Genomic DNA, 144,179 nt, shown 5'->3' with positions numbered 1-144,179 from the left:
ACCGAGCGAACTAATCAGACCTTGGAAACTTATTTGAGATGCTTTGTATCTGCTGATCAGGATGATTGGGTGGCTTTCTTGCCATTGGCCGAGTTTGCCCTTAATAATCGGGCTAGTTCTGCTACCTTGGTTTCGCCTTTTTTTTGTAATTTTGGTTTTCATCCTCGTTTTTCTTCAGGGCAGGTTGAGCCTTCTGATTGTCCTGGTGTGGATTCTCTGGTTGAGAGGCTGCAGCAAATTTGGGCTCATGTGGTGGACAATTTGGTGTTGTCTCAGGAGGAGGCTCAGCATTTTGCTAACCGTCGTCGGTGTGTTAGTTCCTGGCTTCAGGTTGGGGATTTGGTCTGGTTGTCTTCCCGTCATATTCCTATGAAGGTTTCTTCCCCTAAGTTCAAGCCTCGGTTTATTGGTCCTTATAGGATTTCTGAGATTATCAATCCAGTGTCTTTTCGTTTGGCCCTTCCAGCCTCTTTTTCCATCCATAATGTTTTCCATAGATCTTTGTTGCGGAAGTATGTGGTGCTCGTTGTTCCCTCTGTTGATCCTCCGGCCCCGGTGTTGATTGATGTTGTTGGAGTATGTGGTTGAGAAGATTTTGGATTCTCGTTTTTCGAGGCGGAAGCTTCAGTATCTGGTCAAATGGAAGGGTTATGGCCAGGAGGATAATTCTTGGGTTGTTGCCTCTGATGTTCATGCTGACGATTTGGTTCGTGCCTTTCATTTGGTTCGTCGTGATCGGCCTGGGGGCTCTGGTGAGGGTTCGGTGACCCCTCCTCAAGGTTAGGGGTACTGTTGTGAATTCTGCTCTTGGTCTCCCTCCGGTGGTTATGAGTGGTAGTGCTGCTGTCTTTGGATCGCAGCATTTATCTGGTGTGTCCACTTATTGCAATTTGGACTGGGCTATTTAGTCTTGCTTTATCCTTTAGTCAGTGCCAGTTGTCCATTGTTTTTGGAGGATTCACATCCATACCTGGTCTCTCCTGTTTAGCTGTTCATTTCAACAAAGATAAGTTCTGGCTTTGTTTTTGCTGTCCACAGGCTCTGGGTCTTATAGTTCAGTGCATTTTCATGTTTTGTCTTGTCCAGCTTTGTCTGTGAAGGATTTTTTGCAGCCAAGCTGTGTCTCTGTAGATGCAGATTTACCCTCCATGTCTTTAGTCAGATGTGGAGATTTGTATTTTCTGTGGTGGATATTTTCTAGTGTTTTAATACTGACCGCATAGTACTCTGTCCTATTCTTTCTTTTTAGCTAGAATGGCCTCCTTTGCTAAATCCTGATTTCAGTCTGCGTATGTCATTTTCCCTCTCCTCTCACAGTCAATATTTGTGGGGGGCTGTCTATCCTTTGGGGATTTTCTCTGAGGCAAGATAGTTTTCCCGTTTCTATCTTTAGGGGAAGTTAGTTCTTAGGCTGTGTCGAGGTGTCTAGGGAGTGTTAGGTACATCCCACGGCTACTTCTAGTTGCAGTGCTTAGTTCAGGGTCTGCGGTCAGTACAGGTACCACCTTCTCCAGAGTACGTCTCATGCTGCTCCTAGGCCACCAGATCATAACATATAACATCCAATTCACTGCCTATACATATCGGTGACTTACTGCTGTCATGTAATATCTCCTGAGATTTGTGCATGTTATGAGGATGGTTTATGTTGTATGCCCTGCTAGGGCACTATCGATACGTTAATTTCCACCGCATATTCTTGTCATATGCAGTAATATTTTAATAGCACAAGCTAACCTTAATAAGCACTATGCTGTTACCCTTGCTGTGCTCTTTAGGCATATATTTAAGTAATGTGATTTAGGGTGTTATTTCTGTGTCTCCCCTGGGTATTTTTTGTATTTCATGTACCGGTACGGTTATTTCTTTTAACTTTTTGTTAATAAAATAAGACATATTTCGATAATTCTTGGTTCTCTTCTTTGGGCTCAGGGGTTAATTCCTACTGAGTTTGCCCTAAGTTGTCTATATGGTAACAAACAGACCTGCCCTCCTAGCAGTAGCGTAGCTATCTGGGGGCAGAGAGGGCGGTGGTCCAGGGTGCCTCATTCTGAGGGGGCCCACCTGGAGCTACGCTATGTAACTGTATTGGCGTGCTCAGCACAGTTACATTCTGTGGCAGAGCAGGAAGACACAATCTCCCTGCTCTGCGCCCAGCCGCTGTGCAGCCCCTGAGGAGGTGGTGGGGGGGACCCTGCCAGCAGTGGGCCCCCCACCCATCATCGCAGGGTCATCTTGATGAGAGAGGGAGCGTTACGCTCCTCCCATCATCCCCCTGTCAGCGTCCGACGTCACGATGCCGACACTTATAGGCAGTAGCAATGACGTAAGTACCTGGCGCCCACTGTCAGGAGATGAGCAGGCGCTCAGAGCACCGTGGGAACAAGGAGGAAAAAAGGTGAATATTGTTTGTTTTTTTATTGGGTGCATTATACTATAAACCCCAAAACAGCTGTCTGTGGATGGATACCATGCTTGGCATAGGTGGTTTTCCTTTATTGGATGTTTTCCTTTATTGGATGCTGCCCTTCCCTTGGTTGTTCCTTCCCGGGGAAAGGCCTGGCTATTCACTGCCTGCGTTGAGAAACACGTGATGGTGTCTCCGCAGCTCCTCTACATGCATTTGCATATTTGGGGGCAGTGTTCTGGATCACTGCGTTGAGAAACACGTGATAGTGTCTCCGCGGTGTTGGATGTTTTGGTCTCCATGAGGTCAATCATCCGTGCCTTTATAGACTTTCTACTAGGCACTGCTCCTGATAGCCAGTTTCCTACTCCACACTGATGAGGGGCAAAAATCCCGAAACAGCTGTCTGTGGATGGATACCATGCTTGGCATAGGTGGTTTTTCTTTATTGGATGTTTTCCTTTATTGGATGCTGCCTTTCCCTTGGCTGTTCCTTCAAGGGGAAAGGCCTGGCTATTCACTGCCTGCGTTGAGAAACACGTGATGGTGTCTCCGCAGCTCCTCTACTTGCATATTTGGGGGCAGTGTTCTGGATCACTGCGTTGAGAAACACGTGATGGTGTCTCCGCGGTGTTGGATGTTTTGGTCTCCACGAGGTCAATCATCCATGCCTTTATACTATACAGGCTGCCTAATGGGGGTGCATTACATTGTACTGGCTGCCTAATGGGGGTGCATTATACTGCACATGCTGCCTAATGGGGGTGCATTATACTATACAGGCTGCCTAATGGGGGTGCATTATACTATAAAGGCTGCCAAATGGGGGTACATTATACTATACAGGCTGCCTAATGGTTGTGCTTTACACTATACATGCTGCCTAATGGGGGTGCATTATACTATACAGGCTGCCTAATGGGGTGCATTATACTATACAAGCTGCCTAATGGGGGTGCATTAAACTATACATGCTGCCTAATGGGGGTGCATTAAACTATAAAGGCTGCCTAATGGGGGTGCATTATACTATACAAGCTGTCTAATTGGGGTGAATTATACTATACAAGCCACCTAATGGGGGTGCATTATACTATACAGGCTGCCTAATGGGGGTGCATTATATTGTACTGGCTGCCTAATGGGGATGCATTATACTATACATGCTGCCTAATGGGGTGAATTATACTATACAAGCTGCCAAATGGGGGTGCATTATACTATACAGGCTGTCTAATGGTTGTGCTTTACACTATACATGCTGCCTAATGGGGGTGCATTATACTATACAGGCTGCCTAATGGGGGTGCATAATACTATGCAAGCTGCCTAATGGGGGTGAATTATACTATAAAGGCTGCCAAATGGGGGTGAATTATACTATAAAGGCTGCCAAATGGGGGTGCATTATACTATACAGGCTGCCTAATGGTTGTGCTTTACACCATACATGCTGCCTAATGGGGGTGCATTATACTATACAAGCTGCCTAATGGGAGTGCATTATACTATACATGCTGCCTAATGGGGGTGCATTAAACTATACAGGCTGCCTAATGGGGGTGCATTATACTATACAAGCTGCCTAATTGGGGTGAATTATACTATACAGGCTACCTAATGGGGGTGCATTATACTATACAGGCTGCCTAATTGGGGTGCATTATACTATATAGACTGCCTAATGGGGGTGCATTATACTATACACAGGGGCGGACACAGACTGCAGAGGGCCCCTGTGCAAGATATCTTCCTGGGCCCCCCCCATACCACAACATATAATGCTCCATACAATTCATTATTGAATATCGCCCCATAGATGCTCCCTATAAAGCTGTGCCGCCACATATAATGCTCCATACAATTCATTATTGAATATTGCCCCATAGATGCTCCCTATAAAGCTGTGCCACCACATATAATGCTCCATACAATTCATTATTGAATATTGCCCCATAGATGCTCCATATAAAGCTGTGCCACCACATATAATGCTCCATACAATTCATTATTGAATATTGCCCCATAGATGCTCCCTATAAAGCTGTGCCGCCACATATAATGCTCCATACAATTCATTATTGAACATTGCCCCATAGATGCTCCATATAAAGCTGTGCTGCCACATATAATGCTCCATACAATTCATTATTGAACATTGCCTCATAGATGCTCCCTATAAAGCTGTGCCGCCACACATAATGCTCCATACAATTCATTATGGCCCCATAGATGCTCCATATAATTCTGTGCCACATATAAATGCTGCTGCTGCAATAAAATAAAAAAAATGACATACTCACCTCTCGTCTCTGCCCGCTGGTCCTCACCGTCCCGTCTCTCCGCACTGACTGTTCAGGCAGAGGGCGGCGCGCACACTATATGCGTCATCGCGCCCTCTGACCTGAACAGTCAGAGCGGAGAGACGCCGGGAAGATGGAGCGGCGCCCGGCGTGTGGATCGTGGACAGGTAAATATGATACTCACCTGCTCCCGACTCCTTCTCCCAGACTGTGGACAGATGGTCTCCGCAGACTACGGGCACGGCAGCTTCTTCACCAGCAGTCACTGGGTACCGCGGCGCTCATTACAGGATTACAGGTATCACAACAATGCCGTGTATGTCCGTCGCCGTCGGGGCCCCCTCTCCTGCTCTGGGCCCCCCTCCCGCTCTGGGCCCCGGTGCGGTTGCACCGGTTGAACCGGCGGTATGTCCGCCCCTGCTATACAGACTGCCTAATGGGGGTGCATTATACTATAAAGACTTCCTAATGGGGGTGCATTATATTATACAGGCTCCCTAATGGGGGTGCATTATACTATACAGACTGCCTAATGGGGGTGCATTATACTATACAGACTGCCTAATGGGGGTGCATTATACTATATAATCTGCCTAATGGGGGTACATTATACTATACAAGCTGCTTAATGGGGTGCATTATGTTATACAGGCTGCCTAATGGGGGTAAATTATACTATACATGCTGCCTAATGGGGGTGCATTATACTATACAGGCTGCCTAATGGGGGTGCATTATACTATACAGGCTGCCTAATGAGGGTGCTTTATACTATACATGCTGCCCAATGGGGGTGCATTACACTATACTGACTGCCTAATGGGGGTGCATTATACTATCCATGCTGCCTAATTGGGGTGCAATATACTATAAAGACTTCTTAATGGGGGTGCATTATATCATACAGGCTGCCTATTAGGGGTGAATTATACTATACAGGCTACCTAATGGGGGTGCATTATACTATACAGGCTGCTTAATTGGGGTGCGTTATACTATATAGACTGCCTAATGGGGGTGCATTATACTATACAGACTGCCTAATGGGGGTGCATTATACTATAAAGACTTCCTAATGGGGGTGTATTATACTATACAGACTGCCTAATGGGGGTGCATTATACTATACAGACTGCCTAATGGGGGTGCATTATACTATATAGGCTGCCTAATGGGGGTACATTATACTATACAAGCTGCTTAATGGGGTGCATTATGTTATACAGGCTGCCTAATGGGGGTGCATTATACTATACAGGCTGACTAATGAGGGTGCATTATACTATACATGCTGCCTAATGTGGGTGCATTACACTATACTGACTGCCTAATGGGGGTGCATTATACTATACATGCTGCCTAATTGGGGTGCATTATACTATAAAGACTTCTTAATGGGGGTGCATTATATCATACAGGCTGCCTAATAGGGGTGCATTATACTACATAGGCTGCCTAATGGGGGTGCATTATACTATACAGGCTGCCTAATGGGGTACATTATACTATACAAGCTGCTTAATGGGGTGTATTATGTTATACAGGCTGCCTAATGGGGTTCATTATACTATACATGCTGCCTAGTGGGGGTTCATTATACTATACAGGCTGCCTAATGGGGGTGCATTATGCTATACAGGCTGCCTAATGGGGGTGCATTATACTATACAGGCTGCCTAATGAGGGTGCATTATACTATACATGCTGCCTTATGGGGATGCATTACACTATACAGACTGCCTAATGGGGTGCATTATACTATACATGCTGCCTAATGGCGGTGCATTATACTATAAAGACTTCTTAATGGGGGTGCATTATATTATACAGGCTGCCTAATGGGGGTGCATTAAACTATACAGGCTGCCAAATTGGGGTGCATTATACTATACAGTCTGCCTAATGGTTGTGCATTATACTATACAGGCTGCCTAATGGGGGTACATTATGCTATACAAGCTGCCTAATTTGGTGCATTATACTATGCAGACTTCCTAATGGGGGTGCATTATACTATACAGGCTGCCTAATGGTTGTACCTTATACTATATATGCTACCTAATGGGGGTGCATTATACTATACAGGCTGCCTAATGGGGATGCATTATACTATACAGGCTGCCTAATGGGGGTACATTATACTATACAAGCTGCTTAATTGGGTGCATTATACTATACAGACTGCCTAATGGGGGTGCATTATAGTATACATGCTGCCTAATGTGGGTGCATTATACTGTACAGGCTGCCTAATGGAGGTGCATGATACTATTCATGCTGCCTAATGGGGGTGCATTATACTATACAGACTGCCTAATGAGGGTGCATTATACTATACATGCTGCCTAATGGGGTGCATTATACTATACAACTGCCTAATGGGGGTGCATTATACTATACAGACTGCCTAATGGGGGTGGATTACACTATACAGGCTGCCTAATGGGGGGTGCATTATACTATACATGCTGCCTAATGGGGCTGCTGTATATTATACAGACTGCCTAATGGGGATGCATTATAATGTACTGGCTGCTCCCATTGTTTATTTGCTTTTTTAAATCTGTGTATATATATATATATATATATATATATATATATATATATATACTAGCTGAAGAGCCCGGCGCTGCCTGGGCATAGTAAATATCTGTGGTTAGTTATAGCACCTCACTTCTCTTATTTTCCCATCACGTCTCTCATTTTCCCCATCACATCTTTCATTTTCCCTCTCACATCTCTCATTTTCTCCCTCACACCTCTCATTTTCCCCCTCACTCCTCTTATTTTCCCCCTTACTCCTCTTATTCCCCCCTAACACTTGTCTAGGGTTGAGCGAAACGGGTCGTTCATTTTCAAAAGTCGCCGACTTTTGGCAAAGTCGGGTTTCATGAAACCCGATCCGACCCCTGTGCGGGGTCGGCCATGCGGTACGCAACTTTCGCGCCAAAGTCGCGTTTCAATGACGCGAAAAGCGCCATTTCTCAGCCAATGAAGGTAAACGCAGAGTGTGGGCAGCGTGATGACATAGGTCCTGGTCCCCACCATCTTAGAGAAGGGCATTGCAGTGATTGGCTTGCTGTCTGCGGCGTCACAGGGGCTATAAAGGGGAGTTCCCGCCGACCGCCATGTTACTGCTGCTGATCTGAGCTTAGGGAGAGGTTGCTGCCGCTTCGTCAGAAGCAGGGATAGCGTTAGGCAGGGTCCATTAACCACCAAACCGCTTGTGCTGTAGCGATTTCCACTGCCCAACACCACCTTCGGTGTGCAGGGACAGTGGAAGCTACATTTTTTTTTTTTTTCCCCCTCAGCGCTGTAGCTCATTGGGCTGCCCTAGAAGGCTCCCTGATAGCTGCATTGCTGTGTGTACGCCGCTGTGCAAACCAACTGCTTTTTTCAAAGCACAAATCCTCTTGTTCCTTCCTTTCTGCACAGCTATCTTTTTGGTTTGTACACACTTTGTATTTAATTTGTGCATCAGTCCACTCCTTATTGCTGCCTGCCATACCTGGCTGAGATTACTGCAGGGAGATAGTAATTGAAGGACACTCCCTGTTTTTTTTTTTTTTTTTGTGGGAGATTAAGATTGACATTTCTGCTAGAGTGCCATCCCTGTCTGTGTCATCTCTCATTCAGTGGGCCATAGAAAGCCTATTTATTTTTTTGCTTGATTTTGGTTCTAAAATCTACCTGAAAAAATCACTACATCAATCAGTGGGAGAAAAATATTGGCCTCAGGGCTTGTGTGCCACTCCTGACTCCTGTGTGCATCATCACTCACTCAGTGGGCCATAGAAAGACCATTTTTTTTTTTTTTGCTTTATTTCGGTTCTAAATTCTACCTGAAAAAATCAATAAATCAATCAGTGGGAGATTAATATTGGCCTTTGGGCTTGTGTGCCAGTCCTAAGCGTGCCATCTCTCTCTCTCAGATAGTGGGCCATAGAAAGCCTATTTATTTATTTTTTTTTTATTGGGTTTATAAATTTTCCCTGGAAAAAAAAAAAAAAGTGGGAGATTAATATTGGCCTCTGGGCTTGTGTACCAGTCCTGAGCGTGCCATCTCTCTCACAAATAGTGGGCCATAGAAAGCCTATTTATTTATTTTTTTTTGGTTTTATAAATTCTCCCTTAAAAAAAAAAGGGAGATTAATATTGGCCTTTGGGCTTGTGTGCCAGTCGTAAGCGTGCCATCTCTCTCTGTCTCTCAGATAGTGGGCCATAGAAAGCCTATTTATTATTTTTTTTATTGGGTTTATAAATTTTCCCTGGAACAAAAAAAAAAAAGTGGGAGATAAATATTGGCCTCTGGGCTTGTGTGCCACTCCTGACTCCTGTGTGCGTCATCTCTCACTCAGTGGGCCATAGAAAGCCTTTTTTTGTTTTATTTGTTTTCTAAATTCTCCCTGAAAAAATCATTTTATTTTATTTGGTTTCTAAATTCTTCCTGAAAAAATCATTTTATTCTATTTTTTTTTCCTAAAGTCTCCCTGAAAAAAAAAAAAAAAAAAAAATCAGTGGGAGATTAATATTGCCCTTTCTGCTTGTGTGCCAGTCTTGACTCCTGGGTGTGCCATCTCTCTCTCTCTCTCCAATTGTGGGCCATAGAAAGCCTATTATTTTTTTAGCTTGATTTGGGTTCCAAAATCTACCTGAAAAAATCACTACATCAATCAGTGGGAGATAAATATTGGCCTCTGGGCTTGTGTGCCACTCCTGACTCCTGTGTGCGTCATCTCTCACTCAGTGGGCCATAGAAAGCCTTTTTTTGTTTTATTTGTTTTCTAAATTCTCCCTGAAAAAATCATTTTATTTTATTTGGTTTCTAAATTCTTCCTGAAAAAATCATTTTATTCTATTTTTTTTTCCTAAAGTCTCCCTGAAAAAAAAAAAAAAAAAAAAATCAGTGGGAGATTAATATTGCCCTTTCTGCTTGTGTGCCAGTCTTGACTCCTGGGTGTGCCATCTCTCTCTCTCTCTCTCCAATTGTGGGCCATAGAAAGCCTATTATTTTTTTAGCTTGATTTGGGTTCCAAAATCTACCTGAAAAAATCACTACATCAATCAGTGGGAGATAAATATTGGCCTCTGGGCTTGTGTGCCACTCCTGACTCCTGTGTGCGTCATCTCTCACTCAGTGGGCCATAGAAAGCCTTTTTTTGTTTTATTTGTTTTCTAAATTCTCCCTGAAAAAAATCATTTTATTTTATTTGGTTTCTAAATTCTTCCTGAAAAAATCATTTTATTCAATTTTTTTTTTCCTAAAGTCTCCCTGAAAAAAACAAAACAAAAACAAATCAGTGGGAGATTAATATTGTCCTTTCTGCTTGTGTGCCAGTCTTGACTCCTGGGTGTGCCATCTCTCTCTCTCTCTCTCTCTCTCCAATTGTGGGCCATAGAAAGCCTATTATTTTTTTAGCTTGATTTGGGTTCCAAAATCTACCTGAAAAAATCACTACATCAATCAGTGGGAGATAAATATTGGCCTCTGGGCTTGTGTGCCACTCCTGACTCCTGTGTGCGTCATCTCTCACTCAGTGGGCCATAGAAAGCCTTTTTTTGTTTTATTTGTTTTCTAAATTCTCCCTGAAAAAATCATTTTATTTTATTTGGTTTCTAAATTCTTCCTGAAAAAATCATTTTATTCTATTTTTTTTTCCTAAAGTCTCCCTGAAAAAAAAAAAAAAAAAAAAAATCAGTGGGAGATTAATATTGCCCTTTCTGCTTGTGTGCCAGTCTTGACTCCTGGGTGTGCCATCTCTCTCTCTCTCTCCAATTGTGGGCCATAGAAAGCCTATTATTTTTTTTAGCTTGATTTGGGTTCCAAAATCTACCTGAAAAAATCACTACATCAATCAGTGGGAGATAAATATTGGCCTCTGGGCTTGTGTGCCACTCCTGACTCCTGTGTGCGTCATCTCTCACTCAGTGGGCCATAGAAAGCCTTTTTTTGTTTTATTTGTTTTCTAAATTCTCCCTGAAAAAATCATTTTATTTTATTTGGTTTCTAAATTCTTCCTGAAAAAATCATTTTATTCTATTTTTTTTTTCCTAAAGTCTCCCTGAAAAAAAAAAAAAAAAAAAAATCAGTGGGAGATTAATATTGCCCTTTCTGCTTGTGTGCCAGTCTTGACTCCTGGGTGTGCCATCTCTCTCTCTCTCTCTCCAATTGTGGGCCATAGAAAGCCTATTATTTTTTTAGCTTGATTTGGGTTCCAAAATCTACCTGAAAAAATCACTACATCAATCAGTGGGAGATAAATATTGGCCTCTGGGCTTGTGTGCCACTCCTGACTCCTGTGTGCGTCATCTCTCACTCAGTGGGCCATAGAAAGCCTTTTTTTGTTTTATTTGTTTTCTAAATTCTCCCTGAAAAAAATCATTTTATTTTATTTGGTTTCTAAATTCTTCCTGAAAAAATCATTTTATTCAATTTTTTTTTTCCTAAAGTCTCCCTGAAAAAAAAAAAAAAAAAACAAATCAGTGGGAGATTAATATTGTCCTTTCTGCTTGTGTGCCAGTCTTGACTCCTGGGTGTGCCATCTCTCTCTCTCTCTCTCTCCAATTGTGGGCCATAGAAAGCCTATTATTTTTTTAGCTTGATTTGGGTTCCAAAATCTACCTGAAAAAATCACTACATCAATCAGTGGGAGATAAATATTGGCCTCTGGGCTTGTGTGCCACTCCTGACTCCTGTGTGCGTCATCTCTCACTCAGTGGGCCATAGAAAGCCTTTTTTTGTTTTATTTGTTTTCTAAATTCTCCCTGAAAAAATCATTTTATTTTATTTGGTTTCTAAATTCTTCCTGAAAAAATCATTTTATTCTATTTTTTTTTCCTAAAGTCTCCCTGAAAAAAAAAAAAAAAAAAAAAAAATCAGTGGGAGATTAATATTGCCCTTTCTGCTTGTGTGCCAGTCTTGACTCCTGGGTGTGCCATCTCTCTCTCTCTCTCCAATTGTGGGCCATAGAAAGCCTATTATTTTTTTTAGCTTGATTTGGGTTCCAAAATCTACCTGAAAAAATCACTACATCAATCAGTGGGAGATAAATATTGGCCTCTGGGCTTGTGTGCCTCTCCTGACTCCTGTGTGCGTCATCTCTCACTCAGTGGGCCATAGAAAGCCTTTTTTTGTTTTATTTGTTTTCTAAATTCTCACTGAAAAAATCATTTTATTTTCTTTGGTTTCTAAATTCTAACTGAAAAAATCATTTTATTCTATTTTTTTTTCCTAAAGTCTCCCTGAAAAAAAAAAAAAAAAAAACAAATCAGTGGGAGATTAATATTGCCCTTTCTGCTTGTGTGCCAGTCTTGACTCCTGGGTGTGCCATCTCTCTCTCTCTCTCCAATTGTGGGCCATAGAAAGCCTATTATTTTTTTAGCTTGATTTGGGTTCCAAAATCTACCTGAAAAAATCACTACATCAATCAGTGGGAGATAAATATTGGCCTCTGGGCTTGTGTGCCACTCCTGACTCCTGTGTGCGTCATCTCTCACTCAGTGGGCCATAGAAAGCCTTTTTTTGTTTTATTTGTTTTCTAAATTCTCCCTGAAAAAATCATTTTATTTTATTTGGTTTCTAAATTCTTCCTGAAAAAATCATTTTATTCTATTTTTTTTTTCCTAAAGTCTCCCTGAAAAAAAAAAAAAAAAAACAAATCAGTGGGAGATTAATATTGCCCTTTCTGCTTGTGTGCCAGTCTTGACTCCTGAGTGTGCCATCTCTCTCTCTCTCTCCAATTGTGGGCCATAGAAAGCCTATTATTTTTTTAGCTTGATTTGGGTTCCAAAATCTACCTGAAAAAATCACTACATCAATCAGTGGGAGATAAATATTGGCCTCTGGGCTTGTGTGCCACTCCTGACTCCTGTGTGCGTCATCTCTCACTCAGTGGGCCATAGAAAGCCTTTTTTTGTTTTATTTGTTTTCTAAATTCTCCCTGAAAAAATCATTTTATTTTATTTGGTTTCTAAATTCTTCCTGAAAAAATCATTTTATTCTATTTTTTTTTCCTAAAGTCTCCCTGAAAAAAAAAAAAAAAATCAGTGGGAGATTAATATTGCCCTTTCTGCTTGTGTGCCAGTCTTGACTCCTGGGTGTGCCATCTCTCTCTCTCTCTCCAATTGTGGGTCATAGAAAGCCTATTATTTTTTTTAGCTTGATTTGGGTTCCAAAATCTACATGAAAAAATCACTACATCAATCAGTGGGAGATAAATATTGGCCTCTGGGCTTGTGTGCCACTCCTGACTCCTGTGTGCGTCATCTCTCACTCAGTGGGCCATAGAAAGCCTTTTTTTGTTTTATTTGTTTTCTAAATTCTCCCTGAAAAAATCATTTTATTTTATTTGGTTTCTAAATTCTTCCTGAAAAAATCATTTTATTCAATTTTTTTTTCCTAAAGTCTCCCTGAAAAAAAAAAAAAAAAAAAAATCAGTGGGAGATTAATATTGCCCTTTCTGCTTGTGTGCCAGTCTTGACTCCTGGGTGTGCCATCTCTCTCTCTCTCTCCAATTGTGGGCCATAGAAAGCCTATTATTTTTTTAGCTTGATTTGGGTTCCAAAATCTACCTGAAAAAATCACTACATCAATCAGTGGGAGATAAATATTGGCCTCTGGGCTTGTGTGCCACTCCTGACTCCTGTGTGCGTCATCTCTCACTCAGTGGGCCATAGAAAGCCTTTTTTTGTTTTATTTGTTTTCTAAATTCTCCCTGAAAAAATCATTTTATTTTCTTTGGTTTCTAAATACTTCCTGAAAAAATCATTTTATTCTTTTTTTTTTTTTTCCTAAAGTCTCCCTGAAAAAAAAAAATCAAATCAGTGGGAGATTAATATTTACATTTGTGCTTCAGTGACAGTCCTGTGTGTGTGGCATCTCTCTCATTTGTTGCCACCAACAACAGAGTGTGTAACATTGTGCCTGATTTTCGTTGTGGTCTCACTCACCTGTAAAGGGGTAGCTAAATCATACTGAAGTTATAGCTCACCGTGTAATTTGTGTGACAGCAACAAATACCGTTAGTTTGTTTACGTTTTTAAAACAATGAGGAAGTATGGTGGAAGAGGTCGTGGCCGGGGGCGTTCATTGTCAGCTGGTAATGAGGGTAGTGGTAGTGGTGGAGCATCAGCTGGTCGTGGGAAAAAAAATATTGCACCTAAGTCTGGAGCTGTGGAGCCAGGTTCGTCGTCTGGCTACACAAGGCCTCGAACGCTCCCTTTTCTGGGAGTAGGAAAACCGCTTTTAAAGCCGGAGCAGCAAGAGCAAGTTTTGGCTTATCTTGCTGACTCAGCCTCTAGCTCTTTTGCCTCCTCTCGTGAAACTGGTAAATGTCAAAGCAGCGCGTCGTTAGTGGATGTTCACGGTCAGGGACAAGTCGCTTCCTTGTCCTCTTCAGCAAAAACAACAACAGAGAAGAATGCAGCAGGCGACACAACGGGTTACTCCACGGAGCTCTTTACACATACCGTCCCTGGCTTAGAAAGTGAAGCAGTTAACAGTCCATGCCCATTACAAGTTGAATCTGACATGGAGTGCACTGATGCACAGCCACAGCCAGACTACTATGCTGGTCCTTTGACTCAGACCACAACATTGCCCTCGCAGGGTGCTGATCAAGAATCAGACCCTGATGAGACTATGTTGCCCCATCACTAACGCTATACCACCGACCGACACGGTGACACAGACGAAGTTGCACACGAGCTACAAGAAGAGGTAATAGATGACCCAGTTCTTGACCCCGATTGGCAGCCATTGGGGGAACAGGGTGCAGGCGGCAGCAGTTCTGAAGCGGAGGAAGAGGGGCCGCAGCAGGCATCAACATCGCAACAGGTTCCATCTGCCGGGCCCGTATCTTGCCCAAAACGCGTGGCAAAGCTAAAACCTGTTGGAGGACAGCGTGGCCATCCGGTTAAAGCTCAGTCTGCAATGCCTGAAAAGGTATCCGATGCTAGAAAGAGTGCAGTCTGGCATTTTTTTAAACAACATCCAATTGATCAGCGCAAAGTCATCTGTCAAAAATGTTCAACTACCTTAAGCAGAGGACAGAATCTGAAAAGTCTCAATACAAGTTGCATGCATAGACATTTAACCACCATGCATTTGCAAGCCTGGACTAACTACCAAACGTCCCTTAAGGTTGTAGCACCCTCGGCCAATGAAGCTAGTCAGCAACGCAACATCCCTTCCGGCAGTGTAGGGCCACCATTTTCCGCACCACCTGCAGTATCTGTGCAGGTTTCTTTGCCAGGCCAAAGCCGTCAGGGTCAGGGAATCACCAGTTTCGTAGTAGGAAACACTGCATCTAGGCCACCGGTGGCAACAATACCATCTCCCACCGTCTCTCAGTCTGCCATGTCCACCGGCACCCCCGCTAGTTCCACGATCTCCAGCTCTCCAGTCCAGCTCACCCTACATGAGACTATGGTTAGAAAAAGGAAGTACTTAGCCTCGCATCCGCGTACACAGGGTTTGAACGCACACATAGCTAGACTAATCTCGTTAGAGATGATGCCCTACCGGTTAGTTGAAAGCGAAGCTTTCAAAGCCCTGATGGACTACGCTGTACCACGCTACGAGCTACCCAGTCAACACTTTTTTTCCAGAAAAGCCATCCCAGCCCTCCACCAGCATGTTAAAGAGCGCATCGTCCATGCACTCAGGCAATCTGTGAGCACAAAGGTGCACCTGACAACAGATGCATGGACCAGTAGGCATGGCCAGGGACGTTACGTGTCCATCACGGCACACTGGGTAAATGTGGTGGATGCAGGGTCCACAGGGGACAGCAAGTTTGGGACAGTTCTGCCTAGCCCACGGTCTAGGAAACAATTGGCTGTAGCCGTTCGCACCCCCTCCTCCTCCTCTTCGTCCTCCTGCAGAAGCGAGAGCTCGTCCACAGACCGCAGTCGCACAACCACTCCATCCGCAGCTGCCACTGTTGCACACCAGGTCTCCCATTATGGGGCAGCTACTGGCAAACGTCAGCAGGCTGTATTGGCTATGAAGTGTTTGGGCGACAACAGACACACCGCGGAAGTTCTGTCCGAGTTCTTGCAGAAAGAAACGCAGTCGTGGCTGGGCACTGTAGATCTTGAGGCAGGCAAGGTAATGAGTGATAATGGAAGGAATTTCATGGCTGCCATCTCCCTTTCCCAACTGAAACACATTCCTTGCCTGGCTCACACCTTAAACCTGGTGGTGCAGTGCTTCCTGAAAAGTTATCCGGGGTTATCCGACCTGCTCCTCAAAGTGCGTGGACTTTGCTCACATATCCGCCGTTCGCCCGTACACTCCAGCCGTATGCAGACCTATCAGCGTTCTTTGAACCTTCCCCAGCATCGCCTAATCATAGACATTGCAACAAGGTGGAACGCAACACTGCACATGCTTCAGAGACTGTGTGAACAGAGGCGGGCTGTTATGTTTTTGTGGGAGGATACACATACACGGGCAGGCAGTAGGATGGCAGACATGGAGTTGTCAGGTGTGCAGTGGTCGAAGATTCAAGACATGTGTCAAGTCCTTCAGTGTTTTGAGGAATGCACACGGCTGGTTAGTGCAGACAACGCCATAATAAGCATGAGCATCCCCCTAATGCGTCTGCTGATGCAAAGTTTGACGCACATAAAGGATCAGGCGTCTGCAGCTGAGGAAGAGGAAAGCCTTGATGACAGTCAGCCATTGTCTGGCCAGGGCAGTGTACAGGACGAGGTAGCGGGCGAAGAGGAGGAGGAGGACGAGGAGGATGATGGGGATGATTATATTTTTAATGAGGAAGCTTTTCCGGGGCCACTGGAAATTGGTGGCGCGGCAAGGCCGGGTTCTGGTTTTTTGAGGGACACAAGTGACGTGGATTTGCCTGAAACTGCCCCTCAACCAAGCACAACCGCAGATTTGAGAACTGGAACTTTGGCCCACATGGCGGATTATGCCTTACGTATCCTCAAAAGGGACACACGCATAACTAAAATGATGAATGATGACGATTACTGGTTGGCCTGCCTCCTTGATCCTCGCTATAAAGGCAAATTGCAAAATATAATGCCACATGAGAACTTGGAACTAATATTAGCAACCAAACAATCAACTCTTGTTGACCGTTTGCTTCTGGCATTCCCTGCACACAGCGCCCGTGATCGTTCTCACACGAGCTGCAGGGGCCAGCAGACCAGAGGAGTTAGAGGGGCAGAAATCAGAAGTGGCGTTGGCCAGAGGGGTTTTCTGACCAGGTTGTGGAGTGATTTTGCTATGACCGCAGACAGGACAGGTACTGCAGCATCAATTCAAAGTGACAGGAGACAACATTTGTCCAGTATGGTTACAAACTATTTTTCATCCCTTATCGATGTTCTCCCTCAACCGTCATTCCCATTTGATTACTGGGCATCAAAATTAGACACCTGGCCAGAATTGGCAGAATATGCATTGCAGGAGCTTGCTTGCCCGGCAGCTAGTGTCCTATCAGAAAGAGTATTCAGTGCTGCAGGTTCAATACTAACAGAAAAAAGGACTCGTCTGGCTACCCAAAATGTAGATGATCTAACCTTCATTAAAATAAACCACAACTGGATTTCGAAATCTTTTGCCCCACCTTGCCCGGCTGACACCTAGCTTTCCTATGAAAAGGTCTTGCCTGTGGACTATTCTGAATGCCTTTTCCAATCTCGTAATTTTCTGCACCTGATTGTCCAGCATACGACATGTTTACACCTCACTAAATGGCCAAACTCCCCACACGGGGCCGTGGTATCGACACTTGGCGACAGCACCCGTGAGAGTGCAGTTTGTCTGAAGAGGTGGGTGAGCCCGCTTTTGGTCGACGGCACTGCCACTGGGTCCCTCCTAGTACAATAAAGTGTCTCTGGCGGTGGTGGTGCACACCCAACGTCAGACACACCGTTGTAGTATGAGGGGCCCTGGGCCTGTACCGCCGGCCACCAGACAGTTTCCCCCCACCCCAGCTCAAACAGTGCTCTACCACTTGCAAAATTATCTCACAGCTCCACCAATGTTTAGTCTATGCGCTGACATCCTTCAATGCCTGCCACTGACAATACCATTGTATTGACATTTTTGTTATGTCAGGCCTTCGATGCCTGTCTGTGGTCACTCCTTCCACTAGGCCTCCACTGACCACACCACTGCTGCCCGTGTACCCCTGGAACCAATTTAAAATTGCCTACAGCCATGTGTTATTATTTTAGGCCTTCGATGCCTGTCTGCGGTGACTCCTTCCACTAGGCCTCCACTGACCACACCACTGCTGCCCGTGTACCCCTGTAACCAATTTAGAATTGCCTACAGCCATGTGTTATTATTTTAGGCCTTCGATGCCTGTCTGCGGTGACTCCTTCCACTAGGCCTCCACTGACCACACCACTGCTGCCCGTGTACCCCTGGAACCAATTTAAAATTGCCTACAGCCATGTGTTATTATTTTAGGCCTTCGATGCCTGTCTGCGGTCACTCCTTCCACTAGGCCTCCACTGACCACACCACTGCTGCCCGTGTACCCCTGGAACCAATTTAAAATTGCCTACAGCCATGTGTGATTATTTTAGGCCTTCGATGCCTGTCTGCGGTCACTCCTTCCACTAGGCCTCCACTGACCACACCACTGCTGCCCGTGTACCCCTGGAACCAATTTAAAATTGCCTACAGCCATGTGTTATTATTTTAGGCCTTCGATGCCTGTCTGCGGTCACTCCTTCCACTAGGCCTCCACTGACCACACCACTGCTGCTCGTGTACCCCTGGAACCAATTTAAAATTGCCTACAGCCATGTGTTATTATTTTAGGCCTTCGATGCCTGTCTGCGGTCACTCCTTCCACTAGGCCTCCACTGACCACACCACTGCTGCCCGTGTACCCCTGGAACCAATTTAAAATTGCCTACAGCCATGTGTTATTATTTTAGGCCTTCGATGCCTGTCTGCGGTCCATTCTTTCAACTACTACTACACTGACCAGGGCACTGCTGCCCGTGTACCCCTGGAACCAATTTAAAATTGCCTGCAGCCATGTGTTATTATTTTAGGCCTTCGATGCCTCTCTGTGGTCACTCCTTCCACTAGGCCTCCACTGACCACACCACTGCTGCCCGTGTACCCCTGGAACCAATTTAAAATTGCCTACAGCCATGTGTTATTATTTTAGGCCTTCGATGCCTGTCTGCGGTCACTCCTTCCACTAGGCCTCCACTGACCACACCACTGCTGCCCGTGAACCCCTGGAACCAATTTAAAATTGCCTACAGCCATGTGTTATTATTTTAGGCCTTCGATGCCTGTCTGCGGTCACTCCTTCCACTAGGCCTCCACTGACCACACCACTGCTGCCCGTGTACCCCTGGAACCAATTTAAAATTGCCTACAGCCAGCCCAATTTTTTTATTTTAGGCCTTCGATGCCTGTCTGCGGTCCATTCTTTCAACTACTACTACACTGACCAGGGCACTGCTGCCCGTGTACCCCTGGAACCAATTTAAAATTGCCTACAGCCATGTGTTATTATTTTAGGCCTTCGATGCCTGTCTGTGGTCACTCCTTCCACTAGGCCTCCACGGACCACACCACTGCTGCCCGTGTACCCCTGGAACCAATTTAAAATTGCCTACAGCCATGTGTTATTATTTTAGGCCTTCGATGCCTGTCTGCGGTCACTCCTTCCACTAGGCCTCCACTGACCACACCACTGCTGCCCGTGTACCCCTGGAACCAATTTAAAATTGCCTACAGCCATGTGTTATTATTTTAAGCCTTCGATGCCTGTCTGCGGTCACTCCTTCCACTAGGCCTCCACTGACCACACCACTGCTGCCCGTGTACCCCTGGAACCAATTTAAAATTGCCTACAGCCATGTGTGATTATTTTAGGCCTTCGATGCCTGTCTGCGGTCACTCCTTCCACTAGGCCTCCACTGACCACACCACTGCTGCCCGTGTACCCCTGGAACCAATTTAAAATTGCCTACAGCCATGTGTTATTATTTTAGGCCTTCGATGCCTGTCTGCGGTCACTCCTTCCACTAGGCCTCCACTGACCACACCACTGCTGCCCGTGTACCCCTGGAACCAATTTAAAATTGCCTACAGCCATGTGTTATTATTTTAGGCCTTCGATGCCTGTCTGCGGTCACTCCTTCCACTAGGCCTCCACTGACCACACCACTGCTGCCCGTGTACCCCTGGAACCAATTTAAAATTGCCTACAGCCATGTGTTATTATTTTAGGCCTTCGATGCCTGTCTGCGGTCACTCCTTCCACTAGGCCTCCACTGACCACACCACTGCTGCCCGTGTACCCCTGGAACCAATTTAAAATTGCCTACAGCCATGTGTTATTATTTTAGGCCTTCGATGCCTGTCTGCGGTCACTCCTTCCACTAGGCCTCCACTGACCACACCACTGCTGCCCGTGTACCCCTGGAACCAATTTAAAATTGCCTACAGCCATGTGTTATTATTTTAGGCCTTCGATGCCTGTCTGCGGTCACTCCTTCCACTAGGCCTCCACTGACCACACCACTGCTGCCCGTGTACCCCTGGAACCAATTTAAAATTGCCTACAGCCATGTGTTATTATTTTAGGCCTTCGATGCCTGTCTGCGGTCACTCCTTCCACTAGGCCTCCACTGACCACACCACTGCTGCCCGTGTACCCCTGGAACCAATTTAAAATTGCCTACAGCCATGTGTTATTATTTTAGGCCTTCGATGCCTGTCTGCGGTCACTCCTTCCACTAGGCCTCCACTGACCACACCACTGCTGCCCGTGTACCCCTGGAACCAATTTAAAATTGCCTACAGCCATGTGTTATTATTTTAGGCCTTCGATGGCTGTCTGCGGTCACTCCTTCCACTAGGCCTCCACTGACCACACCACTGCTGCCCGTGTACCCCTGTAACCAATTTAAAATTGCCTACAGCCATGTGTTATTATTTTAGGCCTTCGATGCCTGTCTGCGGTCACTCCTTCCACTAGGCCTCCACTGACCACACCACTGCTGCCCGTGTACCCCTGGAACCAACATCAGAAAATATAAAAATAAGTATTTTGCTTATAAAAAAGAAAATACTGGAGAGATATCAAATGCAGACATTTTAACATTAAAAACAAACACATACAACAAAAATCTGGTACAGTACTAAAAATGGCCACCAGCTACAATAACTTTCTCCTGCAAGTAGTTAACTGAAAGGTTTTTTCAATTTTAAACACAGATATGGCATCCACCGAGTGTTGTCCTGTCGCGTCTTCTTTATATTATTGCCAAGAAGATACAAAACAATGAAAATAATAAAATCATTATTTACCAAAAAAATAGAGTAAGTCAAAACCACATTGCAAATAAACATTCATTACAAATAAAGAAGCAGGGCGCGTACGAGGGTGAGTATATACCTAATAAGAATATAATCACCCTCGGACGCGCCCTGCTTCTTTCCGACAGCCTTCCTTCCTAAGAATCAGCCCTTCCGTGGTGTAGAGAGAGGGTTTGTTACACTCCAAGGTGTTCCCCAGGTTGCCTTTCCTGAGCTTCGATCTTCCGGCTCTCGTTTAGTAGTTGTTGGAAACTACGCTGCATTGGGCCTACAAATTGGGTATGGGGTGTAGAGAGATGGTGTGTTCCACTCCAAGGTGTTCCCCAGGTTGCCTTTCCTGAGCTTCGATCTTCCGGCTCTCGTTTAGTAGTTGTTGGAAACTACGCTGCATTAGGCCTACAAATTGGGTATGGGGTGTAGAGAGATGGTGTGTTCCACTGTAGAGAGATGGTGTGTTCCACTCCAAGGTGTTCCCCAGGTTTCCTCGCCAATGCTTCGATCATCATGCTCTCGTTTAGTAGTTGTTGGAAACTACGCTGCATTAGGCCTACAAATTGGGTATGGGGTGTAGAGAGATGGTGTGTTCCACTCCAAGGTGTTTTCCAGGTTGCCTTTCCTGAGCTTCGATCTTCCGGCTCTCGTTTAGTAGTTCTTGGAAACTACACTGCATTAGGCCTACAAATTGGGTATGGGGTGTAGAGAGATGGTGTGTTCCACTCCAAGGTGTTCCCCAGGTTTCCTCGCCAATGCTTCGATCTTCATGCTCTCGTTTAGTAGTTGTTGGAAACTACACTGCATTAGGCCTACAAATTGGGTATGGGGTGTAGAGAGATGGTGTGTTCCACTCCAAGGTGTTCTCCAGGTTGCCTTTCCTGAGCTTCGATCTTCCGGCTCTCGTTTAGTAGTTCTTGGAAACTACACTGCATTAGGCCTACAAATTGGGTATGGGGTGTAGAGAGATGGTGTGTTCCACTCCAAGGTGTTCTCCAGGTTGCCTTTCCTGAACTTCTATCTTCAGGCTCTCATTAAATTGTGGTTAAACGGAACAACTGCATTTGGCGTACTAGTTGGTTTGGGGCCTACTATCGGTGTCTGCCACTCCTTGCTGTTCTCCTGGTTTCCTGTCCTGAAATTCCGTTTTCAGGCGCTCGTTAAGTAGTTGTTAATGTTAGACTGCATTTTGCCTACTAGTTGGGTTGGGGCCTACTATCGTTGTCTGCCACTCCTTGCTGTTCTCCTCCACTGAACAAAGCTGTGCCGCCTGTTTACTACGGTTGCCAATTTTGAACTGCATTTCGACTACTTACTGATTTGGGCCTACTCTCTGTGTCAGCCTCTCATTCCAGTTGTCCTCCACTGCAATGCCCCCTGGTTATTCCTGTGTTACCAATTTTGAACTGCATTTAGCCAACTTTATTCTTTGGGCCTATATCTGTGTTTCCTCCTCATCCTGCCCATTGCCCAGCCAGTGATAGATGAGTCTGCTGGTACATTGACCCATAACGCAACATTCCCCGTGCACGCTACACAACAACATTGTGACCCTGCTGAAAGTCAGGTTGCTCTTCCCGCATACCATACCACCTTACACGGGGACAAAGAGGAAGGTGCAGATGAAAGTGCAGGTTCCTCCATCAGGTGGGGGGGAGGAATACTAGTTGGCGACGTCACTGGCACAGGGCCTCTCATAGTACGCAAAAGTGTTGCTGCCGGTGGGAGGCGCCCCCGCCGTGCAAACACACCGCTGTACTTTGAGGGGCCCTGCGCCAGTGCCAATGCCAACGAGTGGGCCCCCCCTGCTTGCTCAGGTTCACAGCACTTGCAAAGTTGAAATACTTACCTCTCCCTGCTCCACTGCCGTGACGTGGTCCAGATTTCCTGGGCCCACTAATTACTTGAACCAGCCCTACCCACCACAACTTTAGCCAAATGACCCCCAATTTCAAATGCCTTCCAATTATTATAAGGTAAATTACACTTGACAAGCTTCATTAAGAAGAATGGATGGTTTTGACATTAAAATGGGCACTCTAGGTGTTTTCCTGGCCCCCACTCACTGCCGACTATGCTGCCCCATTGACTTGCATTGGGTTTCGTGTTTCGGTCGATCCCGACTTTACGTCATAATCGGCCGATTTCACTCGACCCGACTTTTGAGATAGTCGGGTTTCGCGAAACCCGGCTCGACTCTAAAAAGGTCAAGGTCGCTCAACTCTACACTTGTCATTTCGACCTCACATCTGTCATTTTCCGATCACTCCACTATTTTCCCTCACTCCTCTCATTTTGCACTCACACCTTTTCATTTTCACCTCACACCTCTCATTTTCACTTCAGTATATACATGTTTGTCATCTCCCTTATATATAGTATACACCTGTATGTCATCTCCTGTATATAGTATATACCTGTATGTCATCTCCCGTGTATATAGTATATACCTGTATGTCATCTCCTCCTATATATAGTATATACCTGTATGTCATCTCCATCTGTATATAGTATATACCTGTGTTTCATCTCTCGTGTATATAGTATATACCTGTATGTCATCTCCTCCTATATATAATATATACCTGTAAGTCATCTCCTCCTGTATATAGTATGTACTTGTAGGTCATCTGCTCCTGTATATAGTATATACCTGTGTATCATCTCCTCCTGTATATAGTATGTACCTGTATGTCATCTCCTCCTCTATATAGTATATACCTGTGTCATCTCTCCTGTATATAGTATATACCTGTGTGTTATCTCCCCTGTACATAGTATATATCTGTATGTCATCTCCTCCTGTATTAGACCTCGTTCACACGTTATTTGGTCAGTATTTTTACCTCAGTATTTGTAAGCTAAATTGGCAGCCTGATAAATCCCCAGCCAACAGGAAGCCCTCCCCTTGGCAGTATATATTAGCTCACACATACACATAATAGACAGGTCATGTGACTGACAGCTGGCGTATTTCCTATATGGTATATTTGTTGCTCTTGTAGTTTGTCTGCTTATTAATCAGATTTTTTTTTTTGAAGGATAATACCAGACTTGTGTGTGCTCTAGGGCGAGTTTCGTGTGTCAAGTTGTGTGTGTTGAGTTGAGTGTGGCGACATGCATGTAGCGACTTTTGTGAGATGAGTTTTGTGTGGCGACATGCGTGTAGCAACTTTTTGTGTGTCGAGTTGCATGTGACAGGTTAGTGTAGTAAGTTGTGTGCAGCAAGTTTTGCGCATGGCAAGTTTTGCGCGTGGCGAGTTTTATGTGTGGTGCCTTTTGAGTATGTGCAAGTTTTGTGTGAGGCAACTTTTGCATGTGTTGCAACTTTTGTGCATGTGGCAATTTTTCCGCGGGTGCAAGTTTTGCGTGTGGCGAGTTTTCCCATGAGGTGAGTTTTGCACGTGTGGTGAGTTTTGCGTGAGCCTAGTTTTGCATGTGGCGAGTTTTGAGCTGCGACTTTTGTGTTTCGACTTTTATGTGGCGAGGTTGGTGTATGTGTGGTGAAATGTGTGCTGAGGGTGGTATACAGTATGTGTTCAAGCACGTGGTAGTGTGTGACGCATTTTGTGTGTGTGTTCATATCCCCATGTGTGGTGAGTATCTCATGTCGGGGCCCCACCTTAGCAACTGTACGGTATATACTCTTTGGCGCCATCGCTCTCATTCTTTAAGTCCCCCTTGTTCACATCTGGCAGCTGTCAATTTGCCTCCAACACTTTTCCTTTCACTTTTTCCCCATTATGTAGATAGGGGCAAAATTGGTTGGTGAATTGGAAAGCGCGGGGTTAAAATTTCACCTCACAACGTAGCCTATGACGCTCTCGGGGTCCAGACGTGTGACTGTGCAAAATTTTTGTGGCTGTAGCTTCGACGCCTCCAACACTTTTCCTTTCACTTTTCCCCATTATGTAGATAGGGGAAAAATAGTTTGGTGAATTGGAAAGCGCGGGGTTAAAATTTCACCTCAGAACATAGCCTATGACACTCTCAGGGTCCAGACGTGTGACTGTGCAAAATTTTGTTTCTGTAGCTGCGACGCCTCCAACACTTTTCCTTTCACTTTTTTCCCCATTATGTAGATAGGGGCAAAATTGTTTGGTGAATTGGAACGTGCGGGGTTAAAATTTCGCCTCACAACATAGCCTATGACGCTCTCGGGGTCCAGACGTGTGACTGTGCAAAATTTTGTGGCTGTAGCTGCGACGGTGCAGATGCCAATCCCAGACATACACACACACACACATACACACACACATTCAGCTTTATATAGTAGACTAGCTGAAGAGCCCGGCGTTGCCTGGGCATAGTAAATATCTGTGTTTAGTTATAGCACCTCACTGCTTTTATTTTCCCATTATGCCTCTCATTTTCCCCATCATATCTTTCATTTTCCCCCTCACATCTCTCATTTTCTCCCTCACACCTCTCATTCCCCCTAACACTTGTCATTTCGACCTCACATCTGTCATTTTCCGATCACTCCACTATTTTCCCTCAGTCCTCTCATTTTGCACTCACACCTTTTCATTTTTACCTCACACCTCTCATTTTCACCTCAGTATATACATGTTTGTCATCTCCCTTACATATAGTATACACCTGTATGTCATCTCCTGTATATAGTATATACCTGCTGTGTGTCATCTCCCCTGTATATAGTATATACCTGTATGTCATCTCCTTCTGTATATAGTATATACCTGTGTGTCATCTCCCCTGTATATAGTATATATCTGTGTGTGATCTCCTCCTGTATATAGTATATACCTGTATGTCATCTCCTCCTATATATAGCATATACCTGTATGTCATCTCCTCCTGTATATAGTATATACCTGTAGGTCATCTGCTCCTGTATATAGTATATACCTGTGTGTCATCTCCTCTTGTATATAGTATATACCTGTATGTCATCTCCTCCTGTATATAGTATGTACCTGTATGCCATCTCCTCCTCTATATAGTATATACCTGTGTGTCATCTCTCCTGTATATAGTATATACCTGTGTGAAATCTCCCCTGTACATAGTATATATCTGTATGTCATCTCCTCCTGTATTAGACCTCGTTCAAACGTTATTTGGTCAGTATTTTAACCTCAGTATTTGTAAGCTAAATTGGCAGCCTGATTTATCCCCAGCCAACAGGAAGCCCTCCCCCTGGCAGTATATATTAGCTCACACATACACATAATAGACAGGTCATGTGACTGACAGCTGGCGTATTTCCTATATGGTACATTTGTTGCTCTTTTAGTTTGTCTGCTTATTAATTAGATTTTTATTTTTGAAGGATAATACCAGACTTGTGTGTGTTTTAGGGCGAGTTTCGTTTGTCAAGTTGTGTGTGTTGAGTTGCGTGTTGCGACATGCATGTGGTGACTTTTGTGAGATGAGTTTTGTTTGGCGACATGCGTGTAGCAATTTTTTGTGTGTCGAGTTGCATGTGACAGGTTAGTGTAGCAAGTTGTGTGCAGCAAGTTTTGCGCATGGCGAGTTTTGCGCGTGGCGAGTTTTATGTGTGGTGTCTTTTGGGTATGTGCAAGTTTTATTTGAGGCAACTTTTGCATGTGTTGCAACTTTTGTGCATGTGGCAATCTTTCCGCGGGTGCAAGTTTTGCGTGAGCCTAGTTTTGCATGTGGCGAGTTTTGCGCGTGGCGAGTTTTGAGCGGCGACTTTTGTGTTTCGACTTTTATGTGGCGAGGTTGGTGTATGTGTGGTGAAATGTGTGCTGAGGGTGGTATATGTGTTCAAGCACGTGGTAGTGTGTGGTGCCTTTTGTGTTTGTGTTCATATACCCGTGTGTGGTGAGTATCCCATGTCGGGGCCCCACCTTAGCAACTGTACGGTATATACTCTTTGGCGCCATCGCTCTCACTCTTTAAGTCCCCCTTGTTCACATCTGGCAGCTGTTAATTTGCCTCCAACACTTTTCATTTCACTTTTTTCCCATTATGTAGATAGGGGCAAAACTGTTTGGTGAATTGGAAAGCGCGGGGTTAAAATTTCACCTCACAACATAGAATAAGATGCTCTCAGGGTCCAGACGTGTGACTGTGCAAAATTTTGTGGCTGTAGCTGCGACGTCTCCAACACTTTTCCTTTCACTTTTTCCCCATTATGTAGATAGGGGCAAAATTGTTTGGTGAATTGGAATGCGCGGGGTTAAAAGTTCACCTCACAACATAGCCTATGACGCTCTCGGGTTCCAGACGTGTGACTGTGCAAAATTTTGTGGCTGTAGCTGCGACGGTTCAGATGCCAATCCCGGACATACACACACACACACACATTCAGCTTTATATATTATACTAGCTGAAGAGCCCGGCGTTGCCTGGGCATAGTAAATATCTGTGGTTAGTTATAGCACGTCACTTCTCTTATTTTCCCATCACGCCTCTCATTTTCCCAATCACATCTTTAATTTTCCCCCTCACATCTCTCATTTTCTCCCTCACACCTCTCATTTTCTCTCTCACTCCTCTCATTCCCGCCTAACACTTGTCTTTTCGACCTCACATCTGTCATTTTCCGATCACTACACTATTTTCCCTCACTCCTCTCATTTTGCACTCACACCTTTTCATTTTCACCTCACACCTCTCATTTTCACCTCAGTATATACATGTTTGTCATCTCCCTTATATATAGTATACACCTGTATGTCATCTCCTGTATATAGTATATACCTGTATGTCATCTCCCCTGTATATAGTATATACCTGCTGTGTGTCATCTCCCCTGTATATAGTATATACCTGTATGTCATCTCCTCCTATATATAGCATATACCTGTATGTCATCTCCTCCTATATATAGTATATACCGGTATGTCATCTCCTCCTATATATAGTATATACCTGTATGTCATCTCCTTCTATATATAGTATATACCTGTATGTCATCTCCTCCTGTATATAGTATATACCGGTGTGTCATCTCCCCTGTATATAGTATATATCTGTGTGTCATCTCCTCCTGTATATAGTATATACCTGTATGTCATCTTCTATATATAGCATATACCTGTATGTCATCTCCTCCTGTATATAGTATATACCTGTAGGTAATCTGCTCCTGTATATAGTATATACCTGTGTGTCATCTCCTCCTGTATATAGTATATACCTGTATGTCATCTCCTCCTGTATATAGTATGTACCTGTATGTCATCTCCTCCTTTATATAGTATATACCTGTGTGTCATCTCTCCTGTATATAGTATATATCTGTGTGTCATCTCCCCTGTATATAGTATATACCTGTGTGATCTCCTGTATTAGACCTCGTTAACACGTTATTTGCTCAGTATTTTTACCTCAGTATTTGTAAGCTAAATTGGCAGCCTGATAAATCCCCAGCCAACAGGAAGCCCTCCCCCTGGCAGAATATATTAGCTCACACATACACATAATAGACAGGTCATGTGACTGACAGCTGCCGTATTTCCTATATGGTACATTTGTTGCTCTTGTAGTTTGTCTGCTTATTAATCAGATTTTTGTTTTTGAAGGCTAATACCAGACTTGTGTGTGTTTTAGGGCGAGTTTCGTTTGTCAAGTTGTGTGTGTTGAGTTGTGTGTGGCGACATGCATGTAGCGACTTTTGTGAGATGAGTTTTGTGTGGCAACATGCGTGTAGCAACTTTTTGTGTGTCGAGTTGCATGTGACAGGTTAGTGTAGCAAGTTGTGTGCAGCAAGTTTTGCGCATGGCAAGTTTTGCGCGTGGCGAGTTTTATGTGTGGTGCCTTTTGAGTATGTGCAAGTTTTGTGTGAGGCAACTTTTGCATGTGTTGCAACTTTTGTGCATGTGGCAATTTTTCCGCGGGTGCAAGTTTTGCGTGTGGCGAGTTTTCCCATGAGGTGAGTTTTGCACGTGTGGTGAGTTTTGCGTGAGCCTAGTTTTGCATGTGGCGAGTTTTGAGCTGCGACTTTTGTGTTTCGACTTTTATGTGGCGAGGTAGGTGTATGTGTGGTGAAATGTGTGCTGAGGGTGGTATATGTGTTCAAGCACTTGGTAGTGTTTGGCGCATTTTGTGTGTGTGTTCATATCCCCATGTGTGGTGAGTATCTCATGTCGGGGCCCCACCTTAGCAACTGTACGGTATATACTCTTTGGCGCCATCGCTCTCATTCTTTAAGTCCCCCTTGTTCACATCTGGCAGCTGTCAATTTGCCTCCAACACTTTTCCTTTCACTTTTCCCCATTATGTAGATAGGGGAAAAATAGTTTGGTGAATTGGAAAGCGCGGGGTTAAAATTTCACCTCAGAACATAGCCTATGACGCTCTCAGGGTCCAGACGTGTGACTGTGCAAAATTTTTGTGGCTGTAGCTTCGACGCCTCCAACACTTTTCCTTTCACTTTTCCCCATTATGTAGATAGGGGAAAAATAGTTTGGTGAATTGGAAAGCGCGGGGTTAAAATTTCACCTCAGAACAGGCCTATGACGCTCTCAGGGTCCAGACGTGTGACTGTGCAAAATTTTGTTTCTGTAGCTGCGACGCCTCCAACACTTTTCCTTTCACTTTTTTCCCCATTACATAGTAACATAGTAACATAGTTAGTAAGGCCGAAAAAAGACATTTGTCCATCCAGTTCAGCCTATATTCCATCATAATAAATACCCAGATCTACGTCCTTCTACAGAACCTAATAATTGTATGATACAATATTGTTCTGCTCCAGGAAGACATCCAGGCCTCTCTTGAACCCCTCGACTGAGTTCGCCATCACCACCTCCTCAGGCAAGCAATTCCAGATTCTCACTGCCCTAACAGTAAAGAATCCTCTTCTATGTTGGTGGAAAAACCTTCTCTCCTCCAGACGCAAAGAATGCCCCCTTGTGCCCGTCACCTTCCTTGGTATAAACAGATCCTCAGCGAGATATTTGTATTGTCCCCTTATATACTTATACATGGTTATTAGATCGCCCCTCAGTCGTCTTTTTTCTAGACTAAATAATCCTAATTTCGCTAATCTATCTGGGTATTGTAGTTCTCCCATCCCCTTTATTAATTTTGTTGCCCTCCTTTGTACTCTCTCTAGTTCCATTATATCCTTCCTGAGCACCGGTGCCCAAAACTGGACACAGTACTCCATGTGCGGTCTAACTAGGGATTTGTACAGAGGCAGTATAATGCTCTCATCATGTGTATCCAGACCTCTTTTAATGCACCCAATGATCCTGTTTGCCTTGGCAGCTGCTGCCTGGCACTGGCTGCTCCAGGTAAGTTTATCATTAACTAGGATCCCCAAGTCCTTCTCCCTGTCAGATTTACCCAGTGGTTTCCCGTTCAGTGTGTAATGGTGATATTGATTCCCTCTTCCCATGTGTATAACCTTACATTTATCATTGTTAAACCTCATCTGCCACCTTTCAGCCCAAGTTTCCAACTTATCCAGATCCATCTGTAGCAGAATACTATCTTCTCTTGTATTAACTGCTTTACATAGTTTTGTATCATCTGCAAATATCGATATTTTACTGTGTAAACCTTCTACCAGATCATTAATGAATATGTTGAAGAGAACAGGTCCCAATACTGACCCCTGCGGTACCCCACTGGTCACAGCGACCCAGTTAGAGACTATACCATTTATAACCACCCTCTGCTTTCTATCACTAAGCCAGTTACTAACCCATTTACACACATTTTCCCCCAGACCAAGCATTCTCATTTTGTGTACCAACCTCTTGTGCGGCACGGTATCAAACGCTTTGGAAAAATCGAGATATACCACGTCCAATGACTCACCGTGGTCCAGTCTATAGCTTACCTCTTCATAAAAACTGATTAGATTGGTTTGACAGGAGCGATTTCTCATAAACCCATGCTGATATGGAGTTAAACAGTTATTCTCATTGAGATAATCCAGAATAACATCCCTCAGAAACCCTTCAAATATTTTACCAACAATAGAGGTTAGACTTACTGGCCTATAATTTCCAGGTTCACTTTTAGAGCCCTTTTTGAATATTGGCACCACATTTGCTATGCGCCAATCCTGCGGAACAGACCCTGTCTCTATAGAGTCCCTAAAAATAAGAAATAATGGTTTATCTATTACATTACTTAGTTCTCTTAGTACTCGTGGGTGTATGCCATCCGGACCCGGAGATATGGGCAAATGTAGATAGGGGCAAAATTGTTTGGTGAATTGGAACGTGCGGGGTTAAAATTTCGCCTCACAACATAGCCTATGATGCTCTCGGGGTCCAGACGTGTGACTTTGCAAAATTTTGTGGCTGTAGCTGCGACGGTGCAGATGCCAATCCCGGACATACACACACACACACATACACACACACATTCAGCTTTATATAGTAGACTAGCTGAAGAGCCCGGCGTTGCCTGGGCATAGTAAATATCTGTGTTTAGTTATAGCACCTCACTGCTTTTATTTTCCCATCATGCCTCTCATTTTCCCCATCATATCTTTCATTTTCCCCCTCACATCTCTCATTTTCTCCCTCACACCTCTCATTCCCCCTAACACTTGTCATTTCGACCTCACATCTGTCATTTTCCGATCACTCCACTATTTTCCCTCAGTCCTCTCATTTTGCACTCACACCTTTTCATTTTTACCTCACACCTCTCATTTTCACCTCAGTATATACATGTTTGTCATCTCCCTTACATATAGTATACACCTGTATGTCATCTCCTGTATATAGTATATACCTGCTGTGTGTCATCTCCCCTGTATATAGTATATACCTGTATGTCATCTCCTTCTGTATATAGTATATACCTGTGTGTCATCTCCCCTGTATATAGTATATATCTGTGTGTGATCTCCTCCTGTATATAGTATATACCTGTATGTCATCTCCTCCTATATATAGCATATACCTGTATGTCATCTCCTCCTGTATATAGTATATACCTGTAGGTCATCTGCTCCTGTATATAGTATATACCTGTGTGTCATCTCCTCTTGTATATAGTATATACCTGTATGTCATCTCCTCCTGTATATAGTATGTACCTGTATGCCATCTCCTCCTCTATATAGTATATACCTGTATGTCATCTCTCCTGTATATAGTATATACCTGTGTGAAATCTCCCCTGTACATAGTATATATCTGTATGTCATCTCCTCCTGTATTAGACCTCGTTCAAACGTTATTTGGTCTGTATTTTAACCTCAGTATTTGTAAGCTAAATTGGCAGCCTGATAAATCCCCAGCCAACAGGAAGCCCTCCCCCTGGCAGTATATATTAGCTCACACATACACATAATAGACAGGTCATGTAACTGACAGCTGGCGTATTTCCTATATGGTACATTTGTTGCTCTTTTAGTTTGTCTGCTTATTAATTAGATTTTTATTTTTGAAGGATAATACCAGACTTGTGTGTGTTTTAGGGCGAGTTTCGTTTGTCAAGTTGTGTGTGTTGAGTTGCGTGTGGCGACATGCATGTGGTGACTTTTGTGAGATGAGTTTTGTTTGGCGACATGCGTGTAGCAATTTTTTGTGTGTCGAGTTACATGTGACAGGTTAGTGTAGCAAGTTGTGTGCAGCAAGTTTTGCGCATGGCGAGTTTTGCGCGTGGCGAGTTTTATGTGTGGTGTCTTTTGAGTATGTGCAAGTTTTGTTTGAGGCAACTTTTGCATGTGTTGCAACTTTTGTGCATGTGGCAATCTTTCCGCGAGTGCAAGTTTTGCGTGAGCCTAGTTTTGCATGTGGCGAGTTTTGCGCGTGGCGAGTTTTGAGCGGCGACTTTTGTGTTTCGACTTTTATGTGGCGAGGTTGGTGTATGTGTGGTGAAATGTGTGCTGAGGGTGGTATATGTGTTCAAGCACGTGGTAGTGTGTGGTGCCTTTTGTGTGTGTGTTCATATCCCCGTGTGTGGTGAGTATCCCATGTCGGGGCCCCACCTTAGCAACTGTACGGTATATACTCTTTGGCGCCATCGCTCTCACTCTTTAAGTCCCCCTTGTTCACATCTGGCAGCTGTTAATTTGCCTCCAACACTTTTCATTTCACTTTTTTCCCATTATGTAGATAGGGGCAAAACTGTTTGGTGAATTGGAAAGCGCGGGGTTAAAATTTCACCTCACAACATAGAATAAGATGCTCTCAGGGTCCAGACGTGTGACTGTGCAAAATTTTGTGGCTGTAGCTGCGACGGTTCAGATGCCAATCCCGGACATACACACACACACACACACATTCAGCTTTATATATTATACTAGCTGAAGAGCCCGGCGTTGCCTGGGCATAGTAAATATCTGTGGTTAGTTATAGCACGTCACTTCTCTTATTTTCCCATCACGCCTCTCATTTTCCCAATCACATCTTTAATTTTCCCCCTCACATCTCTCATTTTCTCCCTCACACCTCTCATTTTCTCTCTCACTCCTCTCATTCCCGCCTAACACTTGTCTTTTCGACCTCACATCTGTCATTTTCCGATCACTACACTATTTTCCCTCACTCCTCTCATTTTGCACTCACACCTTTTCATTTTCACCTCACACCTCTCATTTTCACCTCAGTATATACATGTTTGTCATCTCCCTTATATATAGTATACACCTGTATGTCATCTCCTGTATATAGTATATACCTGTATGTCATCTCCCCTGTATATAGTATATACCTGCTGTGTGTCATCTCCCCTGTATATAGTATATACCTGTATGTCATCTCCTCCTATATATAGCATATACCTGTATGTCATCTCCTCCTATATATAGTATATACCTGTATGTCATCTCCTCCTATATATAGTATATACCTGTATGTCATCTCCTTCTATATATAGTATATACCTGTATGTCATCTCCTCCTGTATATAGTATATACCGGTGTGTCATCTCCCCTGTATATAGTATATATCTGTGTGTCAACTCCTCCTGTATATAGTATATACCTGTATGTCATCTTCTATATATAGCATATACCTGTATGTCATCTCCTCCTGTATATAGTATATACCTGTAGGTAATCTGCTCCTGTATATAGTATATACCTGTGTGTCATCTCCTCCTGTATATAGTATATACCTGTATGTCATCTCCTCCTGTATATAGTATGTACCTGTATGTCATCTCCTCCTTTATATAGTATATACCTGTGTGTCATCTCTCCTGTATATAGTATATATCTGTGTGTCATCTCCCCTGTATATAGTATATACCTGTGTGATCTCCTGTATTAGACCTCGTTAACACGTTATTTGCTCAGTATTTTTACCTCAGTATTTGTAAGCTAAATTGGCAGCCTGATAAATCCCCAGCCAACAGGAAGCCCTCCCCCTGGCAGAATATATTAGCTCACACATACACATAATAGACAGGTCATGTGACTGACAGCTGCCGTATTTCCTATATGGTACATTTGTTGCTCTTGTAGTTTGTCTGCTTATTAATCAGATTTTTATTTTTGAAGGCTAATACCAGACTTGTGTGTGTTTTAGGGCGAGTTTCGTTTGTCAAGTTGTGTGTGTTGAGTTGTGTGTGGCGACATGCATGTAGCGACTTTTGTGAGATGAGTTTTGTGTGGCAACATGCGTGTAGCAACTTTTTGTGTATCGAGTTGCATGTGACAGGTTAGTGTAGCAAGTTGTGTGCAGCAAGTTTTGCGCATGGCGAGTTTTGCGCGTGGTGAGTTTTATGTCTGGTGCCTTTTGAGTATGTGCAAGTTTTGTGCGAGGCAACTTTTGCATGTGTTGCAAATTTTGTGCATGTGGCAATTTTTCCGCATGTGCAAGTTTTGCGTGTGGCGAGTTTTCCATGAGGTGAGTTTTGCACTTGCGGCGAGTTTTGCGTGAGCCTTGTTTTTGCATGTGGCGAGTTTTGCGCGTGGTGAGTTTTGAGCGGCGACTTTTGTGTTTCGACTTTTATGTGGCGAGGTTGGTGTATGTGTGGTGAAATGTGTGCTGAGGGTGGTATATGTGTTCAAGCACATGGTAGTGTTTGGCGCATTTTGTGTGTGTGTTCATATCCCAATGTGTGGTGAGTATCTCATGTCGGGGCCCCACCTTAGCAACTGATCAGTATATACTCTTTGGCGCCATCGCTCTCATTCTTTAAGTCCCCCTTGTTCACATCTGGCAGCTGTCAATTTGCCTCCAACACTTTTCCTTTCAATTTTCCCCATTATGTAGATAGGGGAAAAATAGTTTGGTGAATTGGAAAGCGCGGGGTTAAAATTTCACCTCACAACATAGCCTATGACGCTCTCAGGGTCCAGTCGTGTGACTGTGCAAAATTTTGTTGCTGTAGCTGCGACGCTTCCAACACTTTTCCTTTCACTTTTTTCCCCATTATGTAGATAGGGGCAAAATTGTTTGGTGAATTGGAACGCGTGGGGTTAAAATTCACCTCACAACGTAGCCTATGACGCTCTCAGGGTCCAGACGTGTGACTGTGCAAAATTTTGTGGCTGTAGCTGCGACGCTTCCAACACTTTTCCTTTCACTTTTTTCCCCATTATGTAGATAGGGGCAAAATTGTTTGGTGAATTGGAACGCGCGGGGTTAAAATTTCGCCTCACAATATAGCCTATGACGCTCTCGGGGTCCAGACGTGTGACTGTGCAAAATTTTGTGGCTGTAGCTGCGACGGTGCAGATGCCAATCCCGGACATACACACACACACACACACACACACATACACACACACACACACACACATACACACATTCAGCTTTATATAGTAGATATATATATATATATATATATATATATATGGTGTGTAGTGTGAGTGTACTGATATACCCACCTGCATTACTTCTCCGGGCAGAGGTTTATCTAGATTTTCTGGCACCCGGGGCAAGAATTCAGTTTGATGCCCCCCCAGAGGACTTATGCGATTTACACAATGAGTCATGTACCCATGAGCTCCTCTCCCTAATGCTCTCAATGTTCAGTGAAAAACTGAGAGAAGCAGGAAGAGAAGCTCGTTGTCACAGGACCATAAGTATGAAAATCGCATATGAGTGAAATGTCCATGTGATGGCTACTGGAACCTGCAGAGCTGAATCCTGGCATCGCAGCTTCTGAATTCTCACAACGAATGCACTGCACACTTTTAGGATTCTCCCTTGCCGGTGGACAGTCATGTGATTTGCATACTTCTAGCCACATTCTGACTAGATATGCCCGACCTCGCTCAGTTCATTTTCATTGAGTGAGACCACATATGTCTAGTCAGCATGTGACCGCATTAATGTAAATCACCAGCACGAGAGAATCCTGACAGCGTGCAGTGCGCACTGTGAGAATTCAGAAGTCTGCAGTCACAAAGAATGACTGCAGACTCATTACAAACCTGGTCAACCACTTTAATGCTCCTAACAAATAAAAAGATGAGAGATAGTATCAAAAATAACATTAACATCCAGGTACCTTATAGATGATGTCATCTCTGGATTCGTTCTCCTTCTTTTCTTCATCTTGTCCAGACCCCATGATGAGTTTTCTCATCCACTGCTTGTCTCTGCAGACTTCCATCTTCTCTGCTCTTTTGCGGAAAATCTCCACATGATACTCTTAAAGAGAGAAGTGTCATTATAATGCTTTTGAATAAAAAATTGCCCCTCACTATATTGTCTGCACAAAATATGACCCCCACATTATCCGTCTTATGGAACATGCTCTTTACACTGATCTCTCCTTTCCATACCGACCCCCTCTTCACACTGTCCACTCATACTGTGTCCCCCCTATAGGGCCCAGTATTTATACTGTACTCTCTCATCACACTCTCCCCTCCTTGGTATACTGTCCCTCCTGGCTGTGCCCTTACACTGTCCCTCCATTCTACGCCCCCACTACTCAGTTTCTCCATTCTCAGCCCACACACTTTTCTCTCTCTATACTGTCTCCTCACACTATTCCCCTCCCTTCTCATACTGTCTCCTCTCACATTCCCCCTGTTCACCATACTGTCTCCTCATATATTTACCTCCTCACTTTCTATACTAACTGCTCACCTGACTCCCCATACTGTGTCTGTACACATCCCATCACCTTCACTCCCCATACTCTATCCACATACATTTTTCACATCGCTACTCATATTATGTCTGCATACATTCCCCCATTCGCTCCCCATACTCTCTGCACCCATCACCCCATACTGTTTCCTCATACATGTCCCCCATTCCCCAGTACTGTTTCCTCTTACATGCCCTCATTCCCCCATACTGTTTCCTCGTGCATGCCCCCATTCCCCTGTACTGTTTCCTCATACATGTCCCCCATTCCTGAGTACTGTTTCCTCTTACATGCCCTCATTCCCCCATACTATTTCCTCGTGCATGCCCCCATTCTCCTCTACTGTTTCCTCATACATGCCCCCATTCCACAGTACTGTTTCCTCATACATGCCCCCATCTCCCCCTTTGTTCTTCATTTTGTGTCCTCAAATCTCTCCCACACATTAAATCCCCCCATCCCCACTACAAATCTCCCCACACATTAATCACCCCCATCCCCACTCCAATTTTCCCCACACACAATAAATCCCTGAATCCCCACTCCAAATCTACCCATACACAATAAATCCCCCATCTCCACTCCAATTCTCACCCACACAAATTAAACACCCCCATTCCCCACTCCAATTCTCCCCACACATAATAAATCCCCCATCCCCACTCAAATTCTCCCCACACATAATAAATTCCCCCATCCCCACTCCAATCCTACCCATTCACATTAAACACCCCGAGCCCCACTAAAATTCTCCCCACACTGTTATGATCAGGCGGCCTTGGAACAACATGAAAAAACCTTTGCTGGAGTAGTGGTAACTATACAGACCGCTAACCCTGAACTTATCACAGACACTAGAAGTAGCCGTGGGGTGTGCCTATCCAGACCTAGACACCTCAACACAGCCGGAGGACTAATTATCCCTAAAGATGGAAAATAGGAAAACTGACTTGCCTCAGAGTAGACCCCCTTTGTATAGGCAGCCCCCCACAAATAATGACGGTGAGTAGGAGAGGAAAAGACACACGCAGGCGGAAAACAGATTTAGCAAAGGAGGCAACTTCTACCTGGATAGGGAAGTATAGTACAGGATACTGAGCGGTCAGCACAAAATCTACAAAATATCCACAACAGAAAAATACAAAAACTCCACCACCTAACTAAAGGTGTGGAGAGTATATCTGCAACTCCAGCGAATCCAACCAGACTGAGAAAACAACAGGACAGTCGAAGCTGGAACAAAATAGAAACTATGAAAAGCACGAAAAAATAGACACACAGCCTGTGAGCCTAAGAAAAAGAATCAGACACTTATCTTTAGCTGAAATGGCAGCCGACAGGAGAGGCCAGGCAGAGAACCATTACTGGCAAAAGAACATTGACAAATGGCAGGGACTAATGAGTCCTGCAAAGCTAAATACCCCAGTCAGCTTTGCAATTAGCAGATACACCTGTCCAATCCTGCAGTCCAGGCACAACTGCATTACCATCTACAACCACCGGAGGGAGCCCAAAAGCAGAATTCACAACAGTACCCCCCCCTTGAGGAGGGGTCACCGAACCCTCACCAGAGCCCCCAGGCCGTTCAAGATGAGCCCGATGAAAGGTACGAACCAAATCAGCGGCATGGACATCAGAGGCAGAAACCCAAGAATTATCCTCCTGGCCATAACCCTTCCATTTGACAAGGTACTGAAGCTTCCGCCTCAAAAAACGAAAATCCAAAATCTTCTCAACAACATATTCCAACTCCCCATCGACCAACACAGGGGCCGGAGGATCAACAGAGGGAACAACGGGCTCCACATATTTCCGCAACAAAGATCTATGGAAGACATTATGATTAGCAAAAGAGGCCGGAAGCGCCAGGCGAAAGGACACCGGATTAATAAACTCAGAAATCCTATAAGGACCAATAGACCAAGGCTTAAACTTAGGGGAAGAAACCTTCATAGGAACATGACGGGAAGATAACCAAACCAGATCCCCAACCCGAAGCCAGGAACCAACACATCGACGACGGTTAGCAAAACGTTGAGCCTCCTCCTGAGACAGCACCAAATTGTTCACCACATGAACCTAAATCTGCTGCAACCTGTCGACCACAGAATCCACACCAGGAAGGTCAGAAGGCTCAACCTGCCCTGAAGAAAAACGAGGATGAAAACCAAAATTACAAAAAAAAGGCGAAACCAAAGTAGCCGAACTAGCCCGATTATTAAGGGCAAACTCGGCCAATGGCAAAAAAGCCACCCAATTTGTTATGGCTGGCAATCAGGCAACACAGCGTGCAGTAATCAGCGCACATACAGAGATCTGGCAATAACCAAAAACAATAGGACGAGCTCTGAGACATGGAATCTCTGTAGACTGCAGTACCTGATCTATCCTCACACAACTATAAGCAGCAGTGGATTGCGCCTATCACTACCTATGCAACTCGGCACTGCCTGAGGAGCTGACTAGCCTGAAGATAGAAATACAAGCCTGACTTACCTCAGAGAAATACCCCAAAGGAATAGGCAGCCCCCCACATATAATGACTGTTAGCAAGATGAAAAGACAAACGTAGGAATGAAATAGATTCAGCAAAGTGAGGCCCGATATTCTAGACAGAGCGAGGATAGCAAAGAGAACTATGCAGTCTACAAAAAACCCTAAAACGAAAACCACGCAAAGGGGCAAAAAGACCCACCGTGCCGAACTAACAGCACGGCGGTGCACCCCTTTGCTTCTCAGAGCTTCCAGCAAAAGATAATAGCAAGCTGGACAGAAAAAACAGAAAACAAACTAGAAGCACTTATCTAGCAGAGCAGCAGGCCCAAGGAAAGACGCAGTAGCTCAGATCCAACACTGGAACATTGACAAGGAGCAAGGAAGACAGACTCAGGTGGAGTTAAATAGCAAGGCAGCCAACGAGCTCACCAAAACACCTGAGGGAGGAAGCCCAGAGACTGCAATACCACTTGTGACCACAGAAGTGAACTCAGCCACAGAATTCACAACAGTACCCCCCCCTTGAGGAGGGGTCACCGAACCCTCACCAGAACCCCCAGGCCGACCAGGATGAGCCACATGAAAGGCACGAACAAGATCTGGGGCATGGACATCAGAGGCAAAAACCCAGGAATTATCTTCCTGAGCATAACCCTTCCATTTGACCAGATACTGGAGTTTCCGTCTAGAGACACGAGAATCCAAAATCTTCTCCACAATATACTCCAATTCCCCCTCCACCAAAACAGGGGCAGGAGGCTCCACAGATGGAACCATAGGTGCCACGTATCTCCTCAACAACGACCTATGGAATACATTATGTATGGAAAAGGAGTCTGGGAGGGTCAGACGAAAAGACACCGGATTGAGAATCTCAGAAATCCTATACGGACCAACAAAACGAGGTTTAAATTTAGGAGAGGAAACCTTCATAGGAATATGACGAGAAGATAACCAAACCAGATCCCCAACACTAAGTCGGGGTCCCACACGGCGTCTGCGATTAGCGAAAAGCTGAGCCTTCTCCTGGGACAAGGTCAAATTGTCCACTACCTGAGTCCAGATCTGCTGCAACCTGTCCACCACAGAATCCACACCAGGACAGTCCGAAGACTCAACCTGTCCTGAAGAGAAACGAGGATGGAACCCAGAATTGCAGAAAAATGGAGAGACCAAGGTAGCCGAGCTGGCCCGATTATTAAGGGCGAACTCAGCCAACGGCAAAAATGACACCCAATCATCCTGGTCAGCGGAAACAAAACATCTCAGATATGTTTCCAAGGTCTGATTGGTTCGTTCGGTCTGGCCATTAGTCTGAGGATGGAAGGCCGAGGAGAAAGATAGGTCAATGCCCATCCTACCACAAAAGGCTCGCCAGAACCTCGAGACAAACTGGGAACCTCTGTCAGAAACAATATTCTCAAGAATGCCATGTAAACGAACCACATGCTGGAAGAACAAAGGCACCAAATCAGAGGAGGAAGGCAATTTAACCAAGGGCACCAGATGGACCATTTTAGAAAAGCGATCACAGACCACCCAAATGACCGACATTTTTTGAGAAACGGGAAGGTCAGAAATGAAATCCATCGAAATATGTGTCCAAGGTCTCTTCGGGACCGGCAAGGGCAAAAGCAACCCACTGGCACGTGAACAGCAGGGCTTAGCCCTAGCACAAATTCCACAGGACTGCACAAAAGCACGCACATTCCGTGACAGAGATGGCCACCAGAAGGATCTAGCAACCAACTCCCTGGTACCAAAGATTCCTGGATGACCGGCCAGCACCGAACAATGAAGTTCAGAAATAACTTTACTAGTCCACCTATCAGGGACGAACAGTTTCTCGGCCGGACAACGATCAGGTTTATTAGCCTGAAATTTCTGCAACACTCTCCGCAAATCAGGGGAGATGGCAGACACAATGACTCCTTCCTTGAGGATACTCGCCGGCTCAGATAACCCCGGAGAGTCGGGCACAAAACTCCTAGACAGAGCATCCGCCTTCACATTTTTAGAGCCCGGAAGGTATGAAATCACAAAATCAAAACGAGCAAAAAATAACGACCAACGGGCCTGTCTAGGATTCAAGCGCTTGGCAGACTCAAGATAAGTAAGGTTCTTATGATCAGTCAAAACCACCACGCGATGCTTAGCACCATCAAGCCAATGACGCCACTCCTCGAATGCCCACTTCATGGCCAGCAACTCTCGGTTGCCCACATCATAATTACGCTCAGCAGCAGAAAATTTCCTGGAAAAGAAAGCACATGGTTTGAACACTGAGCAACCAGAACCTCTCTGTGACAAAACCGCCCCTGCACCAATCTCAGAAGCATCAACCTCGACCTGGAACGGAAGAGAAACATCAGGTTGACACAACACAGGGGCACAGCAAAAACGACGCTTCAACTCCTGAAAAGCTTCCACGGCAGCAGAAGACCAATTAACCAAATCAGCACCCTACTTGGTCAAATCGGTCAATGGTCTGGCAATGCTAGAAAAATTACAGATGAAGCGACGATAAAAATTAGCAAAGCCCAGGAATTTCTGCAGACTTTTTAGAGATGTCGGCTGAGTCCAATCCTGGATGGCCTGAACCTTAACCGGATCCATCTCGATAGTAGAAGGGGAAAAGATGAACCCCAAAAATGAAACTTTCTGCACACCGAAGAGACACTTTGATCCCTTCACGAACAAGGAATTAGCACGCAGTACCTGGAAAACCATTCTGACTTGCTTCACATGAGACTCCCAATCATCTGAGAAGATCAAAATGTCATCCAAGTAAACAATCAAGAATTTATCCAGATACTCACGGAAAATGTCATGCATAAAAGACTGAAAAACAGATGGAGCATTGGCAAGTCCGAACGGCATCACCAGATACTCAAAATGACCCTCGGGCGTATTAAATGCCGTTTTCCATTCATCTCCCTGCCTGATTCTCACCAGATTATACGCACCACGAAGATCAATCTTAGTAAACCAACTAGCCCCCTTAATCCGAGCAAACAAGTCAGAAATCAATGGCAAGGGATACTGAAACTTAACAGTGATCTTATTAAGAAGGCGGTAATCAATACACGGTCTTAGCGAACCATCCTTCTTGGCTACAAAAAAGAACCCTGCTCCCAATGGTGACGACGATGGGCGAATATGTCCCTTCTCCAGGGACTCCTTCACATAACTGCGCATAGCGGTGTGTTCAGGTACGGACAAATTAAATAAACGACCCTTAGGGAATTTACTACCAGGAATCAAATCGATAGCGCAATCACAATTCCTATGCGGAGGTAGGGCATCAGACTTGGACTCTTCAAATACATCCTGAAAGTCCGACAAGAACTCTGGGATGTCAGAAGGAATGGATGACGAAATAGACAAAAATGGAACATCACCATGTACTCCCTGACAACCCCAGCTGGTTACCGACATAGAGTTCCAATCCAATACTGGATTATGGGTTTGTAGCCATGGCAACCCCAACACGACCACATCATGCAAATTATGCAGTACCAGAAAGCGAATAACTTCCTGATGTGCAGGAGCCATGCACATGGTCAGCTGGGCCCAGTACTGAGGCTTATTCTTGGCCAAAGGTGTAGCATCAATTCCTCTCAACGGAATAAGACACCGCAAAGGCTCCAAGAAAAATCCACAACGTTTAGCATAATCCAAATCCATCAGATTCAGGGCAGCGCCTGAATCCACAAACGCCATGACAGAATACGATGACAGAGAGCACATTAAGGTAATGGACAAAAGGAATTTGGACTGTACGGTACCAATAACGGCAGAGCTATCGAACCGCCTAGTGCGTTTAGGACAATTAGAAATAGCATGAGTAGAATCACCACAATAGAAACACAGTCTGTTCAGACGTCTGTGTTCTTGCCGTTCTACTTTAGTCATAGTCCTGTCGCACTGCATAGGCTCAGATTTACTCTCAGACAATACCGCCAGATGGTGCACAGATTTACGCTCACGCAAGCGACGACCGATCTGAATGGCCAAGGACATAGACTCATTCAAACCAGCAGGCATAGGAAATCCCACCATTACATCCTTAAGAGCTTCAGAGAGACCCTTTCTGAACAAAGCCGCTAGTGCAGATTCATTCCACAGAGTGAGTACTGACCACTTCCTAAATTTCTGACAATATACTTCTACATCATCCTGACCCTGGCATAAAGCCAGCAGATTTTTCTCAGCCTGATCCACTGAATTAGGCTCATCGTAAAGCAATCCCAGCGCCTGGAAAAATGCATCAACATTACTCAATGCAGAATCTCCTGGTGCAAGAGAAAACGCCCAGTCCTGTGGGTCGCCGCGCAAAAAAGAAATAATAATCAAAACCTGTTGAATAGGATTACCATAAGAATGAGGTTTCAAGGCCAAAAATAGCTTACAATTATTTCTGAAGCTCAGGAACTTAGTTCTGTCACCAAAAAACAAATCAGGAATCGGAATTCTTGGTTCTAGCATCGATTTCTGATCAATAGTATCTTGAATCTTTTGTACATTTACAACGAGATTATCCATTGAGGAGCACAGAGCCTGAATATCCATATCCACAGCTGTGTCCTGAAGCACTCTAATGTCTAGGGGAAAAAAAAGACTGAAGACAGAGCTAAGAAAAAAAAATGATGTCAGGATTTCTTTTTTCCCTCTATTGGGAATCATTGGTGTGGCTCCTTGTACTGTTATGGCTGGCAATCAGGCAACACAGCGTGCAGTAATCAGCGCACATACAGAGATCTGGCAATAACCAAAAACAATAGGACGAGCTCTGAGACGTGGAATCTCTGTAGACTGCAGTACCTGATCTATCCTCACACAACTATAAGCAGCAGTGGATTGCGCCTATCACTACCTATGCAACTCGGCACTGCCTGAGGAGCTGACTAGCCTGAAGATAGAAATACAAGCCTGACTTACCTCAGAGAAATACCCCAAAGGAATAGGCAGCCCCCCACATATAATGACTGTTAGCAAGATGAAAAGACAAACGTAGGAATGAAATAGATTCAGCAAAGTGAGGCCCGATATTCTAGACAGAGCGAGGATAGCAAAGAGAACTATGCAGTCTACAAAAAACCCTAAAACGAAAACCACGCAAAGGGGCAAAAAGACCCACCGTGCCGAACTAACAGCACGGCGGTGCACCCCTTTGCTTCTCAGAGCTTCCAGCAAAAGATAATAGCAAGCTGGACAGAAAAAACAGAAAACAAACTAGAAGCACTTATCTAGCAGAGCAGCAGGCCCAAGGAAAGACGCAGTAGCTCAGATCCAACACTGGAACATTGACAAGGAGCAAGGAAGACAGACTCAGGTGGAGCTAAATAGCAAGGCAGCCAACGAGCTCACCAAAACACCTGAGGGAGGAAGCCCAGAGACTGCAATACCACTTGTGACCACAGAAGTGAACTCAGCCACAGAATTCACAACACCAATCATCCTGATCAGCAGACACAAAGCATCTCAAATAGGTCTCCAAGGTCTGATTAGTTCGCTCAGTCTGGCCATTTGTCTGAGGATGAAATGCAGAAGAAAAAGACAAATCAATGCCCAGCTTGGCACAAAAGGCCCGCCAAAACCTAGAAACAAACTGGGAACCTCTGTCGGACACAATATTCTCCGGAATACCATGCAAACGGACCACTTGCTGAAAAAACAACGGAACCAAATCAGAAGAAGAAGGCAATTTAGGCAAAGGCACCAAATGAACCATCTTAGAGAATCGGTCACAAACAAACCAGATAACCAACATCCTTTGGGAAACAGGAAGATCGGAAATAAAATCCATAGAAATATGTGTCCAGGGCCTCTCAGGGACCGGCAATGGCAAAAGCAACCCACTAGCACGGGAGCAACAAGGCTTGGCCCGCGCACAAGTCCCACAGGACTGCACAAAAGACCGCACATCACGCGAGAAAGAAGGCCACCAAAAGGACCTACCAACCAAGTCTCTGGTACCAAAAAAACCAGGATGACAAGCCAACACAGAACAATGAACCTCAGAAATCACTCTACTAGTCCATCTGTCAGGAACAAACAGTTTCCCCACAGGACAACGGTCAGGTTTGTCAGCCTGAAATTTCTGAAGAACCCGTCGTAAATCAGGAGAAATGGCAGAAAGGACCACCCCTTCCTTCAAAATACCGACTGGTTCCAAGACCTCAGGAGAATCAGGCAAAAAACTCCTAGAGAGGGCATCAGCCTTAACATTCTTAGTACCAGGAAGGTACAAGACCACAAAATCAAAACGAGAAAAAAACAAGGACCATCGAGCCTGTCTAGGATTCAACCGTTTGGCAGACTCGAGGTAAATCAAATTCTTATGGTCGGTCAAGACCACAATACGGTGCTTAGCTCCCTCAAGCCAATGTCGCCACTCCTCAAACGCCCACTTCATAGCCAACAACTCCCGATTGCCGACGTCATAATTGCGTTACGCAGGCGAAAATTTACGGGAAAAGAAGGCACACGGTTTCATCAAGGAACCAACAGGATCCCTCTGAGACAAAACGGCCCCTGCCCCAATCTCAGAAGCGTCAACCTCAACCTGAAACGGAAGAGAAACATCCGTCTGGTGCAACACTGGAGCAGAAGAAAAACAACGTTTAAGTTCTTGAAAGGCAGAGACAGCCACAGAGGGCCAATTCGCCACATCAGCGCCCTTCTTAGTCAAATCAGTCAAGGGTTTAACCACGCTGGAAAAATTAGCAATGAAACGGCGATAAAAATTAGCGAAACCCAAAAATTTCTGAAGGCTCTTCACGGATGTGGGCTGAATCCAATCATGAATGGCCTGAACCTTAACCGGATCCATTTCTATAGATGAGGGAGAAAAAATAAAGCCCAAAAAGGAAACTTTCTGCACCCCAAAAAGACACTTAGACCCTTTCAAAAACAAAGCATTGTCACGAAGGATCTGAAATACCATCCTGACCTGCTGCACATGAGACTCCCAATCATCGGGAAAAATCAAAATATCGTCCAAATATATGATCAAGAATTTATCAAGATAACTCCGGAAGATATCATGCATGAAGGACTGAAAAACAGATGGAGCATTAGAGAGTCCGAATGGCATCACAAGGTATTCAAAATGGCCTTCGGGCGTGTTAAACGCAGTTTTCCATTCATCACCCTGCTTTATACGAACAAGATTATAAGCCCCCCGAAGGTCAATCTTAGTAAACCAACTAGCTCCCTTAATCCTAGCAAACAAATCAGAAAGCAAAGGCAAGGGGTATTGAAACTTGACCGTGATCTTATTTAAGAGGCGATAATCAATACAGGGTCTCAAAGAACCATCTTTTTTAGCAACAAAAAAGAACCCCGCTCCCAACGGTGAAGAAGATGGACGAATATGCCCCTTCTCCAAAGACTCCTTAATATAACTCCGCATGGCGGTATGTTCAGGTACAGAAAGGTTGAAAAGTGGACCCTTAGGAAACTTACAGCCTGGAATCAAATCAATAGCACAATCGCAGTCCCTATGCGGTGGAAGGGAACTGGACTTAGGCTCATCGAATACATCCTGAAAATCAGACAAAAACTCCGGAATTTCAGAAGAGGGAGAAGGGGCGATTGACATCAGAGGAACATCATTATGAACCCCCTGACAACCCCAACTAGTTACAGACATGGACTTCCAATCCAAAACAGGATTATGGACCTGCAACCACGGGAAACCCAGTACGACAGCATCATGCAAATTATGCAACACCAGAAATCGAAAATCTTCCTGGTGGGCTGGCGCCATGTGCATGGTCACCTGTATCCAAAACTGGGGCTTATTTTTAGCCAGGGGTGTAGCATCAATGCCCCTTAAAGGAATAGGATTCTGCAAAGGCTGCATAGGAAAACCACAACGCCTAGCAAAGTCAAAGTCCATCAAATTCAAGGCGGCGCCTGAATCCACAAACGTCATGACAGAAAATGACGACAATGAGCAGATCAAGGACACAGATAACAGAAATTTAGGTTGTACAGTACTGATGGTAAATGAACTGGCGATCCTTTTTGTCCGCTTAGGGCAGACAGAAATGACATGAGAAGCATCGCCACAATAAAAACACAACCTGTTGAGACGTCTGAAACCTTGTTGTTCCGTTTTAGACAGAATCCTATCACACTGCATAGGCTCAGGAATTTGCTCTGAGGATAACGCCATAGCGCGCACAGTTCTGCGTTCCCGCAAGCGCCGGTCAATCTGAATGACCAAAGACATAGAATCACTCAGATTGGAGGGTGTGGGAAACCCCACCATAACATCCTTAACGGATTCAGAAAGACCCTTTCTGAAAATTGCCGCCAAAGCCTCATCATTCCATTTAGTCAGCACAGACCATTTTCTGAATTTCTGACAATACAATTCAGCCGCCTCTTGCCCCTGAGATAGGGCCAACAAGGTCTTCTCAGCTTGATCCACAGAATTAGGCTCATCATACAATAACCCCACTGCTTGAAAGAAAGAATCAACATTAAGCAAAGAAGGATTGCCAGATTCCAGGGAAAATGCCCAATCCTGTGGGTCACCACGCAGCAGGGATATGATGATTTTAACCTGCTCAATGGGATCACCAGAGGACCGGGGTCTCAATGCAAAAAACAGTTTACAGTTATTTTTGAAACTCAAAAATTTGGATCTGTCACCAAAAAATAATTCAGGAGTGGGAATCTTAGGTTCTAAAGCAGGAGTCTGAACAATATAATCTGAAATACCCTGTACCCTAGCAGCAAGCTGATCCACACAAGAAGCTAACTCCTGAACATTCATGTTAGTACTAGGTTCCTCAGCCACCCAGAGATTAAGAGGGAGGAGAAGACAAAACAGGCTGAGGAAAAAAAATGGCTCAAAACCTTTCCTCCCTTCTTCTGAGATGCAATTAACTCATTGTTGGCCAGTTGTACTGTTATGATCAGGCGGCCTTGGAACAACATGAAAAAACCTTCGCTGGAGTAGTGGTAACTATATAGACCGCTAACCCTGAAATTATCACAGACACTAGAAGTAGCCGTGGGTTGTGCCTATCCAGACCTAGACAACTCGATACAGCCGGAGGACTAATTATCCCTAAAGATGGAAACTGACTTGCCTCAGAGTAGACCCCCAAAGTATAGGTAGCCCCCCACAAATAATGACAGTGAGTAGGAGAGGAAAAGACACACGCAGGCGGAAAACAGATTTAGCAAAGGAGGCAACTTCTACCTGGATAGGGAAGTATAGTACAGGATACTGAGCGGTCAGCACAAAATCTACAAAATATCCACAACAGAAAAATACAAAAACTCCACCACCTAACTAAAGGTGTGGAGAGTATATCTGCAACTCCAGCGAATCCAACCAGACTGAGAAAACAACAGGACAGTCGAAGCTGGAACAAAATAGAAACTATGAACAGCACGAAAAAATAGACACACAGCCTGTGAGCCTAAGAAAAAGAATCAGACACTTATCTTTAGCTGAAATGGCAGCCGACAGGAGAGGCCAGGCAGAAAACCATTACTGGCAAAAGAACATTGACAACTGGCAGAGACTAATGAGTCCTGCAAAGCTAAATACCCCAGTCAGCTTTGCAATTAGCAGATACACCTGTCCAATCCTGCAGTCCAGGCACAACTGCATTACCATCTACAACCACCGGAGGGAGCCCAAAAGCAGAATTCACAACACCACACATAATAAATCCCCCATCCCTACTCCAATTCTCCCCACACATAATAAATCCCCCATCCCCACTCCAATTCTCCCCACACATAATAAATCTCCTCAGGATTTTGTTAAGTAAACTACAGACATTGTCAGGTTGGTGCCGATTAAAATGATACCTGGGTGGAAGAAATCCGTCTTGTGGTTCTTGTTTAATCGTTGTAAGAAGTCATGGCCGGACTGGCCATTTGGCTATTTTGGCATATGCCAGAAGGGCCTGTCTGGTCGTGGGCTGCCTTGCCTGCTGCGTTGTTAACAGCATCGGTGTTCTCAAGATACCCATATTGCTTAGAGTTGTGATGGAGCACAAAGTTGCTGACTACGTACCCTACCCCAGCAGGCCATGGGTATCTTTAGAAATATTGGTCTTGTAGTAAATTTGCCTTTCCTTCATCCAGGGTTATATTAATGATATATCCCATCTGGTTCTTGGGGACAGGGACAACATAGGTGTGTGTTATTTCAAATGCCTGGACTGAATTTCAGCCCCAGTCCGTACCTGTAAGAAGTTGTGCATTAATGAGATTCTCATGCTTCGGGAAGGACTGTTGGAGGCTCTTTTCTTGGAGCTGTGGCCCCTCCATCATCATTGTGGCTTAAATGACAGGTCACTAGTGTTGAGCATTCCGATACCGCAAGTATCGGCCGATACTTGCAGTATCGGAATTCCGATACCGAGATCCGATACTTTTGTGGTATCCGGTATAGGTATCGGATCAATAGGGATGTGTGAAATAAAGAATTAAAATAAAAAATATTGATATGCTCACCTCTCCGGCGGCCCCTGGACATCACGTTGGTAACCGGCCGGCTTGTTTGTTTAAAATGAGCGCGTTTAGGGCCTGCGAATGACGTCGCGGCTTCTGATTGGTCGCATGCCGCTCATGTGACCGCCACGCGACCAATCAGAAGCCGCGATGTCATTCGCAGGTCCTAAATTCCTAGAATTAGGAATTTAGTGAATGAGAATGACGTCGCGGCTTCTGATTGGTCGCGTGGCGGTCACATGAGCGGCACGCGATCAATCAGAAGCCGCGACGTCATTCGCAGGTCCTAAACGCGCTCATTTTAAACAAAGAAGCCGGCCGGTTATCAGCGTGATGTCCAGGGGCCACCGGAGAGGTGAGCATATCAATATTTTTTATTTTAATTCTTTATTTTACACCTCACTATGGATCCCAGGGCCTGAAGGAGAGTTTCCTCTCCTTGAGACCCTGGGAACCATCAGGATACATTCCGATACTTGATGTCCCATTGACTTGTATTGGTATCGGATATCGGTATCGGCGATATCCAATATTTTTCGGGTATCGGCCGATACTATCCGATACCGATACTTTCAAGTATCGGACGGTATCGCTCAACACTACAGGTCACTGAACCTTTAGCGTTTGCACAGATTAGAGCATTGCTTGCCGATAGATGCTACTGAGCATGTGCCCCCGCCATTTTCTTGGAGCAAAAAATAAATAAATTTGACTTCAGCAAAATGCTGGAAGCGCATTCACGTTAGCATCTATCGGCAAGAGATAGATGCTACTATGCATGCACTGCTGCCATTGCAATTTTGCTAGTTACTTTTTTTTAAAACTACAATATTAACTGCGCAAGTGCAATTTTTAAAATAGGAGGCAGGTGATTGAAGGTTCAGTGACCTGTCATTTAAGCCACAATGAAGACAATGAGGCCAGAACACCAAAAAAAAGAGCCGCCCACAGTCCCACCCCAAAGTACGAGCACCTCATTAACTCAAAATTTCTAAAACAGATTAAATAAGAGCCACAAAATGGATTTCCTCAACCAAACCAGGTATCATTTTAATCAGTGTAACAACGCCAACTTGATAATGCCTGTAGTTTGTTTAGCAAAATCCCGATGACAGGTTCGCTTTAACTAAAGTTAACTCATTAGATGCCAAATATTTTGATTGCTAATATTTCCAAAATGGAGAGGCAAAATAAAAAAATGTTTTAGTCTGATCTGCAGCCAATATTACATCGTGGGTCCAGCTCAAAATGAAAGACTTTGTTAAAGGTCCACTTTCATCTGGAACATTTTTAATTCCACCATATTATCCCTTTGCATGTCAGATATAGTAGATTATTAAAATAATCAGGAAGTGATTGGGTATAACCCATTCCCTCAAAAATAAGAGTGTATATATGACTATCCTCCTTTATCTAAACCTCCAGCAATACAATGGAGCCATCATATTAAAGGGAACCTGTCACCCCGTTTTTTCAGTAGGAGATAAAAATACCGTTAAATAGGGCCTGAGCTGTGCTTTACAATAGGGTATTTTTTGTCCCCTGATTCCCTACCTATGCTGCCGAAATACCTTACAAAAGTGGCCTTTTTCGCCTGTCAATCAGGCTGGTCAGGTCAGATGGGCGTGGTCACAGCGCTGTTTCTCCCCCACATCTTTCTTATGTTCCCGTTGGTGGCGTAGTGCTTCTCGCATGCGCAAGTGCCGAATGCACTGCGCAGCTGTAGAAAAAGAGCGCGCTCGCCGCTATTCAGAGGTTTCTCGGTGGGCGCGGCCATCTTCCTGAGGCCACGCGTGCGCAGATGGAGTCTCCTGCTTCCCGGGGCTTCAGGAAAATGGCTGCGGGATGCCGCGCGTGCGCAGGTGGACATCGCGGCGGCCATTTTCCTGAAGCTGAGTTCGAATCTCGGCTTCAGGAAAATGGCCACATGGCAGAGCTCGAAAGGGAAGGAGCGCCATTTGGAATGCAGACTTAGATGGATTGGTCTGCAGGCGTCACGTTGCATTTGCAGAGCCCCTGATGTACCCAAACAGTACAAACCCCACACAAGTGACCCCATATTAGAAACTAGACCTCCCAAGGAACTTATCTAGATGTGTTGTGAGAACTTTGAACCCCTAAGTGTTTCACTACAGTTTATAACGCAGAGCCGTGAAAATAAAAATTCTTTTTTTTTCTTTCACAAAAATGATTTCTTAGCCCCCAGCTTTGTATTTTTACAAGGGTAACAGAATAAATTGGACCCCAAAAGTTGTTGTCCAATTTGTCCTGAGTACGCTGATACCCCATATGTGGGGGGGGACCACTGTTTGGGCGCATGGCAGAGCTCGGAAGGGAAGGAGCACCATTTGGAATGCAGACTTAGATGGATTGGTCTGCAGGAGTCACGTTGCATTTGCAGAGCCCCTGATGTACCCAAACAGTACAAACCCCCCACAAGTGACCCCATATTAGAAACTAGACCTCCCAAGGAACTTATCTAGATGTGTTGTGAGAACTTTGAACCCCTAAGTGTTTCACTACAGTTTATAACGCAGAGCCGTGAAAATAAAAATTCTTTTTTTTTTCACAAAAATGATTTTTTAGCCCCCAGCTTTGTATTTTTACAAGGTAACAGAATAAATTGGACCCCAAAAGTTGTTGTCCAATTTGTCCTGAGTACGCTGATACCCCATATGTGGGGGGGAACCACTGTTTGGGCGCATGGCAGAGCTCGGAAGGGAAGGAGCGCCATTTGGAATGCAGACTTAGATGGATTGGTCTGCAGGAGTCACGTTGCATTTGCAGAGCCCCTGATGTACCCAAACAGTACAAACCCCCCACAAGTGACCTCATATTGGAAACTAGACCTCCCACGGAACTTATCTAGATGTGTTGTGAAAACTTTGAACCCCCAAGTGTTTCACTACAGTTTACAACGCAGAGCCGTGAAAATAAAAAAATCCTTTTTTTTTCCCACAAAATGATTTTTAGCCCCCCAAATTTTTATTTTCCCAAGGATAACAAGAAAACTTGGACCCAAAAAGTTGTTGTCCAATTTGTCTCGAGTACGATGATACCCCATATGTTGGGGTAAACCCCTGTTTGGGCGCACGGGAGAGCTCGGAAGTAAAGGAGCACTGTTTTACTTTTTCAATGCAGAATTGGCTGGAATTGAGATCGGATGCCATGTCACGTTTGGAGAGCCCCTGATGTGCCTAAACAGTGGAAACCCCCCAATTATAAATGAAACCCTAATCCAAACGCACCCCTAACCCTAATCCCAACTGTAACCCTAACCACACACCTAACCCTGACACACCCTAATTCTAATCCCAACCCTAATCCCAACCGTAAATGTAATCCAAACCCTAACCCTAGCCCTAACCCTAGCCCTAACCCTAGCCCTAACCATAACCCTAGCCCTAACCCTAGCCCTAACCCTAATGGGAAAATGGAAATAAATACATTTTTTTTAATTTTATTATTTTTCCCTAAGGCTGGGTTCACATTGCGTTAGGGAAATCCGTTTAGCGCTAGCGGATTGCGCTAACGCAATGTCTTTTTAGGTGTCGTGTTTAGTGGTCGCGTTAACGTCCCCGCTCTGGAAGATCGGGGATAGGACCTCGGCGCGCCACAAAAGAACGGCACCTTGCTAGCGCGAGCCGAAAATGGCACGCTCTAACGATGCGCTACACCCGAAAATCACATTGCTGTCAATGGGTGTGCTAACGGACCCGTTGCACGGCGTTAATTGTGACATTTTTGCCGTGCAACGCTGTCCGTTAGCGTTAACCCATTAACGCAATGTGAACCTAGCCTAACTAAGGGGGTGATGAAGGGGGGTTTGATTTACTTTTGTAGCGTTTTTTATATCGGATTTTTATGATTGGCAGCCGTCACACACTAAAAGACGCTTTTTATAGCAAAAAAGTTTTTGCGTCTCCACATTTTGAGACCTATAATTTTTCCATATTTTGGTCCACAGAGTCATGTGAGGTCTTGTTTTTTACGGGACGAGTTGACGTTTTTATCGGTTACATTTTCGGACACGTGACAGTCTTTGATCGCTTTTTATTCCGATTTTTTGTGAGGCAGAATGACCAAAAACCAACTATTCATGAATTTCTTTTGGGGGAGGCGTTTATACCGTTCCGCGTTTGGTAAAATTGATGAAGCAGTTTTATTCTTCGGGGCAGTACGATTACAGCGATACCTCATTTATATCATTTTTTTATGTTTTGGCGCTTTTATACGATAAAAGCTATTTAATAGAAAAAATAATTATTTTGGCATCGCTTTATTCTGAGGACTATAACTTTTTTATTTTTTTGGTTATGATGCTATATGGCGGCTCGTTTTTTGCGGGACAAGATGAAATTTTCAGAGGTATCATGGTTATTTATATCCGTCTTTTTGATCGCGTGTTATTCCACTTTTTGTTCAGCATTATGATAATAAAGCGTTGTTTTTTGGCTCGTTTTTTTTTTTTTTTTCTTACGTTGTTCACTGAAGGGGTTAACTAGTAGGCCAGTTTTATAGGTTGGGTCGTTACGGACGCGGCGATACTAAATATGTGTACTTTTAATGTTTTTTTGTTTTTTTTTTAGATAAAGAAATGTATTTATGGGAATAATATTTTTTTTTCTTCTTTATTTAGGGATTTATTTATTTTTTCTACACGTGTGGAAATTTTTTTTTTTACTTTTTCACTTTGTCCAAGGGGGGGGACATCACAGATCACCGATCTGACAGTGTGCACAGCACTCTGACAGATCGGTGATCTGACATACAGCCGGGCAGGATTAGAGCTGCAGCCTGATCCTGACCCGGAAGTGCTCCCTGCAGGACCCGGATGCAGCCCCGTGGCCATTTTGGATCCGTGACCGCTCCTGGCACATAGTGCCGGATGTCAGCTGCGATAGGCAGCTGACACCCGGCCGCGATCGGCCGCGCTCCCCCCGTGAGCGCGGCCGATCGCATATGACGTACTATCCCGTCACTGGGAATTAAGTCCCAGGTCACCTGGATAGGATAGTACGTCATATGGGATTAAGGGGTTAAATCAGAGAATTATGTCACACAAAATAGATAATAAATATAATTTATAACGGTTAAAAGGTGAACAGCGAGTTCTCCTTTTTTTAACAAAATTTACAAAACCATTTTTCTTAGAGACCACATCACACTTGAAATGACATTGAGGGGCCTATATGACAGAAAATACCCAAAAGTGACAACATTCTAAAAACGACACCCCTCAATGTAATTAAAACCACATTCAAAAAGTTTATTAACTCTTCAGGTGCTTCACAGGAAGTTATGGAACGTGGAAGAAAAAATGAACATTTAACTTTTTGTCACAAAAAATTTACTTTAGACCCATTTTTTTTCATATTTGCAAGAGTAAAAGTAAAAAATGGACCACCAAATTTGTTGTGCAATTTCTGATGAGCATGCCGATACACCATATGTGGGGGAAAACCACTGTTTAGGCTCACGGCAGGGCTCAGAAAAGGAGTGAGGTTTTCAAACGCAAACTTTGATTGAATAGTTTCATTTCAAGAGCCACTGATGTACCTAAACAGTTGAAAACTGCCACAAGTGACCCCATTTTGGAAGCTAGACTCCTCAAGGAATGTATCTAGATGTGTGGTGGTGAGCACCTTTAACCCCCAGCTACTTCATAGAAGGTTATATCATAGAGCCGTGAAAATAAAAAATAAAATTTTTCAAAAAAAAATTTATTTTCACAAGGATAGCAGGATAAAATGGACCCCAGCATTTGTTGTTCAATTTCTCCTTAATATGCCATAAAGCATACATGGTCAAAAACTACTTTTGAGGCACAGTGCAAAGCTCAGAAGGGAAGAAGCGCCATATTGGAGTTCACATTTTGCTGGACAGGTTTGATCGTGCAATGTCGCATTGGTACGGACCCCATTTTACACACTACACCTCTCAATGAAGTCATCTAGGTGTGCAGTGATCATATTTACATCATAGGTGTGTCACAGAATTTTATACCATTGGGCAATGAAGAAAAAAATTACATTTTTACCACCAAAATTTAGTTTTCACCCCAGATGTTACATTTTCACTTTGGGAAATGGGTAAAAATGGCACCAAAATTTGTCCCACAATTTCTGCTGAATGTAGAAATAGCGCTCCGTTCCTCATGAGTCTCGCCATATGGCTACGTAGTACTGTTATACCGGAGGCAACCAGGAGCACAGAATTTTGTAAAACAGATTGCGGACTTCATATACAGTTCTGGCAAAAAATAAGATACCACCACATCAAAACCCTGTCATGGGCAGCCCAATCTCCAGGCCTGAACCCCAATGAAAACCTCTGGAATGTAATCAAGAGGATGGTGGATAATTACAAGCCATCAAACAAAGAAGAACTGCTTAAATTTTTGCGCCAGAAGCAGTGTGAAAGAATGTTGGAAAGAATGCCAAGAAGCATGAAAGCTGTGATTAAAAATTATTATTATTACTATTATTATACATTTATATAGCGTCATTTACTCCATGGCGCTTTACAGGTAAAAAGGGGCAAATTGAGCATCTCTGGGGAGACCTGAAAATGGCTGTCAATCAACATTCATCATCCAACCTGACAGAACTGGAGAGTTTCTACAAGGAAGAATGGCAGAGGATCCCCAAATCCAGGTGTGAAAAACTTGATGCATCATTCCCAAGAAGACTCATGGCTGTACTAGCTCAAAAGGGGGCTTCTACTCAGTACTGAGCAAAGGGTCTGAATACTTATGCCCATGTGATATTTCAGTTTTTCTTTTTTAATAAATTTGCAAATATTTCTACATTTCTGTTTTATTAAGTCAAGATGGGGTGAGAAAAAATGAACTTTTTGAATTTTCCAAATGGCTGCAATGAAACAAAGAGTGACTAATTTAAAGGGGTCTGAATATTTTCTGTACCCATTGTATACAGTTGTGATCTGATATTAATAGCCTTGGAAGCTCCATGGGTATTACCCCTTTACCAGGCTATAAACATCTGCCCCCAGCTGTCAGCTTTATCTTTGCAGGTTAATAAAATTACGCAGGAGCCCACACTATTTTTTTCAGATAAATAATGTTTTAATTAATTAAATACATGTACAGTAAGTTGCACACACACTGTACTACCATATATACTCGAGTATAAGCTGAGATTTTCAGCCCATTTCTTAGGCTAAAAGTGCCCCTCTCGGCTTATATTCGAGTCATTGTCCCAGGGGGTCGGCGGGGGAGGGGGAGCAGCGGCTGTCACATCCTACTCACCTGCTCCCGGCATGGTCCCTGCTTCTCAGATTGTCTCTGATGCTGGCAGCTTGTTCCTGTGTTCAGCGGTCACGTGGTACCGCTCATTAAAGTAATGAATATGGACGCGACTTCACTCCAATAAGGGTGGAGTGCATATTCATTTCTTTAATAAGTGGCACCATGTGACCGCTGAACACAGGAACAAGCTGCCGTGCCAGAGACCATGGCATCGGAGAAGCAGGGACCGTGCCAGGAGGGGGTGAGTATGACGGGGGAGGGTGAGCCATGCAATATTCACCTGTCCCTGTTCCACTGCCGGGCTCCGTCTTCTGTGTCCTCTGCCTGTAACGTTCAGGTCAGAGTGCGCGGTGATGTGTTTAGTTGGCGCCCTCTGCCTGATCAGTCACTGCAGAGACCCGAAAGACACAGCGGCACGTGGCAGTGGAATGGGGACAGGTCAATATCACAAGTGCCTGGGGCCTGAGCGATGAGAGGTGAGTATGACATTTTTTATCGCAGCAGCAGCATATCGGGATAATATTCTATGGAGCATCTTATGGGGCCATCAAGCATTGTGCAGCATTATATGGGGCACAATCCATGAAGCATATTGTGGGGCCTTCAACCTTTGTGCAGCATTATATGGGGCATAATCTATGGCACATCTTATCGGGCCATCCACCTTTGTGCAGCATTAAATGGGGCATAATCTATGGAGCATCTTATGGTGCCTTCATTAACCTTTTATGCAGCATTATATGGGGCATATTGTAATATGGAGCATCTTATGGGGCCATCATGAACTTTATGGAGCATTATATGGGGCGTATTTTGTATGGAGTATCTTATGGGGCCCATCATGAACTGTATGGAGCATTATATGGGGCTCCTGATTCAATATTGATATGCAAAATCATCTAACCTACTGATGTCTCAATCAATTTTACTTTTATTGGTATCTATTTTTATTTTTGAAATTTACCAGTAGCTGCTGCATTTCCCACCCTAGGCTTATACTCGAGTCAATAAGTTTTCCCAGTTTTTGTGGCAAAATTAGGGATCTCAGCTTATACTCGGGTTGGCTTATACTCAAGTATAGACGGTAATTGCATTTGTCACTGATAAATGTATATCTACCAATTCTATGTGTATTTACTGTATGTAATCCATCTACTCTATCCTGCTGGCTCTTGCTGTAATTTTATACTATGCGGCTGCTGATTTGCCGGCTTTTCTTCTATCTGTATAATATGTATGTATGTGTCACTGACATCTATATATCTATGTATTCTATGTGTATATATCTATTCTATTATATCCTGTCAATTTGTGATTTTACTGTTTTCGGCAGATGATTAGCCGGCTTTTCAAAGGACATCGGTTGTTAGGGTTTGGTGGAATGCACCAAATATATATTTATAGAGTAATAGGTGCGTTCGCAACCTGGGGTTCACTGTGCAGGAGTAAAACCCGCTGCTAGTAACTGACGGTACTATATGGCAGTATAAGTGAACTTTGTTACTTCACAGAGTCACTTAAGACAAGAGAACGCTGTGCCCTGTTAACCTCACAGAGGAACACAGCTACCAAATAGAGTGAACAGTGGTCATGCAGTCAGAATAGCATACGCAAAACTCCTCACCGGAGGTGCCGGTATTCTAGGGGCGTATTTCAGCCGAACCCAGGAACAGCATACATATGACCACACTGGCGCAGAACACATAACTTAGTTGATACTAGCGCATGGCCGTGCAGCCATGCAAACATTTTATAGCTGCAGCAACTACAGAACCTTCCTAGAGGACCAATGGAAGCTGCTACAGTACCTGAGCCACTTCAGGGCCTGCCTAGAGGACCAATGGGAGCTGCTGTAGTACCTGAGCATGAGACACCCTACCTCCAATGAGAGGACTTATCCTGGGCATGCTCAGAAGGGGAAAAGCAGGACTTAGTCCCAGAGACGTCTGCTCTCCGCTTACCAGTAACCAGTACTGGCTACAAATGGCTGAGCCTGGAAAGGCAGCAGTAACCATCCGCACCGTATCAGGTTGAGCCAGATGCTGGGACCAACGTCTCTGCTGAGCAGGCTCCACTGTGGCTGGAGAAGAATGGGAGACCGCAGCAGAGATGGTTCAAGATTGCCCCTGTGCAGAGGCGGGAACTCGACCCCTAACATTGGTGAGTAAAAATTGGACAGCACTCACATGGACCTAGTGCTGTTTTTTGGGGGTTTTTTTGCACCAATAGGCTTGCATTGGCGAATGGCGACTTTTGGTGACAATCGCAGCTTGCTGCGATTTTACATGCACGCTGAACATGACTGAGAAAATAAAGTGAGCTGCCCCATAGATTAACACTGGACCGACTGGGTCGTATTCTATGGTAGTGACTCTGGCCTAATTTCTTAATCTCTGACATGGGAATTTAATTAATGAGGTCACTGATGCAACATCATTGCAAAGTATTGATTTGCCCTGGCAGCCAGGCAATTAGGGAATTACTTTTGCCTTCTCTGTTTGGGAAACAGACAAGTGGAATTAATATGCAAAATGGATTGCATAACTAATGACAATGAATGTAGAGGGGCCCCATTGATTAGGTACAGTGGAAAAATAAGTATTTTTGCAAGCTTTCCCACATACAAAGAATGGGGAGGTCTGTAATTTTTATTGTAAGTACGTATTACGACCCGAGAAGTGGACCCTCTGGGTCATGGCTACAGAGCCCCCAAAGGCGAGCAGACCAGATGGAGCCACCCCCTATACAGGGAGTGTTTGGGACAGGCCCAAGGAGGGTGAAGCTGCAACTGCCGGAGCCAAAGGGATGACTGAAGTAAGAACCAGAGATGGGTTAGAGGATAAGAGAGAGGTGGTGTCACTGAGGCAAACAGATCAGAAGAGTCACAGAAAGAGTCTGCAGAGAAAATGTACTGACCGGGCAGAGTCTGCAGAGAAAATGTACTGACCGGTATGAAGGATGCACACGGTAAGTGGGGAACATCAGGAACACAGGATCGGTAGGGACGGCTGGAGCACAGGACTGGCAAGACGGCAGGAACACAGGACTGGCAAGACGGCAGGAACACAGAACTGGCAAGATGGCAGGAACACAGGACTGGCAAGATGGCAGGAACACAGGACTGGCAAGACAGCAGGAACACAGGACTGGCAAGACAGCAGGAACACAGGACTGGCAAGGAAGGCGACAATGAGACAGAAACCAAGACAGAGTAAACGCTAGTGGAGCCAAGGAAACTAAAGGGATGCCGGATAGAAGCCGACAAACACAATAGATGCAAAGGCGTCTAATCAGGACAAATGCGGGAGTAAAATACCCGATGGGCACCGCCATATTGGGGTGGAGCCAACGGGTCACGACCTCCCAGAAGCCCCAGCGGTAAGAGAAACCCGTCTGCGCATGCACAGACTGGCAAAGGGACGAGCACCCAGGAAAGCAGAGGCAGAGGAGCGAGGAGGAGCGTCGGGAGCGCGCCGGCCGGAAAGGTAAGTATAAGATGGCGTAATAGTACCCCCTCTCTTGCCCACCCTCTCTTTAGAGCTGGAAAGGAATCTCTTCAAAACTAGAGGAGCATTGATATTCTCCAGAGACTCCCAAGACCTTTCCTCGGGTCCAAACCCTTTCCAATCAATTAGAAAAAATGTTTTGCCCTTGACGGTTTTCTTAGCAAGAATATTCTTAACCTCAAAAGATTTTTTGTCCTCGGCGGAAAGCGACACAGAACCAGGACCAGGACTAGGCGTGGGCATAGGAGACGTAGACCTAACCACTCGGATCACCAGGAACAGGGGATACAGACCTCCATATCACAACAAACGGATGAAACAACGCAAGTGATCCCGTCATCAACCAACAGTGATGGTGAGTCTGATGTTCGGGTTAAACATGATTCATTGCAGATTGTCAACTTGTCTCAACACCAACTAACACCTATTGAAACTGCAGTATTAAGCAGGGGTCTGACTTTCTCACCAGCACAACGGGCTGATAATTTCACTTTGATCAAGGATCTTTTTTTATTCTGTAGGAAAATCGTCCTCCAGGTTTTGCACATACAACCACAGGCGATTTCCTCTCTTGATCAGACTGAACATGGAGTTTTTCAAGATCTGATGGAGCTCCTACAAGAGGGTGAATCTAACACAGGTAGGCGTAATTTTCCTCACAAGAACAAATCCACTGTGTGTCCACCCCTGTCCACTATACCAGCTGTCAAAATCTTCTTCGAGATGGTCAAACAGGATATTGAAGCACTCCCCCCTAGGATAGGCCTCATGCCTAATTTGACTACTCAGGAACGACGGGCTCTATCTGACCTACGGTCAAATAAAGAATTCTTGATCAGGGAGGCGGACAAGGGGGGTAATGTTGTCCTGTGGCCCCATAGCTTGTATCTCGAGGAAGCAATTAGACAACTTGGTAACCAGCATTTTTATCGAAGACTCCCCTCCAATCCTACGGGGGTATTCTCTACGAAATTGAGAGCTCTCTTGGATAGGGCTTTTGAACTGGGGGTTATCAGTGTTCAGGAACGGGACTTTATTTGGGTAGAGGAACCAACTACATCTACGTTCTATATGCTACCCAAGGTTCACAAAGATTTGAATAAACCCCCAGGCCGACCTATCGTGTCTAGTATTGGGAGTCTGTGTGAGAAGGCGTGTATTTACATTGATTTTTTTCTACAGCCATTTGTGCTTAAATTGCCTTCTCACATTAGGGACTCCTCACACTTTATCAGCATATACAAAGGGTTGGATTTATCATCAGGGGAGATTATGGTTACCTGTGACGTGGAATCCCTTTATTCGAATATCAGTCACGATGATGGCCTACAGGCAATCATGTTTTTCCTCGATCAACAAACCAATTCTGACAGAATGCATGACTCCTTCATTATTGATTTATTAGACTTTGTTTTGAGACACAATTTTTTCTTATTTGACAGAACCTTCTATATTCAAACATCAGGCGTGGCAATGGGGGCGCGCTGCGCCCCAGCTTTTGCAAACCTTTTTTTAGGGTGGTGGGAGCACACTGTCGTCTATGTCTCCAATTTCTTCATCAATAAGGTACGGCATTGGTCGCGATTCATAGACGACATTTTCTTTATTTGGTCAGGCTCTATTGAGGAATGTCTGGAATTTCTGGACGTCCTCAATCATAATCCTTTTAATATTTTTTTGACTCACCAGTTTTCTTCTGTTGCAGTGCAATTTCTGGATCTTGAGGTTAAATGTCAGAATGGCAAATTATCTACTTGTCTTTATCGCAAGCCCACAGCGGTTAATAGTCTGTTGGAGTATCGTAGCTTCCATCCAAAACATACGAGGGATGGCATTCCGAGGGGACAATTCCTCAGGGCACGACGAAACTGTACCGATGACGAGGATTTTCGTAGGGAAGCCCATGATCTTACAGAGAGATTTAGGAGGAGGAATTACCCCAAGAAATGTATCTCTCAGGCCTATCAGAGAGCAAAAATACAGACACAGGACACCTTACTGGTCCCTACAAAGAAGGAAACGGACAAATTTGTGCGCTTCATTACCGGATACCATACTCAGTGGAACCAGGTAAGGGACATCCTGAACAATCACTGGAGAATCCTGACTGCTGACACGCAAACAGCACAGGTGATCAGCCCACGACCCTTAGTGACCGCAAAAAGGGCTCCCAATTTTAGGGACATACTTACGAGGAGCCATTATTCTAGGCCCACTCATAAATTGAATCGTGGTATTGTCCTGAAAGGTTCTTTTCCGTGCGGGAATTGCACGGTATGTACATATATGCACCCCACGCGAGATTCCTTTATTAACCCAACAGATCAGACGCCACATAAATTAAAGTCCTACATTAATTGCAAAACATCTAATGTTATCTATGCCATCATATGTACTTGCCCTTGTGTCTATGTAGGCCAGACCACACAGGAGCTGCGCCGGAGGATTCAGGGACATTTTTCCACGATCAATACAGCGGTGGCTGATAGACGCAAAGGTAAGACCCTTACTACGGTGGCGGCTCATTACTTGACGCATCATGCTGGGAGTTATACCAATACTAGAGTTATTGGTTTGGAACATCTGAGGACCTCCGATAGGGGTGGCACATTGCATAAGAAATTGCTACAGGTAGAATCCCGTTGGATCTACCAGCTCCACTCTATGGCGCCCCATGGAATTAACGAGGACCTCCTTTTTACAGGTTTTTTGGGATAACTCGGCTATTCTTCTTCAGGATTTCTGCGGTGGTGGTGGACGTTTGGAATAGAGTTATGCATTTCCCGAACAGCATAGTGAGTGGCATCGACTCCCTCTGGTTGTGATATGGAAGTCTGGAGAAGAATTTATATATGTTTTTTTTTTTTTTTTTACAAAACTTCGGAGAAGAGGAAAAGACTCTGGACCTAAATGGAACATTATATGGGGGAAAGGGAGAGGGATCCAATTCTTCTCCTCCCCATTGGACCATATACTACATAACAGGACAATTGAAGTATCCGCCTGTAATCCTGTGTAATATCATATCATGGAAGTGTTATCCATATATATTGTGAGGATGCTGTATATATATTGATGAAATAATCTGATTCAGCATAGTTTGATAGTATTTAATTCTGTCTTCAATGTACTGTATGTTCTAATGAAGTCTGCACACCGGAATACATATATATATATATTTATTTCATGTTATAACACTATGATCTATATATGTGCTTATTTATTGGTATATATATGTACATAATCATAAAATCTTTTTTCAGGATTTAATCTTCTGGTTCTATATTAATCTTATAGGATTTGTTCTGCTTTTTCTTCCTTGCTGTGTACTTGCTGCCTCTCTCTATGGACTGTACAAGTATGCTTCCTCTCTTGTGCCCATAGATGTGCTGACAGTCATGCATCGCAGGACTGTCACCACATCTGCTCCCGGGAGCTGCGCTGTCATAAACACTTACGTTTCTTCAGGCTTTTTGCCTGTATCCATTCTGCTGTTTTGACCTTCCATTGGCACATGCTCAGTGTGTTATTCAGGACACTTTCATTTTCCCTTCTTCCTGGTGAGTCACTTCCGGTTTTCCGGCCCCCATGCTCTGCCAGCCACACCTGACCTGACCACACAATTGATTACAAGGTATTTAAGCGCTATTGGGGGTATTTGCACTACTTCCCCTGACGAAGCTGTCCTAGAACAGCGACACGCGTTGGGCTTCTCCTCCGGTCGCATTTGCCCTGTGACTATTCAGCCTCACAGCCTCCTGCAGCAGGATTTATCCTATGGTGCTTTCTCCAGCACTATTTTCACCTTTTGACCACTCCTAGGATCAGACTATGCAGGGTATTTCAGTGTATATATTTGGACATCTTCCCCTGTCCCTTTCTTTGGATATCTAGGGCAGTTTATTTTATCTGCTCCTCTGGGTCCATAGGGGTTTTTTTTTGCTGGAAGCTGCATATTGTGGTGAGGTGTTGCATGCTATTTGCATGCTGTGTGGCTTGTATTATACTTGACTGTGTGCATATATGTTGTTATATGGTTGTATACAGCGTGTTCATTCCAAATTTTGACTATATATAGTTACATTAATAATATTAAGTGCAGAGGGCAGGGACACGTCTGGAAGATTTCATACGTTTATATATCTATGTATATTTTGGCATACAGTGTTCACAGGGGCATCTGCACGGAGGTTATGTGTGATTTTTAGATGTTTTTAATTATGTTCCCAATAAAGCTTATATTATTTTTATCATAACTTTGGTGGTGTGCAGATATTTTGATGGCTCTTGTTTCTTGTGCTTTTGTTAGTTTGCATTATTAGCCATCAGTCTTGCACCCCCTTTATATATTATATCTGCATATTGCAGTGGTGCGTCAGCTATCCCATATGTTAACCTCAAAAGAAGCATCAGAGGAAATAGGTTGGTGAGAATGTGAAGAAACAGAATGAAAATGATTAAAAATTGCGGGTTTGAGGAGAGATACATGAAAAACATTAGTAATGCATAGCGAAGCGGGTAATTTCAACTTGTATGCTACGTTATTAATTTGGCTAGAAACCTCAAAGGGACGGATGTAACGCAGACCTAAATTCTGAGAGGGAATTTTAAGTCTGATATACCGAGAGGAAAGCCAGACCTTATCGCCAGGTTGATAAGGAGGGACATCCAAACGCCTTTTGTCAGCATACCTTTTCATTCTGCTACTAGCCTTTTCTAGCGCCTCCTTAGTCTTCTGCCAAATCTTGGAAAATTCCTGGGGCAAGGAATCCGCCGCCGGTACGCCTGAGGTGGGGAGAAAAGAAAGAGGAATGCCGGGATGTTGCCCAAAAACAATAAAAAAGGGAGACTTGGATGAAGATTCGCTAGTGTGGTTATTGTAGGCGAATTCTGCCCAGGGAAGAAGAGACACCCAGTCATCATGGTGAGCATTGGTAAAATGACGAAGATATGATATGAGGATTTGATTTACACGCTCCACTTGACCGTTGGACTGGGGATGGTACGCAGAAGAAAAATCTAGCGAAACCTTCAAAAGACCACAAAGGGCTCTCCAAAAACGGGAAGTAAACTGAACTCCTCACTCAGACACGATATGCTGAGGAAATCCGTGGAGCCAAAAAACTTGAAGTAAAAAGATCTTTGCTAGGTCAGGAGCAGATGGTAGGCCAGGCAGAGGAATGAAGTGGGCCATCTTGGAAAATCTGTCTACCACCACCAAAATTGCTGTGCAATTAGAAGACTTAGGTAAGTTGGTGAGAAAGTCCATGGCTATATGACTCCAAGGAACAGATGGCACAGGAAGTGGAAGTAGAGATCCAGAAGGAAGCTGTTGAGGAACCTTGTTCCGAGCACACGAGGAACAGGAAGCAACGAAATCCAATATATCTTGGCAAAGAGAGGGCCACCAATAATGACGAGAAATCAAAAAAAGAGTCTTCTTACCTCCAACATGTCCGGCGAACTGGGAGGAATGACCCCAATGCAAGATCTTCAACTTGTCATGATTAGATACGAAGGTTTTACCCGGAGGAGGGGTGATCAAATCTAGAGGAGCCAAAGAAACAATCCTGGATGGATCAAGAATATGTGTAGGTCTCTCCTCTTCATGCAATGGTTGAAAAGATCATGATAAGGCGTCAGCCTTGATATTTTTATTTCCTGGTTGGAAATGTAATTCGAAGGCAAAACGTCCGAAGAACAAGGACCATCTGACTTGTCGAGGATTCAGCCTTTGGGCAGACTGGACGTAGGCTAGATTCTTGTGATCCGTAAAAATGACGAAAGGATGAACAGCCCCTTCAAGAGGATACTGCCACTCCTCCATGGCCAAATTGAAGACTAACAATTCCTTGTCACCGATGGAATAATTATATTCCGGAGGAGAAAAAGCTTTGGAGAAAAAGCCATAGGAAACTAACTGTCCTGAGTTAGATCTCTGTAAAAGTAGATCTCCGGCTCCAATAGAAGACGCATCCACTTCAAGAATAAAAGGCCTATTGGTATCTGGTCGATAAAGCACCGAGGCTGAAGCAAATTCTTGCTTCAGAGTTTGGAAGGCTGTTTCTGCCTCTGGAGGCCAAAGATTAGGATTGACCCCCTTGCGGACCAGAGCAGAGATTGGTTTAGACAAAGAGGAGAAGTGAGGAATAAATTGTCTGTAGTAATTGGCAAAGCCAAGAAATCGCCAGATAGCTTTTACTTCCGATGGACGGGGCCAATTCAAAACGGCTGACACCTTCTCAGGATCCATCTTTAGACCATCCTCAAACGATATATCCCAGAAAAGGCACAGAAGACTGCTCAAAGACGCATTTTTCAATCTTTGCGAAGAGATGATTCTCCCTTAGACGAAGTAAGACCCGGCGAACGTCTCGTCGATGGGTGGAAAGATCAGGTGAGAAGACGAGGATGTCATCCAAGTAGACTACAACACTGGTATAGAGACAGTCGCGAAAGATGTCATTGATGAACTGTTGGAACACCGCAGGAGCATTACAAAGCCCAAAAGGCATTACCAAATACTGGTAGTGACCATCCCGAGTATTGAATGTGGTCTTCCACTCATCTCCCGCACGGATACGAACCAAGTTGTAAACTCCCCGAAGATCAAGCTTGGTGAAAATTCGTGCTCCTCTCAGTCGGTTGAAAAGTTCAGAGATAAGAGGTAAAGGGTATTTGTTCTTCACAGTGATGTTATTTAACCCTCTGTAATCAATACACGGGCAAAGGGAACCATCCTTCTTTTTCACGAAAAAGAAACCTGCCCCAGCTGGAGAAGAAGATTTCCGAATAAAGCCTCTAGCAAGATTCTCTTGAACATAGTCCGACATAGCTTGTGTTTCTGCAGGCGAGAGAGGATAGATTCTTCCCCTAGGAGGCGTGGTACCAGGAGCAAGATCTATGGGACAATCGTAAGGTCAGTGCAGCGAAAAAGACTCAGCCTCCTTCTTGTCAAAAACATCAGAAAAAGAAGAATAAGCAGAAGACAACCCAGAGGAGATGGGGGAAGGACAATGACAAGGAACACCAACAGGACGCACCGACAGGAATCTCCCCAACGAAGAATATTGCCCCCATGCCAGTCCAAGAATGGTTCGTGGAGACACAACCACGGGAGACCAAGAAGAATAGGATGAGGATGATAGATGTTGGCTAAGACTAAAAACGAAATTCTCTCCCTATGAAGAGCCCCTACCTGAAGCTCCACCAAGTGCGTGACTTGAGTAATAATTTCCTGCAGAGGTCTCCTGTCAACACAAGCGAGAAGAAGAGGATTCTCTAAAGGTCTAACAGGGACTGAGAATTTAATTACCTCCTCTAACCTAATAAAATTTCCTGCTGCACCCGAGTCTAGATAAGCCTCAAGAGAGAAACGTTTGTTGTGAATGTGCAATAAAACGGGCAAAGTAAGGGGTTGAGAGGTTTCACATGCACCTAGGGAGGCCTCTCTTACCTGACCTAGGTGGAGGAGTTTTCCGGACAGTCAGGGCAGGCTCGAAGAAGATGTGAGGGACTTCCACAGTAAAAACAGAGATCCTGGGTACGCCTCTCCTTGCGATGTTGTTCGGAGAGTTTAACACGATCAACTTGCAGCAGTTCAGGGGCAGAAACTGAAGCAGAGACCCTGGGACGAGGACTGGGAGGTCTGCGGGAAGTCATGGAAGAACGAGGAAATTTTCTCGCTCCTGAAAGCGAAGATCTATTCGCGTTGCTAAAGAAATCAAATCCTCCAAAATAGTTGGAGTATCCCGGCCAGCTAATTCATCCTTGACACGACTGGATAGCAACCCGCCAGAAAGCCCTGACCAACGCCTCATTATTCCAACCCAAATCGGAAGATAAAGTCCGAAACTGAATTGCATATTGCCCAACAGTTAGAGACCCCTGCTGTAAATTAAACAGGGCCTCAGTGGTAGAAGCCTAACGACCTGGTTCGTCGAACACTCGACGAAACGTCTCCAAAAAAGATGTTAATTGATTGACCACAGGATCATCGCGCTCCCAGAGAGGGTTAACCCATGCTAGCGCATCACCCTCCAAATGAGAAATAATAAAGGCTATCTTGGCCCGGTGTGAAGGGTATTGCCGGGGAAGGAGCTCGAAATGAAGATAGCACTGATTTAGAAATCCCCGGCATAATTTGGGATCACCATTAAAACGGGGAGGTTTAGCCAAACGGGGAGAGGGATGAGGAGCAGGAGTAGGTGCAAGAACAGACGCCGCAGTCTGTAAGGAAGGAAGTCGAGTATCAACAGATGCCACATAACCCAGAATATGGGAATGAGTGTCCCGCTGCTGTAGCAGCTCTTGTTGCAGACTGGCTAACTGGGAGGCATTCCCCGGGTCAGAGGTCTGAAGGGCAGAAAGTCAGGAGTCCAGGGATTTCATGAAAGACATCATCCGACTCTGATTCTCCCAAAGGAAAACTAGTTCCTTCTGAGCAGCCACAGCTCCAGCGGGATCCATGGCCTTTGCGTACTATTACGACCCGAGAAGTGGACCCTCTGGGTCACGGCTACAGAGCCCCCAAAGGCAAGCAGACCAGATGGAGCCATGCCCTATACAAGGAGTGTTTGGGACAGGCCCAAGGAGGGTAAAGTGTTGTGAATTCTGTGGTCAAGCTCTCTCCTGTAGTCATGAGTGGTACTGCGGCTGGTTCTGTCCATGAGCTTCCTTTGGTGGATGTGAGTGGGGCTGCGGCTTCTGAGTTTCCTTCCTCAGGTGACGAGGTTAAGTCGTTAGGTGCTGCTCTATTTAACTCCACCTAGTTCTTTGTTCCTGGCCTCCATTCAATGTTCCAGTATTGGTCTTGCTCTCTCCTGGATCGTTCTTGTGGCCTGTCTGCCCTGCATAAGCTAAGTTCTGCTTGTGTTACTTTTGTTTGCTATTTTTTCTGTCCAGCTTGCTATATTGGTTTGTCTTGCTTGCTGGAAGCTCTGGGACGCAGAGGAAGCACCTCCGTACCGTTAGTCGGTGCGGAGGGTCTTTTTGCGCCCTCTGCGTGGTTGTTTGTAGGTTTTTGTGCTGACCGCAAAGCTATCTTTCCTATCCTCGGTCTATTCAGTAAGTCGGGCCTCACTTTGCTAAAATCTATTTCATCTCTGTGTTTGTTTTTTCATCTTTACTCACAGTCATTATATGTGGGGGGCTGCCTTTTCCTTTGGGGAATTTCTCTGAGGCAAGGTAGGCTTATTTTTCTATCTTCAGGGCTAGCTAGTTTCTCAGGCTGTGCCCGAGGTGCCTAGGTTTGGTCAGGAGCGCTCCACGGCTACCTCTAGTGTGATGTGATAGGATTAGGGATTGCGGTCAGCAGAGTTTCCACGTCTCAGAGCTCGTCCTATGTGATTAGCAACTATCAGGTCATTTTCTGTGCTCGTATTCACCAGGTCCATTGTGGTTCTGAATCACCAGTTCATAACAGTGAAGCCGCAACTGCCGGAGCCAAAGGGACGACCGAAGTAAGAACCAGAGATGGGTCAGAGGATAAGAGAGAGGTGGTGTCTCTGAGGCAAACAGATCAGAAGAGTCACAGGATGGGCAGAGTCTGCAGAGAAAATGTACAAACCGGTATGAAGGAGACACACGATAAGTGGGGAACGTCAGCAACACAGGACCGGCAGGGACGGCTGGAACACAGGACTGGCAAGACGGCAGGAACACAGAACTGGCAAGACGGCAGGAACACAGGACTGGCAAGATGGCAGGAACAAAGGACTGGCAAGACGGCAGGAACACAGGACTGGCAAGGAAGGCGACAATGAGACAGAAACCAAGACAGAGTAAACGCTAGTGGAGCCAAGGAAACTAAAGTGATGCCGGCCAGAAGCCGACAAACACGATAGACGCAAAGGCGTCTAATCAGGACAAATGCGGGAGTGAAATACGCGATGGGCGCCGCCATATTGGGTCGGAGCCAACGGTCACGACCTCCCAGACGCCTCAGCGGTAAGAGAAGCCTGTCTGCGCATGCGTGGACCGGCATAGGGACGAGCACCCAAGAAAGCAGAGGCAGAGGAGTGAGGAGGAGCGTCAGGAGCGCGCCAGCCGGAAAGGTAAGTTTAAGATGGCGTAACAGTACGCTTCAACTGTGAGAGAAAAAATCTTTTAAAAAAATCCAGACAATCACAATATATGATTTTTACATAATTAATTAGCATTTTATTGCATTAAATAAGTATTTTATACAATAGAAAAACAGAGCTTAATATTTGGTGCAGAAACCTTTGTTTGCAATTACAGAGGTCAGACATTTCCTATAGTCTTTAACACAGTTTGCACACACTGCAGCAGGAATTTTGTCCCACTACTCCATACAGATCTTCTCCTGATCTTTGAGGTTTCAGGGCTGTCGCTGGGCAGCATTGAGTTTCAGCTCCCTCCAAAGATTTTTTATTGGTTCAGGTCTGGAAACTGACTAGACCACACGAGGACCTTGAAATGTTTCTTACGGAGCCACTCCTTAGTTGTCCAATCTGTGAGTTTCAGGTCATTGTCATGCTGGAAGACCCAGCCAGGACCCATCTTCAATGCTCTTACTGAGGGAAGGAGGTTGTTGGCTGAAATCTCAAGATACATGACCACATCCATCCTTCCTTCAATATGGTGCAGTTGTCCAGTCCCCATTTCAGAAGAGCACCTCCAAAGTATGAGGTTTCCCCAACCATGCTTCATGGTTGGTCCGGTGTTCTTGAGATTGTACTCATCCTACTTCTTCCTCCAAACATGGCGATTTGAGTTAATATCAAAAAGTTCTATTTTTGTCTCATCTGACCCCATGACCTTCTCCCATGCCTTCTCTGGATCATCCAGATGGCCATTTAATACCTTAAAACAGGCCTGGACATGTGCTGGTGTGAGCAGGGGGGCATTGCGTGCCCCGCAGAATTTTAATCCATAACGGCCTAGTGTGTTTCTAGCAGTAATATTTGATACTCTGGTTCCAGATCTCTTGAGGTCATTGACCAGGTCCTCCCGTGTAGTTCTGGACTGATTCCTGACTTTTCTCAGAATCATTCTTACCCCACAAGGCAAGATCTTATGGAGAGGTTGGAGTTTGGTTGATTGCGTGTGTGGACAGGTTTCTTTTATACAGGTAAAAAGTTCAAACAGGTGCAATGAAAACAAGTAATGAGTGCAAAGTAAGAGGGCTTTTTAAAGAAGAACTAACAAATCTGTGAGATTCAGAATTCTTGCTGGTTGGTAGGTGATCAAAAGACGTATTTCATGCAATAAAAAGCAATGTAATTATTTAAAAATCATACTATGTGATTTTCTGTATTTTATTTTTAACTTCGGCCTCTCACAGTTGAAGTGCACCAATGACAAAAATTGCACACCTCTCCATTCTTTGTAGGTGGCAAAACTTGCAAAATTATTGGGTGTGCAAGCTGTACGGATGGCATGAATTGTCCTTCTACGCCTTGGAGGTGCTAGCCTGCCCTACCGCTATAGTTTTGTCAAAGTAGGTTTTTAGTGCTGCCTGGGGCATAATAACACTTAGCATTTTTAGTTGACAGGCATTTGTGCCTAAAAGGCTCACTCTTATCAAAAAGAACAAGACCTGGATTTCCCCAGGTATACAGTTCTTGTTTTCTAACTTTTAGTGTCCTCCTACTCATCCAAGATATCTACAGGGACATGATCAGACCCTCACTCCTAATTTTTCAAGTGTGTGCATGATGCCCTACTACAATGGCTTGCAAAATATTCACACCCATGGCTTATTACCTATTTTTTCCACATTACAATCTGTGTTTAATTATTTTTGTAATCCAAATAGCGGGTGATGCATCATCACTAAATAGTCTAAACTGCTGAAGTAAAGTGAGAAAAACATAGGCACAAATCAAATTTATAGGATAAGATAAATAAAAAGTGGCATGTGCATATGTTTTCACCCCTTTTGCTATGACTTCCATGAAAATTCATGGTGCAAGTATTTGCCTTCATAAGTCACATGCAGTTAAAGGAAGTCCACCTGTGTGCAGTCTAAATGTCACATGGTCTCTCAGTATGTATACACCTTTTATAAAAAAAAAGCCACAGAGGCTACAACATCATAAAAAAGAGGTACCACTAATCAAACAACATTATGAAAACCAAGGAGCTCTCCAAACTAGTCAGCGAAAAAGTTGTTGAGAAGTCCTAGTCAGGGTTTGGTTATAAAAAAATTATCTTAAAGGGAACCTGTCACCCCCCACCCTTCCCCCAGGCGTTTTTAACTAAAATTGGGGTCTGTTACAAACCCCCAAATATAACAGAAACCATGGAAAGTCTACTTCTAAAGCAGATAGATGAAGCTGCAACCCATAATGAGGTCCTGGTTATGGGGGACTTTAACTACCCGGATATTAACTGGGAAAGTGAAACCTGTGAAACCCATAAAGGCAACAGGTTTCTGCTAATAACCAAGAAAAATTATCTTTCACAATTGGTGCAGAATCCAACCAGAGGAGCAGCACTTTTAGACCTAATACTATCTAATAGACCTGACAGAATAACAAATCTGCAGGTGGTTGGGCATCTAGGAAATAGCGACCACAATATTGTACAGTTTCACCTGTCTTTCACTAGGGGCACTTGTCAGGGAGTCACAAAAACACTGAACTTTAGGAAGGCAAAGTTTGACCAGCTTAGAGATGCCCTTAATCTGGTAGACTGGGACAATATCCTCAGAAATAAGAATACAGATAATAAATGGGAAATGTTTAAGAACATCCTAAATAGGCAGTGTAAGCGGTTTTACCTTGTGGGAATAAAAGGACTAGAAATAGGAAAAACCCAATGTGGCTAAACAAAGAAGTAAGACAGGCAATTAACAGTAAAAAGAAAGCATTTGCACTACTAAAGCAGGATGGCACCATTGAAGCTCTAAAAAACTATAGGGAGAAAAATACTTTATCTAAAAAACTAATTAAAGCTGCCAAAAAGGAAACAGAGAAGCACATTGCTAAGGAGAGTAAAACTAATCCCAAACTGTTCTTCAACTATATCAATAGTAAAAGAATAAAAACTGAAAATGTAGGCCCCTTAAAAAATAGTGAGGAAAGAATGGTTGTAGATGACGAGGAAAAAGCTAACATATTAAACACCTTCTTCTCCACGGTATTCACGGTGGAAAATGAAATGCTAGGTGAAATCCCAAGAAACAATGAAAACCCTATATTAAGGGTCACCAATCTAACCCAAGAAGAGGTGCGAAATCGGCTAAATAAGATTAAAATAGATAAATCTCCGGGTCCGGATGGCATACACCCACGAGTACTAAGGGAACTAAGTAATGTAATAGATAAACCATTATTTCTTATTTTTAGGGACTCTATAGCGACAGGATCTGTTCCGCAGGACTGGCGCATAGCAAATGTGGTGCCAATATTCAAAAAGGGCTCTAAAAGTGAACCTGGAAATTATAGGCCAGTAAGTCTAACCTCTATTGTTGGTAAAATATTTGAAGGGTTTCTGAGGGATGTTATTCTGGATTATCTCAATGAGAATAACTGTTTAACTCCATATCAGCATGGGTTTATGAGAAATCGCTCCTGTCAAACCAATCTAATCAGTTTTTATGAAGAGGTAAGCTATAGGCTGGACCACGGTGAGTCATTGGACGTGGTATATCTCGATTTTTCCAAAGCGTTTGATAACGTGCCGCACAAGAGGTTGGTACACAAAATGAGAATGCTTGGTCTGGGGGAAAATGTGTGTAAATGGGTTAGTAACTGGCTTAGTGATAGAAAGCAGAGGGTGGTTATAAATGGTATAGTCTCTAAACTGGGTCGCTGTGACCAGTGGGGTACCGCAGGGGTCAGTATTGGGACCTGTTCTCTTCAACATATTCATTAATGATCTGGTAGAAGGTTTACACAGTAAAATATCGATATTTGCAGATGATACAAAACTATGTAAAGCAGTTAATACAAGAGAAGATAGTATTCTGCTACAGATGGATCTGGATAAGTTGGAAACTTGGGCTGAAAGGTGGCAGATGAGGTTTAACAATGATAAATGTAAGGTTATACACATGGGAAGAAGGAATCAATATCACCATTACACACTGAATGGGAAACCACTGGGTAAATCTGACAGGGAGAAGGACTTGGGGATCCTAGTTAATGATAAACTTACCTGGAGCAGCCAGTGCCAGGCAGCAGCTGCCAAGGCAAACAGGATCATGTGGTGCATTAAAAGAGGTCTGGATACACATGATGAGAGCATTATACTGCCTCTGTACAAATCCCTAGTTAGACCGCACATGGAGTACTGTGTCCAGTTTTGGGCACCGGTGCTCATGAAGGATATAATGGAACTAGAGAGAGTACAAAGGAGGGCAACAAAATTAATAAAGGGGATGGGAGAACTACAATACCCAGATAGATTAGCGAAATTAGGATTATTTAGTCTAGAAAAAAGACGACTGAGGGGCGATCTAATAACCATGTATAAGTATATAAGGGGACAATACAAATATCTTGCTGAGGATCTGTTTATACCAAGGAAGGTGACGGGCACAAGGGGGCATTCTTTGCGTCTGGAGGAGAGAAGGTTTTTCCACCAACATAGAAGAGGATTCTTTACTGTTAGGGCAGTGAGAATCTGGAATTGCTTGCCTGAGGAGGTGGTGATGGCGAACTCAGTCGAGGGGTTCAAGAGAGGCCTGGATGTCTTCCTGGAGCAGAACAATATTGTATCATACAATTATTAGGTTCTGTAGAAGGACGTACAGTGGGGCAAAAAAGTATTTAGTCAGTCAGCAATAGTGCAAGTTCCACCATTTAAAAAGATGAGAGGCGTCTGTAATTTACATCATAGGTAGACCTCAACTATGGGAGACAAACTGAGAAAAAAAAATCCAGAAAATCACATTGTCTGTTTTTTTAACATTTTATTTGCATATTATGGTGGAAAATAAGTATTTGGTCAGAAACAAAATTTCATCTCAATACTTTGTAACATATCCTTTGTTGGCAATGACAGAGGTCAAACGTTTTCTGTAAGTCTTCACAAGGTTGCCACACACTGTTGTTGGTATGTTGGCCCATTCCTCCATGCAGATCTCCTCTAGAGCAGTGATGTTTTTGGCTTTTCGCTTGGCAACACGGACTTTCAACTCCCTCCAAAGGTTTTCTATAGGGTTGAGATCTGGAGACTGGCCAGGCCACTCCAGGACCTTGAAATGCTTCTTACGAAGCCACTCCTTCGTTGCCCTGGCGGTGTGCTTTGGATCATTGTCATGTTGAAAGACCCAGCCACGTTTCATCTTCAATGCCCTTGCTGATGGAAGGAGGTTTGCACTCAAAATCTCACGATACATGGCCCCATTCATTCTTTCATGTACCCGGATCAGTCGTCCTGGCCCCTTTGCAGAGAAACAGCCCCAAAGCATGATGTTTCCACCACCATGCTTTACAGTAGGTATGGTGTTTGATGGATGCAACTCAGTATTCTTTTTCCTCCAAACACGACAAGTTGTGTTTCTACCAAACAGTTCCAGTTTGGTTTCATCAGACCATAGGACATTCTCCCAAAACTCCTCTGGATCCTACAAATGCTCTCTAGCAAACTTTAGACGGGCCCGGACATGTACTGGCTTAAGCAGTGGGACACGTCTGGCACTGCAGGATCTGAGTCCATGGTGGCGTAGTGTGTTACTTATGGTAGGCCTTGTTACATTGGTCCCAGCTCTCTGCAGTTCATTCACTAGGTCCCCCCGCGTGGTTCTGGGATTTTTGCTCACCGTTCTTGTGATCATTTTGACCCCACGGGGTGGGATTTTGCGTGGAGCCCCAGATCTAGGGAGATTATCAGTGGTCTTGTATGTCTTCCATTTTCTAATTATTGCTCCCACTGTTGATTTCTTCACTCCAAGCTGGTTGGCTATTGCAGATTCAGTCTTCCCAGCCTGGTGCAGGGCTACAATTTTGTTTCTGGTGTCCTTTGACAGCTCTTTGGTCTTCACCATAGTGGAGTTTGGAGTCAGACTGTTTGAGGGTGTGCACAGGTGTCTTTTTATATTGATAACAAGTTTAAACAGGTGCCATTACTACAGGTAATGAGTGGAGGAAAGAGGAGACTCTTAAAGAAGAAGTTACAGGTCTGTGAGAGCCAGAAATCTTGATTGTTTGTTTCTGACCAAATACTTATTTTCCACCATAATATGCAAAAAAAATGATAAAAAAACAGACAATGTGATTTTCTGGATTTTTTTTTCTCAGTTTGTCTTCCATAGTTGAGGTCTACCTATGATGTAAATTACAGACGCCTCTCATCTTTTTAAGTGGTGGAACTTGCACTATTGCTGACTGACTAAATACTTTTTTGCCCCACTGTAGATCTGGGGATTTATTATGATGGAATATAGGCTGAACTGGATGGACAAATGTCTTTTTTCGGCCTTACTAACTATGTTACTATGTTACTATGTTAAAATAGCTACCTTGTGCAGCTCTAATGCTGCATTCTGTCAAGGTGGCTCTTTTAGTTCAGGTCCCTGCAAACACTGAAATAATCGCTTTTATAATGTGACCCTCATACCTCAATGTGTCAGAGGGGCAGGTCTTTTCACCCCTGACACAAACGCCTCCCAGCCGTCACTCAGGGCCTCCATGCGCAGCCTCCATTTCCTTCATGAACATCCCCGGCGCCTGCACTGCAAGTTCGAAGGGCAGCGCAAACTGCGCATGCCCCCCCCAAAAAAGCTCACTTTCCAACAAGAAAAACCAGTACACAGGCAAAGATGCTTACCTATTGCGTCCTCCAAAACAATTGCACTATCAAGGTGCATCGGACCCAGGTTAAGATGGCAGCTACACAGGTGCAGTAATATCGATGAGTCAGCCAGCCTACAATCCGGAATTGGCCACTTGGTGCACCAGTGCAAACAAATGATCTGTATGTGGAGTGTTCACACAGAAAAATACAGAGCATCTAGCTCAGAGCCTCTTAGTGATGCCATATGGCGGGCTAACCAGTGATAACTAATGCATCCCGTGTGAACAGAGGCCACAGTGTACAGAGCCATCTAGGGTCCAACCGCACCCCGAAAAATGTAAAGTGCACAAAAACATAACAATGTATGCAAGGTATTGGTTCATATTATGGCCACAATCTTAACCTGGCTGCCATCTTAACCTGGGTCAGTTGCACCTTGATAGTGCAATTGTTTTGGAGGCCGCAACAGGTAAGCATCTTTGCCTGTGTACTGGTTTTTCTGTTTAAAGTTACTGGAGGTTTTTTTTCCTCTTATGGTGTTTTTGTCACTTTCCAACAAGACAATGACTCAAAGCATACTGCTAAGGCCTCTTTCACATTTCAGTCTTTTGGCGTCAGTCTAAAACCGCCATTTTCCTCAAATAGCGGATCCGCCATTTATTGTCCCATAGTGACGGATTGTGGCGGATGGTCGTCCGTTCCATCCGCCATGTGACGGATCCATCGAGTTTTGGCAGACGTCATCTAGACATTGATGGACATTATAACTTTTTTTGTCTACGCTGAAATGGCGGTTCGCGACGGATCCGTCACGTCCGCCATTCTATAGAATAGCCGCCTATGGGCAACGGATCCGTCGCAACTGTCATTTTGGTGGATCCGTCGCCCCAATCCGCTTTTCCAATTGCGCATGCTCCAAAAAGTAGATAATTTTCCCTGACAACCCCCAAGTAATGGATCCGTCAAAAAAACGGATCCGTTAGAACCGTTTTCTCAACAATTGTGACGGATCCGTCGATCCGTCATTATGTCGGAGCAGACTGACGCCAAACAACTGAAGTGTAAAAGAACCCTAAAGCAACACTCGAGTGGTTTAAGGGGAAATGTGAAATGTTTTGGAGTGGCCTAGTCAAAGCCCAGACCTTAACCAAATTGAGAATCTGTATTCAAACTTTAATTATTTATTTGGTCTACTAAAGGCAATGAAACGGCTAATGCTAATTATTTAATTTCTCAGACTACTAGAAACAGTAAAGTAACTGTACTCCCACAGGCGGGAGCTGCAGAGTACACACAGCAGCTTTTAGCATAATACTCTCACAGATGGTTTTTGTAAAGCAAGAGTACGCAGAGGCTTAAAGGACAGTACTCCCACAGATGAACTGGCGAACCCACACAGGAAAATGGACGTATCGCACAAAGTCCGTGTTCGGAGTTTGGTAACGGAAACTAGGTGTCTGGTAGGGGCCCTAAACTTTCCAGTTTGGGTTTTCTCATCCTTACTAACAAGAGACATTACTGAATTAACTACAAAAAAGTCCTAATGATGAAATAGTAATAAAAGTACATGATCCCCAGTATTAAATATATTGCAGACATATAGTGCAATAGATAGCCAAATAATGCAGATTTAGAGAGTGGTATCCCATTTACAGAATATGACATGCGAAGTAGGGTAAAAGAGTAGAAGTAAAGGGGTAAAATGTATATAGAAATGCTTTTTGGTACAGAACCCTATTGAGGGTTTTTTTCACTGCTAAAATAAAACTAAAATAAAAAGTAAATCTATACAAATATTTTTACAACACCAAAACTGCCTTAAAAACAGAACCAAAAAGCAATGTAGGAATAGTGTTTATTCACTGCAGATTTATATTGTTCAGTGGGGAGAAGCGCCATTTCAATATTTGCACAAGGCAGCAGGACAGCTAGAACCAACTCTGATTTCATAGCATTTCAAGCAATTATACGTTCAGTTAGCCTATATAGAAACCTACTAAATAATAATCATAAAGGATGACTCCAATACTACCTACATAGATTAAAAATCAAGGCACCTATAGGATAGTTGTAACATCTAATAACTAGTGTTGAGCATTCCGATACCGCAAGTATCGGGTATCGGCCGATATTTGCGGTATCGGAATTCCGATACTGAATTCCGATACTTCCCGCGTATCGGATACCGGAATCGGAAGTTCCCAGAATTCAAATTGAACGCAGCAGCCAATGAGGAATGAATGAAAGTGTGGGCACATCCTGTTTAGCATGGTGGGCATGTAAGTACTGGCAAGGCTGGGATTGGCTGCTGAAATGATGTCACTCTGCACTATAAAAAAGCGCTGCCGCCATTTTGCGCTCACTCTGCTGTGATTTCAGTTAGGGACAGGACGCTGTGTTCTAACTGAGGGCCAGTCGAGCTAGCTAATTGCTTTATTTTCCTTTCCAAAGGCTAATTTAGCAAAACGCTGTGTGTTCTTCACTGTTCACCTTGCTCTTGCCTTGCAGCGCTGTTTTAACAGCGTTCTGCAAGGTCTCTGTGTGTGTGTGTGTGTGCAGCTCACTCTGTAGTCTGTGTGCAGCCATATACCCGGTTGTATTCAGCTCAGGGGGGGTTCACACTGCCTCACACAGTTGTTCTTTTTTGCTCTTAGTGCAGCCTGCTGCACATTTTTTCTCAAATTTCCTATTAGTGTTTTTCCACCAGTCTCCAGCTCTATTGTGGAAAAACACTACATAGGATAACCTAGAGGGGGGTTTTTGGGCCTTGCAGCGCCGTTTACGGCTGTCTGCACGGTCTCCGTGTGAGCCCAGCTCGCCCTGTAGTCTGTGTGCAGCCATAGCCGGTTGGATTCAGCTCAGGGTTCGTTACTGGCTCATACCTTGAGAAAAATTTTCCTTTTTTTCAAATAGTGCAGCCTGTTTAAAATTTGAAAAAAAAAATTCCTATTAGTGTCTTTCCACTCGTATCCAGCTAAATAGTGGAAAAACACTATATAGGATAACCTAGAGGAGGGTTTTTTGGCCTTGCAGCGCCGTTTACGGCTGTCTGCACGGTCTCCGTGTGAGCCCAGCTCGCCCTGTAGTCTGTGTGCAGCCATAGCCGGTTGGATTCAGCTCAGGGTTCGTTACTGGCTCATACCTTGAGAAAAATTTCCCTTTTTTTCAAATAGTGCAGCCTGTTTAAAATCTGAAAAAAAAAATTCCTATTAGTGTCTTTCCACTCGTATCCAGCTAAATAGTGGAAAAACACTATATAGGATAACCGAGAGGAGGGTTTTTTGGCCTTGCAGCGCCGTTTACGGCTGTCTGCACGGTCTCCGTGTGAGCCCAGCTCGCCCTGTAGTCTGTGTGCAGCCATAGCCGGTTGGATTCAGCTCAGGGTTCGTTACTGGCTCATACCTTGAGAAAAATTTTCCTTTTTTTCAAATAGTGCAGCCTGTTTAAAATTTGAAAAAAAAAATTCCTATTAGTGTCTTTCCACTCGTATCCAGCTAAATAGTGGAAAAACACTATATAGGATAACCTAGAGGAGGGTTTTTTGGCCTTGCAGCGCCGTTTACGGCTGTCTGCACGGTCTCTGTGTGAGCGCAGCTCGCCCTGTAGTCTGTGTGCAGCCATAGCCGGTTGGATTCAGCTCAGGGTGCGTTACTGCCTCATACCTTGAAAAACAATTTCCTTTTTTTCAAATAGTGCAGCCAGTTTAAAATTTGAAAAAAAAAATTCCTATTAGTGTCTTTCCACTCGTATCCAGCTAAATAGTGGAAAAACACTATATAGGATAACCGAGAGGAGGGTTTCTTGGCCTTGCAGCGCCGTTTACGGCTGTCTGCACGGTCTCCGTGTGATTTAAACTAGCTCTGTAGCCCGATCTGCACCAAAAAAAAGGTTAAGTTCACCAAACACAACTTACACTTGTGTAGGCCACATTTGCAAAATAATAAAGTTTAGTCCACAATTTACAACATTAGTGTTTCTTACACCTGTTAGGAGGAGCATTACAGGAATAAGCACACTAAGGCCTTAGTACTTTTCTGCTTATCTTTATCTGTCAACCAAGATGAAGAGGGCAGGGAGTAAGGCACGTGGGCGTGGGCGCGGAGCAGGGAGAGGAGCAGGGAGAGGACGTGGTGATTCTGTGCCTGCTGCGGGCGCCGGTGACTCGTCGTCACTCAGTTTCAGCAGGGAACAGTCCTTCATGCGCAGCTTTGTCGGAGAGCGCCGTGCACCGCTGCTGCGTGAAGACCAAATTGAAGCCGTTGTCGGGTGGATGGCAGCTAACGCCTCGGCATCGACTTCAGTTAGTGCCACATCCTCTCAGGCACAGAGCACTGGAGAGCAGCCATCTGTCTCTTCACCACCTGCCAAATTGGCCAGGCAGTCAGAGAGCCCAGGACAGGAGCCGTCTCTACTTCTGTTCTCTGAATCTCTTGGCTTGGAAACAGGGGGCCAGCCAAGCAGCATTGGAGAAATGGAAGAAGAGGCAGTGTGCAGTGATGCCCAACACCTTTTTCTCTCTGACTCTGAAGAGGCAGGTGGGCCAGTGCCTCCGGTGACCACAGCGCAGTACGCATCTGATGATGAAACTCAGGTGCCGCTTTCTCGTGCGTACTGTGCTGCTGAGACTACCCAGGAGGAGCAGTTGGTGGCAGAGGGTAGTGGAGATGATGAGGTCCTTGACCCATCGTGGCGTGAGGAACAGGAAGGTGGTGGGAGCAGCTCAGAGGAAGAGCTTCCTCTTACGGGCCAAAGAGGGAGAGGGAGGGGGAAGACTGCGGAGCCTGTAGCCTCCACTTTGGCACCCGTTAGGAGCCTGTCTCTTTCCAAAGCCAAAAAGGGCGCTCCCAAGACTTGCAGTGCCTGGTCCTTTTTTGACACAGTTGCAGATGACATTTGTTTTGTCAAATGCAAGCTGTGTCATCATAAAGTAAAAAGAGGGAAAAATGTCAGCAACCTCAATACCACAAATATGTGGAAACATGTGCGGACCAGGCACGCGGTGGAGTTACAGAAACACACTGAAGATGTAGGCCAACCAACAGCGGCAGCTACCACCTCTTCAGCTCGTGTTGCCTCTTCCTCCAGCTCACGCACAGCTGGTTTGGCTTCCTCCCAGAGACCTTGTGTAATTCCACCCACAGCACCACCTTCCCAATCATCCTCACACTCCCAGTCTACTCTACAGCCATCGGTAGTACAGGCATGGGAGAAAAGGCGGGCATTCTCGGCCAACCACCCCCGAGCACAGGCTCTGAATGCAGGCATTGCCAAACTGTTGTCCCTGGAAATGCTCTCGTTCAGGCTGGTGGAGACTGACAGCTTCCGTGACTTGATGGCATTGGCAGTCCCACAGTACAAGGTGCCCAGCCGCTTTTACTTCAGCAGGCAGGCTGTCCCTGCCCTGCACAGGCATGTTGAGGCAAACATAAAACATGCGCTACTGAACGCCGTCAGTAGCAAGGTCCACCTCACCACCGATGCGTGGACCAGTCAGCATGGACAGGGGCGATATGTTTCCCTCACTGCCCATTGGGTTAATGTTGTTGAGCCAGGTACAGATCGTGCGAGTGGCGCAGGACGTGTCCTGCCCACTCCAAGGATTGCAGGAATCCAGTCTGTACGCATCGACTCCTCCTCTTACACCAGTTCCTCTGATTCCTCTCTGCAGGATCCGTCACAGTCCACCCCCACATGGACCCGTGAACGTTTACCTATGACCGACATGAGCACAGCCGTGGCCAAACGTCAGCAGGCCGTCTTGAAACTAGTTTCATTGGGGCATCGAAGCCACACAGCGCAGGAGCTCTGGAATGCTATAAAGCAGGAGAGCGATGTGTGGTTACTGCCAGCGAATCTCCAGCCAGGCATGGTAGTGTGTGACAATGGCCGAAATCTGGTGGCAGCTTTGGCCCTTGGCAACCTCACTCACATCCCATGTCTGGCACATGTGCTCAATTTGGTTGTGCAGAGTTTTCTGAGGGACTATCCGGATCTTGATGCCCTGCTGCACAAGGTCCGCCTAGAGTGTGCTCACTTGCGGCGTTCCAGCTTGGCCAGATCCCGCATTGCTGCTCTGCAGCGCCGATTCCGCCTTCCGGAACACCGCATCATATGTGACCTACCTACCCGGTGGAATTCCACGTTACATATGTTGGAGCGGTTGTGTGAGCAGCAGCAAGCAGTTATGGAGTACCAGCTGCATCAGGCGCAAAGAAGTCGCAGTCAGCGCCGATCAGACTTCACAACCACAGAGTGGGCCACTATGAAGGACGTCTGCCAGGTTTTGCGTCCTTTTGATTATTCCACGCGGATGGCAAGTGCAGATGATGCACTAGTCAGCATGACTGTCCCCCTTATCTGCCTGCTTCAGCAAACTTTGCAAGGGTTAAGGGATGATGTGGTGGAAGAGGTGGAGGATGAGGAGTCACCTTTTCCATCAGCTTCTGGAGAGTCAGCGCCACGTGGTTCCTCACAAAGGGGTACGCAGGGGCCAATTTGTGAGGAGGATGAGGAGGAGTCAATGGAGGAGGAAGAGCTCCGTCCAGAGGAGGGAGCGACACAATTGTCCAGTGGTCAGTGTGTACAGCGAGGGTGGGGTGATGACGAGCGGGCAGAGATCATGTCTCAAGCAGGGGACAGCGTTTCTGGGCCGGTTGGCACTCTGCAGCACATGGTGGATTTCATGCTGCAGTGCCTGAGAAACGACCGCCGCATCGACCACATTCTCAACATGCCTGATTATTGGGTGTTCACCCTCCTCGATCCTCGCTACCGGGACAACGTCCAAAACCTCATCCCTGCGTTGACCCGGGAGCGTAAATTGCGGGAGTACCACGACACACTGGTGAATTCCATCATCTTCTCCTGTCCAACTGAGAGGAGTGCTGCTAGTGCTTTACAAAGCAGCTCAGTGCGTCGAGGCAGTGGGGGAGGCTCTGCCCAAAGAGGGAGCAGAAGCAGTGCCTCTGCCCAAGGCAAGCCCAGTATGGCACAACTCTGGCACACTTTTGTGTGCCCGCCCCAAATGTCTACACCATCACCGGCGGCTCCAGTCAGCAGGAGGCAACGGTTCCGTCAGATGGTGACAGACTACATGGCTTGCCCTCTTACTGTACTCCCAGACGGCTCTTCCCCGTTCAAGTTTTGGGTCTCTAAGCTGGATACATGGCCAGAGCTAAGCCAGTATGCATTGGAGGTGCTGGCTTGCCCTGCGGCTAGTGTCTTATCGGAACGTGTCTTTAGTGCCGCAGGTGGTGTACTAACAGACCGTCGCATGCGACTATCCTCCGATAACGTTGACCGGCTTACTTTCCTGAAAATGAACCAGGCCTGGATCTCGCAGGAATTTGCCACTCCTCTGCCTGATTAAGTAATTGGGTGTCATCCAGGTCTCCTGCTGTGTTCATCTTTCTACCACCTGAACTGCTATTCCTGGGCTCCAACACCGCCAGTTGCGGCTCAGAAGTGCAGGCTGCACAGTAAAAACATACGACCCAGTGTTATTGGGTTTCAGTAACGTCAGCTGATCCCCAGCTGTGTAGCCGGCAATGTGTCCTGCGACCGCCACGCTGGCACAACAACCTAAATGTAAGGGAACCTGTCCCCCCCCCCCCCCCCCCGTCGTTTGTTACTGAAAGAGCCATCTTGTGCAGCAGTAATGCTGCACAAGGAAAAGGTAGCTCTTTTTTTTTAGCTCTTTGCACACGCAGAACTTAACACTTATAAAATGTGTTCACTGATACCGTTATACCGTCCCGGAGCTGGGACTTTCCTTCGTAATGTGACGCAGCACAGCCGTCATTCCTACCCCCTTGGTGCCATGCGCTGCCTCCTCAGCGTTGTTTTAAGCTGTCACGGAGCCTGCGCTGTTCTGTTATCCCTTGGGCATGCCCTATTTGCGCTGCCTGTCTTCTGACATAATTTGGTGTCAGGCTGGCTGCGCCTGTGCGGCCGCGGTGCCCGAGATCCCGCCTCGCAGTGTCTTCTGATTGAGTCACACTGCGGGCCTGGGATCCATGGGCATGCGCAGTGCATATCTTCCCCTCGGGCTCTCGCTCATTTCCCTCCGCCTTCTTTAGACTGTGCGCCGTCAGCTGATCCCTAGCATGCCACGGCCGTGACACCGCACAGTCTGAAGAAGAGGGAAGGAGGGGAGTGAGAGTCGAGGTTATGCACTGTGCATGCCCATGGTTCCAAGGCCCGCAGTGGGATTACGTTAGATGAGACTGCGAGGTGGGATCTGGAGCAGCGTGGACGCACAGGCACTGACAGCCTGACACCAAATTATGTCAGAAGACAGGCAGCGCTAATTGGGCATGGCCAAGGGCTAACAGAACAGCGCAGGCTCCGTGGCAGCTTAAAACAACGCTGAGGAGGCAGCGCACGGCATCAAGGGGATAGGAATGACAGCTGTGCTGTGTCCCATTACGAAGGAAATTCGCACCTCCGGAACGGTTTAACGGTATAAAGGGACACATTTTTAGTGTTTACTTCGGTGTTTGCAAGGAGCATAATTAAAAGAGCAACCTTTTCCTTTTGCATCCTTAGTGCTGCACAACATGGCTCTTTCAGCTACAAACGTCTTGGGGGGGGGGTTAAAGGTTTCCTTTCAACTTGCTCCAATCAGGCTTCGGCCTACACTCTGTTCCTCTGCTCCTCCTGCTGTCCCTGGGCTCTAACACCGCCAGTTGGTGCCTGGAAGTGCTGTGTGCACAGTCAACAGTCGCTCCTCTGTTATTGGGGTTCAGTAACGTCAGCTGATCCCCAGCTGTGTGTGCGGCAATACCTCCAATCTGCTCCTCCTGCTGTCCCTGGGCTCTAACACCGCCAGTTGGTGCCTGGAAGTGCTGTGTGCACAGTCAACAGTCGCTCCTCTGTTATTGGGGTTCAGTAACGTCAGCTGATCCCCAGCTGTGTATCCGGCAACGTGTCATGCGACCGCCACGCTGGCACAACTAAAATGTAAGGGGACCTGTCCCCCCCCCCCCTAGGCGTTTGTTACTGAAAGAGCCACCATGTGCAGCACTAATACTGCACAAGGGAAAGGTCGCTCTTGAAATTATGCTCCTTGCAAACGCTGAACTACACACTCATGTAATGTGTCCCCTCACACCGTCCAACCGTCCTGGAGGTGGGACTTTCCTTTGTAATGTGACGCAGCACAGCCGTCATTGCTACCCCCTTGGCACCGTGCGCTGCCTCCTTAGCGTTGTTTGATTCCGTCATGGACCCTGCGCTGTTATGTTATCCCTTGGCCATGCACAGTTTGCGCTGCCCGTCCTCTGACATCATTTGTTGTCGTCCTGGCTGCGCCTGTGCGTCCACGCTGCCCGAAATCACACCTCGCAGTGTCGTCTAATGTGATCCCACAGTGGGCCTGGTATCCATGGCCATGCGCAGTGCATATACTAGCCTCTCACTCCCCTTCTTCACGCTTCTTCAGACTAGGCGGCGTCAGCTGATCCCTAATAGCATGCCACGGCCGTGACGCCGCACAGTCTGAAGAAGCAGGAAGGAGGTGAGTGAGAGGCGATGATATGCACTGCGCATGCCCATGGATCCCTGGCCCGCAGTGGGACTACATTAGATGACACTGCAAGGTTGGATCTCGGGCAGCTTGGACGCACAGGCACTGCCAGCCTGACACCTACATGATGTCAGAAGACGGGCACCGCTAACTGTGCATGGCCAAGGGATAACATTACAGTGCGGGCTCCGTGACAGAACCAAACAACGTTGAGGAGGTGGTGCCCGGCACCAAGGGGGTTGGAATGACGGCTGTGCTGTGTCACATTACAAAGGAAAGTCCCACTTCCGGGATGGTTTGACGGTGTGAGGGGACACATTATATGAGTGTGTACTTCAGCGTTTGCAAGGAGCATAATTTTCGGAGCCACCATTTTCCATGTGCAGTATTACTGCTGTACAAGATGGCTCTTTCAGCAACAAATGCCTGGGGGGGGGGGTTAAAGGTTCCCTTTCAACTTGCTCCACTGCAGGCTTCGGCCTACACTCTGCTCCTCTTTGATTCCCTGGGTTTCAACACTGTCAGTTGCCACCTGGAAGTGTTGTCTACACAGAAAAAAACACTAGGTGATGTGTCAGTGGGGTTCAGCACCGCCAGCTGTTCCCCTGCTGTGTAGTCGGCAACGTGTCCAGCACAAGCCACGCTGGCACAACAGAACAAAAGCTGCCACCAGTGCAGGCTTCGGCCTACACTCTGCTCCTCTCCTCCTCCTGCTGACCCTGGGCTCAAACACCGCTAGTTTTTGCCCGGAAGTGCTAGCTGCACAGAGAAAAACACCAGCCAATGTGTTAGTGGGGTTCAGCAACGCCAGCTGTTCCCCTGCTGTGTAGCCGGCAACGTGACCTGCAAACGCCATGCAGGCACAGGAACTGAAATTAAAAGGGAACCTGGCCCCACCCCCCCAGGTGTTTCTATGTATAACAGCCACCTAGTACAGCAGTACTGCTGCATTTGTACAAGGTGGCTGACTTTTTCTCCTTGCCCACGTGGAACTCAACACGTACAAAATGTGTCTCATTGAGACCATTCCACTGTCCCTGAGGTGTGACTTTCCTTTGTAATGATACGCAGCACCCCCCTTGGTAGCGTTTCCCGTCTTTTGTCATCATGGTTAGCTGGCTGCGCCTGTGCATCCGCCCTGCTAGAAACAACGCCCCTCGTTGTCATATTTATTTTGTCAGCGAGGGTGTGGTTTATGGGCACGAGCAGTGCATATGTTCCCCTGTTTTCACTCCCCTCCTTCCGCCTTCTTCTGACTGTGCGGCCTCATGGCCGCGGCATGCGATAAGGGATCAGCTGAGGCCGCCCAGTCTGAAGCAGGTGTAAGGACATGTGTGAGCGGCGAACATATTTACTGCACAAGGCCACGAATCCCAGCACCGCAGTGTGACTTTAGGAAAAGCCACTGTGGGTCTGGGATTTATGGCCATCGTTAACCGCACCGGCCAACATGAAATGAGGTCATGAGACGGCCTGCACTAACAGGGTATTGCCAAGGGATAACACAAGAGCGCAGACTCCTGTACAGCAAATAACAACGCTCAGGAATCTGCGCCCAGTACCTAGGTGCAAATTTTGACACCTGTGCTGCGTCTCGTTAAAAAGACAAGTCACGCCTCCACAACTGTTTGACAGTATAATGGGCTAAATAGTGTACGTGTTTAATTCAGCGTGTGCAAGGAGCAAAATTAAATAGAGCAACCTTTGACTTGTGCATCATTAATGCTGTTCAAGGTGTGGCTCTTGTACCTTGCAACACCTGAGGGGGGGGTTAAAGGTAACCTTTGAAATTGGTTCAACTAGGCTTCGGCCTACACTCTGCTCCTCTCCTCCTCCTGCTGACCCTGGGCTCAAACACCGCTAGTTTTTGCCCGGAAATGCTAGCTGCACAGAGAAAAACACCAGCCAATGTGTTAGTGGGGTTCAGCACCGCCAGCTGTTCCCCTGCTGTGTAGTCGGCAACGTGTCCAGCACAAGCCACGCTGGCACAACAGAACAAAAGCTGCCACCAGTGCAGGCTTCGGCCTACACTTTGCTCCTCTCCTCCTCCTGCTGACCCTGGGCTCAAACAACGCCAGTTTCTGCCCGGACATGCTAGCTGCACAGAGAAAAACACCAGTCAATGTGTCAGTGGGGTTCAGCAACGCCAGCTGTTCCCCTGCTGTGTAGCTTGCAACGTGACCTGCAAACGCCACGCAGGCACATGAACTGAAATTGAAGGGAGCCTGCCCCCCACCCACAGGTGTTTCTATGTATATCAGCCACCTTGTACAGCAGTACTGCTGCATTTGTACGAGGTGGCTGACTTTTTCTCCTTGCCCACGTGGAACTCAACACGTACAAAATGTGTCTCATTAGAGACCATTACAATGTCCCTGAGGTGTGACTTTCCTTTGTAATGACACGCAGCACCACCCTTGTTAGCGCTGCCCGTCTTTTGACATCATTGGTTAGCTGGCTGCGCCTGTGCATCTCCCCTGCTCGAAACAACGGCCCTCGGTGTCTTATTTTTTTGGACAGCGAGGGTGTGATTGATGGGCATGTGCAGTGCATATGTTTGCCTGTGTTCACTCATCTCCTTCCGCCTTCTTCAGACTGGGTGTCCTCATGGCCGCGGCAGGCGATAAGGGATCAGATGAGGCCGCCCAGTCTGAAGCAGGTGTAAGGACATGTGTGAGCGGCAAACCTATTTAGTGCACCAGGGCACGAATCCCAGCACCGCAGTGTGATTTTTTAAAAACACACTGTGGGTCTGGGATTCATGTCCATCGCTAACCGCAACGGCCGACATGAAATGAGGTCAGAAGACAGGAAGCGCTCACAGCGCATGGCCAAGGGATCACAATAGCGCAGACTCCTGTACAGCAAATAACAACGCTCAGGAATCTGCGCCCAGTACCTAGGTGCAAATTTTGACACCTGTGCTGCGTCTCGTTAAAAAGACAAGTCACGCCTCCACAACTGTTTGACAGTATAATGGGCTAAATAGTGTACGTGTTTAATTCAGCGTGTGCAAGGAGCAAAATTAAATAGAGCAACCTTTGACTTGTGCATCATTAATGCTGTTCAAGGTGTGGCTCTTGTACCTTGCAACACCTGAGGGGGGGGTTAAAGGTAACCTTTGAAATTGGTTCAACTAGGCTTCGGCCTACACTCTGCTCCTCTCCTCCTCCTGCTGACCCTGGGCTCAAACACCGCTAGTTTTTGCCCGGAAATGCTAGCTGCACAGAGAAAAACACCAGCCAATGTGTTAGTGGGGTTCAGCACCGCCAGCTGTTCCCCTGCTGTGTAGTCGGCAACGTGTCCAGCACAAGCCACGCTGGCACAACCGACCAAAAGCTGCCACCAGTGCAGGCTTCGGCCTACACTTTGCTCCTCTCCTCCTCCTGCTGACCCTGGGCTCAAACAACGCCAGTTTCTGCCCGGACATGCTAGCTGCACAGAGAAAAACACCAGCCAATGTGTTAGTGTGGTTCAGCACCGCCAGCTGTTCCCCCGCTGTGTAGCCGGCATCGTGTCCAGCACAAGCCACGCTGGCACAACCGACCAAAAGCTGCCACCAGTGCAGGCTTCGGCCTACACTTTGATCCTCTCCTCCTCCTCCTGCTGACCCTGGGCTCTAACACCGCTAGTTTTTGCCCGGACATGCAATCTGCACAGAGAAAAACACCAGTCAATGTGTCAGTGGGGTTCAGCAACGCCAGCTGTTCCCCTGCTGTGTAGCTTGCAACGTGACCTGCAAACGCCACGCAGGCACATGAACTGAAATTGAAGGGAGCCTGCCCCCCACCCCCCCAGGTGTTTCTATGTATAACAGCCACCTTGTACAGCAGTACTGCTGCATTTGGACAAGGTGGCTGACTTTTTCTCCTTGCACACGTGGAACTCAACAAGTACAAAATGTGTCTCATTACAGACCATTACAATGTCCCTGAGGTGTGACTTTCCTTTTTAATGACACGCAGCACCCCCATTGTTAGCGCTGCCCGTCTCCTGACATCATTGGTTGGCTGGCTGTGCCTGTGCGTCCCCCCTGCCCGACACAACGCCCCCCGTTGTCTCATATATTTTGACTGCGAGGGTGTGATTGATGGGCACGAGCAGTGCATATGTTCCCCTGTTTTCACTCCCCTCCTTCCGCCTTCTTCTGACTGTGCGGCCTCATGGCCGCGGCATGCGATAAGGGATCAGCTGAGGCCGCCCAGTCTGAAGCAGGTGTAAGGACATGTGTGAGCGGCGAACATATTTACTGCACAAGGCCACGAATCCCAGCACCGCAGTGTGACTTTAGGAAAAGCCACTGTGGGTCTGGGATTTATGGCCATCGTTAACCGCACCGGCCAACATGAAATGAGGTCATGAGACGGCCTGCACTAACAGGGTATTGCCAAGGGATAACACAAGAGCGCAGTTTCCTGTACTGGAAATAACAACGGTAAGGAATCTGCGCACAGCACCTAGGTGTAAATTTGTACACCTGTGCTGCGTCTCCTTAAAAAGACTAGTAGTCACGCCTCCACTACTGTTTGACAGTATAATGGGCTAAATAGTGTACGTGTTTAATTCAGCGTGTGCAAGGAGCAAAATTAAATAGAGCAACCTTTGACTTGTGCATCAATAATGCTGTTCAAGGTGTGGCTCTTGTACCTTGCAACACCTGAGGGGGGGGTTAAAGGTAACCTTTGAAATTGGTTCAACTAGGCTTTGGCCAACACTCTGCTCCTCTACTCCTCCTGCTGACCCTGGGCTCAAACACCGCTAGTTTTTGCCCGGAAATGCTAGCTGCACAGAGAAAAACACCAGCCAATGTGTTAGTGGGGTTCAGCACCGCCAGCTGTTCCCCTGCTGTGTAGTCGGCAACGTGTCCAGCACAAGCCACGCTGGCACAACAGAACAAAAGCTGCCACCAGTGCAGGCTTCGGCCTACACTTTGCTCCTCTCCTCCTCCTGCTGACCCTGGGCTCAAACAACGCCAGTTTCTGCCCGGACATGCTAGCTGCACAGAGAAAAACACCAGCCAATGTGTTAGTGGGGTTCAGCACCGCCAGCTGTTCCCCTGCTGTGCAGCTTGCAACGTGACCTGCAAACGCCACGCAGGCACATGAACTGAAATTGAAGGGAGCCTGCCCCCCACCCACAGGTGTTTCTATGTATATCAGCCACCTTGTACAGCAGTACTGCTGCATTTGTACGAGGTGGCTGACTTTTTCTCCTTGCCCACGTGGAACTCAACACGTAAAAAATGTGTCTCATTAGAGACCATTACAATGTCCCTGAGGTGTGACTTTCCTTTGTAATGACACGCAGCACCCCCATTGTTAGCGCTGCCCGTCTCCTGACATCATTGGTTGGCTGGCTGTGCCTGTGCGTCCCCCCTGCCCGACACAACGCCCCCCGTTGTCTCATATATTTTGACTGCGAGGGTGTGATTGATGGGCACGAGCAGTGCATATGTTCCCCTGTTTTCACTCCCCTCCTTCCGCCTTCTTCTGACTGTGCGGCCTCATGGCCGCGGCATGCGATAAGGGATCAGCTGAGGCCGCCCAGTCTGAAGCAGGTGTAAGGACATGTGTGAGCGGCGAACATATTTACTGCACAAGGCCACGAATCCCAGCACCGCAGTGTGACTTTAGGAAAAGCCACTGTGGGTCTGGGATTTATGGCCATCGTTAACCGCACCGGCCAACATGAAATGAGGTCATGAGACGGCCTGCACTAACAGGGTATTGCCAAGGGATAACACAAGAGCGCAGACTCCTGTACAGCAAATAACAACGCTCAGGAATCTGCGCCCAGTACCTAGGTGCAAATTTTGACACCTGTGCTGCGTCTCGTTAAAAAGACAAGTCACGCCTCCACAACTGTTTGACAGTATAATGGGCTAAATAGTGTACGTGTTTAATTCAGCGTGTGCAAGGAGCAAAATTAAATAGAGCAACCTTTGACTTGTGCATCATTAATGCTGTTCAAGGTGTGGCTCTTGTACCTTGCAACACCTGAGGGGGGGGTTAAAGGTAACCTTTGAAATTGGTTCAACTAGGCTTCGGCCTACACTCTGCTCCTCTACTCCTCCTGCTGACCCTGGGCTCAAACACCGCTAGTTTTTGCCCGGAAATGCTAGCTGCACAGAGAAAAACACCAGCCAATGTGTTAGTGGGGTTCAGCACCGCCAGCTGTTCCCCTGCTGTGTAGTCGGCAACGTGTCCAGCACAAGCCACGCTGGCACAACAGAACAAAAGCTGCCACCAGTGCAGGCTTCGGCCTACACTTTGCTCCTCTCCTCCTCCTGCTGACCCTGGGCTCAAACAACGCCAGTTTCTGCCCGGACATGCTAGCTGCACAGAGAAAAACACCAGCCAATGTGTTAGTGTGGTTCAGCACCGCCAGCTGTTCCCCCGCTGTGTAGCCGGCATCGTGTCCAGCACAAGCCACGCTGGCACAACCGACCAAAAGCTGCCACCAGTGCAGGCTTCGGCCTACACTTTGCTCCTCTCCTCCTCCTCCTGCTGACCCTGGGCTCTAACACCGCTAGTTTTTGCCCGGACATGCAATCTGCACAGAGAAAAACACCAGTCAATGTGTCAGTGGGGTTCAGCAACGCCAGCTGTTCCCCTGCTGTGTAGCTTGCAACGTGACCTGCAAACGCCACGCAGGAACATGAACTGAAATTGAAGGGAGCCTGCCCCCCACCCCCCCAGGTGTTTCTATGTATAACAGCCACCTTGTACAGCAGTACTGCTGCATTTGTACAAGGTGGCTGACGTTTTCTCCTTGCCCACGTGGAACTCAACACGTACAAAATGTGTCTCTTTGAGACCATTCCACTGTCCCTGAGGTGTGACTTTCCTTTCTAATGATACGCAGCACCCCCCTTGGTAGCGCTTCCCGTCTTCTGACATCATTGGTTGGCTACTTGCGCCTGTTCGTCCGCCCTGCCTGAATAAAATGCTCCTCGTTGTCTTAATTATTTTGACTGCGAGGGTGTGATTGATGGGCACGAGCAGTGCATATCTTCGCCTGTCTTAACTCATCTCCTTCCGCCTTCTTCAGACTGTGCAGACTCATGGCCGCGGCATGCGAGAAGGGATCAGCAGAGGCCGCCCAGTCTGAAGCAGGTGTAAGGACGTGTGTGAGCGGCCAAAATATTTACTGCTCAAGGCCACGAATCCCAGCACCGCAGTGTGACTTTAGGAAAAGCCACTGTGGGTCTGGGATTTATGGCCATCGTTAACCGCACCGGCCAACATGAAATGAGGTCATAAGATGGGCAGCGCTAACAGGGCATTGCCAAGGGATAACACAAGAGCGCAGACTCCTGTACAGCAAATAACAACGCTCAGGAAGCTGCGCCAAGCACCAAGGCGTTATTTTGGACACCTGTGCTGCGTCTCATCAAAAAACCAAGTCACGCATCCACTACAGTTTTACTGTAGAATGGGGTAAATTGTGTATGTCTTTCATTCAGCGTGTGCAAGTAGAATGAAATAGAGCAACCTTTCACTTGTGCAGCATTAATACTGCACAAGGTGTGTCTCTTGTACTTTGTAACACCTGAGGGGGGGGTTAAAGGTTTCCTTTGAAATTGGTTCAACTAGGCTTCGGCCTACACTCTGCTCCTCTCCTCCTCCTCCTGCTTCAACACGGGCTCTAACATCGCAAGTTTTTGCCCGCAAGTGCTAGCTGCACAGATAAAAACACACGCCATTGTGTTAGTGGGGTTCAGCAACGCCAGCTGTTCCCCCAGTGTGTAGCCGGCAAAGTGTCCTGCAAACGCAACGCAGACACAAAGCTGCCTCCAGTGCAGGCTTCGGCCTACACTCATCTCCCCCTGCTTACCCTTTGCTCCAACACCGCTAGTTGGGGCTCTAGGAAGACAATCTTTAATAGGCAAGGCAACGCATCCGGGTTCCAGCACCGCCAGCTGGTTCTCGGCAGTGTTCTTGTCACAGGTACTCCCTCGTGCCAAGCCTGGTTTCAGCACCGTCAGCTGTTTCCGGGTTGTGTCAACTTCACTGAGACGCCTATGCTTGCCCCGTCGTGGGGCGGTCGAGTTAGCCAACTCCAGGGTGCCTCCAGTTTAGGAGCTTCCTATGTGGGCTGCGTGAACTGGTAGTCAAGGCTGGTTCTGTAGTGCCAGTAGGCCCAGCTCCCCCTGTAGGACTGTTGGGGTTCGGTAACTGCGGCTGCCTCGCGGCCTAGCTGTTCTCTCCTCTCCTGTGGGCCTTGGGGTCCACCACCTGGTTCCAGCACCGTCAGCTGGTTCCGGGCCGAGCCTTTGGCTTAGGTGCCTCCTCCTGGGTATCCGAGTTCCGCCAACGCCAGGCGGTCCTTGGTAGTGCTTTTAAGCGCGGGCACCTACAGCTTAGTAACCGGGTTCCAGCACCGTCAGCTGGTCCTCGGTCGTGCCATTGGCTCTTGCACACTGGGGCAACGCATCCGGGTTCCAGCACCGCCAGCTGGTTCTCGGCAGTGTTCTTGTCACAGGTACTCCCTCGTGCCAAGCCTGGTTTCAGCACCGTCAGCTGTTTCCGGGTTGTGTCAACTTCACTGAGACGCCTATGCTTGCCCCGTCGTGGGGCGGTCGAGTTAGCCAACTCCAGGGTGCCTCCAGTTTAGGAGCTTCCTATGTGGGCTGCGTGAACTGGTAGTCAAGGCTGGTTCTGTAGTGCCAGTAGGCCCAGCTCCCCCTGTAGGACTGTTGGGGTTCGGTAACTGCGGCTGCCTCGCGGCCTAGCTGTTCTCTCCTCTCCTGTGGGCCTTGGGGTCCACCACCTGGTTCCAGCACCGTCAGCTGGTTCCGGGCCGAGCCTTTGGCTAAGGTGCCTCCTCCTGGGTATCCGAGTTCCGCCAACGCCAGGCGGTCCTTGGTAGTGCTTTTAAGCGCGGGCACCTACAGCTTAGTAACCGGGTTCCAGCACCGTCAGCTGGTCCTCGGTCGTGCCATTGGCTCTTGCACACTGGGGCAACGCATCCGGGTTCCAGCACCGCCAGCTGGTTCTCGGCAGTGTTCTTGTCACAGGTACTCCCTCGTGCCAAGCCTGGTTTCAGCACCGTCAGCTGTTTCCGGGTTGTGTCAACTTCACTGAGACGCCTATGCTTGCCCCGTCGTGGGGCGGTCGAGTTAGCCAACTCCAGGGTGCCTCCAGTTTAGGAGCTTCCTATGTGGGCTGCGTGAACTGGTAGTCAAGGCTGGTTCTGTAGTGCCAGTAGGCCCAGCTCCCCCTGTAGGACTGTTGGGGTTCGGTAACTGCGGCTGCCTCGCGGCCTAGCTGTTCTCTCCTCTCCTGTGGGCCTTCGGGTCCACCACCTGGTTCCAGCACCGTCAGCTGGTTCCGGGCCGAGCCTTTGGCTAAGGTGCCTCCTCCTGGGTATCCGAGTTCCGCCAACGCCAGGCGGTCCTTGGTAGTGCTTTTAAGCGCGGGCACCTACAGCTTAGTAACCGGGTTCCAGCACCGTCAGCTGGTCCTCGGTCGTGCCATTGGCTCTTGCACACTGGGGCAACGCATCCGGGTTCCAGCACCGCCAGCTGGTTCTCGGCAGTGTTCTTGTCACAGGTACTCCCTCGTGCCAAGCCTGGTTTCAGCACCGTCAGCTGTTTCCGGGTTGTGTCAACTTCACTGAGACGCCTATGCTTGCCCCGTCGTGGGGCGGTCGAGTTAGCCAACTCCAGGGTGCCTCCAGTTTAGGAGCTTCCTATGTGGGCTGCGTGAACTGGTAGTCAAGGCTGGTTCTGTAGTGCCAGTAGGCCCAGCTCCCCCTGTAGGACTGTTGGGGTTCGGTAACTGCGGCTGCCTCGCGGCCTAGCTGTTCTCTCCTCTCCTGTGGGCCTTCGGGTCCACCACCTGGTTCCAGCACCGTCAGCTGGTTCCGGGCCGAGCCTTTGGCTAAGGTGCCTCCTCCTGGGTATCCGAGTTCCGCCAACGCCAGGCGGTCCTTGGTAGTGCTTTTAAGCGCGGGCACCTACAGCTTAGTAACCGGGTTCCAGCACCGTCAGCTGGTCCTCGGTCGTGCCATTGGCTCTTGCACACTGGGGCAACGCATCCGGGTTCCAGCACCGCCAGCTGGTTCTCGGCAGTGTTCTTGTCACAGGTACTCCCTCGTGCCAAGCCTGGTTTCAGCACCGTCAGCTGTTTCCGGGTTGTGTCAACTTCACTGAGACGCCTATGCTTGCCCCGTCGTGGGGCGGTCGAGTTAGCCAACTCCAGGGTGCCTCCAGTTTAGGAGCTTCCTATGTGGGCTGCGTGAACTGGTAGTCAAGGCTGGTTCTGTAGTGCCAGTAGGCCCAGCTCCCCCTGTAGGACTGTTGGGGTTCGGTAACTGCGGCTGCCTCGCGGCCTAGCTGTTCTCTCCTCTCCTGTGGGCCTTCGGGTCCACCACCTGGTTCCAGCACCGTCAGCTGGTTCTCGGCAGTGTCTTTTGCTCTTGTACCTTCTGCTCCCCATCCTGGTTCCAGTACCGTCAGCTGGTTCCGGGCAGAGCCTTTGGCTTAGGTGCCTCCTTCTGGGTATCCAAGTTCCACCAATGTCAGGTGGTCCTTGGTAGTGCTTTCAGGCACGGGTACCTCCTGCTTAGTAACCGGGTTCCAGTAACGTCAGCTGGTCCTTGGTAGTTCCATTGGCTCTTGGACATTCGGCTACCCATCCGGGTTCCAGTACCGTCAGCTGGTTCTCGGCAGTGTCTTTTGCTCTTGTACCTTCTGCTCCCCATCCTGGTTCCAGTAACGTCATCTGGTTCCGGGCAGAGCCTTTGGCTTAGGTGCCTCCTTCTGGGTATCCGAGTTCCGCCAACGTCAGGCGGTCCTTGGTAGTGCTTTTTAGCACGGGTACCTCCTGCTTAGTAACCGGGTTCCAGTAACGTCAGCTGGTCCTCGGTAGTTCCATAGGCTCTTGAACCTTTGGGTAGCCATCCGAGTTCCAGTTCCATCAGCTGGTTCTTGGCATTTTCTCAGCCTTCTTGTACCTTCTGCTACATTTCCAAGTTGAAGACCCTAACGTCGACAACCCGGAAGACCACCCCGATGACGACGACCCGGAAGACCACCCCGATGACGACGACGACGACGACGGCGGAGACGACGACGGCTGAGACGACGACGGCGGAGATGACGACACTGGAGACGAAGACCCTGGAGACGACAACATGGAAGACCGAGAAGCAGAAGAACAAGAGGCTGCAGAACAAAGAGCAGAAGAACATTAAGCATAAGACTTAATATCAGAGCAAAAGATATTATCTAAATTATATGCAGAAGAAGACTAAGCAGTGTATGGGGGTGAGTCCGTTCCTCCTCGTGGTGCCCCTGGATAAAGCCTGATGCTGCAGGCCAAACTGAACGCGGACAAATGTAACTTTTGTGACTGGCAGAACGGAAGGTGTAATCTTCCAACTTTTATAGATAACAACTACGGGAATGCCTGTCACAAATGAGAATATGATGAAGAAGTAGAATAGGAAGAATAATAACAGTGGAATAAAAAGAATATGTAGAATAGGAAGAATAATAATAGTTGAAGAAAATTAATATGAAGAATGTAATAAAAAAAAAAATAGGTAGAAGATGAAGAAGAAGATGAATAAGGTGAAGAAGTTGATGTCAAGGATGCTGATGATGATGAAGATGAAAGTGTGGGAAAAGAAAAAAAAAAAAAAGAAAAAAAAGAAGGGGAAGGGCGTGGAATAGTGAAACATCAATATCTGACAAAATAAAAAAAATTTACATACTCAATATCTTTTTCAATCCGAACTTCTTTAAAAAAAAAAAAAAAACATGCTATTCTATTTGATTGGACTAATCCTCATTGCCTTTAATGTCTCCGCCACCTCCCCCATACATCCTACATTATTCTTAGTTGTTTTCCTTCAGGTAGAATGAACCTACAAGGAAAGAAAGGGTTTATTTTAATTCCGATATTTTGGTCCCATTGACTTGCATTGGGATCGGGTATCGGTATCGGCGATATCCGATATTTTTTGAATATCGGCCGATCCAAACCGATACCGATACTTTCCGATATCGGAAGGTATCGCTCAACACTACTAATAACACATTGCTTAAGGTTTAAATAAAACGTGTCAATAGCTTCAAGGGAGACATCAGTAGATGTCAGAAATCGGAATTCTTCTCTTGTTGAAATGCAGCAGCTGTCTCACAGTATCTGCAAAAAAATGATGATGAAATAGGAGCCAGCATGGAAATTAACGAGGGATAAGAAACAGAATAGCCAGAGAAGAGCAGCTGTGTCTGAGTACACCAAGTCAGCAGCAGATTCAAAGGTTCTATGTGACAGAAAATCAAGGGTTAGCACGCAACATAGCCAAAGTCTTATAAAGAAATAGTGTATCATACTGTACAAGGAGGCAAACAAACATGTTCATGATGTCATAGCAATCCTATAGAATGTCCACTGTTCATAAGTGTCCCAAATATCACGTGTTCACCGATCGGGATGCAGATGTCACCATAAAAGAGGCCAAAGTAGAAGACGGTAACTGTGCTTAGCTCAATTCACAACACTGTCTTAATAAGTTCATTATATGCAATTCATTGCTGCACATTTCCATGTGGCTGTGGAGAAAAATTTTCTATGTTTTACATGACTAAATGTCATTCACAGCTTTCTATAATGGAGGACAAACATGCGGCAAAAGAAAACGCTGTGGAATACATTAGCGCTATATAAAAATTAAGATTATTATTATTATTATTATTTATGAGGAAATAGGGGACAAAGAAGGTAAATATACTGACTAGGGTATGCACATAATTTTGCATGAAATGGTCACTAGCCATGTGTACAGTGCAGACACAGAGGGCTATTATGTGCATGGAGCATGTGTGAACAGATGCTACGAGGGTCATGATTTTGAAGAAAATTTTGAGTTGGTAAAGCGGGGATAGTTAGATAAGTGAGGTGGAGCGATAGGCCAGTCTAAAGAAATGCTATAGGGAATTTATCGAATTGTCCTAGTCCTGAGTAGTGCATTCCAAAGAATTGGAACATGAGAAGTATTGGAGTCAGGAATGGGACGTTCGGATTGAGGATTTTAGTTTAACCCCTTAATCCCATATGACGTACTATCCCGTCGAGGTGCCCTGGGACTTAATTCCCAGTGATGGGATAGTACGTCATATGCGATCGGCCGCGCTCACGGGGGGAGCGCGGACGATCGCGGCCGGGTGTCAGCTGCCTATCGCAGCTGACATCCGGCACTATGTGCCAGGAGTGGTCACGGACCGCTCCCGGCACATTAACCCCTGGCACACCGCGATCAAAGATGACGGCGGTGCAGGGAAGCATCGCGCAGGGATGGGGCTCCCTGCGGGCTTCCCTGAGATGATCGGTACACGGTGATGTACTCACCGTGTACCGAGCGTCTTCTCCCTGCAGTCCCCAGATCCAAAATGGCCACGGGGCTGCATCCGGGTCCTGCAGGGAGCACTTCCGGGTCAGGAGCAGGCTGCAGCTGCAGCTCTAATCCTGCCCGGCTGTTTGTCAGATCACCGATCTGACAGAGTGCTGTGCACACTGTCAGATCAGTGATCTGTGATGTCCCCCCCTGGGACAAAGTGAAAGAGTAAAAAAAAAAAAAAATCCTAAATAAAGAAGAAAAAAAAATATTATTCCCATAAGTACATTTCTTTATCTAAAATAAACAAAAAAAACAATAAAAGTACACATATTTAGTATCGCCGCGTCCGAAACGACCCAACCTATAAAACTGTCCCACTAGTTAACCCCTTCAGTGAACACCGTAAGAGAGAAAAAAAAAAACGAGCCAAAAAACAACGCTTTATTATTATACCGCCGAACAAAAAGTGGAATAACACGCGATCAAAAAGACGGATATAAATAACCATGGTACCGCTGAAAACGCCATCTTGTCCCGCAAAAATTGAGCCACCACATAGCATCATAACCAAAAAAATAAAAAAGTTATAGTCCTCAGAATAAAGCAATGCCAAAATAATTATTTTTTCTATAAAATAGCTTTTATCGTATAAAAACGCCAAAACATAAAAAAAATATAAATGAGATATCGCTATAATCGTACTGACCCGAAGAATAAAACCGCTTTATCAATTTTACCAAACGTAGAACGGTATCAACGCCTCCCCCAAAAGAAATTCATGAATAGCTGGTTTTTGGTCATTCTGCCTCACAAAAAATCGGAATAAAAAGCGATCAAAAACTGTCATGTGTCCGAAAATGTTACCAATAAAAACGTCAACTCGTCCCGCAAAAAACAAGACCTCACATGACTCTGTGGACCAAAATAAGGAAAAATTATAGGTCTCAAAATGTGGAGACGCAAAAACGTTTTTGCTATAAAAAGCGTCTTTTAGTGTGTGACGGCTGCCAATCATAAAAATCCGATATAAAAAACGCTATAAAAGTAAATCAAACCCCCCTTCATCACCCCCTTAGTTAGGCTAGGTTCACATTGCGTTAATGGGTTAAAGCTAACGGACAGCGTTGCACGGCAAATATGTCGCAATTATCGCCGTGCAACGGGTCCGTTAGCGCACCCATTGACAGCAATGTGATTTTCGGGTGTAGTGCATCGCTAGAGCGTGCCATTTTCGGCTCGCGCTAGCAAGGTGCCATTATTTTGTGGCGCGCCTTGGACGCTGCTTGCAGCGTCCGCGGCGCGCCCGAGGTCCGATCCCCGATCTTCCAGAGCGGAGACGTTAATGCAACCACTAAACGCGACACCTAAAAAGACATTGCATTAGCGCAAAACGGATTGCCCTAACGCAATGTGAACCTAGCCTTAGGGAAAAATAATAAAATTTTAAAAAATGTATTTATTTCCATTTTCCCATTAGGGTTAGGGCTAGGGTTAGGGTTAGGGTTAGGGCTAGGGTTAGGGTTTGGATTACATTTACGGTTGGGATTAGAATTAGGGGTGTGTCAGGGTTAGGTGTGTGGTTAGGGTTACCGTTGGGATTAGGGTTAGGGGTGCGTTTGGATTAGGGTTTCAGGTAGAATTGAGGAGTTTGCACTGTTCAGGCACATCAGGGGCTCTCCAAACGCGACATGGCGTCCGATCTCAATTCCAGCCAATTCTGCATTGAAAAAGTAAAACAGTGCTCCTTCACTTCCAAGCTCTCTCGTGCGCCCAAACAGGGGTTTACCCCAACATATGGGGTATCAACGTACTCAGGACACATTGGACAACAACTTTTTGGGTCCAAGTTCTCTTGTTATCTTTGGGAAAATAAAAATTTGGGGGGCTAAAAATCATTTTTGTGGGAAAAAAAAGGATTTTTTATTTTCACGGCTCTGCGTTATAAACTGTAGTGAAACACTTGGGGGTTCAATGTTTTCACAACACATCTAGATAAGTTCCGTGGGAGGTCTAGTTTCCAATATGAGGTCACTTGTGGGGGGGTTGTACTGTTTGGGTACATCAGGGGCTCTGCAAATGCAACGTGACGCCTGCAGACCAATCCATCTAAGTCTGCATTCCAAATGGCGCTCCTTCCCTTCTGAGCTCTGCCATGCGCCCAAACAGTGGTTCCCCCCACATATGGGGTATCAGCGTACTGAGGACCAATGGGACAACAACTTTTGGGGTCCAATTTATCCTATACCCTTGTGCAAATACAAAACAGGGGGCTAAAAATCATTTTTGTGAAAAAAAAAAGGAATTTTTATTTTCACGGCTCTGCGTTATAAACTGTAGTGAAACACTTGGGGGTTTAAAGTTCTCACATCACATCTAGATAAGTTCCTTGGGAGGTCTAGTTTCCAATATGGGGTCACTTGTGGGGGGGTTGTACTGTTTGGGTACATCAGGGGCTCTGCAAATGCAACGTGACGCCTGCAGACCAATCCATCTAAGTCTGCATTCCAAATGGCGCTCCTTCCCTTCCGAGCTCTGCCATGCGCCCAAACAGTGGTTCCCCCCCACATATGGGGTATCAGCGTACTCAGGACAAATTGGACAACAACTTTTGTGGTCTAATTTATTCTGTTACCCTTGTAAAAATACAAAGCTGGGGGCTAAAAAATCATTTTTGTGAAAAAAAAAATTATTTTCACGGCTCTGCATTATAAACTGTAGTGAAACACTTGGGGGTTCAAAGCTCTCAAAACACATCTAGATAAGTTCCTTAGGGGGTGTAGTTTCCAAAATGGTGTCACTTGTGGGGGTTTTTAATGTTTAGGCACATCAGGGGCTCTCCAAACCAACATGGCGTCCCATCTTAATTCCAGTCAATTTTGCATTGAAAAGTCAAATGGCGCTCCTTCCCTTCCGAGCTCTGCTATGCGCCCAAAAAGTGGTTTACCCCCACATATAGGGTATCGTCGCACTCAGGACAAATTGCACAACAACTTTTGTGGTCTAATTCCTTCTCTTACCCTTGGGAAAATAAAAAATTGGGGTCGAAAAGATCATTTTTGTGAAAAATATGATTTTTTTATTTTTACGGCTCTGCGTTATAAACTGTAGTGAAACACTTGGGGGTTCAAAGCTCTCAAAACACATCTAGATAAGTTCCTTAAGGGGTCTACTTTCCAAAATGGTGTCACTTGTGAGGGGTTCAATGTTTAGGCACATCAGGGGCTCTCCAAACGCAACATGGCGTCCCATCTCAATTCCAGTCAATTTTGCATTGAAAAGTAAAATGGCGCTCCTTTCCTTCCGAGCTCTGCCATACGCCCAAACAATGGTTTACACCCATATATGGGGTATCAGCGTACTCAGGACAAATTGGACAACAATTTTTGAGGTCCAATTTTTTCTCCTACTCTTGGGAAAATAAAAAATTGGGAGCAAAAATATAATTTTTGTGAAAAAATATGATTTTTAATTTTTACGGCTCTGCATTATAAACTTCTGTGAAGCACTTGGTGGGTCAAAGTGGTCACCACACATCTAGATAAGTTCCTTAGGGTGTCTACTTTCCAAAATGGTGTCACTTGTGGGGCGTTTCAATATTTAGGCACATGAGGGGCTCTCCAAACGCAACATGGCGTCCCATCTCAATTCCTGTCAATTTTGTATTGAAAAGTAAAATGGCGCTCCTTTCCTTCTGAGCTCTGCCATGCGCCCAAACAGTGGTTTACCCCCAACAACTTTTGGCATCCATTTTATCCTGTTACCCTTGGTAAAATAAAACAAATTGGAGCTGAAATAAATTTTGTGTGAAAAAAAGTTAAATATTCAATTTTATTTAAACATTCCAAAAATTCCTGTGAATCCCCTGAAGGGTTAATAAACTTCTTGAATGTGGTTTTGAGCACCTTGAGGGGTGCAGTTTTTAGAATGGTGTCACACTTGGGTATTTTCTATCTTATAGACCCCTCAAAATGACTTCAAATGAGATGTGGTCCCTAAAAAAAAAATGGTGTTGTAAAAATGAGAAATTGCTGGTCAACTTTTAACCCTTATAACTCCCTAACAAAAAAAAATTTTGGTTCCAAAATTGTGCTGATGTAAAGTAGACATGTGTGAAATGTTACTTATTAAGTATTTTGCGTGACATATCTCTGTGATTTAAGGGCATAAAAATTTAAAGTTGGAAAATTGCGAAATTTTCAAAATTTTCGCCAAATTTCCGTTTTTTTCACAAATAAACGCAAGTTATATCGAATAAATTTTACCACTACCATGAAGTACAATATGTCTCGAGAAAACAATGTCAGAATCGCCAAGATCCGTTAAAGCGTTCCAGAGTTATAACCTCATAAAGGGACAGTGGTCAGAATTGTAAAAATTGGCCCGGTCATTAACGTGCAAACCACCCTCGGGGCTTAAGGGGTTAAAGTCATTATCAGAATGGAGGATACAGGTAGGGTGGTAGACTGAGATGATGAAGAAAATGTATGGTGGTGCTAAACCATGGAGTGCTTTGTGGGTGAGCGTGATAAGTTTATATTAGTATTTGACAGGCAGCCAGTGCAATGACTGGCACAGGGTAGAGGCATTAGTCTAGCAGCTGGTAAGGAATATGATCCTGGCTGAGTTGCAGTAATCCAGACGAGTATTAATAAGACAAAAACAGGCTGCCTGGCATTCCTCTAAAAGTGGGTGCATGAATAGGATTCCAAATAACAAATAATGTAAAAATAGATTTGGCACTCCAAGATAGATGCAAAGAATGTAAGATTATTTTATTAGTAGTGACGCTAATGACACCACCAGTAGTTCTGGAAACACAACCTTGAAAGTCCTGGACTTCAGTTTCTCTCCTAGTTTACTGTAATCATTTTTAAGGACCTTCAACCTCTCTCTCACTTTGTCATTGGTACAAAGGTGTACCATGATCGTTGGGTTATCCTATCCACAATATGCTGAACCTGAGCACCCAGCAGACAACATGCTGTTCGGCACTCACGGTCTCGACAGCAGATGACCCTGTCTGTCTGCCTAATTATATAGAGATCCCTACCACATCTATCTGTTTTTTACTGCACTACTACTTCCCTCCATCCTACAGTAATCGTTTTTCTGGTTGTTAGGAGCAATGTCCTGCTGTAGTGAACCCAGTCCTGGGCTAGCATTCCTAACATCAGACAAACAGGTATATTAATTAGATTGTGCCAGATCAGGACTGAGCTCCCTGGCCCTTTCCTCCTACCCTTTCTTCTGTTACCTAGCTACCTACTTCTGGGCCTTCATCTTCCCCTCCTCAACCCTCCTTTATATCACTGATTACAGTATATATATATATACTAGCTGAAGAGCCCGGCGTTGCCTGGGCATGGTAAATATCTGTGGCTAGTTATAGCACCTCACTTCTCTTATTTTCCCATCACGCCTCTCATTTTCCCCCTCACATCTCTCATTTTCTCCCTTACACCTCTCATTTTCCCCCTCGCTCCTCTTATTTTCCCCCTCACTCCTCTCATTCCCCCCTAACACTTGTCATTTCAACCTCACATCTGTCATTTTCCGATCACTCCACTATTTTCCATCACTCCTCTCATTTTGCACTCACACCTTTTCATTTTCACCTCACACCTCTCATTTCCCCCTCAGTATACACGTTTGTCATCTCCCTTATATATAGTATACACCTGTATGTCATCTCCTGTACATACTATATACCTGTATGTCATCTCCCCTGTAAATAGTATATACCTGCTGTATGTCATCTCCTCCTGTATATTGTATATACCTATGTGTCATCTCCTCCTATATATAGTATACACCTGCATGTCATCTCTTCTGTATATACTATATACCTGTATGTCATCTCCTCCTATATATAGTAAATACCTGTATGTCATCTCCTGTATATAGTATATACCTGTGTAATCTCCCCTGTATATAATATATACCTGCTGTATGTCATCTCCTCCTCTATATATACCTATGTGTCATCTCCTTTTATATAGTATATACCTGTATGTCATCTCCTTCTGTATATAGTATATACATGTGTCATCTCCTCCTGTATATAGCATATACCTGTGTGTCATCTCCTCCTGTATATAGTATATACCTGTGTCATCTGCTCCTGTATATAGTATATATATATGTGTGTCATCTCCTCCTGTATATAGCATATACATGTGTCATCTCCCCTGTATATAGTATATACCTGTGTGTCATCTCCTCCTGTATATAGTATATACCTGTGTGTCATCTCCTCCTGTATATAGTATATACCTGTGTGTAATCTTCCCTGTATATAGTATATACCTGTGTGTCATCTCCCCTGTATATAGTATATACCTGTGTCATCTCCTCCTGTATATACCTGTATGTCATCTCCTCCTGTATATAGTATACACCTGTGTGTCATCTCCTCCTGTATATAGTATATGCCTGTGTGTCATCTCCCCTGTATATAGTATATACCTGTGTGTCATCTCCTCCTGTATATAGTATATACCTGTGTGTCATCTCCTCCTGTATATAGTATATACCTGTGTGTCATCTCCTCCTGTATATAGTAAATACCTGTGTTATCTCCCCTGTATATAGTATATATGTGTGTGTCATCTCCTCCTGTATATAGTATATACCTGTGTGTCATCTCCCCTGCATATAGTATATACCTGTGTGTCATCTCCCCTGTATGTAGTATATATGTGTGTGTGTCATCTCCTCCTGTATATAGTATATACCTGTGTGTCATCTCCCCTGTATATAGTATATATGTGTGTGTCATCTCCCCTGTATATAGTATATACCTGTGTGTCATCTCCTCCTGTATATAGTATATACCTGTGTGTCATCTCCTCCTGTATATAGTATATTCCTGTGTGTCATCTCCCCTGTATATAGTATATACCTGTGTCATCTCCCCTGTATATAGTATATACCTGTGTGTTATCTCCCCTGTATATAGTATGTACCTGTATGTAGGGTTGAGCGAAACGGGTCATTCATTTTCAAAAGTCGCCGACTTTTGGCAAAGTCGGGTTTCATGAAACCCGATCCGACCCCTGTGTGGGGTTGGCCATGCGGTACGCGACTTTCGCGCCAAAGTCGCGTTTCAACGACGCGAAAAGCGCCATTTTTTAGCCAATGAAGGTGAACGCAGAGTGTGGGCAGCGTGATGACATAGGTCCTGGTCCCCACCATCTTAGAGAAGGGCATTGCAGTGATTGGCTTGCTGTCTGCGGCGTCACAGGGGCTATAAAGGGGCGTTCCCGCCGACCGCCATCGTACTGCTGCTGATCTGAGCTTAGGGAGAGGTTGCTGCCGCTTCGTCAGAAGCAGGAATAGCGTTAGGCAGGGTCCATTAACCACCAAACCGCTTGTGCTGTAGCGATTTCCACAGTCCAACACCACCTTCGGTGTGCAGGGACAGTGGAAGCTACATTTTTTTTTTTTTCTCAGCGCTGTAGCTCATTGGGCTGCCCTAGAAGGCTGTGCAAACCAACTGCTTTTTTCAAAGCACAAATCCTGTTGTTCCTTCCGTTCTGCACAGCTATCTTTTTTGTTTGTCCACACTTTTTATTTAATTTGTGCATCAGTCCACTCCTTATTGCTGCCTGCCATACCTGGCTGAGATTACTGCAGGGAGATAGTAATTGTAGGACAGTCCCTGTTTTTATTTTTTTTTTGTGGGAGATTAAGATTGGCATTTCTGCTAGAGTGCCATCCCTGTGTGTGCCATCTCTCACTCAGTGGGCCATAGAAAGCCTATTTATTTTTTTGCTTGATTTGGGTTCTAAAATCTACCTGAAAAAATCACTACATCAATCAGTGGGAGAAAAATATTGACCTCTGGGCTTTTGTGCCACTCCTGACTCCTGTGTGTGCCATCTCTCACTCAGTGGGCCATAGAAAGCCTATATATTTTTTTGCTTGATTTGGATTCTAAAATCTACCTGAAAAAATCACTACATCAATCAGTGGGAGAAAAACATTGGCCTCAGGGCTTGTGTGCCACTCCTGACTCCTGTGTGTGCCATCTCTCACTCAGTGGGCCATAGAAAGCCTATTTATTTTTTTGCTTGATTTGGGTTCTAAAATCTACCTGAAAAAATCACTACATCAATCAGTGGGAGAAAAATATTGGCCTCTGGGCTTGTGTGCCACTCCTGACTCCTGTGTGTGCCATCTCTCACTCAGTGGGCCATAGAAAGCCTATTTATTTTTTTGCTTAATTTGGGTTCTAAAATCTACCTGAAAAAATCACTACATCATTCAGTGGGAGAAAAATATTGGCCTCAGGGCTTGTGTGCCACTCCTGACTCCTGTGTGTGCCATCTCTCACTCAGTGGGCCATAGAAAGCCTATTTATTTTTTTGCTTGATTTGGGTTCTAAAATCTACCTGAAAAAAATCACTACATCAATCAGTGGGAGAAAAATATTGGCCTCTGGGCTTGTGTGCCACTCCTGACTCCTGTGTGTGCCATCTCTCACTCAGTGGGCCATAGAAAGCCTATTTATTTTTTTTGCTTGATTTGGGTTCTAAAATCTACCTGAAAAAATCAATAAATCAATCAGTGGGAGAAAAATATTGGCCTCTGGGCTTGTGTGCCACTCCTGACTCCTGTGTGTGCCATCTCTCACTCAGTGGGCCATAGAAAGCCTATTTATTTTTTTGCTTGATTTGGGTTCTAAAATCTACCTGAAAAAATCACTACATCAATCAGTGGGAGAAAAATATTGGCCTCTGGGCTTGTGTGCCACTCCTGACTCCTGTGTGTGCCATCTCTCACTCAGTGGGCCATAGAAAGCCTATTTATTTTTTTGCTTGATTTGGGTTCTAAATCCTACCTGAAAAAATCAATAAATCAATCAGTGGGAGAAAAATATTGGCCTCTGGGCTTGTGTGCCACTCCTGACTCCTGTGTGTGCCATCTCTCACTCAGTGGGCCATAGAAAGCCTTTTTTTTTTGTTTCTAAATTGTCCCTGAAAAAATCATTTTATTTTATTTGGTTTCTAAATTCTTCCTGAAAAAATCATTTTATGTTATTTTGTTTCTAAAGTCTCCCTGAAAAAAAAAAAAAAACAGTGGGAGATTAATATTGCCCTTTCTGCTTGTGTGCCACTCTTGACTCTTGGGTGTGCCATCTCTCTCTCTCTCTCTCAAATTGTGGGCCATAGAAAGCCTATTTATTTTTTTGCTTGATTTGGGTTCTAAATTCTACCTGAAAAAATCAATAAATCAATCAGTGGGAGATAAATATTGGCCTCTGGGCTTGTGTGCCACTCCTGACTCCTGTGTGTGCCATCTCTCACTCAGTGGGCCATAGAAAGCCTTTTTTTTTTAATTTGGTTTCTAAATTGTCCCTGAAAAAATCATTTTATTTTATTTGGTTTCTAAATTGTCCCTGAAAAAATCATTTTATTTTATTTGGTTTCTAAATTCTTCCTGAAAAAAACATTTTATTTTATTTGGTTTCTAAAGTCTTCCTGAAAAAAAAAAAAATAGGTGGGAGATTAATATTGACATTTGTGCTTGAGTGACAGTCCTGCATGTGTGGCATCTCTGTGATTTGGTGCCACAGAAAACAGAGTGTGTAACATTGTGCCTGATTTTCCTTGTGGTCTCACCAACCTGTAAAGGGATATTGAAATCATACTGAAGTTATAGCTCACCGTGTAAGTTGTTTGACAGCAACAAATAAAGTTACTTTGGTTAAGTTTTTAAAACAATGAGGAAGTCTGGTGCAAGAGGTCGTGGCCGTGGGCGTTCATTGTCAGCTGGTAATGATGGTAGTGGTAGTGGAGCATCAGGTGGTCGTGGGAAAAAAAATATTCCACCTAAGTCTGGAGCTGTGGAGCCAGGTTCGTCGTCTGGCTACACAAGGCCTCGAACGCTCTCTTTTCTGGGAGTAGGAAAACCGCTTTTAAAGCCGGAGCAGCAACAGCAAGTTTTGGCTTACCTTGCAGACTCAGCCTCTAGCTCTTTTGCCTCCTCTTCTGAAACTGGTAAATGTAAAAGCAGCGCGGCGCTTGTGGATGTTCACGGTCAGGGACAAGTCGCTTCCTTGTCCTCTTCAGCAAAAACAACAACAAGAGAGAAGGATGCAGCAGGCGACACAACGGGTTACTCCATGGAGCTCTTTACACATACCGTCCCTGGCTTAGAAAGTGAAACACTTAACAGGCCATGCCCATTACAAGTAGATTCTGACATGGAGTGCACTGATGCACAGCCACAGCCAGACTACTATGCTGGTCCTTTGACTCAGACCACAACATTGCCCTCTCAGGGTACTGATCCACAATCCGACCCTGATGAGACTATGTTGCCCCGTCACGAACGCTATACCACCGACCGACACGGTGACACAGACGAAGTTGCACACGAGCTAGAAGAGGAGGTAATAGATGACCCAGTTGTTGACCCCGATTGGCAGCCATTGGGGGAACAGGGTGCAGGCGGCAGTAGTTCAGAAGCGGAGGTGGAGGAGGGGCCGCAGCAGGCATCAACATCGCAACAGGTTCCATCTGCCGGGCCCGTATCTGGCCCAAAACACGTGGCAAAGCCAAAACCTGTTGGAGGACAGCGTGGCCATCCGGTTAAGCTCAGTCTGCAATCCCTGAAAAGGGATCCGATGCTAGGAAGAGTGCAGTCTGGCATTTTTTTAAACAACATCCAATTGATCAGCGCAAAGTCATCTGTCAAAAATGTTCAACTAGCTTAAGCAGGGGTCAGAATCTGAAAAGTCTCAATACAAGTTGCATGCATAGACATTTAACCACCATGCATTTTCAAGCCTGGACTAACTACCAAACGTCCCTTAAGGTTGTAGCACCCTCGGCCAATGAAGCTAGTCAGCAACGCAACATCCCTTCCGTCACTGTAAGGCCACCATTTTCCGCACCACCGGCAGTATCTGTGCAGGTTTCTTTGCCAGCCAAAAGCAGTCAGGGTCAGGGAATCACTAGTTTTGTAGGAGGAAATATTGCATCTAGGGCACCGGCGGAAACAATACCGTCTCCAACCGTCTCTCAGTCTGCCATGTCCACCGGCACACCCACTAGTTCCACGATCTCCAGCTCTCCAGTCCAGCTCACCCTACATGAGACTCTGGTTAGAAAAAGGAAGTACTTATCCTCGCATCCGCGTACACAGGGTTTTAACGCCCACATAGCTAGACTAATCTCGTTAGAGATGATGCCCTACCGGTTAGTTGAAAGCGAAGCTTTCAAAGCCCTGATGGAGTACGCTGAACCACGCTACGAGCTACCCAGTCGACACTTTTTTTCCAGAAAAGCCATCCCAGCCCTGCACCAGCATGTTAAACAGCGCATCGTCCATGCACTCAGGCAATCTGTGAGTACAAAGGTGCACCTGACTACAGACGCATGGACCAGTAGGCATGGCCAGGGACGTTACGTGTCCATCATGGCACACTGGGTGAATGTGGTGGATGCAGGGTCCACAGGGGACATCAATTTCGGGACAGTTGTGCCTAGCCCACGGTCTAGGAAACAGTTGGCTGTAGGCGTTCGCACCCCCTCCTCCTCCTCCTCGTCCTCCTGCAGAAGCGAGAGCTCTTCCACAGACCGCAGTCGGCCAACCACTCCATCGGCAGCTGACACTGTTGCACACCAGTTGTCTCATTATGGGCCAGCTACTGGCAAGCGTCAGCAGGCTGTATTGGCTATGAAGTGTTTGGGCGACAACAGACACACCGCGGAAGTTCTGTCCGAGTTCTTGCAACAAGAAACGCAGTCGTGGCTGGGCACAGTAGATCTTGAGGCAGGCAAGGTAGTGAGTGATAACGGAAGGAATTTCATGGCTGCCATCTCCCTTTCCCAACTGAAACACATTCCTTGCCTGGCTCACACCTTAAACCTGGTGGTGCAGTGCTTATTGAAAACTTATCCTGGGTTCTCCGACCTGCTCCTCAAAGTGCGTGGACTTTGCTCACATATCCGACGTTCGCCTGTACACTCCAGCCGTATGCAGACCTATCAGCGGTCTTTGAACCTTCCCCAGCATCGCCTAATCATAGACATTGCAACAAGGTGGAACTCAACACTGCACATGCTTCAGAGACTGTGCCAACAGAGGCGGGCTGTTATGTTTTTGTGGGAGGATACACATACACGGGCAGGCAGTAGGATGGCAGACATGGAGTTGTCAGGTGTGCAGTGGTCGAAGATACAAGACATGTGTCAAGTCCTTCAGTGTTTTGAGGAATGCACACTGCTGGTTAGTGCAGACAACGCCATAATAAGCATGAGCATCCCCCTAATGTGTCTGCTGATGCAAAGTTTGATGCACATAAAGGATCAGGCATCTGCACCAGAGGAAGAGGAAAGCCTTGATGACAGTCAGCCATTGTCTGGTCAGGGCAGTGTACAGGACGAGGTAGCGGGCGAAGAGGAGGTGGAGGACGAGGAGGATGATGGGGATGAGTGTTATGTTTGCTAATGACAGGTGTTATGAAGGCAATCCAGAAACACAGTGTGCTTAGCGATCAGAGCGCACACAGTGATCTGACAAATACACAAAAATACAAGAACGAGCTCTGAGACGTGGAAACTCTGTAGACTGCACACCTGATCCTATCCTAAACACAACTAAAAGCGGCTGTGGATTGCGCCTAACAACTACCTAGGCAACTCGGCACAGCCTAAGAAACTAGCTAGCCTGAAGATAGAAAAATAGGCCTGACTTGCCCCAGAGAAATTCCCCAAAGGAAAAGGCAGCCCCCCACATATAATGACTGTGAGTAAGATGAAAAGACAAAACGTAGGGATGAAATAGATTCAGCAAAGTGGGGCCCGATATTCTAGGACAGAGCGAGGACAGTAAAGCGAACTTTGCAGTCTACAAAAAACCCTAAAGCAAAACCACGCAAAGGGGGCAAAAAAAAACCACCGTGCCGAACTAACGGCACGGCGGTACACCCTTTGCGTCTCAGAGCTTCCAGCAAAACAAAAGACAAGCTGGACAGAAAAAAAGCAACAAAAAAGCAAAAAGCACTTAGCTATACAGAGCAGCAGGTCACAGGAACAATCAGGAGAAGCTCAGATCCAACACTGAAACATTGACAAGGAGCAAGTATACCAGCATCAGGCGGAGTTAAGTAATGAAGCAGTTAACGAGCTCACCAGAACACCTGAGGGAGGAAGCTCAGAAGCTGCAGTACCACTTGTGACCACAGGAGTGAATTCAGCCACAGAATTCACAACAGTACCCCCCCCCTTGAGGAGGGGTCACCGAACCCTCACCAGAGCCCCCAGGCCGACCAGGATGAGCCGCATGAAAGGCACGAACAAGATCGGAAGCATGAACATCAGAGGCAAAAACCCAGGAATTATCTTCCTGAGCATAACCCTTCCATTTAACCAGATACTGGAGTTTCCGTCTAGAAACACGAGAATCCAAAATCTTCTCCACAATATACTCCAATTCCCCCTCCACCAAAACCGGGGCAGGAGGCTCAACAGATGGAACCATAGGTGCCACGTATCTCCGCAACAACGACCTATGGAATACATTATGTATGGAAAAGGAGTCTGGGAGGGTCAAACGAAAAGACACAGGATTGAGAACCTCAGAAATCCTATACGGACCAATAAAACGAGGTTTAAATTTAGGAGAGGAAACCTTCATAGGAATATGACGAGATGATAACCAAACCAGATCCCCAACACGAAGTCGGGAACCCACACGGCGTCTGCGATTAGCGAAAAGTTGAGCTTTCTCCTGGGACAAGATCAAATTGTCCACTACCTGAGTCCAGATCTGCTGCAACCTATCCACCACAGAATCCACACCAGGACAGTCCGAAGACTCAACCTGTCCTGAAGAGAAACGAGGATGGAACCCAGAATTGCAAAAAAATGGAGAAACCAAGGTAGCCGAGCTGGCCCGATTATTAAGGGCGAACTCAGCCAACGGCAAAAAGGACACCCAATCATCCTGGTCTGCAGAAACAAAACATCTCAGATATGTTTCCAAGGTCTGATTGGTTCGTTCGGTCTGGCCATTAGTCTGAGGATGGAAAGCCGAGGAAAAGGATAGGTCAATGCCCATCCTACCACAAAAGGCTCGCCAAAACCTTGAAACAAACTGGGAACCTCTGTCAGAAACAATATTCTCAGGAATGCCATGCAACCGAACCACATGCTGAAAGAACAAAGGTACCAAATCAGAGGAGGAAGGCAATTTAGCCAAGGGCACCAGATGGACCATTTTAGAAAAGCGATCACAGACCACCCAAATGACTGACATCTTTTGAGAAACGGGAAGGTCAGAAATGAAATCCATCGAAATATGTGTCCAAGGCCTCTTTGGGACCGGCAAGGGCAAAAGCAACCCACTGGCACGAGAACAGCAGGGCTTAGCCCTAGCACAAATCCCACAGGACTGCACAAAAGTACGTACATCCCGTGACAGAGATGGCCACCAGAAGGATCTAGCCACTAACTCTCTGGTACCAAAGATTCCAGGATGACCAGCCAACACCGAACAATGAAGTTCAGAGATAAGTTTATTAGTCCACCTATCAGGGACGAACAGTTTCTCTGCTGGACAACGATCAGGTTTATTCGCCTGAAATTTTTGCAGCACCCGCCGCAAATCAGGGGAGATGGCAGACACAATGACTCCTTCCTTGAGGATACCCGCTGGCTCAGATAAACCCGGAGAGTCGGGCACAAAACTCCTAGACAGAGCATCCGCCTTCACATTTTTAGAGCCCGGAAGGTACGAAATCACAAAGTCGAAGCGGGCAAAAAATAACGACCAACGGGCCTGTCTAGGATTCAAGCGCTTGGCAGACTCGAGATAAGTCAAGTTCTTATGATCAGTCAATACCACCACGCGATGCTTAGCTCCTTCAAGCCAATGACGCCACTCCTCGAATGCCCACTTCATGGCCAGCAACTCTCGATTGCCCACATCATAATTACGCTCAGCGGGCGAAAACTTCCTGGAAAAGAAAGCACATGGTTTCATCACTGAGCAATCAGAACCTCTCTGTGACAAAACCGCCCCTGCTCCAATCTCAGAAGCATCAACCTCGACCTGGAACGGAAGAGAAACATCTGGCTGACACAACACAGGGGCAGAACAAAAACGACGCTTCAACTCCTGAAAAGCTTCCACAGCAGCAGAAGACCAATTAACCAAATCAGCACCCTTCTTGGTCAAATCGGTCAATGGTTTGGCAATGCTAGAAAAATTACAGATGAAGCGACGATAAAAATTAGCAAAGCCCAGGAACTTTTGCAGACTTTTCAGAGATGTCGGCTGAATCCAATCCTGGATGGCTTGGACCTTAACTGGATCCATCTCGATAGTAGAAGGGGTAAAGATGAACCCCAAAAATGAAACTTTCTGCACACCGAAGAGACACTTTGATCCCTTCACAAACAAAGAGTTAGCACGCAGGACCTGAAAAACCATTCTGACCTGCTTCACATGAGACTCCCAATCATCTGAGAAGATCAAAATGTCATCCAAGTAAACAATCAGGAATTTATCCAGATACTCACGGAAGATGTCATGCATAAAAGACTGAAACACAGATGGAGCATTGGCAAGTCCGAACGGCATCACTAGATACTCAAAATGAACCTCGGGCGTATTGAATGCAGTTTTCCATTCATCTCCTTGCCTGATTCTCACCAGATTATACGCACCACGAAGATCTATCTTAGTGAACCAACTAGCCCCCTTAATCCGAGCAAACAAGTCAGATAACAATGGCAAGGGATACTGAAATTTAACAGTGATCTTATTAAGAAGGCGGTAATCAATACACGGTCTCAGCGAACCATCCTTCTTGGCTACAAAGAAGAACCCTGCTCCCAGTGGTGATGACGATGGGCGAATATGTCCCTTCTCCAGGGATTCCTTCACATAACTGCGCATAGCGGCGTGTTCGGGCACGGATAAATTAAATAATCGACCTTTAGGGAATTTACTACCAGGAATCAAATTGATAGCACAATCACAATCCCTATGCGGAGGTAGAGCATCGGACTTGGGCTCTTCAAATACATCCTGATAATCAGACAAGAACTCTGGGACCTCAGAAGGGGTGGATGACGAAATCGACAAAAATGGAACATCACCATGTACCCCCTGACAACCCCAGCTGGATACCGACATGGAATTCCAATCCAATACTGGATTATGGGTTTGTAGCCATGGCAACCCCAACACGACCACATCATGCAGATTATGCAACACCAGAAAGCGAATAACTTCCTGATGTGCAGGAGCCATGCACATGGTCAGCTGGGCCCAGTATTGAGGTTTATTCTTGGCCAAAGGTGTAGCATCAATTCCTCTCAATGGAATAGGACACCGCAAAGGCTCCAAGAAAAACCCACAACGTTTAGCATAATCCAAATCCATCAGATTCAGGGCAGCGCCCGAATCCACAAACGCCATGACAGAAAACGACGACAAAGAGCATATCAAGGTAATGGACAGAAGGAATTTGGACTGTACAGTACCAATGACGGCAGACCAATCGGACCGCTTAGTGCGCTTAGGACAATCAGAAATAGCATGAGTGGAATCACCACAGTAGAAACACAGACCATTCAGACGTCTGTATTCCTGCCGTTCAACTCTAGTCATAGTCCTATCGCACTGCATAGGCTCAGGTTTAACCTCAGGCAGTACCGCCAAATGGTGCACAGATTTACGCTCGCGCAAGCGTCGACCGATCTGAATGGCCAAAGACAAAGACTCATTCAAACCAGCAGGCATAGGAAATCCCACCATGACATCCTTAAGAGCCTCAGAGAGACCCTTTCTGAACAAAGCTGCCAGCGCAGATTCATTCCACTGAGTGAGTACTGACCATTTCCTAAATTTCTGACAATATACTTCTATATCATCCTGACCCTGGCACAAAGCCAGCAAATTTTTCTCAGCCTGATCCACTGAATTAGGCTCATCGTACAGCAATCCGAGCGCCAGGAAAAACGCATCGACACTACTCAATGCAGGGTCTCCTGGCGCAAGAGAAAATGCCCAGTCTTGAGGGTCGCCGCGCAAAAAAGAAATAATAATCAAAACCTGTTGAATAGGATTACCAGAAGAATGAGGTTTCAAGGCCAGAAATAGCTTACAATTATTTTTGAAACTTAGAAACTTAGTTCTATCTCCAAAAAACAAATCAGGAATAGGAATTCTTGGTTCTAACATAGATTTCTGATCAATAGTATCTTGAATTTTTTGTACATTTATAACGAGATTATCCATTGAAGAGCACAGACCCTGAATATCCATGTCCACACCTGTGTCCAGAATCACCCAAATGTCTAGGGAAAAAAAAAAAAATGATGTCAGAACTTTTTCTTTCCCTCTATTGAGAATCATTTGTTAGGCTCCTTGTACTGTTATGTTTGCTAATGACAGGTGTTATGAAGGCAATCCAGAAACACAGTGTACTTAGCGATCAGAGCGCACACAGTGATCTGACAAATACCCAAAAATACAAGAACGAGCTCTGAGACGTGGAAACTCTGTAGACTGCACACCTGATCCTATCCTAAACACAACTAAAAGCGGCTGTGGATTGCGCCTAACAACTACCTAGGCAACTCGGCACAGCCTAAGAAACTAGCTAGCCTGAAGATAGAAAAATAGGCCTGACTTGCCCCAGAGAAATTCCCCAAAGGAAAAGGCAGCCCCCCACATATAATGACTGTGAGTAAGATGAAAAGACAAAACGTAGGGATGAAATAGATTCAGCAAAGTGGGGCCCGATATTCTAGGACAGAGTGAGGACAGTAAAGCGAACTTTGCAGTCTACAAAAAACCCTAAAGCAAAACCACGCAAAGGGGGCAAAAAAAACCCACCGTGCCGAACTAACGGCACGGCGGTACACCCTTTGCGTCTCAGAGCTTCCAGCAAAACAAAAGACAAGCTGGACAGAAAAAAAGCAACAAAAAAGCAAAAAAGCACTTAGCTATACAGAGCAGCAGGTCACAGGAACAATCAGGAGAAGTTCAGATCCAACACTGAAACATTGACAAGGAGCAAGGATAGCAGCATCAGGCGGAGTTAAGTAATGAAGCAGTTAACGAGCTCACCAGAACACCTGAGGGAGGAAGCTCAGAAGTTGCAGTACCACTTGTGACCACAGGAGTGAATTCAGCCACAGAATTCACAACAGATGAGTATATTTTTAATGAGGAAGCTTTCCCGGGGGCACTGGAAATTGGTTGCGTGGCAAGGCCGGGTTCTGGTTTTTTGAGGGACACAAGTGACGTAGATTTGCCTGAAACTGCCCCTCAATTAATCACAACCGCAGATTTGACAACTGGAACTTTGGCCCACATGGCGGATTATGCCTTACGTATCCTCAAAAGGGACACACGCATTACTAAAATGATGAACGATGACGATTACTGGTTGGCCTGCCTCCTTGATCCACGCTATAAAGGCAAATTGCAAAATATTATGCCACATGAGAACTTGGAACTAATATTAGCAACCAAACAATCAACTCTTGTTGACCGTTTGCTTCAGGCATTCCCAGCACACAGCACACGTGATCGTTCTCAGACGAGCTCCAGGGGGCAGCAGACCAGGAGTGTTAGGGGTGCACACATCAGAAGTGGCGTTGGACAGAGGGGTTTTCTGACCAGGTTGTGGAGTGATTTTGCTATGACCACAGACAGGACAGGTACTGCTGCATCAATTGAAAGTGACAGGAGACAACATTTGTCCAGTATGGTTACTAACTATTTTTCATCCCTTATCGATGTTCTCCCTCAACCGTCATTCCCATTTGATTACTGGGCATCAAAATTAGACACCTGGCCAGAATTGGCAGAATATGCATTGCAGGAGCTTGCTTGCCCGGCAGCTAGTGTCCTATCAGAAAGAGTATTCAGTGCTGCAGGTTCAATATTAACCGAAAAAAGGACTCGTCTGGCTACCCAAAATGTCGATGATCTAACATTCATTAAAATGAACCACAACTGGATTTCGAATTCTTTTGCCCCACCTTGCCCGGCAGACACCTAGCTTTCGTATGAAAAGCTCTTGCCTGTGGACTACTGTGAATTACTTTTCTAATGTCTAATTTGCTGCAGCTGATTGTCCAGCATACGACATGTTTACACCTCCCTAAATGGCCAAACTCACCACACGGGGCCGTGGTATCGCGACTTGGCGCAAGCACCCGTGAGAGTGCTGTTTGTCTGAAGAGGTGGGTGTGCCCGCTTTTGGTCGACGGCACTGCCACTGGGTCCCTCATAGTACAATAAAGTGTCTCTGGTGGTGGTGGTGCGCACCCAACGTCAGACACACTGTTGTAACATGAGGGGCCCTGGGCCTGTACCGCCGGCCACAAGAGAGTTCACCCACCCCCAGGTCAAACATTGCTCTACCACTTCCACAGTTATCTCTCACACTTCCACCAATGTTTAGTCTATGCGCTGACATCCTTCCATTCCTGCCACTGACAATACCATTGTGTTGACATGTATGATGGTACTTAACATAGTCAGGGGCAGTGTCCTCTATTTACCACAGTAAATACTTTGCGCTAAATTAGTAGGTCTGAAACTACGCAGAGGATCCAACCCCTGAACCTAATGATTGCACCCTTTAGTGTTTTCGTTTTGTTTTAATGCGAGACATTCACATTTATTTATTGTTTTGGACTGCTAACTGGCAGACACTCATTACAATCGGCCTCCGCTGACCAGACCACTGCTGCCCGTATACCCCTGGAACCAATTTTAAATTGCCTACAGCCTGTCCAATTTTATTATGTTAGGCCTTCGAAGCCTGTCTGCGGCCCGTTCTTTCAACTACTACTACACTGACCTGTCTACTGCTGCCCGTGTACTCCTGGAACCAATTTTAAATTGCCTACAGCCAGCCCATTTTATTATGTTAAGCCTTCGAAGCCTGTCTGCGGTCCCTCCTTCCACTAGGCCTCCACTGACCAGACCACTGCTGCCCGTGTACCCCTGGAACCAATTTTAAATTGCCTACAGCCAGCCCATTTTATTATGTTAGGCCTTCGAAGCCTGTCTGCGGTCCCTCCTTCCACTAGGCCTCCACTGACCTGTCTACTGCTGCCCGTGTACTCCTGGAACCAATTATAAAGTGCCTACAGCCTGTCCAATTTTATTATGTTAGGCCTTCGAAGCCTGTCTGCGGTCCCTCCTTCCACTAGGCCTCCACTGACCTGTCTACTGCTGCCCATGTACCCCTGGAACCAATTTTAAATTGCCTACAGCCAGCCCATTTTATTATGTTAGGCCTTCGAAGCCTGTCTGCGGTCCCTCCTTCCACTAGGCCTCCACTGACCAGACCACTGCTGCCCGTGTACCCCTGGAACCAATTATAAAGTGCCTACAGCCTTCCAATTTTATTATGTTAGGCCTTCGAAGCCTGTCTGCGGCCCGTTCTTTCTACTACTACTACACTGACCAGTCTACTGCTGCCTGTGTACCCCTGGAACCTATTTAAAAGTGCCTACAGCCCAATATTTTTTATGTTAGGCCTTCGAAGCCTGTCTGCGGCCCGTTCTTTCTACCACTCCTACACTGGCCAGACCACTGCTGCCCGTGTACCCCTGGAACCTAATTTTTATTGCATAGAGCATCCTTTTTTTAATAGTAGGCGTACAAAGTCTGTCTGCGGTCCACTATTGAAATTGTCCTCCACTGCCCAGAGCAATGCTGCCTGTGTACCCCTGTAACCTTTTTTAAGCTGCAGTGAGCCACATTTTTGGTTTAAGGCCTACTATCTGTGTCTGTCTGCGCCACTCAATTCAGCTGTGTTCCTTTTAAAAAAGCTGAGCGTCAATAGTCTTGTTTTCAGCCTCTAGGAATTTTAAAACTGCATTGGGGGTACAACTTTGGTAGGGCCTACTAACGGTGTCTGCCGCCCCAAGGTGTGCCCCAGGTTTCGTCCACATTGCTTCAATCTTCCTACTCTCGTTTAGTAGTTGGTGAAAACTACACTGCATTAGGCCTACAAATTGGGTATGGGGTGTAGAGACGGTGTCTTCCACTCCAAGGTGTTCCCCAGGTTTCCTCGCCATTGCTTCGATCTTAATGCTCTCGTTTAGTAGTTGTTGGAAACTACACTGCATTAGGCCTACAAATTGGGTATGGGGTGTAGAGAGATGGTGTGTTACACTCCAAGGTGTTCCCCAGGTTTCGTCCACATTGCTTTGGTCTTCCGACTCTCGTTTAGTAGTTGTTGAAAACTACACTGCATTAGGCCTACAAATTGGGTATGGGGTGTAGAGACGGTGTGTTCCACTCCAAGGTGTTCCCCAGGTTTCCTCACCATTGCTTCGATCTTCTGGCTCTCGTTTAGTAGTTGTTGGAAACTACACTGCATTAGGCCTACAAATTGGGTATGGGGTGTAGAGAGATGGTGTGTTCCACTCCAAGGTGTTCCCCAGGTTTCCTCTCCATTGTTTCAATCTTAATGCTCTCGTTTAGTAGTTGTTGGAAACTACACTGCATTAGGCCTACAAATTGGGTATGGGGTGTAGAGACGGTGTGTTCCACTCCAAGGTGTTCTCCAGGTTGCCTTTCCTGAGCTTCTATCTTCAGGCTCTCGTTTAGTAGTTGTTGGAAACTACACTGCATTAAGCCTACAAATTGGGTATGGGGTGTAGAGACGGTGTGTTCCACTCCAAGGTGTTCTCCAGGTTGCCTTTCCTGAGCTTCTATCTTCAGGCTCTCGTTTAGTAGTTGTTCGAAACTACACTGCATTAGGCCTACAAATTGGGTATGGGGTGTAGAGAGATGGTGTGTTACACTCCAAGGTGTTCCCCAGGTTTCGTCCACATTGCTTCGGTCTTCCGACTCTTGTTTAGTAGTTGTAGAAAACTACACTGCATTAGGCCTACAAATTGGGTATGGGGTGTAGAGACGGTGTGTTCTACTCCAAGGTGTTCTCCAGGTTGCCTTTCCTGAGCTTCTGTCTTCAGGCTCTCGTTTAGTAGTTGTTGGAAACTACACTGCATTAGGCCTACAAATTGGGTATGGGGTGTAGAGAGATGGTGTGTTACACTCCAAGGTGTTCCCCAGGTTTCGTCCACATTGCTTCGGTCTTCCGACTCTCGTTTAGTAGTTGTAGAAAACTACACTGCATTAGGCCTACAAATTGGGTATGGGGTGTAGAGACGGTGTGTTCCACTCCAAGGTGTTCTCCAGGTTTCCTCGCCATTGCTTCGATCTTAATGCTCTCGTTTAGTAGTTGTTGGAAACTACACTGCATTAGGCCTACAAATTGGGTATGGGGTGTAGAGACGGTGTGTTCCACTCCAAGGTGTTCCCCAGGTTTCCTCGCCATTGCTTCGATCTTAATGCTCTCGTTTAGTAGTTGTTGGAAACTACACTGCATTAGGCCTACAAATTGGGTATGGGGTGTAGAGACGGTGTGTTCCACTCCAAGGTGTTCCCCAGGTTGCCTTTCCTGAGCTTCTATCTTCAGGCTCTCGTTTAGTAGTTGTTGGAAACTACACTGCATTAGGCGTACAAATTGGGTATGGGGTGTAGAGAGATGGTGTGTTACACTCCAAGGTGTTCCCCAGGTTTCGCCCACATTGCTTCGGTCTTCCGACTCTCGTTTAGTAGTTGTAGAAAACTACACTGCATTAGGCCTACAAATTGGGTATGGGGTGTAGAGACGGTGTGTTCCACTCCAAGGTGTTCCCCAGGTTTCCTCGCCATTGCTTCGATCTTAATGCTCTCGTTTAGTAGTTGTTGGAAACTACACTGCATTAGGCCTACAAATTGGGTATGGGGTGTAGAGACGGTGTGTTCCACTCCAAGGTGTTCCCCAGGTTGCCTTTCCTGAGCTTCTATCTTCAGGCTCTCGTTTAGTAGTTGTTGGAAACTACACTGCATTAGGCGTACAAATTGGGTATGGGGTGTAGAGAGATGGTGTGTTACACTCCAAGGTGTTCCCCAGGTTTCGCCCACATTGCTTCGGTCTTCCGACTCTCGTTTAGTAGTTGTAGAAAACTACACTGCATTAGGCCTACAAATTGGGTATGGGGTGTAGAGACGGTGTGTTCCACTCCAAGGTGTTCCCCAGGTTTCCTCGCCATTGCTTCGATCTTAATGCTCTCGTTTAGTAGTTGTTGGAAACTACACTGCATTAGGCCTACAAATTGGGTATGGGGTGTAGAGACAGTGTGTTCCACTACAAGGTGTTCTCCAGGTTGCCTTTCCTGAGCTTCTATCTTCAGGCTCTCGTTTAGTAGTTGTTGGAAACTACACTGCATTAGGCCTACAAATTGGGTATGGGGTGTAGAGACGGTGTGTTCCACTCCAAGGTGTTCCCCAGGTTTCCTCGCCATTGCTTCAATCTTAATGCTCTCGTTTAGTAGTTGTTGGAAACTACACTGCATTAGGCCTACAAATTGGGTATGGGGTGTAGAGAGATGGTGTGTTCCACTCCAAGGTGTTCCCCAGGTTTCCTCTCCATTGCTTCAATCTTAATGCTCTCGTTTAGTAGTTGTTGGAAACTACACTGCATTAGGCCTACAAATTCGGTATGGGATGTAGAGACGGTGTGTTCCACTCCAAGGTGTTCTCCAGGTTGCCTTTCCTGAGCTTCTATCTTCAGGCTCTTGTTAAATAGTGGTTAAATGGAACAACTGCATTTGGCGTACTAGTTGGTTTGGGGCCTACTAACAGTGTCTGCCGCTCCTTGCTGTTCTCCTGGTTTCCTGTCCTGAAATTCCATTTTCAGGCTCTCGCTAAGTAGTTGTTAATGTTAGACTGCATTTGGCCTACTAGTTGGGTTGGAGCCTACTATCGGTGTCTGCCACTCCTTGCTGTTCTCCTCCACTGAACAAAGCTGTGCCGCCTGTTTACTACGGTTGCCAATTTTGAACTGCATTTCGACTACTTACTGATTTGGGCCTACTCTCTGTGTCAGCCTCTCATTCCAGTTGTCCTCCACTGCAATGCCCCCTGGTTAGTCCTGTGTTACCTATTTTGAACTGCATTTAGCCAACTTTATTCTTTGGGCCTATATCTGTTTTTCCTCCTCATCCTGCCCATTGCCCAGCCAGTGATAGATGAGTCTGCTGGTACACTGACCCATAACGCAACATTCCCCGTGCACGCTACACAGCAAGATTGTGACCCTGCTGAAAGTCAGGTCCCCCTTCCCGCATACCATACCACCTTACACGGGGACAAAGAGGAAGGTGCAGATGAAAGTGCAGGTTCCTTCATCAGGTGGGGGGAGGAATACTAGTTGGCGACGTCACTGGAACAGGGCCTCTCATAGTACGCAAAAGTGTTGCTGCCGGTGGGAGGCGCCCCCGCCGTGCAAACACACCGCTGTACTTTGAGGGGCCCTGTGCCAGTGCCAATGCCAACTAGTGGGCCCCCCTGCTTGCTCAGGATCACAGCACTTGCAAAGTTTAAATACTTACCTCTCCCTGCTCCACTGCCGTGACGTGTTCCAGATTTCCTGGGCCCACTAATTACTTGAACCAGCCCTACCCCCCACAACTTTAGCCAAATGACCCCCAATTTCAAATGCCTTCCAATTATTATAAGGTAAATTATGATTGACAAGCTTCTGTAACAAGAATGGATGTTTTTGCCATTAAAATGGGCAATGTAGGTGTTTTCCTGGCCTCCACTCACTGCCGACTATGCTCCCCCATTGACTTGCATTGGGTTTCGTGTTTCGGGCGATACCCGACTTTTCGCGATAATCGGCCGATTCCACTCGACTCGACTTCTAAGATAGTCGGGTTTCGCGAAACACGGCTCGACTCTAAAAAGGTCAAGGTCGCTCAACCCTACCTGTATGTCATCTCCCCTGTATATAGTATATAACAGTGTGTCATCTCCTCCTGTATATAGTATGTACCTGTATGTCATCTCCTCCTGTATATATATGTACCTATGTCATCTCCTCCTGTATATAGTATATACCTGTGTGTCATCTCCTCCTGTATATAGTATATACCTGTGTGTCATCTCTCCTGTATATAGTATATATCTGTGTGTCATCTCCCCTGTATATAGTATATATCTGTGTGTCATCTCCCCTGTATATAGATTCAAGATTCAAAGAAGCTTTATTGGCAGGACCAAATACACATCAGTTTTGCCAAAGCAAGTGTATAAAGGCAATAGGGATAGGGACTGTGGGGATGTTGGGTAGGAGCTGTAGGGAAGGTGGATGGGGGCAGATCCAGGGTGGGGGCTATAGTCCATGGCATAGGGGAGGTGGATGGGGGCAGATCCATTGTGGGGGCTATAGTCCATGGCATAGGGGAGGTGGATTGGGCCAGATCCATTGTGGGGGCTATAGTCCATGGCATAGGGGAGGTGGATGGGGCAGATCCAGGGTGGGGGCTATAGTCCATGGCATAGGGGAGGTGGATGGGGGCAGATCCAGGGTGGGGGCTATAGTCCATGGCATCATAGTTCTCTTTCTCGCAGTCTATGACATTCGCTCACATACCGCGCTGCTATCTCCACTGCGCTCTCTTCTTCTCCCAGCAGGATATATGTTTTCTCTTCCTCCTTCATGGTGATGAAGTCCGGGAAGAGATGTGAGAGTCTCCTGAAGTGAGTGTCCCTCACTGCTGAGTATTTGGAGCAGTGTAGCAGGAAGTGGGTTTCGTCCTCTATGGCCTCCTGATCACACTGTTGGCACAGTCTTTCCTCCCTGGGCTTGTACTTCTGCCTGTGTCGGCCACATTCGATGGCCAGACTGTGGGCACTGAGTCTATATCGGCTCAGGATCTTGGGATCTCTGGAGTCCGGGAGTTTATCCAGATATGGGGCCAGTCTGTAGTCTCTCTGTAGACTCTGGTACATGATCAGTTTTTGTGAGCTGATGATATCATTCTTCCAGTCACTGACATATATAGTAAATACCTGTGTGTCATCTCCTCCTGTATATAGTATATACCTGTATGTCATCTCCTCCTGTATATAGTATATACCTGTGTGTCATCTCCTCCTGTATATAGTATATACAGTACCTGTGTGTCATCTCCTCCTGTATATAGTATATACCTGTGTGTCATCTCTCCTGTATATAGTATATATCTGTATGTTATCTCCTCCTGTATTATACCGCGTTCACATGTTATTTGGTCAGTATTTTTACCTCAGTATTTGTAAGTAAATTGGCAGCCTGATAAATCCCCAGCCAACAGGAAGCCCTCCCCCCTGGCAGTATATATTAGCTCACATAATAGACAGGTCATGTGACTGACAGCTGCCGTATTTCCTATATGGTACATTTGTTGCTCTTGTAGTTTGTCTGCTTATTAATCAGATTTTTATTTTTGAAGGATAATACCAGACTTATGTGTGTTTTAGGGCGAGTTTCATGTGTCAAGTTGTGTGTGTTGAGTTGCATGTGGCGACATGCATGTAGTGACTTTTGTGCGATGAGTTTTGTGTGGCGACATGCGTGTAGCAACTTTTTGTGTGTCGAGTTGCATGTGACAGGTTAGTGTAGCAAGTTTTGTGCAGCAAGTTTTGCGCATGTTGAGTTTTGTGCGTGGCGAGTTTTATGTGTGGTGCGTTTTGAGTATGTGCAAGTTTTGTGTGAGGCAACTTTTGCATGTGTTGCAACTTTTGTGCATGTGGCAATGCTAACTTACTTAAAGGGGCTTTTCCAGGGTTTAGCTGTTGATGACATATCTTAAGTATGTACATAATGGTTGATCAGTGGTGGTCAGACCTTTAAAACCATGTCAGTCAGAAAACTAAAAGAGTCAAATTACATTTTGCACTGGCTGTAACTCATACTGCAACTCAGTCCAATCAACTTGAAGACTGCCTTCTGTATGTGTAAAAGTGATAAAGGGGCCTAGGGTCTTATCCATACTGATCAAATACAGAATACCTATTGCATCAATTAGTTTCCAGAAAACCTCTTTAACACCATTATGCCAGACAATCTAACCAGATGTGAAACAGTCATACCCATATCTTTGTACATTCCAAAAGAAAGGTTGTCACACAAGCCATCACCTATTATTGAAATAAGTTATAAATCTCTGAGCCATGAGCATTACATTACAAAGTGCACACTGAATATAAGTTTAGGCCTCTTCATCCTTTAGTGTCATGGACTGACACTGAATAAAAAAAAGTCTACACACCCAGGTTAAAATGCCTGCTTTTTGTTATGGAAAAATATTGTACCAAGAAGAATCATTTCAGAACTTTTTCCACATTTACAGTCATTTATATTCTGTACAAATCAATTGGAAAACAAACAAATAATTTCAGGTAGAAATAGAAAAATAAAGAGCTAAAATAATGTGGTTGTATAAATATGTACACCTTTAAACTAATTCTTTGTTGAGGTACCCTTTGAATTTGTGACAGCTTTCAATCTTTTTGGGTAGGAGTCTATCAGCATGGGGATTTGGATGTTTCGCCCCCAGCAGTTCGCCCCTGGGTACATTTCACCCCCACACATTTCGCCCCCAGCAGTTCGCCCCCAGCAGTTCGCCCCTGGGTACATTTTGCGCCGGAATATTTTGTCCCTAGCATTTGGCCCCCAGGATATTTCGACCCCGCACATTTCACCCCGGCACATTTTGCCCCCAGCAGTTCGCCCTTGGGTACATATCGCCCCCGCACATTTCGTCCCCAGCATTTGGCCCCCAGGATGTTTCGCACCCAGCAGTTCACCCCCAGCAGTTCGCCCCCGGATGTTTGTACATTTCGCCCCCGAACATTTCATCCCCAGCATTTGGCCCCCAGAATGTTTCGACCCCGCACATTTCGCCCCCAGCAGTTCGCCACCAGCAGTTCGCCCACTTCGCCCCCGGCAGTTTGCCCCCTGTTGTTTCACCCCCCGGCAGTTCACCCTCAGCAGTTTGCCCCCATTGCAGTTCATGAATTCCTGTCCGTCATCAATGTTTCACCCCCAGCAGTTCACCCCCAGCAGTTCGCCCCCAGATGTTTTGCCTCTGAATGTTTCTCCTACAGCATTTTGTCCCTGGATGTTTCGCCAACTGATGTTTTGCCCCTAACATTTTGACCCCAGATGTTTCACCCTCAACTTTTGGAGTCAACATGCAGGAAACAAAACATCTAGGGCTGAACATATCGGGGGGGTAAAATGTACAGGACCCCAATTGCTGGGGATTCCTGTGGCTGCCTTTTCAGCAGCTCACCCAATGTCTCTTCTGGCTGGCCTTAAAGGAGTATTATCACCCTAGAACAGAAAAAAAACCTGACATACTTACCTGACGCAGCTGTAGCTCCTTGGGTCACGGAGTGCAGTCTAGAGGTTCTCCGTGATGTCTTCTCCTGCTTCTGGCTGTCTTTTCATCTTGCCTGGATCACTGATCCATGAAGCATGATGAATGCCAATCTCCAGGCCACTCACTGACATGACGTCACTCCTGCCCCATTCATCAGTCAATCCAGGGGGCAGGATGCCTCTCCAGTCACCAAGACACTGCTGCACATGCGCAGTGCCACGATAAGATCAGGCAGAAGAAGAGGAAGCTGGGAAGAAGGAGAGGACTCGTGGTGGCCCCTGGATCCAGCATGGCGATCACCAGCCCACACAGCCAGGAGAAGATCAGGCAAAGATGAGCAGAAGACCTCTAGGTAAGTACCAGGAGGGGAAGATCGGCAGCATGCTTACCGCAACATGATTGCTGAAAGCATGCTGCCTTATTCTGCTGTTTGGCATGAGAATACCCCTTTAATGCAGGCTATGTATGGAAGCAGGGGGATTGTTGCCTGACTACAGGGTTAATCCCACCAACCATCTCTGCAGAAGTGAGATATTGGCTTTGCTGAACTAAAGTGGTGGTTAACCAGCTTCTACAGAACCTCTTTATCAGGTCTTCAGAAGGGGGGTTTTGGGATCAGCCCTCACAGAACACTCTGCCAGTATACCAAAGAATGGAGCAGCAGATAAAAGTGGCATTCTCACTTCAGGATCCCTTTTACTATTGATGCCCATCCTCAGATTAGGCCAAGAATAGGGTCCAGTTGTATTCTGCATTGAACCAGCTGTTTATCAGCAACTTTCAGCACCAACAACAATGACATGTGACTGGAAGCTGCAGCCACAGCTCTCCATGATATCAGTGAGATCCAGGGAAGATGTGACAGCGCCTGGTAAAGAGCTGATCCACCGTGACATGCCTTATACAGGGGCATGCACTGCTCTGTGCAGAGAAATGCATGTTCTGGACGGGACTCGGTTGTGTGCATCTGGTCTTTCAGTAACAAATGGCCCTTTGGTGACAACCATTAAATTGGTGCGGCCTTTGGTGAATATGAGTTTGACACTCCTGATCTAAGACAAGTGACCATCATTTTACTGTCCTATACTAATGGTGTTACACTTAATGGCTTCTTTTTGTCATCCATTACATATCATACTGTATCTAGTGATGAGCAAACCCAATATGGAAAGTTCAGGGTTCGCATCGAACACTGCCTGCTCGGGTTCAACCACACCAATCCCAAACAGGCAATGTTCGGAGTTTGCTCATCAGAAAATAAAAATCACTTCTCTCCCCTTTGCTGAGGTCCCAACCTGTGTGGTGAGTCTTCTTGACCAAGGGAAACCCTAGCTAGGAATCCTGAAAGGGACTCTCTCGGGTACGATGACATATTCACACAATGTGGAAGTGCATGGAAGAGGACTGAGGGGGACCATCCGCGTCTGCCGGTACCTCAGCAAAGGGGTAAGTAGCAATATATATATATTTTCTTTTTACTATCTGGTCAGTGATGAGGATGTGGTGGACAGATCCTCCACTCCTCTGAGTCTCAATACCCATTGAGTTCAATGGAGGTGACAGTTTGGGGGTGCTGAGCCCGAACCCGGATTTTCTTGTGTGTTTGGGATGGAACTGCCAGAACTGAACTTTGGCAGGTTCACTTCTCACTCGTCATAGTTACAGTTTTTTTTTATTGCAAATCTTTGAGTTTTCTAGATAAGTAACTTTACAAACAGACAGAAAAATATTACCAATTGGTCAAACCAACCAACATTGCAGAACAATATATTTAAAGCGTAATGCTAAAAAAAACAAAAAACTGTTGATATGTTATAGTACCTGTGGCACTGATCTTTTCCAATGGAGAATCCCTTCCAGCAGGTTTAATTTTTTTTCAAATATATTTTCTAAATTGTATATAGTTTTGTGTGAAAAGTCCCATCCAAGTTACAGCAGCAGGCTCTATGTGCTGCAGGATTTCAGTGGTTACTAAGGAAGTCGGGCCCCCTTGGTAGCAGAAATTGTGGATGGATTCAGGCTTCCTGTGATACATTCAGGGCTGTTCGATCACAGCCCTCTGGAAAGTTCCCCTTCCCCCTCCCCTCATGTGCTTCATCCTGGACAAGAGTAGGGCTTCCCCCCTGTGTAAAGCCAGAAAAGAACTGAGCACATGGGGAGTTGGGGAGCTTTGCAGGAGGCTGTGAACCTGCAGCCCTGTATACATCATAGGGAGCACGTTGATTCCTCTTTCAGACTGGCTGTTTTCCTGGTGATTACTGCGGCAGTTTAAAACCGCGGCGGATATCGCCAGGAAGATAGAACATGTTTTAAAATGGAAAACCGTGCAGCTTTCTGCTGCATAGTTTTCCTGCAATTTGAGGCCATTGACTTGAATTGGGCAAATCAAGTGCTATGTAGTGGTTTTGCTGGTGACTACCGCCACGGTTTTAAACTGCTGTGTCACTGGCAAAACCGCTAGTCTGAAAGAGGCCTGACAGTTGCATGTCCCGTGTAGCCACACCCCCTAGAGTCCATCCACAAGTTCTGCTACTAAGGCGAAACGACCTCCTTATTAGCCACTGAAATCCTGCATCACATGGAGCCTGCTGCTGGAACTTGGATGGGACTTTTCACATAGAAGTGAAGTTGCTGGAAGGGGGTCTCCATTGGAAAAGAAGATCAGTGCCACAAGTACTATAGCATAGCAAAACTTGTTTTTGTTTTTTTAGAGTTACTCTTTAACTGTATAAATTAAAACTGTTAAACAAGATTCATAAAGGGTATAGAGGGGGAATGGTTAGAGAAATAGAGGAAAGAAAAGAAAAATTGCAGGTGTTAATGTTTGAATTATTTTACAGCTAAATATGTGACCATCAACTAAAATTCAAAGCTGTAGGTGATGCCTCTCAGATAATCTATCAAGCTTCTATTGTTGAAATCTTGCACAATACGTTTAACCCTTGCTGAAATTGCAGCGTATTTTTTGTTTCTTGCAGGGGTGGGATTTCCTACTATTATCTGAATAATTTCTAAACTGTGGAGCTCTTGCTAATGTTTCAGACAGTTAATAAACCGGTATATATTTGGGAAAAGAGTACCACATGTTTCTTGAAAGCTACGGTGCCACCCTTCAACATCATTATTTGTTTGCTGTTGATCATTTAATGTTCGTTCATAAATATTCCAAAGTTCAACTGGAATCAATGGTGTCTGACGTCCTCTGCGAGTCATTTGACCAATATAGGTATCTTCAAAATAGTTGGCAATGGGTATGGCTTCTTGTGGAAAGTCAGGATTTTCCACTAACTCTTCAAATGAAGGCACAACATTCTGTGTTGGTAGAAAGGCAAGGGCAGGTATCATGCGTATCCATCTTGTCCGTCAGCAAGGCGAACACTACAGGAACAACAAGGCCGCTGTGGACTACATGGATTGTATAAAGTTGCTTGAACAGGGATGGTGTAGTGGAAAACATGCCATCAGCAAACCACTCTTTACTTTGGGCCAGTAGATGGAGATTGTCTCTTGTTCCAAATATCAAGATACGCCTGTGTCCACTTCCTAATTAAAAGTGAAAGTATTAGTACAGGAAATAATGAGAGACAAAATAAAAAGTAACAAGTAGCAGACAGAGAATTTCGGGATGAATTCACAATAAATTTTCCAAATCAGAAGCATCCTTTGTTCATATCTCACATTAAAAACTCACATTTTACTTCAGATTTTCTGATTTTATAACAGAAACGTAAAACTGAAGCAAAATCTGGTGTGAAGGGGCTGAACAATATTTGTTTCTATGACATGTATTGTCCCAGTGAAAAATTACAGTTAAGTCCATATATATTTGGACAGAGACAACATTTTTCTAATTTTGGTTATAGACATTACCACAATGAATTTTAAACAAAACAATTCAGATGCAGTTGAAGTTCAGACTTTCAGCTTTCATTTGAGGGTATCCACATTAAAATTGGATGAAAGGTTTAGGAGTTTCAGTTCCTTAACATGTGCCACCCTGTTTTTAAAGGGACCAAAAGTAATTGGACATTTAACTCCAAGGCTATTTCATGGACAGGTGTGGGCAATCCCTTCGTTATGTCATTCTCAATTAAGCAGATAAAAGGCCTGGAGTTGATTTGAGGTGTGGTGCTTGCATTTGGAAGGTTTTGCTGTGAAGTAAACATGTGGTCAAAGGAGCTCTCCATGCAGGTGAAACAAGCCATCCTTAAGCTGCAAAAACAGAAAAAACCCATCCGAGAAATTGCTACAATATTAGAAGTGGCAAAATATACAGTTTGGTACATCCTGAAAAAGAAAGAAAGCACTGGTAAACTTATCAATGCAAAAATACCTGGGCGCCCACGGAAGACAACAGTGGTGGATGAATAATCTCCTTGGTGAAGAGAAACCTCTTCACAACAGCCAACCAAGTGAACCACACTCTCCAGGAGGTCGGCGTATCAATATCTAAGTCTACCATAAAGAGAAGAGTGCATGAAAGTAAATACAGAGGGTTCACTGCACGGTGCAAGCCACTCATAAGCATCAAGAATAAAAAGGCTAGACTGGACTTTGCTAAAAAAACATCTAAAAAAGCCAGCACAGTTCTGGAAGAGCATTCTTTGGACGGATGAAACCAAGATCAACCTCTACGAGAATGATGGAAAGAGAAAAGCATGGCGAAGGCATGGTACAGCTCATGATCCAAAGCATACCACATCATCTGTAAAACTCGGCGGAGGCAGTGTGATGGCTTGGGCACGCATGGCTGCCAGTGGAACTGGGTCACTAGTGTTTATTGATGATGTGACACAGGAAAGAAGCAGCCGAATGAATTCTGAGGTAGTCGGAGCCATACTGTGTGCTCAGATCCAGCCAAATGCAGCCAAACTGATTGTTCGTCGTTTCATACTACAGATGGACAATGACCCAAAACATAAAGCCAAAGCAACCCAGGAGTTTATTAAAGCAAAAAAGTGGGATATTCTTGAATGGCCAAGTCAGTCACCTGATCTCAACCCATTTGAGCATGCATTTCACTTGTTAAAGACTAAACTTCAGACAGAAAGGCCCACAAACAAGCAGCAACTGAAAGCCACTGCAGTGAAGGCCTGGCAGAGCATCAAAAAGGAGGAAACACAGCGTCTGGTGATGTCCATGAGTTCAAGACTTCAGGAAGTCATTGCCAACAAAGGGTTTTCAACCAAGTACTAAAAATGAACATTTTATTTAAAATTATTGAATCTGTCCAATTACTTTTGGTCCCTTTAAAAACAAGGTGGCACATGTTAAGGAGCTGAAACTCCTAAACCATTCATCCAATTTTAATGTGGATACACTCAAATGAAAGCTGAAAGTCTGAACTTCAACTGCATCTGAATTGTTTTGTTTAAAATTCATTGTGGTAATGTCTATAACCAAAATTAGAAAAATGTTGTCTCTGTCCAAATATTTGTGGGCTGAACTGTATATATTCCTGTTTAAAAATGCTTCCAAGCTTCAAAAATGCCACATTTTCTAAGCCGCGAAAGGATTGACGGCAGCAGAAACTAGCAAAATGCAGAATTCCATGAAAATAAAAGGTTTACATCAGGAAAAACGAGCAAACATGTAAGAAGTATTTGTGAAAAAAGCATAGTAACTGAATGGTTCATCATGTTTGGGTCATATGCAGCGTAAATGTCTAAATCCCATCAACATGCTGATGGAAAAATGCACAGTTAAAAAAAATGACATGCAGTGCAGCAGTGGCATACCTATCATGTAGGCAGGGGATGCCACTGCCCCCAGGCCGTCAGGGGGCCTGCCGCCAAGGGGTGCAATGTACCCATGAACAGCGGGCCCCCTGGATCTACCAAAGTCTGGTACAGTAGGTGTCTGTCACCTATTGGAATATGGCAGGGATAAATTAATATTCACTGCCTGCTGCTGCGCTGCTTTCCTCACTCTGCTTTGATGCAGATCCTGAGACGTGAGAGACCACATTACTGCATACATCATTCCAAGTCCTGTATCAAAGCAAAAGAACACAACGTGTGGCAGCAGGTGGTGAATATTACTTAACCTCCTGCCATGCTCCGGTAGGTGACAGGCACCTACTGAAGCATGGTGTACCCTCTTCCCAGCACTAATTCAGCATTGGAACTTTATTTCAAGCTGTTGGCAGGGGGCGTGGCTAAAGGGGCAGGGCATCGCGGAGGAAGGGGGGGCCAAGGCCCCTTCAAAACTTTGCTATGGGGCCAGGGCCAAGCTACTTTTGTCCCTGCATATGAATGTATGCTGCCATTATACAAAGAAGATTTCAGCCCTTCAGACAAGGGGCTAAAATCCTGCACTAAAACCTGCACCTAAATCCATAGAGCTAAATAGAGATTTTGGTGTAGAATTATCTGTAGAATAGCTGTAGATCTACAGTTGTGGACAATCCACAGAGGGTAGGAGACATGTTAATGAATCATAGAATCATAGAATGCTAGAGTTGGAAGGGACCTCCTGGGTCATCTGGTCCAACCCCCTCCTCAGTGCAGGAGTCACTAAATCATCCCAGACAGATGTCTGTCCAGCCTCTGTTTGAAAAGATGTAAAACTTAGCACACTCCAAGAAATGTGATGCAAAAGGGGTAACTATTTAATGTAATACATACAGTAGTCACAAACATTTCGGTCTGCAAGGACCTTCATCAGTGTGCTAATAATAGCAAGGAATAGGTATGGTAAACAAACCCCAATGAAAAATATTTGCATCAGTGTAGAAGAAAAGAGGTAGGAATGCTGATATTATAGAGGATGGCAGCGGACTGGCCAATCAAATCGCAGAAAGACTGCAGTCTTTCTGTGATTCGATTGGCCAGTCCGCAGCCTTCCTCTAACATATCAGCATAAGCCTGAATATAAGTAAGCCTGAACTTCGGCAATATTGGAGTGTTGATATTTTATATAACACTCCAGTGTTCCGAATGGTCATGACCTGGGCGCGTTTTGAGGCCATCCATAAGTTCCTGCATTATAACAATAATGCACAGTGTCCCACACGAGATGACCCCAACTTTGACCATCTGCTCAAAGTTCGGCCGGTCATCGATCACTTCAACAAAAAGTTTGCTGAAGTGTACGTGCCTCAAAGGGACATCTGCGTGGATGAGTCCTTAATTCATTTTAAGAGACGGCTCGGATTCCATCAGTACCTGCCCAGCAAGAGGGCCAGGTACGGAATCAAACTCTACAAGCTGTGCGAGAGTACCTCAGGGTACACCTACAGCTTTAGGCTGCCGTCACACTAGCAGTATTTGGTCAGTATTTTACATCAGTATTTGTAAGCCAAAACCAAGACTGGAACAATTAGAGGATAAGTATAATAGAAACGTATGCACCACTTCTGCATTTATCACCCACTCCTGGTTTTGGCTTGCAAATATTGATGTAAAATACTGACCAAATACTGCTAGTGTGACGGCAGCCTTAGAGTGTACAAAGGGAAGGACAGCAGGATTGAACTGCCTGAGTGTCCTTCTATCCTGGGAGTGAGTGGGAAGATTGTGTGGGATTTGGTGCACCAACTGCTGGATAAAGGTTATCACCTCTATACCGATAACTTTTACACCAGCATCCCACTCTACAAATCTCTCTCTGTGCGAGGTACCACAGCCTGCAGTACTGTCCGGAAAAATCAGAGATGCCTCCCGAAGACGCTACTTGGGCAGATTCTCAGAAAAGGTGAGATCAAAGCCCAATGAAGCGACCACCTGCTGGTGGTCAAGTAAAAGGACAAGAGTGATCTCCTTCTATTGACCACCATACACGGTGATGGCAGTGCCCTCAGCACTGTACGGGGTACCTCTACACAGGTCTGCAAACTGGACTGTGTACTGGGCAACAACAAATACATGGGGGGCGTTGATCTCTCCAATTAACTCCTCAAACCGTACAGTGCTTTGAGAAAGGCCAGGGTGTGGTACAAAAAGCTGTCCACGCACATTGTACAAATGGGAACGCTCAATGCTTTCCTGCTGTCACAATGTGCACGCAACACTGATACGTTGTACCTTCATTTCCAGGAGGTAGTGGTTAAGGCCCTGATGTTTGGCACGAGGGAAGGAGCGGGCCCCAGTACTTCTGGAACTGAAGGTGCTCGTATTGTACCAGGTCAGCATTTTCCTGGGGTGGTCCCGCCAACTGGAAGAAAAGGTAAGCCGCAAGAAAGGTGCCAACTGTGCTACAAAAGAGGAATACACAAGGACACCATCTATCAATGCGACACCTGCCCCGACAAACCAGGCCTGTGTATGAAGGATTGCTTTAAATTGTACCACACCTCTATGCACTACTAATTTACTTTACAGGAAACAGATTATTTCCAAAGGAGGCACATCTAGGTAAGTTCTTTGGGGGTCTACTTTCCAAAATGATGTCACTTGTGGGTTTTTTTCCTGTTTAGGCACATCAGGGGCTCTGCAAACGGAACATGATTCCATCAAAGTCTGCATCCCAAAACGTCAGTACTTCCCTTTCGAGAACCAACATGTGCCCAGTTTTTTCCCACATGTGGGGTACCAGTGTACTCAGGACAAATTGGACAACAACTTTCGCGGTCCAATTTCTCCTTTTACCCTTGGGAAAATAAAATAATTGTTGCTAACAAATCGTTTTTGTGACTAAAAAGTTAATTTTTCATTTTTTCCTTCCACATTGCTCATGTGAAGCATCTGAAGGGTTTAATAAACTTCTTGAATGTGGTTTTGATCAGCTTGAGTGGTGCAGTTTTTAGAATGGTGTCACTTTTGGGTATTTTCTGCCATATAGACCCCTAAATGTGACTTCAAATGTGAGGTGGTCCCTAAAAAAAATGGTTTTGTAAATTTTGTTGTAAAAATGAGAAATCGCTGGTCAATTTTTAACCCTTATAACTCCCTAACAAAAAAAAATGTTTCCAAAATTGTTCTGATGTAAAGTAGACTTGTGGGAAATGTTATTTATTAACTATATTGTGTGACATATTTCTCTGTTTTAAGGGCACAAAAATTCAAAGTTCCAAAAATTTCCAAATTTTCGCCAAATTTCCATTTTTTACACAAATAAACACAAGTTATATCAAAGAAATTTTACCACTATCATGAAGTATGGTATGTCACGAGAAACCAATCTCAGAATCGCCGAGATCCGTTGAACCGTTCCAGAGTTATAACCTCATAAAATGTCAGTGGTCAGAATTGTAAAAATTGCTGCAGGGAAGATATGAATCGCGGCTTCAGCACCAGATGCTGGTACGTGTGGTACCCTGCACGGTGTGTGTGGTACCCAGTGGGCACACGGGCGGCACAGGTGTGCCGCCCGTGTGCCACACTGATGTGCCACAGAAACGTAAGGGCACACGGACACGGATAATTCCGGTACCGATTTTTTCCGGTACCGGAATAAATCTGGACATGTGAAACCAGCCTTTGAAAAGTTTTGGAAAATGTCTTGTTAAAATTGCAGGCAAAATGCTATGACACTATAATGTAATCAGTTGTGAGGTTTACAGATGGAAATAGTTGATTAAACATGTCACAAAAGTGCAGCACTCTGTACAGTACTTTTGTGGCATATGGATTGATGATGGACGGGAATTCATGATCCACAAGGACAAACTGGCGAAACATCCAAACACAAAATTCTGGGGGCAAAACAGGGTACAAACATCCGGGGCGAACTGCTGGAGCGAAACATTGATGACAGACGGGAATTCATGAACCACAAGGGTACAAACATCCTGTGGCGAACTGCCGGGGGCGAAACATTGATGGTGGACGGGAATTCATAAACCACAATGGTAAAACTGGGGGCGAACTGCTGGATGTGAAACATTGATGACGGAGGAGAATTCATGAACCACAAGGGTACAAATATCCAGGGGTGAACTGCTGGAGGCGAAATATTGATGACGGAGGGGAATTCATGAACCACAAGGGTACAAATATCCGGGGGCGAACTGCCGGGGGTGAAACATTGATGACGGACAGGAATTCATGAACCACAGGGGTAAAAATATCCGGGAGCAAACTGCTGGGGGCGAAACATTGATGACGGATGGGAATTCATGAACCACAAGGGTGCAAAAATCCGGGGGCGAACTGCTGGAGGCGAAACATTGATGACGGAGGGGAATTCATGAACCACAAGGGTACAAACATCCGGGGGCGAGCTGCCGGGGACGAAATGGGTGAACTGTTGGGGGCGAAATGTGTGGGGGTAAAATGTGCAGGGGCGAAACATCCTGGGGGGCCAAATGCTGGAGACAAAATGTGTGGGGGTGAAATGTACCCAGGGGCGAACTGCTGGGGGTGAACTGCTGGAGGCGAAATGTGCGGGGGCAAAACATCCTGGGGACCAAATGCATGGGGATGAAATGTGCGGGGGTGAAATGTATCCAGAGGCGAACTGCTGGGGGTGAACTTCTGGGGGCGAAATGTACGGGGGTGAAATGTGCGGGGGCAAACTGCTGGGGGCAAAGTGCTGGGGGCAAAACATCCTATAACCATCAGCATGGACCATGGCACATCACATGTCAGTCATTGCTAGCCTTCCTTGCAGCAGTTCTGCAGATATATCAGATTATGAAGGCCCTCTTTTGGTCAACCCCCAGATTTTTAATTGATTTAAGGTTTAGGCCGGTGTCACACTTGGCGTAAAACACTTACGTCCTGGGATCACCTATCAGGACACATGGATGAGAAAAACCATCTCTGCTGAGGAGCGTCTGCTCCTAACCTTACGGTATGTATTCAATATTCGCACATACTGTATGTTGATGAATTTTTTTTTAAATGTGTTGTGTCCTACTATGTTTCAGTAACTTTAGTTGGACATGAAGCCACAAGCACATCAAAAAAACTGGTGTTAATATTCTAGTATAGTAAGAATGTTAAATGAACATTTTTATATTGTAAATAATGTCATAGTAAATGAAATATACACTTGTGCTTATTCATGTTTTCTTAGTCCTCATGTTAATGTTTTTTATTTATTTTTCTTGTATTTCAGCTTCCTGTCCACAGGCTTGTCATATGCGGGTCTACACCTGGAGTTTCTGATTGGGCGGTCGACAATTTCAGGCATTGTTCGGACAACCTGTTCCCAAATATGGCAGAAACTTCAGGAAGTTGTGATGCCTGAGCCCAAACAGGAGGATTGGCTCAAAATCGCCACTGGTTTCAAAAACACTTGTGACTTCCCTAACTGCATTGGAACTGTGGATGGGAAACATATCAGGGTGCGTAAGCCGCCGAACTCTGGTTCCCAATTCTACAATTATAAGCAGTTTTTCTCTGTAGTTCTGTTAGCAGTTGCTGACAGTAACTACAGGCTTATAATTGTAGACATTGGGGCCTATGGGCGAACTGGAGACTCTAGGGTCTTCAATTCGTCCATAATGAGTTGGCGGCTACGTGACAAACAGTTGAACCTCCCACCACCACAACAACTCCCAGGGTCCAATGCGGAAGCAGTGCCTTTTGTTTTGGTTGGAGATGAGGCATTCCAACTGACGAGGCACGTCATGAGGCCTTACCTCAGGCGCAACCTTGACCACCGGCGGAGGGTGTTTAATTTGAGACTTTCCATGGCACGGAGACTGGTTGAGTGTGCCTTTGGGATTCTTGTAGCCAAATGGCGGGTTCTTCAGTCTGCCATTCAGCTGAGTGAGGCTACAATCAATGAAGTGATCAAAGCCTGTGTTATTCTACATAATTTCACCAGAATACATGATTGTTCCTCACCAAATTTTGAAGATCACCTCATGAGCAATGTTAGTAGGCTTACCCCATATGTCCCTCCTCCGCGTCGTCAACTTTCTGGCCTCAAAGTTCGTGATGTATTGACAAATTATTTTTTGACTCCTCAAGGTGATACTCTCTGGCAAGACTATGCAATTTTGCATGTGTAATTATTGAGATATATAAATTTTTTTGGTCACAATTTAGAAACTAGGTCTGTTGTATGTAATTATTTCACATATGGTTAGGAGCATATCATGTGTGTGTGATGTAAGAATGAATAGAGCGCATCCAGAGTTTGATTGTTAGTAACGAAAATTTTACTTATGTAAATTTTTTTGGGGGTTGGTTATTGTTTTGTCATAACCTTTTTTATTTGCAAAATTCCACAGTTTTTTGTGGCCATAAAAATTAGGAACAACATCCACATTCCAGATTGCTATGTAAGCACAAGCAAACACAATATTGTGTATACAAAGCAAAGATAAAAAATAAACAAAATGGTTAAATTAAAATTAAAAAAAAAAAAAAAATTACAAGTCCTGGTAGGTAGGTGCTGGAGATGTAGATTGCTCAGGGTCAGCATCAGGTGGCCTTTGTAGGCCCAATTGTCCAGCACCCTGTGCGGATGTGGTAGTGACCTGAGGGACATTAGGCCTGCTATGATGCTGGGCACTTTGAAGATTGGGGACAGGATTTTGGAGATACCCCTGATGTTGATGACCATATGGGCGGGAATCATACCCCAAACCAAAATGACCATATTGTCCAAACCCAGGTTGGGACCAGCGTCCAGCACTGGGTGTGGACAAGTGGCCATATTGGGATGGTTGCTGATATCCCGCCATATGGTGCTGAGGTTGCCATTGTGGGTTCGTTGTGGGTTGGGGTTGAGGTGTTGGCTGACGTGGAGGGGGTGCTTCAGATCCTTGTTGAGCATGCATGCCTTGTAATCTCTGAGGCCGCAGAATATTTTCTGGTGACATCTGCCACTGTTCAATCATCTGCAAGAGATTGTATGGGTAATTTGGGTGGGTGCATGCATCAATAAGGATCTGAAAACACCCTCTCACACGAAGCCTCAACTCCCGCTCTATGGACCGTAAGTATTGGGCAAGGCTCCTTGTAAATCCCTCCTCCCCATCATCCTCTCGAACCCGTGCCAAATAGTTCATGACCCCAGCATCCACGTTTCTCCTGCTTTGGAGAAGCTCTCGCCTGCGGCGTGAACGCTGTGGTCTGACTGCAGCCTGTGGGGATCGCTCCAGGGCAACAGTAGGGCTGCTGCTATTTCCAGGGTCATCCTGGCTAGGTGGTGGTGCTGCTGCTGCTGATGATGCTGCTGATGAGAACTGTGGGGCCTCTTGCTGTTGTTTGTTGTGAATTCCGCTCTTGGGCTCCCTCCGGTGGTTGTAAGTGACACTTTTGTGAGTTTTGCTCTTGGGCTCCCTCTTGTGGTTTCAAGTGGTATGGCTGCTCCTTGGAGTTAGCTGTCATCAGCTGCCTCCACTTATCTTCTCTTCTGCTCGGCTATTTAGGTCTGGCTGTTCCTTCAGCTAGTGCCACTTGAAAATGGTTTCTGGTTGGATTCACATCTCTTTGGATTTCCCTGTTTTCCTGACCAGTTCAGCAAAGCTAAGTTCTTACTTGCTCTGTTCTGTTCACAGATTGTGGACTTATCCATTCAGTGCTTTCTATGTTTGTTCAGCTTATCAGTATGAATTAATTCTGTCTTGCTGGAAGCTCTGGGAAGCAGATTTACCCTCCACACCTTTAGTGAGGTGTGGAGATTTTTAGTAAACTCTGTGTGGATTTTTGTAGTGTTTTATACTGACCGCACAGTATTCCATCCTGTCCTATCTATCAAGCTAGACTGGCCTCCTGTGCTCATCCTGGTTTCAATCTGTGTATGTCTTTTCCCTCTCCACTCACAGTCATTATTTGTGGGGGGCTAACCTATCCTTTGGGGATTTTCTCTGAGGCAAGATAGTTTTCCTGCTTCTGTCTTTAGGGGTAGTTAGCTCTTAGGCTGTGACGAGATGCATAGGGAGAGTTAAGAGCATTCCACGGCTGCTTCTAGTGTTGTGTTGAGCATAGGGACTGCGGTCAGTACAGTTACCACTTCCTTCAGAGCTTGTTCCATGTTGCTCCTAGACCACTGCATCATAACAGTTGTTCTGCTGCAGCTGGAGCTGGCTGGCCAGATGAGGAGGATCCTGGAGGGATGGAGCCTGAGGGAGCAGCAGATGGACCAGCCACCTCTTCACCTTCACCAACTGGGTCAATGACCAGTTCAGAGTCAGACCCTGTCTCCCTGTCAGTGAGGTTAGACTGTGTTCTGTAAATGAAAAATTTATTTAGTTGAAATTTTATTTGTAATCATTTCTCAAACTTAAAAAAATAAAAAAAGGTTGTGATGTTTTTACTTACGGCCTTAGGTCCATGCTGGGGTTTAAAAAGGTTAGCCGGTCAAAATACACATATTTCCGTTTTTTAGGAGGTGCCCCGGCTCCACTTCTCTCCCGCTGCTGCCTCTCCCTCCTATATTGGTCACGGATACTCCGCCACCTTGTTGTAACATCACCCACTGAAACAACAAAAATTTAGCACATTGATTAGCCCATTATGCAGAGTGCTCACACAAGGTGTAATTGACTACACAGATTTAAGTGTATCATAGAAATAGGCATTTGGGGAGCACATTTATTAGTAAATTTGAAAAACTCACACAATTATGAAGCAAGGCCACAAGGACAGAGTCCGCTACCCTCTATCCCAGAAAGCACAATTACTGGAAAACACTGTTAGTAAGGGACATCTGTTCAAACAGAACTGAAATCCGTTTATCTTGTACAACACCATGTATCTACTGGTGTGCTTTCTATTACTTTCTGGATTCATTTATAATTTCTTGTTTAGAAATTCAAAGTAGTAAGGGCCTGCTGTTTAACATGAACATTACATTTCAAACATGGGTGTACTTACTTATTTGTCGCTGTGCCTCACGTGGCTGCTGGTCATAATGTGGGAAGAGGGACCCACACACGCTCCTCCATGCAGCCTCTTTTTGTGCCCTGTTGGCATAGTTGGGGTCTCTTTGGTCCCAGATTACAGGCCTCTCTTGGACCAAAATGATCAGCATGTCGACATTTATTATGCTGGCCATGCTGAATCTCACTCCGTGGAGGCGTGCAGCAGACTTCCGGGTTCACTGTCTGGCTTTTTCAGCTAATTAGCATGTCTCACCTGCCTGATTGAGGCCTTTAGACATTTCCGGACATCTGCCAGGGAGTTGCGTATTTCTCGCAAGTCACACGCATGGTCCGTATGCATTCCGTATTATACGCTCTCCCATAGACTTGCATTGGCGTATTTTTTGCGCAATACACTGACAAACGCAGCATGCTGCGATTTTGTGCGGCCGTAGAACGCCGTATATTACGGATCCGTAATATACGGCTGATAGGACTAGACCCATTGAGAATCATTGTGCCGTATGTTATGCGAGTTGTACGGACGTAGTTTCTGCGCTCTTACGTCCGTAAAACTCGCAAGTGTGACGGCGGCCTAAGGCTCTGGGACATTCCAAATTTTTTATATTTTGGCGAAGCCATCCTTTGGCTGATTTATAGGTAATTCCAGAAAAATTCTACTAGTACAGCTAAACTTTATATGAGGTTATTCAGAGTCACTGCAAATAATGGCAGCAATTTACTGACTATTATTTAAAGGGAACCTGTCACCCCGTTTTTTCAGATTGAGATATAAATACTGTTAAATAGGGCCTGCGCTGTGCGTTACAATAGTGTATGTAGTGTACCCTGATTCCCCACCTATGCTGCGA

General features: G+C 45.6%; 2 long non-coding RNA genes across 3 annotated transcripts; both read left to right on the top strand.

Annotated features, from left to right (window-relative positions):
- Positions 1-60,966: 60,966 nt before the first annotated feature.
- LOC138665478 (uncharacterized) lies at positions 60,967-63,541 on the top strand. 2 transcript variants are annotated; one of them, XR_011318471.1, is made up of 6 exons: positions 60,967-61,113; positions 61,280-61,398; positions 62,201-62,324; positions 62,464-62,828; positions 63,175-63,255; positions 63,463-63,541. It is a non-coding gene; the product is annotated as an uncharacterized lncRNA (long non-coding RNA). The 2 variants fall into 2 exon arrangements; XR_011318470.1 differs by having other exon boundaries at positions 61,280-62,324.
- An 87-nt stretch (positions 63,542-63,628) lies between these two features.
- Positions 63,629-139,689, top strand: LOC138657678 (uncharacterized). Its single transcript, XR_011317130.1, has 3 exons — positions 63,629-64,392; positions 70,148-70,813; positions 139,605-139,689. It is a non-coding gene; the product is annotated as an uncharacterized lncRNA (long non-coding RNA).
- The last annotated feature ends 4,490 nt before the right edge of the window (positions 139,690-144,179 follow it).

This window comes from Ranitomeya imitator, chromosome 1, assembly GCF_032444005.1.
Source record: "Ranitomeya imitator isolate aRanImi1 chromosome 1, aRanImi1.pri, whole genome shotgun sequence".
NCBI lineage: Eukaryota > Metazoa > Chordata > Amphibia > Anura > Dendrobatidae > Ranitomeya > Ranitomeya imitator.
The sequence above is the reverse complement of the archived record's forward strand: the minus strand, read 5'-3'. Positions and strand labels throughout refer to the sequence as shown.